General features: G+C 39.3%; 1 protein-coding gene across 3 annotated transcripts; it reads left to right on the top strand.

Annotated features, from left to right (window-relative positions):
• The first annotated feature begins 60,152 nt into the window (after nucleotides 1-60,152).
• Nucleotides 60,153-139,880, top strand: ADGRL4 (adhesion G protein-coupled receptor L4). 3 transcript variants are annotated; one of them, XM_064455384.1, is made up of 17 exons: nucleotides 60,153-60,198; nucleotides 60,717-60,777; nucleotides 62,243-62,392; nucleotides 102,897-103,049; nucleotides 109,373-109,528; nucleotides 110,054-110,124; nucleotides 111,870-112,043; nucleotides 112,138-112,321; nucleotides 114,508-114,624; nucleotides 115,739-115,932; nucleotides 117,187-117,357; nucleotides 118,912-119,115; nucleotides 120,148-120,368; nucleotides 120,463-120,529; nucleotides 135,770-135,861; nucleotides 137,443-137,611; nucleotides 138,144-139,880. In XM_064455384.1, the coding sequence occupies exons 2-17, from the start codon at nucleotides 60,756-60,758 to the stop codon at nucleotides 138,204-138,206; spliced, it is 2,208 nt and encodes a 735-aa protein (XP_064311454.1). In that variant the 5' UTR covers nucleotides 60,153-60,198; nucleotides 60,717-60,755; the 3' UTR covers nucleotides 138,207-139,880. The 3 variants fall into 3 exon arrangements, with proteins under 3 accessions (XP_064311454.1, XP_064311453.1, XP_064311456.1); XM_064455383.1 differs by lacking the exon at nucleotides 60,153-60,198 and adding an exon at nucleotides 60,205-60,284; XM_064455386.1 differs by lacking the exons at nucleotides 60,153-60,198; nucleotides 62,243-62,392 and adding an exon at nucleotides 60,205-60,284.
• The last annotated feature ends 4,299 nt before the right edge of the window (nucleotides 139,881-144,179 follow it).

Here is a 144,179-nt window from a genome sequence, read left to right as displayed (position 1 = left end):
AGCATTCTCACAAAGCACCCATTTCCATGCTCCAACAGAAGAGTCCTTCGCTGTTTTTTCCACGGCACGGTGATGAGCAATCCCAGCTGCACTCTTCTGGGTGACGGGGATGTACAGACTCCAGCGGACAAACACCACCATCTTTGTTTCAGGATAAGCAGTGTGTTCCAAGTAATCTCTCACTAAAGCATTTGGATCTCGTATTATGTGAGAACAGAAAGGGCTCCTCTTTCCCTCTCTCTGTTGTATGTATGGGTATTCATAGGCACAAAAGCACACATATGCACTTCTGTCTCTCACACTTACCAACCCATCATGTACTCTACAATTCAAATGTTTCACTCCTAAATTACTGGATGTCACTTCAACAGCCCTCCAGCATATCTCTCTGTTTTCATTCAGAGGACCAGCGATGTCTTAGAACTGTCAAAACCAAACAAATCGGCGTTTATGATTTTCTGTTTTAATGAGGGAACTATTTGATAAAATTCAGATGTGGTATTGATCATTTTTCATGAAAATACCAAATTTTTAAAACGGAAACATTATTTTAAACATTGCCTCCACTGTCCCTCATGGCTTGTGTCTCAGTGTTTTATACTTAAGAGGTTTGCTTTTATTAAACCAATACAAAAAGCTATATTGCAGAAGCATAATATTAGTACTCAGTTTGTGTTTCTGAATGCTAAAATTAGATCTGTTCAGGATTTAACACACATCCACCTACAAACATATCAGTCTGTTTGAACGCAATTTAATCTACAGTAAGGATACCTGTCTAATGCATATGGAAGAAATGGCTACGCTTCTTCATGTCCAAAATGGCACAATATACAAAGGCTCAGTAGCTTTTATGTTGGCTGATATTTGGCAACTGAATGTCTCAAATCAACAATGTCACAGAAATCATGTCCTAAAGAGATCTGAGTCTTTATAGTCAGTAGAAATCAAGATACCAAACAGGAGGCATAATTTCTGGACTTGGCCAGCGTTAAGTATATGTTCCTGCTGGAAATACGTGTACTAAAGTACTCTTTTTAAGAGATAAGAATGAATATATGGCTTGAAGGTTAAATGAAAAGAAATGGTGTTAATTTCTCTCAGACTGACCTTAAAGGTCTGTGAGAAGAATTTAGAAAGTCTCCTAATGCAGGGAATAGTTGTACAGGGAGAAAAGAGGAAATTCAAGATGATGTGGAAGGGTGAATGAGCTAAACATGATCCAAAAGAAAGCTGAACAATGATTAAGTGCATTTACACTTTCGCAGAGTATACTTTTTCAGAATTTGTTCTGTGAATTAATAAATTTGCTACATCGATGCAAACATGTCTGTTCTACAAAAATAATATTACTTCAGTAAAAATATTTTTCATCAAGGTGATTAAGCCAAATTCTGACATAATCCGTGCAGGATCCCATCCACTGGATGGGATAAACTGAACTGTATTTAGGCCTTTGTATTTGAGCATATATTCTGAAAATAATTCTTTGGGTTGGGCAACATACGTGTCATAGCCACTGAAATGCCCTTGCAAGAGAGGAGAAAAGAGCCCTAGTTTCATGAGGAAGGTGGCGATAAAAAGGTTTTCTGCAGAAGGAGGTGTGAAAACAAGTCTTTTGTGGGAATGGCACCCAGCAGGAGGTGGGGTAGGGAGTAGGGCTGCAGACAGATGTGGGATGTTTTGCAGCCAGTGTTAAATTCCCTGTGGGTCCCATGGAGGTGCAAGGGGATTCCACAGCAGCCTGAGCAACTTTTGCAAGCTCTTCTGCCAGCCTGTCTAACGTAAGATTGTTTTACATAGGGATTTTTACCAGCTCCTTTCATACAATTTACCTATTAGATTATGTTCAAGTTTCACTTGCATCCATACCGTATCCAGATGGCATGGATAGACTGTCCAAGCCTACACCCTGTTCTGCACATTAATTAAGATCCATAGCAGCTCAGCAGAGCATGCTGGTTGTCTGGCTCCTAGTTCCTACCACTTTCTCAACATCGCTATCTAGCCACAAAGGGGAACAGCTCTATTAAAAGGAATCTTTCCCTAATTGAGGGTGAAGTGTCCCAGCCACAAAGGAAGGACGCTACTGTGCAGACACTCTGTCTCCAGAGCTGGATTATTCAGTAGAGCGTTGGTCCCTAGATTTTTTCTCTTTTTTAAAACTTTGAAATCCTGCACTTATTCAAGAAGCTCAAAGTATTAGGAAAATGCTTCATGTTTCAGTAAATGTACAAGAGGTTCAGGGAACTGGCTACCACATTAAACAGTTACCCTGTGGCCTGCACTGTAAATGAAGAGGAATAGCAGCGGTTATTGAAACTTGTTCTACTTTGTCACAGAGCTACTGGAGCTGCCTGAGCAGCATTGCTTGCTTTTTGGAAACCCTAGAGGAGAATATGACCTAGGAATGATCATACCTTTGTAGTCCAATTGTTCCCATGCTTGAAAAAAAAAAAAGTGAAAAGGAAAAAGTGATCAGCATAGCAATATTGTACCATGTGGCCATGTTTTCAAGCTACTCAGTCTATATATTGTTACATTGCTTTCAGGCACAATAAAAGGCCAGTTATTAATCCTGCAATTACCCAGCCTTATCACTGCTATCCACACAGGCTGACTGTGGCTGGGCTTCTAGATGATATTGTTTTCACTGCAGTGACCAAAGTGAAATTTAATTAGAGACCCATCTCTCAAATGGACAAGTGAAAAATATAAGGATTAAGAAATTAATCCTAATACTTAATTACATTAAGATATCCTGTCATTCTGGATGGGAGATTTTTGATACTCTGGGTAACTCTGTTCTATCAATTCATTCTTTAGTGGCTGCAAAGCATGATTACGGGGATGGGGGGAAATGCGGTTCATGACATTAAAAAGCATATCCTTCCTGTCAGCTCTGAGCATGGAACAGGAATATCTAATCAAAAGGGTTTGCTCTGGATCGTATCAGTTCCTGACTGCAAACTCTAAATCCATATTATAGGAGCAAGGCAAAATGATCTACAGGTAACAGAAATGGAAAAAATGAATTGATAGGGAGATCAGACTGTGACTAAATGGAAGCAGGGAGGCTGAAAGGCAGCATTTTAATAAGGAAGGCTGTACGGTTTTCAGGTACAATTGGGCAGATTTGTATAAAACAAAATTTCATCCTGGAGACCATTTAAATTTCATTGATAAGAATGCACTTCATTGCTTCATTTAGAAACTTCCACTGTGGCTTTTTACCCGTTTGTATAAAAATAAGAACCATCTGTAGGAAAAAAAGAAAAAACCCTACTTGTTTATGTGACTGCTTTGCTGTTGTTGTTTAGATTTCTAGGAAACAGATGACTGTTTTTCATTTGGGGAAAGCATACATCTGTTCTGCCGAATTCTCTCCAGAAATCCTTAATTTTCAGTAAGAGCTTATTCAATTACATCTGAAAACAAGAAATTTTTCCTCCATCATCTCTATATACAGACATGTGTTACAAGGAAAAATGGTCATTTTGACACAGTGAGGAATTGTTTTCTCAAGGCATCCATAAGATTTTTCAAAATGCTATATAATAATTTAGGTTAGAAGAAGAAAAGAAAAGGTAGCAACAAATTTATTTCTGTAATCTGTGAAAGAATATCTGCACAGTTGGAGCTGTTAGTCTCTTATTGAAGAGAAGCATACAATTTAACAAGGCTGAAACCAATAAGATTGTGTAGAAATTCCTGTGTAAGGTCTAATAAAGTTGTGATTCCTGTCTACAAATTGCTTAAACCATTCAATGGAATTCTATAGCAGGGATGTTATTCTGTCTTATATTCTATGGGATGGTTTGAATATTTTATAGGGAGGTTATCATTCTCTGTTAAATTTATGGGACTTCTCCAGAAGGGGAGAAAGGGAAGTAATCTTGTGTGTTCTGAATGTTAGTCTATTTTAGTATCTGTTTCAAAAAATTACATGGTATATTTTCCCATTGTTTTTGGTTTGAAAAGAAACAAGCACTACTACATAACTACAACCACAGCATGGGGAATAAACTGGAGGAACTAGGGGTCAGTGTGCAGTCACAGGGCCATGATCTGATTGTAATCGCAGCGGCATGGTGGGATAGCTCGCATGAGTGGAACGTGGTCGTGGATGGCTACAGGCTGTTCAGGAAAGACAGGCCAGCAAGGCGAGGTGGGGCAGTTACTCTTTATGTGAAAGAGCAACTGTAATTCACCAAGCTCTGTCTTGGAGTGGAACAAGTAGAAAGCTAGTGGGTAAAAATTAAGGGGCAGGCAAATATGGGTGAAACTGTTGTTGGCATTTCCTACAGGCCACCTGATCAGGAAGAGGAAGTTGATGAAGCCTTCTACAGAAAGCTGGAAACAGCCTCACAATCACAGGCCCTGGTTCTCGAGGAGGACTTCAACCACCCTGATATTTCTGGAAAAGCAACACAGTGAGGCATGCACAATCCAGAAGGTCCCTGCAGAGCATCGAGGACAACTTTTTGATGCAAGTGGTGGAGCAGCCAATGAGGTGAGATGTGCTGCTCGACCTATCCTAACAAACAAGGAAGGGCTGGTTGAGGATGTGAGGGTTAGGGGTAGCCTTGGCTGCAGTAACCATGAGATGGTGGAGTTCAGGATTCTGTGTGGTAGAAGCAGAGCAACAAGTAGGATTAGAACCTCATACTTCAGGAGAGCCAACTCTGGCCTCTTCAAAGACCTGCGGAGTTACTGAATGCTTTCTTTGCTTCAGTCTTCTCTGCTAAGGCTGACCATCAGGCACCCGAGAGCCCAGAGGAGAGAGAGAAAATCTGGAGAAAGGAAGACTTCCCCTTGGCTGAGGAGGATTGAGACAGAGATCACCTAGCCAACTGGATCCTTGCAAATCCATGGACCCTGACGTGATGCACCCACGAGTGCTGAGTGAGCTGGTGGATGTTCTTGCCAAGCCACTTTCCATCAACTTTGAAAGGTCATGGAGGACAGGAGAGGTGCCCGAGGACTGGAGGAAAGCAAATATCACTCCAGTCTTCAAAAAGGCCAAGAAGGAAGGCGTGCGGAACTATAGAGCAATCAGCTTCACCTGCATCCCTGGAACAGGGATGGAACAATTCATTCTGGAGGTCATCTCCAGGCATGTAGAGGACAAGAAAGTTATCAGAAGTAGTCAACATGGATTCACCAAGGGAAGATCATGCTTTACCAACCTGATAGCATTCTATGATGGAATGACTATTGGGTAGAAGAAGGCAGAACAGTGGGTGTTCTTTATCTCAACTTTAGTAAGGCATTCAACACTGTCTCCCATAACATCCTCACAGGCAAGCTATGGAAGTGTGGGTTAGATGAGTGGACAGTGAGGTGGACAGAGAACTGGCTCAACAACAGAACTCAGAGGGTCAATGTGGCAGTGATCAATGGGGCAGAGTCTGGCTGGAGGCCTGTCACTAGTGATATTCCCCAGGGGTCTGTGCTGGGGTCCAGTCCTGTTCAACATATTCATCAATGACCTGGATGATGGGATAGAGTGTAACCTCACCAAGTTTGCTGATGATACCAAGCTGGGAGGAGAGGCTGATACACCAGAAGGCTGTGCTGCCATCCAGCGAGACCTGGACAGGCTGGAAGGCTGGGCCCAGGGGAACCTCATGAAATTCAACAAGAGCAAGTGCAGGGTCCTGCACCTGGGGAGGAACAACCCCATGCACCGGTACATGTTGGGGGCTGACCTGCTGGAAAGCAGCTCTGTTGAGAAGGACCTGGGAGTGCTGGTGGGCAGCAAGCTGACCATGAGCCAGCACCGTGCCCTTGTGGCCAAGAAGGACAACGGTGTCCTGGGATGCATTAAAAGAAGTGTGGCGAGCAGATCGAGAGAGGTTATCCTCCCCCTCTGCTCTGCCCTAGTGAGACCACATTTGGAGTGTTGTGTCCAGTTTTGGGCCCCCCATTTTAAGAAGGATGTGGAACTGCTTGAGCAAGTCCATCAGAGAGCTACCAAGATGATCAGGGGACAGGACCATCTCCCTTATGAGGAAAGGCTGAGAGACTTGGGTTTGTTCATCCTGGAGAAGAGAAGACTGAAGGGGGATCTTATCAATTCTTATAAATATCTGAAGGATGGGTGTCAAGAGGATGAGACTGGACTCTTTTCAGTGGTGCCCAATGACAGGCCAAGGGGCAGTGGGCACAAGTTGGAACATCGGAAGTTCCACCTAAACATGAGAAAAAAATCCTTCCCTGTGCATGTGCCAGAGCAGTGGCACAGGCTGCCCAGGGAGGCTGTGGGGTCCCTTCCCTGGAGACATTCCAAACCCGCCTGGACGCGGTCCTGTGCCCCCTGCTCAAGCAGGGGGTTGGACAAGATGATCTCCAGAGGTCCCTTCCAACCCCTGCCATTCTGTGATAACTTCTAGTAGGATGTGACTCATGTTCATATGTGCCCATTTCAGGATTCAGATTAAAATACCTTCTATTCGTGTCTCCCCCTTTGGCCAGGACATTTTAATCTTCAGCTTAGAAATAGAAAATGAAAAAAATGCATAATCAGTAGTAAACCTTAGAACAGAAGGAATCTAAGAGTACATTAAGAAGAGTAAACCTATTAACTTTTTCCTCTTCAGGGAGAAGATCCTACAGCAGTGATGCATTTTGGAAATAAATTTGAAGCAGGTGGACAGAGCAGCAGGAGGGCAGTATCAGGCTAATACAGCAGGGTGGCAACACCAGCCAGTTAGGGAAAAAAAAATGAACCGCATGGGCTGTAGGGGACTGCGTATTAGAATTGGCAAGCTGAATATTTTGTACTGCATATCCTAAATAAGTTAGACCTGAACAGAAATATGGGCAATGATAGTTCCCCATATGGCACAAATAGCAGTGGAAATTAAAGCTGCCCATGTGTGCTCTGGTGAAGTTCTGAATGGTCAGGTGAGGTGTCACTTCAGTCCCATTTAAACCTGTCACCATCAGCTAGGCCTGTGGATAGACGCAAATGTCCCTGTTGGTATTTTTTAATGATATTGCTGGTATTGTCTACACAGCAGTGAATTTCTTTCACTGTGACAAATAGAGGTCCCTCTGCTTTATATTCCTCTCTAAAGCCAGTACTGGTGCTGTCTGTGGTTGGTGGTGTGGGACCAGTAGGAAATGAGAGCCCAGTAGGGAGATCAGGGCTTCCCGAAGGAGCCACGAGGAGGGAGAGACATCTTTGAGTAAACCGGAGAGTGGAATATCCAGTCAAGCCACCCTGCAGCCTTTCAGAAATCCTCAACCAGGTTGAGACAGGGACTTTGTGTTTTCCCTTGAGCAGCCAATTTGAGCGGCTGCTTTGGGTTAAAAGTGAGCACTCAAGTGGCAGTACAGGACTGGGAGCTTTTGTGGCAGGGGCCAGCCTAACCACTAACATTTCAGAAAGAGGTAGAAGAGATGGCTTTGTTAAGTCACTCTGGACTTAAAATACCCTGGCCTTGTGCGTATTACCCAGGATCCCATGTGAAGCAGGACAGGTCCAGTCATCCTGAACCTTTATCTAGCCAGAGTAGATCCCGACTCTCTTGATTTGTCATGCTAGCTAGTGTTGGCTGCTTGCATTAAAGTGCATTAGTTTGTTCATTTATCTATTCTCTGCTGCTCTGCTACTGGAGGTCTGTGAAGTTGGCTGGTGCTCCTTGGGCAGCCATTGGCAATAACTGTGCCTGGGTGTTGCCCACCTGCATGTCTGTCCATAGATGCCTGATATTTTGCCTGCTGTCAATCTGGCTTCCATGGCAGCTGGCCTGGATGTGGGTTGATTTGCTGCATGCAGTGCTTTTTCTCCCCTGACTGCATACTTTAGGCTACAAATTACACTCTGAGTTTTCCTTTCCATGAGGGTGCAAAGAAAAGTCTATTGAATGCAGCAGAAATCTCCTGCTGACTTCAATGGGACATTGAATCATACCCTAAATCACTGATGCTACAGGGTTCACCATAGAGTTTAGCTCTTTGCTTAAAATACTGCACTTCTGGGAATAGGTTCCAGGAAATTATATTTTCCTAGAAATGTCCTTCCTCCAGTATTGAGGTTTCTTAACATTTCTGCTTCTAGGCCTCATGTCCCTTTCTTTTAGTACCGCTCTTGAGAATGTCTCTAACAATTTTAGCCTGACGAATATTCTTCCTCATAAAGTTTCTTGATCTGTATTTCACTTTGCTGTTTTTCCATTGCAAACAGTTTCCTGATGCTGAAGAAAGCATTCTTCCAAGGAACATATTCTCTCCTTAGGAAGGATATAAATTTTTGAAAGAGCAAACTTCTTTGTTGGACTTTCTAAAAGAGTAACTGGAGTTTCTAGACACCTCTGGGGTTCCTCTGTGTCCTCCTAGTAGATTCCAACCAACCAATGAGACAGTCAGCATTTTTTAATCTTTCACCACTTTATTTCAGTGCTTCACAGAGGATCTTGAGACCCAGATGTGCACAGGTCCCTTAAAAGTATTTCTTAAATACTTACAGGATTTCATTATGCAATCTTGTACCATTTGTGCCTTTGTAGTGGTGATCTTGTGAAATTCTTTCCGCTTTAATTAGCGGAGTGTCAACCTTTGTCTTCTAACCACGGCCCTAGGAGAGGTTTAACACAGCTATAAAACCTCATCTGAAAACTGACAGGCATCTTAGTCTAGAAACATGTTTCTAGAGCTTCAGTGTAATGAGTTTTCTGTGACTAGGTTAGAGGAAGACAGCAATAGAAACATCATAGAGATTTAGGTATTTGTTTTCTGTTTCAATAAAGAAAAGAATACATGACCAAAGTAAATCCATTGTAACACTAGCCTTGGAACTGTTGGGATGCGTCCTGCCAAGGCTGGAGGAGGGCAGAAATATGATGCCAGGATGGAGCCTCAGGACAGGTGTTCTGGGGGCTATCCAGCCAAATAGGTGGGCTAGATCAGCTTTGTGGTGCTGATGCCATGCTCAGACCCCAGCTCCCCCACCTTACAACACCAGTGGCCATGCAGAAAATTACAATGCTTGCAAAATTGAGGTTATTACACTGCACTCTCGTTAGTGAGGACATTTTCTCCATTCTGAGACCACCTAAGTAATAAAATAACTTGCCTGACTAGAAAAAGGTAAATCTCATTTGCAAATAATTGTAATGAAGTTTGAGACTTTCAGTTCTTAAAAGTAAGAAAATATCTAGCAATTGAACATAAGAGGTGATCTATGCTAAATCAATTTTATGTTCATAAAAGCCAGTCATGGACAGTTATCATTAACCTTTCAGCAAAAAATTACACAGGCCTCTGGCTTCTGCTCATTGTCTGTTTTATTTCTTTTGGGGTACACACCTTGCTTCAAGGTCATGATTTTTAAAGATTTTTCAAGCAGCTGGGGCTGATCGTAATTCATGAGGTTTGGTTTCCAAAACGTCCTGAATTTTTCAATATTAATGTAATTATTATGATGCTAAAATAGATGAGGTTTGGGGGGAGGAGGGGTTGGGTGGTTGGTTTTGGAGGTTTGGGTTTTTTTTTTTCTTGCACTGCAAGGTTTTGCTGATATCATGTTTACTAATTTAAAAAAATGTGGTGGTGAATGCAGTACCAGATAACAGTTTCAACTGGTATCCTCTTCTGAAGACAGGAAGCATGTAAAAAAATGAAGTTTCCACAGCTGGACTAGTGTGAAGTTGATCTAGACAGTAAAGTACCTACAGGAAGATATGGATAGGCTAACAAGAACCTTATGAAGTTCAACAAGGACAAGTGTAAGGTCATGCCCCTGGGAAAACATAATCTGGGAGTGCAGCACAGGCTGGGATCCACCTGGCTGGAGAGCAGCTGTGTGGAAAGGGACCTGGGGGTTCTGGTGGACAGAAAGCTCAACATGAGCCAACAGTGGGCTGCTGCAGCCAAGAAGGCCAACAGGATGCTGGGTTGCATCAAAAAGGGCATCACCAGCAGAGAGAAAGAAGTCATTATCCTGCTCTACTCAGCGCTTGTCAGGCCACACCTGGAGTGCCGTGTACAGTTCTGGTCTCCGCTATACAAAAAGGATGTGGACAGGCTGGAAGGGGTCCAGAGAAGGGCCACCAAGATGATCAGAGGACTGGGAAGCCTCCCATACGAGGATAGGCTGGGAGAGCTGGGTTTGTTCAGCCTTGAGAAAAGGAGGCTCAGAGGGGATCTCATCACTGTGTACCAGTACTTAAGGGGTAGCTACAGAGAAGATGGAGGCTCCCTTTTTACACGGAGTCACATGCAGAGGACAAGGGGGAATGGACACAAATTGCTCTTGGGGAGGTTCCGATTGGACACGAGAGGGAAATTTTTCACACTGAGGACAGTCAACCATTGGAATAATCTCCCCAGGGAAGTGGTTGACTCGGCCACGTTGGACACTTTTAAGATTCGGCTGGACAGGGTGCTGGGCCATCTTGTCTAGACTCTACTCTTCTTAGAAAGGTTGGACTAAATGATTCCTGAGGTCCCTTCCAACCTGAGATTCTTCCACAGGTTAAATAGTTTCCATGTCTATTAATATTATTTATTATTTTTTCAGGCTCACAGTACTGAGTAAATTGCAGGAATTATTTATTCTTCACTTTATCCCAGTCTGTGAGGGTTAACTCTGTTAGTATGCCAGTTTGAGTACATTACCTCAGGAGAAAAGGGTCAGCTCCGCCAGTTTCGTGAAATACAGTTGTTGGGAATCCTGTGGACACAAGCTCTAGTTCACCCAAGCCAGTCAAGTGAGAAATTTGGTACACTCCCAAGACTAGACTAAGGAAATAGGATTAAGATGAAAGAGTTAAAAACAGAGCCTACCAAGTTAAAAACAACAACAAAATAAACAAAAAAGATTAAGTTGGGCCTATTCTTTTTCACAGAGGTCCTAAAATGTAACAGGTAATTGAGGCACAGAAATCCAAAGTCCCTTTCTTCAGCCATAGGTTGACTTTATCACCTGAAAAAATATATAAAGTTCAATGTAGTTGGAGTCAGATTAAAAGTAATTGATATGTGTATGCTAATATGGAAATCAAGCTTCTTGAAGCCATTCTGTTTTTAAAAACTAAACTTCTCCAAAAATACTGATTCAATACTTCAGGAAAAACAGAGAATTCTAAAAAGGTAAACAACTCCAAAGGCTATTTAAACCACTGGGATTAAAAGTTGTTTTCTAGATATTCCCACAATGACAAGAGAAGAAAACGAGGTGCAGTACAACCACGGATGAATGAGGAAAAAAAATCAAAAATAGGGCAGCAAGTCTTAAACACAATTGATGAAAAATTTACCTGCTTCACCTGACACTTCACTATTGACTTTATATAATGTGGAAAACAATCATAACAGAAATTGTAATATACAGTATCAGTAACTGAAAGCAGCACAAATTGAGTGCAAACAACAAGAAAAAAGAAAGTCGCCAGTCCAGTTAGTCAATAAATATCACAATTTTCAAGGAACATGCTTGAATCACTGTTATTAATCAGGCTTCCAATTTACAACAGATGATATTGTGCAGTCTGTGATTGATGATCCTTTCGGGTGTAATGTCAGTTCTTCCTTGAACCATGAAGACACTGTTTGTGTCTGTTTGAGAACTCATAGATTGGTGAGCTCCACAGTTCACCAGCTGCCCAAATTACATTTTCTTGGGAAAAAAAATGCTTTGATTTGGGGGAGAGGAGGAACAAATTCATAATATTTCTCTGTTGGTTTTTTTTTAAGGTATGGATGTGAATTTGCAACACATTGAACATAAACGTAAAAGCTATTAGAAGCAATTGTTCTATAATAAAACATAATGTTGCTAGAGCACAAACATCTGTCACTCATGCAGACATCATCCTGTAAACCCATCTAACTAACTCTATTTTCCCTTCTGATTGTATCAGGGTAGCTTGCGGCATGACAGTGATTTGAGTGACAGGCGTCCAACCTGGAACAGTGCTATGCATACTTATGTTTGTTTACAGGGCCTCATCACTCCTGAAAGATGTAAATTTTAAAATTTGCTTTTATTGAGAAAAAGAACGATGAGGAAAAAGTTGTTACCTAGGAACACAGAGTCAAAGTTATTGTAGAGCTTTGGCTTTCATAAAAATTTTACCAAGTTTTTAAATTGACTTTTTGGTTTTCTAATGAAAAAGAGCATGAATAATTTAAATGTAGATCACATTTTCTATATTGGAACCATACTACACCAATACAACAGAAGAGACAACACTCAAGACACAGCTTAACTTAATCCTCCTCCTCCCAGACTTTGATTACAATCTTCAAAACAGCTATAGAACCTCTATATTAAAGGCACATTTTCCCTATCTTCCTATTAAATTATTGTTAGATTTCTGGAATGCAAGCTTAAGTTTAATGAGATTTTAATTTTTGTATGTGTCCTCAGCACTATAATGAAAATTGGCTAGTTATTTAAAACTTCTAGACACGGAGCACTGGAGACTTTTGCATTTCAAGATACTAAAAACCTTTTGCATGCAAAATATTTTCCAATTTTTCTGTTATGTATCTATTATAACAGATCAATTCCCAATTCTGACATGCCTATGAAGAATCAGACAGTTTTGTTTGTGGTATGGGTATGACAATCCAAATACTTACACTTTCATTTCAGTCCTACTTGACCATATCTGCAGTTTCTTTGTAGTGTACCAGATGTAATGGGTCACATATCCTGTACAAACAAAGCTTTCTGCCCTGAGATCTGCAATGTAGGCGAAATATGGTCCCTCGCCAATAAAACCATGCTCTCTCTTTAATGATACCAATCTGTAAGTTGGCATTTTGCATTATGTGCTTATTTGTCAAGCAGTAAATTGATTTGTTCGAGTGCGAAAGAGAATAATGTGCAACCTAATAATTTTGAACTACTGTAGTGTATGACAGAAAGGCTTAGGTGCTTATTTTCCAAAGCCCACGTTCTTATTTCAAATCTGCTCTTTGACCTGAAATAAAAAAGAAGGGGGAAGAAAGGTAATTTCCACCTGATCACTCTTTCGCTATCCTGGGTCCTCTAATCTGGTGTCCATCAGGCAACTGGCACAGTCAGCTGACTTCTTTCAAAACTGCACCCATTTTCTCTTTCTTACTTGTGGCTTTCTGCAGTGGTACCCTATGAAGACCAGAGGAAGGTAGGTGGAGTCAGTGAATATCTTGGGAAGGATCTCTTGATGGAGCTTTTTCATAAGGCAGGAGAGAAACCTGTCTTAATTAAAGTTACTAGGGAAAAAGTTAACTGAATAATAGTAATGTTTAATAGATTTTAACCATTAGTTTTAGACTAGAGGTGTGATCTTTATACGACGAGACAGAATATTTCATTTAAAACATTTGTCCGGGATACTGGACCAACAAATATTCGTAACTATATCTGACTATACTATTTTGTGATAACCACTGATTCTGTGATAACAATGCTCCTTTTCACAGGAATAAAAAGCCTCTGTCTTGAACAATTTTTCATTTTGAAGCCTGTGTTACCTTAAATCAGGTACTAAATGACTAGTGTCTGATTCTCCCATAGTAATAATAAAGCAGCCTTCCCCAGTGGCTTCCTCTTCCTCAGAACTCACTGATTTATGGCCAATTCTGGGGCACAGGTTTCTGTCATGTCTATTTTATTTCTTTTATATTATTGTTATTGTTGTGATAGAGCACGGACTATCTTGTTGCAAACCCTATGGGCGCTGCTTAAAAAAAGAAGAGACTGTCCTTTCCTTGGCAAGTTTAAAATTACTCCATCCAAAGATAGAAACTGTGTGAGGAAAACTAAAACCATTGCAAGAAATAACATCGCACTAGTGAAATGATTATGCTTCCATCAGAGAGGTAGTCCAAAATGTGAAAATGTCATCAAGTATCTTGGGAAAGACATTTTTTGAAATTACAGCCAGTTCTACACTTCAGCCAACAGTACTGGCAAAATGAGATGTACTCTGATTCTTTGTGCAGAGAAAAATGGACATCTCTTAAATATCTTCTAGTCTGAGGGGGAAAATATGGAACTGCACTTTTGTGATGGAATTAAACTGTTCCATTTCATAATTTTATTACAGGCTTTGTCAGAGGAATGGCTAAATGTCTGCTTATTAGTCCTGATCTTAGTCTTTATCTCAGGAGACTTTTATCATAATCAGTGTTAATTCTATGAAATTAATTGAGAGGTTGTTATTTTCATCTCTAAATGGTGTGTATTTTTGATTGACTGGTCAATGACAAGTCTCTTCTCATTTTCCACTATAATAAGGCTATGAAAAGGAAAAGAAGTGGAATAGTTGGCCAATTAAGTTATACAATAATGACAAGGTCAGGCCAAATAGAGTACATTGTGGTAGTTTACAAATTACTAAGACATTTGGGTTTTTCATGTTCCTGACAGAAATTGTAATGAAAATAGAAAATGACACATGAATCCATTAGCGTGACAGCACAATAAAAGGGAGGGGAAATAATTTTAAGCATACAAGTATACATCAAAATAATTTGAAGGCATCAGACACAAACCCATAAGAGAATTCTGACTCTTTCCAAAATAAGATGATCCACCACAGAAAATATACATTTCCCATTTCCTCCTATATCCATGTCTTTCGCAGTTACTTTCCTGTATTTCAGGAAAGTTTTTCATTACTTTTGCACTTCAATCTGCCCTATGTCTGAGTAAAAACTTTGAGTCATGCAAAGATGGTTCTATTATTTGAAATCTTGTGATGTTAGTTCCTCCTGCTGTAATGAATTTGTGTTGTTTTGCCAAGGAAAGAGCAGCTCTCATCATCAAAAATGTGTGAAGCTGTGCCAGTAAAAAGTGACATGTTTATAAATAAGGAACAATGTAGTCATATTGAACCTATGCCTGCAAACATCCTGCATATTACATCATTCTGGCTGAGTTGCTTTACCCAATAGTCTTATGGGGCTCATTTGTTGAAAAAGAAAGAGCAGGGCTTCTGTCTTAAAGTTTAGCAGAAATAAAAAAGCTTGGCAGAGGGGATTTTTACCACTAGCTGTTCCCAGTGTTTCCTGTGGCTAAGGTAAATCATACATTTGTTAAACAACGATCGTGAAGGATTTGTTCTGTTTTACCTTTATAAAATAAGAAAACATGTTCAGATAAAGTAATATTTTCATCAAATGATGTACATGACCTCTTCAAACATCTAACAATAGAATTGGTATTGTCCATTAATTATCCTGTACAGTACCTGCATAGAAAGCTCATGTGAATGGGTGAGAATGATCTAGCCATAATGCATAAAGGGCATGGTCAAAGAAGGGAAAAAGTGGCCTTCATGCTGACTTTCCCCGAGATCCTTGCTTCAAATGAAGATGATCCCTAAAACACATAGGGAAGTTAAGGGTTTTTTTAAAGTATGCTGCATGGGAGAGATCCTTGCAAGCCTGCTGTGCTATACCAGCGCAGTTCACTCTGCACCTACCCAAAGCCTTTCTTTCTGGCCCACCCTGCAATGTTCCCAATGACTGTGGGCGGCATAGCACTATCTACACAAAAGAAATCTCCAGCTGTCCTGTTAAAATAGCTCTTCATTCTCTTGGCACTGATGGCACAGTACAAAGGAGACAGCCAGGGTCAAACTTCAATACTGCGTTGAAGAATATTCTCACACTAATGCTCAGCTTATGCAAGTACAGCAGCCTTATCCGAGGACCTTAGGTTATTTTGCAAAAATAGAGCAAAACAAACTGTTTTATTTGCAGATCTTGACTCCATCCGATGCAGCCAGGTGCTGCCCAGGGTGAAGCTCCCAACGAAGGGATCTCTTATGTCTCTTCTTGCCAGGCAATCTGTATGGTCTTGCATACAGCATGACCACTGCACCAAAAACCTGTTGTTTTCTGAATAGTCTAGACTAATATAATCACTTTCCCAGCACCACTGCTCTCTTTTGATGCCTTATGTAAATGTGATAAATTAGCCTTGCTGCCACTGTTGCAGTGTTTTAAAATAATAGGATACATGGATTTCTGCAAGCTGAGTCTGTAACACATCCCATAGAAGCTGACACATTGGGGTGTCAGGATTCAGACTGTTCAGTTATCTCCTGTTCTTGTGATAGCAAATTTTGTGGGATTTTGACACCTTGTCTTTCAGTCTCACTCTCATCCTTTCTTGCCTTGTGGGAATGAAGAAGAAACTTTCCATCCTATTTCTCTGAGCAGATCACAGCAGATCTCTGAGTGGCTCCCTCAAGACAGCTCATGAGCTCTCCAACAAAGGAAGAATGAATTAATGTGGACTTTTTTTCCTGGTTTAATATTAAAAAGGTAAAACATCTATTTGTGTATCAGCAAAATTCATCATCTTCATCCAGATTTTCTGTATCTTTTCACAGAACACAATTGGTATCCCCAAACAGTATTTGGTATATCTGTTCTTTCAGGATATGCTGTTATCTCAAAGAAAAGGATATTAATGTGCTGTCTGTCTCTCATTATGAATTTGAGGACCTGATGAGGGTAAAGATCATCAAGCATCAGAAAAGTTTACAGCTGCAGTAAATCTAATTCTTTTCAGGTAGGAAATTTCTGGGAGGTTTTAAAAAACGGTAAACTCTGGGTCATAGAATAGTTGAGGTGGGCAGGGACCCTGGAGGTCATCTAGTGCAAACAGCTGCCCAAAGCAGGGACAGCTAGAGCAAGTTGTTCAGGGTATGGTCAGTTGGATTTTGAATATCTGCAGAGATGAAGACTCCTAACCCTCTCTGGGCAACCTGTTCCTGCACAGGGAAAAAAAGGAGTTTCTTACATTTGAATGGAATTTCCCATATTTCAGTTCATGCCTATCGCTTCTTGTCCTGTCGCTGGGCACCACGGAGAAGAGGTTGGCTAGATATTCTTTACTCCCTCCCATCAGGTATTTATATACATTGGTTAGATCCCCCTGAGCCATCTCTTCTCCAGGCTGAAACAGTCCCAGCTCTCAGTGTCTCTTCATATAGGTGATGCCCCAGCCCATCAATTATCTTCATGTCTCTGTTGATATTTATTAATGTTAGGGATCTATGTGTTACTTAATTAGAGACCAGTTAAGATTACTTCCCAGCAAGTTTATGTTTTTCTCTGGAGCTTTTTAGATTGCAGAGGATGGAATTTTTACATTGGAATGGGGAAGATTTTTCTGCTAACAATTTCCATGTAAATGCTGTTCTCAGAAAACCATGATCTCCACTCTGATAAATGAATTCACCCATGCTTCCCCCAGAGTAAAGAGGCACAGATTAGGTAATATTTTTACTGATACCTTATTTGATTGTATTTTAGAAGTAAGAAAGTACTTTTCTGTCCGAACAGTAGAAGAGTAAGAGATGGATCGCAAAGTCAGCTTGCAGGGGTAAAATATGCTTCGGCTGACAAAAGAGTTGGTTTGCAGTGTTCCTATCTAAGTTGTATACTGATGGCAATAATGATCTGTCACAACATATATCTTCAGGGTAATTTCCTCCATACTCATGCGGATGTGAGGAACCTAACACAGAAAGAGAAGGTATGAGTAGAACAGTAGATGCCAGAATCAGTTACACGACCCAAGCTTTCTGACCCTCAGTCTTCCTGCTGAACACTGTCCTCTTGTAAGCATTCTTTGAATTATTTTTTTCATAAATAATGTTAGTTAGAATCTTACTGAATACTCAGTTGTGTTTTCACAGCTACTGGACTGCAGTAAAGGATATTCTTTCTGCCAGGCAAGGCTGATAAAGAATGCAAAAAGGCAGCGCATCTCAATTCTCTGTCACTGCTGACTTCTTGAGTGTGAGCTGACACACACCATGGACTTTGAAGATACAGTGATTGAATTTGTGCAGAGTGGAGGGAAAAGATGTTGGAATTCTATAACCTAACATTGTCCTTAGCGGTGACTAATATAGGACATTAAATTCACCATGAATGAGAGCTCATGGTTAAATGTGTTAGAGTTGTTTTTTCTCTACAATATGTTTTATAGGATTTTGTTTATAAATAATAACAGAATAGGGCATAAACCAATGTCTCAAGCCAGTGTCACTGTACAGTGTAAAGTATAATAGACGCACTGTGACAGAGACAGCAAAAAGAATGCCCAAGGATAAATTTCTTGCTAAATTGACTAACAGGACAATAAAAGCCATGGAAAAAACTGGAACCACTGCTTATGATAGATATTTTATTTATATTCGGATATGCTGCCACTTTTGTACTCTCACTAAGCCTAACACACACAATATTTGCAAAAACATGTTCCTCCCATCCTTCAGCTCAGTCTTCCTCATTGTTATTTTCTTATCCCCCATAAAATCAGTAATTTTAATTATTTCCATTACCATGTACTCAGCTAAAAGTTTAGTTTCAGTAGATCAGACTGAATCCAGTTTGCTTTCACTACTTTCTATTTGTTCCATTTATTACAAATTGTCCTCTGTAGTTGTTATTATTTTCCATTAAGCTCTTTGAATTCTATGAATCCTTTCTTGAAATACCCAGCGATGCACATATTCAAACTAAGTCTGTTTCACTAGTTATTCTATGCCTTCAGTTGTCACTGCAAAAAAAAACCAGACGAAATGACAACGTGGGTTAATTCCTCTATTCGGAAAACTAACACCCAGTAGCTATTTTCATCAAACTACACTGGGGGCAGGGGACGGAGATGCCTACCTTCCTCATGCAGCTGTTCCACCATCATTTTTTTTCTTCTCTTCTGCTACAATATGATTTCTTAATATTGGAAGTGATACCTTCTTTTTTAACCTCCCCATGCAAAGTTTAAGTATGCGTTGCCTGCCCCTTGCTTACAATGTGGCATGAGCCTCAAGAAATTAATCTGGTTCCCTTAGCAGGTAAAAGCAGGTGTGGGGCTCAGCCATAAACCCTGCTCCAAAAGACAACAAAAGACCCTTGAGGAAAGCAATATCCCTTCTGAGCCTACCACATAGTATGCCCAACAAACAATTCTGAAACAGCCATGGATCTTCTATTTTTCCCCAGGTATGGGAGATACATAAACCTTTGTGACTGTCCTCTTCCCTTAGGTGACTGTTTTCTGAGTGCTGGTAGTTAAATGGCTGTGTCTGTGCAGCTGTTCCATCTGCTTTAGAAGTACAGTGGGCTGTTAGGCACCTGCTGCCTACCTGCAAAAGTCTCTGTCTCAGCAAACTTTGATTTCTAGAGCTTGATGTCTCACCTTCTTGAACTAGCACAAGCCAAGGGTCCTGGCAGTCCCGTTACATCGTAAAATGTAGCTGTAACTCGCAGCTTAAGCAGGAGTCTCTCCAGACCAGGCTGTCTGGAGAAACAACTCACAGGAGAGTTGTTTCCTCAAATCAGATATCTATAAACAAATTACTCCACTAACTATTGCAACTGCCTTGCCAATCTTATAAAAGATCAAAATTCCTAGCTTGGCTGCCAGGGTTTTTTCTTAGCGTAACCAATTTTTTTCAGTCTGTTTATCAGAAGCTTTACATCTACTGTTTAAAACAGAATTTAAACTACGCAGGTTATTGCTTATAAAATATGTTTTCAAAGATGGACCCAGGAAGGCTTTGGTGATAAATACTTCATTGCTTATTCTCATTTGCCAAGCACTGAAACTTTCTGGGAGGTACAACACCCATTGCCATAGGTGTCAAGGATTTCTGGCATCCCATATAATAATAATTTAATATCTGTAGCAAGAAATAAGAGGAAAAGATGCACCATATATACACATAGTGAAAAACTGCTCAGAAATAATTGGTTTAAGTGATTAAAGAAGTTGAAAGAGTGCAATAGCAATGCGTAGCTTTATCTTGCTTCGGAGCAGGGACAGCATTGACTGGCCAGGGTTAACACAGCACAAGTCGTATTAGGTAGATAAATAATGAATGTCACCATTAAAAAATTATCTTCTGTGTGACAGTCAACAAAGTATGGATAGAAATTCAGTGTAATAAAAATGGAAGAGAGCAGATTCAAGAGCAAAGAGGCATTTCCATGCAGATATTGCTGGGTTTGATGTGAGGTAATTTCAAGCAACAAGTGCTGGGTGTGCCAGTAATGATTCAGCTCGGTCCTTTTCCTGTCGCACTGCAAAATGAGGGCATTGGAAGCAAGAAACGGACAAATGACAAAACTTCCCTGCAAATACTAGTGAATCTTGATTATACTTTCAGCTCAAGGCACTCTCAGACTTGTGAATGTGCAGAGTCCTTGAAGGCAGCTTGGCTGCCACAGACACAATAAGAACTGCCTAGTAGCCGCTGCGAGGTGTACAGGGGAAAGCACCCAATTCCACACATCAGCATTTTGTTAATGCGCATCTAGTGTTTTTATGCATCTCTGAGATACCTTAGCATTGCACTGATACTTGGTAGTTAATGTTAAGAAGAATTTCTAAAATTTGAAAACTTATTTTAAAAATATAACACTGTCCTTGCTCAAAAGCACGATTGTAATTTTTTCTGATCCTGTTCTTCATCCCTGAAGGCCTGCTGTTACTGTTTCATTATCTTTTTAATCATCTGCATCTATTACCTTAAAAGCTGAGCTTGTAAAACACTGGTCTTTAAGTAATACAATAGCTAATGTCAAAATTAATACTAATTGCAACAGAACAATAACAGCAAGAACTGGCAAATTTGCATTAATCAGAACAGGTCAGTGCTGTATAGCAAAACTGTCTCACAAACTCACATCACTTCTGCCAGGAATTACTACTTTGTTGGCAGCAGAATGCACACAAGAAAAGCCCGACTGGTACAGGTTTGTTTTAGCAAGGCATGCCATCGCGCTGCAGCAACGTGTGCTGCTAAAGAGAAGTAGATGGGTCAGTGTTGTCTGAAGGACCAGGCATAAACATTAACCTGCAAATTTCCTAAGTGAGTCAAAACAGCTTGTGATGGGCTAATTTACAAATGTGAGTTTCTGACAAGGCATTCAATTTCTGTCCCATAAACTGTGCCACTTGGCAAGAGGAGGAATAGATGAGAAAGGGCAGGAGGGAGTGTTTAAGTTTCCATGTCTCTTTAAAGGGGATGAAAGAGCAATTTAACTTTGAGAGTGTGCTAAGAGGGTTAATTCAGGAGAAGTTCTGCAATTTATTCTCGTTCTCTGTAATGTTGGACCTTAGGGCTTAATGTAATGGAATGTGATTTAGAGTTCTGAATGTGCTAATTTTGTAATTCAGGTGTCCTGTGGAGAGGCTGTGTTCATGCCAGCTGTCTGGGGAATTAAATGCAGCTGATTTGTGTTGGGGAAAATGTGTGGTTTGCTTCAGGCCAAAATTGTTGTAAAATTTAAACCAACGTATTTTTCTATCTCCTTAATTTAAAGTAAGGGATACAGGTGGGCCTGAGGGGAATTACCAGGGGCTCCCACATGCTTCCTGGTGTTTAGTACAGAAAATTCTCATATTGTTAAATTATAGCACTTGATAACCAGCGTAAATCAGTTTTATTTATAACAGTGATCATCTATTTTCCTTTGCTTTTGCCCTGCTACGGGTGTTCCGTCTTCATCAAACACTAATTACAGTAGGATTTTGAGTCTTATGCTCTCTGCAAGCATGAGATCTTGATCCAATGGCCAATTTTTTCAGAAGAAACTCTTGTGTTAAGTATCAATTTTATTTTCTTCTGTGAGAGAGATCTGGGGGGGGAAATAGTCTCCCTAATATTCTTGAGCCAAACCAAAGATTTGTTGATACTGCTGTGAAATTGTGAGCTAACAATGCCTGCCCACCGTAAGGGGTGTGCTCGAGTGTTAGCTTAGCAAAGCAAGCAGACTTTGCCAGGTGAGTAACACAGCACTGAATTATTTATTTATTTCAAAACGTATCCTTAGGATATTACGAAATGTGGTTCTGAGAAATAAAGGACCATGTCTTTGGCTTATGTAAAACAGAATTGCTCCATTTGCTTCTGTGAAACTGTGCTGATTTATGCCAGCTAAAGAGCTGGACCACTGTTCCTCAGGCTATAAAAACGCTTGTTGCTTTACAAATGACTCTGCATCTAAATGGCATTATCGCACCATAACACCTGACCTGAGAGTTGAAATTGGTTACTTTTATTGAAATCAAAACAATTATATTTCTATCTTTACTGTTTTCCTTCAGCTGCCTTGGGAAAAAAATCTAAGAAAGCAGAAAGGTGAAGTTGTCTTTTTATACATTCGTGCGAGAGTACTGCCTCTATGAAACACAGCAATTCCACTCTTAAATAGAAATGCTGGTGAATAGCAAATGAAAGGTGCCTGCTTTGTTTTGTCCACTGCCTCCATCTTAGTCCCTTTACAATGTCTTTTTGGAGATAAGTATAGGTAAATTACTTTAGGTCTCTTAATATCAAAAACAAAATGCTGGGAGGACAGAAAACTCAGACGCTAACAGCAAATTACAGTGAATGAAAGGATTCACCCAAACCAGCCTATTGAAGTATGCCAATTCAGCCATTCAGCACATGATACCTACCTCCATCAGACACAGCATTTTATGATCCATGTGGGTTTGGGTAGCAATATTCTGTATGTGTTGGGTTTGCTAGAAGGGAGATGGAGTTCGCAGAAAATCCAAAGGAAGCAGTATGCAGAAGTGATGTATGTGCTTTGAAGTAATATAAAAATCAAGTTCTGTTATACACAGAATAGATACAACCTCACTTTATTTTGTCCTGTTTAAGTAGGGCTTAAAATATTTTCTTCACAAAATCATTTTGAGAATGCCAGTAAGTATGTGGTGTGAGGGTGTGGGTACATATTAATATTCCAGTAATACCTGACAGATAACGTTTCATTTCTAAAAGGGCAACACCTGACACCGTGGTGCAAACAGCTTGTTTCAGAGTGGATAAAATAGAAGATGAAAGTTGCCCTTAATGGAAATCAAAATTGTTTAAAATTGCAAAATGATCACTCTCTGACTTTGACCATACTTCAAATCTTTGCATGGTGATACGTTTAGTTCCTGCCCTTATTTTTATTCAAAGTTCAAGATGCTTGTGATAATTCACCCACTTTCTATGTTGTCCATGACTATTGAATTTAGTATCGGTTTAAAGTAATCTGCATGTAATCCTCCTGTTGCTGCTTCCTACTTAAATTATGCAGTTAATAGATAAGGCAGGTCATTGGTGCAAGCCTTGCTCTTTCTTATGGGTACTTCTTTTACAACCTGGAGCAGCACACTTATTTTTTTCTAAAACTTTTTTCTTCCTAAGTTGCACATTCAGCACAAATATTCGGCAAACTCGTTTTCTGTGTTCAGAAAAGAGAATTCTAAGAAAGCAGTATCATTTCACTTTGACTTTTAAAATAAAATATGTCAGTGTTTTGCAGGAGAAAAAAAAAGTATTAAAAAAGAAAATTCAGACTAAGAAATGCTATTTCAATTAAAAAAAAATCTTTGTTCACTCTCTAGTGATTTATTTGACTTCTTTGCTCACAGATATATGGGTTTGGCCAATAAAAAAAGAATAACTGATTTTTATTTTGTTATCAATAACAAAAAGCAGTTCTTTCCAAAGCTTTACCATAAACATAACTGAACTTTCTTCACGTGTCACGTTTGTAATGGACACCTTTCCCTGTTTCTAAATTGTCATTGAAACCTTTTCCAGAATTGAGAAGACTGTCACTCAACCACAGATTATTGGATAAGAGCTTAGCTATGTGATTACTAGAAAATTAATCTGAATTAGCCATTAAAATAGTGGAGCTAAATCAATTTAAGAATTTCTTGTGAACATTTGTATTCAAAATTAAACTGGTGTTAATTTGATTTTATTTCCTTCAGAATATAACACTTTGTTATGGCACTTTCTACTGTAATCCGATAGACCTTCTAAATGGGCAAAGAAATATGCTGTAGGAAGTGGTACCGGCTATTCAAAGAGCATCATTTCAGTATTTGGTTATCATTAAATTAAAGATACAGGAAAGTATTTGGGATAATAAGATACTGAATGTGAATCTTAATGCAAAATGTGAAATTGAGGTCTTGACCACTTTGCATAAAAGTACCTATGTCCAGAATATATCTCCTAACTGCTATTGCTGTTTCCACTGGAGAATAACCTCTCTGCCTGATTAGATTTTAGTGGGGTTTTTTCCCCAAGTTTCACACCAGGGGCAGTTTTGTTTCAGTTTGTAATTATCCATTCTTCATTTGTTTGAATAAGTGAAGTAGTGTTTGTAAGTCCTTCTGGTGTCTTCAGAAGAAATAGCTACAGAAGGGCAAACTCTTATTTATCTTGTTCCAAGAAGGACACTGGGTGTCATGACAAAACAATCTGGTAAAAGAAAAGATGGCCTGTTTCTGACATGTGAGTTCATCAGAATATAATTATGTTAGATGCTTCATCTGCAAATCAGATCATAAACTTAATGCAAGCCTTTTTATAAGTGCTAACACATTTTGCCTTCAGTCAGAAATTTCCTGTTGCTACCATTGGTTATGCCCAAGGATTATTAATATTTGGCATCAAGTTCAATTTTATTCAGTGACTGTAACAGAGATCAACCTTGTTTGATCCCTTGCTTTTTCTTCAGGGAAATTAATTCCAAATGATGCAGCTGGATTGAAGAACTGAGAATTTAAATTTATCTTCTCTGCCGGGTGAAGGAGGATGCATATTTATAACACAAATAGCAAACTCTCTGCATCCTGGCTTCCCATATTTTATTACTTGTTACCAGTAGCAAAACTTCATGCTCTCTGCAACAGCACTTCTGGAGGTTTGGGGGGTGGGGGTGGGTTTAAACTCTCCTATCCAAGCATGAACAGTCCAGTCACAGAATTTTATGAAGGAATATTCTCCTGCTTTTATAAATTAAACTAATCGTTATCTTGAACTGTGCCATAAATGGGTGAAAAAGAAATGTGTCTTCTGTTCCCCATTATTTCTATCTGTTCTTCCTGGCTTGTTCAAGAGTGCCTGGGCTTTTCAAGTGTAGTTCATGTACTGTTTCTTTGCTTTGTCTGTATGCCAGATATTGATACAGACCTCCTTTGTAAGTCTCTTTGAAAGCTACTAATGAAAAAAGACAACAATGAAAATTAGTTGGCAATATTAATATCACCTCATTTGGCCTGAAAAATCAAGGCTAATTTGTTCAAGGTTTTGTACAACCTCCCCACCAAAGATCTTTTTCTTCTTGTCAGCTGCAACAATTTCCTTTGCGTTAGCCTGAGAGGCTCTTCCACTGATTGCCGCCTTCAACCCCGGAGAGCCACCACCTTTGCTTGCCTGTTAGATTGAGCAATATAGAGCAGAGTATATATCCTCACCCTCCTATGTCAAGCTAAGTAGCTTCCTTACTTGCTTTTTTGCTTCTCTTTCATAAATGTTTTTTCATTCATCCACTAGTCCCTGGTTAGGCATACAATAATCATCATTAGGCTTATTAGGTTATTAAGCCTAACGTCTCTTACTTTTACGTCACCTCTCCTACAAACAGAGCTTCTGAAAATGTCTGGGAAATGTGCTTAGTGAGAGAAATCAGGAAACAACTGTCCTGCAACTCAGGTGGGAACGTAGAAAGAACTCGGAAAATCTCTTCCTTCTGGTCCATCTAGACCCTTCTTTCCCACAATGAATCCCCTGTTCAATGTAGGATTAGCTATAAAGGTGCATAGCAAAAAGCAAAGTTCCCCAGCACAATGGGACAGGGGTGCCTTGAGCGTCTCCTGGGCATGATGGTTCTGCCCAGGTCCCCTACCCATGGGTGATGGTGAGTGCAGCTGGCAGACAGAGGGCATAACTCCTACAGTAGAGTTTATCCACCTGGAAACAGAAGGAAGAAAGCTATCGCCCTGGTGTGTGCTAGAAGTTGGTGAAGGGATTGTGTTTACCACCAGCTCCCTTAGCGTGCTCTCTTTGCTTTTATCCTAAATTCAGCAACCGCAACATTCTGTCCTGTCCTGACTCACCATAACTAGCTGGGCCAGCAATTGATACCAGTAATGAATTTAGGGACAAAGTTGTTACAGTTGATTAGAATACTTTCTACCATCTTCTCTCTTTTGGCAGCGTCGTGGGGAGAAATACGTGGTTATTTCAAGGCCTTTTGACATGGGGCTTCTACAAAACATTCAGGCATTCTGAGCAACTGACCCCAATTGTCCTTTTTTCTGCTTACAGGGCTTGTTTTCATCAGAACTACAAAACATTTAAAAAGTCTATAAAACTGTTAGCACATTAAAATGACATGTTTCCAGGGTGTCTTTTTATTACTGTGCTGTGTCGGCCGTGGCCATGTCCACTGTGTTATAGAAGAGTTCAGCAGATCTGCCTGGATGATAATGATGCTTTTTCAAAAAGCACTTTGGATTTAGAATAATAACCACAATCTGCTACAAGACAAATGTTGATGAAAAGAGGATGCCAGCAACAGAAAATGTGACAGAGCTGGAATTTCTAACAGCAAAGCTGTGTGCAGAAGTGTTATTCACACTTCAAAATGCAATCTCCCCCAGATAGCGCTGCCTTCTGATATGCAATATGGGCCTGATCCAAAGCCTATTTAAGTCAGTGGACTGATTCCCAATTACTTTAATGGGCTTTGGATTACACCCTAATTGCACTGATGTTCCCTTTACTAAAGCTCTTAGTTATAATGAAGCTCAACAATGCTCTGTTTGTTTTTCCCTCATTTCCAGGTGTTAATATTTTCTCTCTATCTAAGTGAAGCCTCAATTATCAGAGAGGAGAGGAAAAAGCCCAAATCTTTCACCAACTGCAGTGATCTGCTGCACATAGCTTGCTAATGCTCAGTGCTGAGTCACAGCAAGCAAGATGATGATCATCATGTAAAGGCGGTTAATAAAAGCGAAAGCGCAGTGGCATTTCAAGCCTGATTTGGTAATAAATGTCTCCATGCATGAATGGCCCACCTACTGAGAGGACCAAAAGTACCTATGAAATAGGAAACTATGGAATATCAAATGGGACCAGAGTTCAGCGGGAGGTAAGGTCTTAAGAGAATCAATGAGGGACTTTCTCTTTTGTTGTAAAACATAAAGAAAACAACTCATAGTTCATAGGGACAGTGACAGTTTCTAGAACTTTTCTCCAAAAAGTATAAACAGCACAAAACCTGCCCAGCTATGCCTTTTTATGAGCAGGCCTTGCAAATGCTGTAGTAAATTGCCCTTCCCCTTTCTGGTGGGCAGCTCCCATGGGGACCTGACTATCTATCCTTTCACTATAAGCAAAAGGTAGATATAATGTCCTGTGCCTATTCCCATGATGTAAAGCAGGAGTTCTGACAAAACACCAACATTTAGATCATTAAATTCTCATGTCATCTGACAACTAAAAATCATCTTCCCACTGGTCCATGGCTGCCTTGGCTTCGTTAGTAAGATGGGATACTCCTGTGACAGCTACTTGCTATCTAAACGTATTGACAGAATCTGCCTATAAATTAATTAACTGCTTAAGCAGATTAAACAGATGGAAAATGAGGAATCAGCTCTGATGGAGGGATGGATGGACAGCCAGGGACACACAAGCACACTGCTGATAGCAGCATTCCCTTCTTCTCCCTACAGTCTTCTCCTTTTTAAACAGAGAATATAGAGGATCCTAAATTTTGCTAATTTGATGAACACTGTGGTCCAGCTGAAGTAAAGTGGTAGAGCCCAGTGAAACTGAATGGACTGCAGTATTTATTTTAAGTTCTGGCTATAATAAAGTACACCACAGAATTAACAGCAAACTGAAAGTTACAGGAAAAGTATAGGCCCAGGAATACTGAAAGTTAAAAAATATTCCATTTATTCGTTTTCTTTAAGACAAGCAAAAAAATTTTTCCTTTTACCCCAAACAAAATATTCTGACCCCCTTTCAGTTTATTTAAGCCATTTTCATTTGAGTTTGTTTCAAATGAAAAATTAATTTCAAAATAAAAATTCAGAAAGGTTAACTTAGAAAATGTCCGAGTGAAAGCTTTTGGCATTTCTAAACTGGAACATTTCAGTTTCAAAAGGCGTCAAAACAAAAGGTTTAATTTTTTGGCTAAAGCTATTTGCATAAGTCAGCCAGAATTTGCTAATAGTTCTCTCCTCCCACTCAAGAAGGGTTGGGGTTTTTTTAACAAATTTATTATTCAATATTTTTTTTTCAACTCCGGATTTGATTCCATGCATGTGGTTTTTGGTATGAAAAATATTATTTTACTTAACAAGGAAAAAATACACTATCACAAGGTAGAAAGCTTGATCTGAAAAAGAGAACAGGTGAGATGGGCTAATGGAATGATTTGATTACTAAAGCATGAACAAAAAACTTATATATACTGCCAGAAAACTAACTTTTTGACAAGTTTGAATCTCCATCTCTTAGTAGTTCAGCATTTGCCCACAAAGTATGTATATCCTGTACACTATTTTGATCCCTCAGGTTCTATAGCATGCTAGTGTTTCTGTGCACAAAAGAAAAACAGAACTTCCAGATTTTCAAAAACATTCTAAAAATAAGAATCTCTCCTTAAAGTACAAACTACTCAAAAAACCCTGGAAGTTAAAAAGTTTCATGAAGATTTGCACCTTCAAAATCTTTATGGGACAAAAAATAGCAGTAAATCATGTTTCAGCAGCTGAGCGTCTGACTGCATGATAGTGAACCACAGGTAATATTGTGTTATAGTTTTTCTTATTGAGGGAAGATGCAGTATCTTATGCTAAGTCCTTTCTAGTATTTTGGGAGTTCCACTTACCCATTTTTAGCTGTGTGAAATGCCTGTATTTAACTGACAGTTTTTCTGGTTCAGCTCAGGAATTGTGCAGTATTGTTTATTTAATAATAACTTTTTAGGTTCCAGATTAACACAGTTGTTCTTATAAAACAAACCAAATGTTTATTTATCAGTAATATTGTATAAGACTATGAAAACTGACATCTAAACCCTTGTTTAGTTTTTAGGTACTTTAGAAGTGACACTGACTGTCCTGTTCTTCATAGGTAATTTCCAATCTCCCCCTAACTTCTAATTCTTTGCTTGACTTACTATGCAATAGTTGGGTAAGCTATACACATCTCAGTGAAATGTTCTTTAGGCTGCAAAATCCCACATATAACTCACCTTGGTCTCTTAAATTCATCTTATTTACCTATTTGTGTACTTCACACACTTTATGGCCCTAATCCTTCAACTATTAAGACAACCATGCAACGTTTATTCATTTTAGCTGTCTCTTTGGTATATGATGCAGGACAGGAATTAAATTGTGAGCCCTCACCTAAATACAGGCTTCAAGACAAACCTATAGTGCAATTTTTGTTGCAGCCATAATAATTTTCAAATGTTTCCATCAAAAAAAAAAAAATTTAAGTTAAGTTACCATGGAAATATTAGTTTACAGTCCTGGCTCTAAATATTCACACCTTCAGTGTCTGCCACTTTGCCTGTACTATATCATCAGGCTCTTTTCTGACAGCCTCTTGTTTTCCCTTCCATGACCTGCAGCACTTCATTGTCACTTGTATTCACATAAAGCGCACGAGTGGTGTCTGTTTTGCAGCCAGTTAGGGCTCCCGGATGGATAACTTACACATGTTACTCATTTGGTCTATGCTTGGCCAGGCAGCTTTTCTTTCTTTAAATGCCATTGCATCAGTGGAAGCTATGACGAATAATCAAAGGCTTTCTAGATTAGAGATAACTGATATCTCAATATTGCTATTTGATTTTAAAAGCACAAATATATTTAGGTTAGTTAACATTGATAAGCTATATTTCCAGTAACACTGAAATGAGTAAAGGGCCCATGGTGAATCATACATTGTTAGTATGGTTTTTGTTTGATCTTGCTCATAGATGTATTATTTTCTTCTGAAGTCTGAGTGTAATTTATTTGTCAGGTTGAATGGTCAGAGAGAAAGTTGTTCATTGACCTGAAGAAATGTATGGTGTCTTCATGATGATGAAGAACATAAAAGAGTCTCCTTCTTGGGAAATATTAGAGTTGATAGGGAGTGTTTGAAGAAGAATGTGTCAAAGAGACTGACAGCAACATGAACAAAAGGAGGAAGGGAAATAGAAGATAAGAGGCTGAATTTGTTCTCTTTGGGATTTCACATTTAGGATTTTTAACAAAGAAAGGGTCATTATCTGGGCAGCATAACTTCCTGAACCCAGCTTTTATCTGTTCTTGGCCTTTTATGTAATTGAAAAAAAGGGTTTCTCACACAGAAGAACAGTGGAGGAACTGGAGGAAACATGATGGACGCGGGAGAAAATCCCTCCAGCACACAGCTTTTCAGTGCTTCTTCTCATGGGGCAGGATGCAGCAACCTCTCTCTTGTACCCTAGGTTCATTGCTCTTTGGAGGCTGGCTGTCTCCCTCTCCTTCTGAAGTCAGGAACTGTTTTGTTGTGCTTTTTAAATGTTCTTCTCTCATTTTTTGCTAGTTGCTACAGTTCTCAAGAACTGTGTTAATTCTTTCCACAAGCTGTTTGATCTGAGTCTACTCCTTTACTAATCCAGCTTTACTTAATCAAAGAGAAATTCCACCCTTCATTCATAATCCAATTGTAATATTATACATTAAGCCAAATATTTGCTATACCTCATGAAGTCCATACAGGTTAGTTGTTTGTTTTATTTTCCATGGATGGGGTTATTAGATTGCACATCCCTGTAATGCAAGATGTGAAAGGCAAATAAGCTCTGAAGTTACCTAATATTCTGCTGGCATTTGATTTATTATTTCTCTCCTTGGCCTCATCCTTAATCCTTAGCCCACCCCACCTTAAACCTTAGATTTCTTAACCTCGTTTAACTCAAATCCTCACCTCTTGCCTGGCTTGGGTCTGGTGAATCTCTTCTGGCATAGTACAAAGGAAACAACCTGCAGGAGACTGATAAAGCCCATTGATTAGGGGCTGTCCTTCAGCAGGGAGTTTGGCCATTGGAATAAAAAAGAAGAATAAGTAAAGGAGTTATGAGACAAACAGCAGGTCTGCAAAGAAAAGTTTCAGAGCAGGAATGAATGAACTACGTAATTGACTCATATTCTATCCAATTTCACAATCCACTTTTCCATTCCTTATAAGTATCTGTGGGCCAGTGCTCTAATTCTGTCACCTTGCTATGCACCTCTACAACAAGAGTTATTTTCCCGTAGCTGTTGTGATTGCACCATTTTTATGGATCAAAGTATGCAATCATAAAAATCCATTATTGTAACAGCAAGATTTAATACAAAAATAATAGTATTATATATGTGACGAGCTGCCTGGTTCCACGCAAAAAAAAAGCAACAGAGAACCTAAGGGACAAGTGACTTATCTTCATCAGAACAAGAACCTGGATGAAGGGTCTCCTCTACATACAGGTCCAGTAGGTTGGTCAGCTTAGCAAAATAGTGGTTTGTGCTTAATTCAGAATTTCTAGGATGGTCTATGTTGACAGTTAGTTATCAGGTAAAAGTTACATGAAGGGATGTAAGTTGTACATACACATATATGCGCTTACATATTTGTAAAGTTTGCTGGTCCTGAGGGCTGTAAAACCCAAGAAAATGAGATACAAAAGAAAAGCTGTTTCCTTTGCAACTTTCCTTTGCAAATATTTAATAAGTTTATAGTAAATATTTACTAAAGAAAAAAAAACCAAGGAAAATTCTTCTCTGAAGTTTATTGTGCCAAATTTAGAGACTACTCAACCATTAAAGTGTGAAACAAGGGGATTTCAGCCTTGATTTAAATGCAAATCTCAACCCTATCTTAACTAGGGAGTCATTAGCAACACTCCATTATAAAAGAAACCATTCAGTGTATTTACAGCGCTCAGTCTTCCTGCCATCCTTCCTCCCTCAGTGTACCATTCGCCAGGAAGGAGAGCTTTCTACATCATCAGGCACTGGATAAAAGATGCTACTGGCCAAAATCCAATACTATTGTTTATACAGGTTTTACATGAAATTTGCCTGTTTCTTCTGACAGATATCTTTTTAACTGCTATATGTCTGATAGCATAATTCATGCTGGCATGTATGCAGCATTTATACCTTCTCTGTACCTTTAGATTTGCCAATATTTATGCAAAACGTAATACACTTTTTGTGAAATGCAAGCTGGTTTTGCTACAACATATTAACAGTTCAGATATACTCATGACAGTCAGATGCTTAGCTCACTCTTTTGTCTGAGGTTTTGGCTGCAGATTGTTTTAAGGCAGTATTTAGATGGTTTGCTGAATATTTAAATTCAGCTGCAGTGTGCTGAGGAATCCAGGCATTTTAGTTTCTGCTCCAAGTATACAAGATGTGTAAGAATTCCATGACTTTCAGAATTGCACTTACAGGTCTTTTTCTCATCTTACTTGATCTATGAAGTGCAAACTCTTCTGCTTGATTGCAAGTTTCCATTTATACAATGGTCCATCATACCATTTCTGAGGGTCTTGACTACTTGCTATAGGTCAGCCCAGGTGTAAAGCCTGCTTGCATGAAGGCAAGACTTTAAAGATAGGTTTTTCAGTTTCATATGAGAATCATATAACAGTTTCATATGACTCTGCTATAGTTTTTAGTGAATAGAAGAGCAGTTTCAAAGACTGTTCACGAAATTAAAAAAAAAATAATGTTATGAGAGAAAGTGACTTGATCAGCAAGCTACATATTCCAGCCGTGATCTGATGTGCATGAATGCTCAAAGGTCTTCCATGAAAGTGCTTTTAGGGCTTAATTATCTCTTGTAAGGAGCTAAAAATGGTACCAAAGGGGGACGGTCCTAGGCAAGACAGGTGTAAGCACTTAACGTCACTCTCAGTTTAATTTCTGGGATTCAGCTCGTGAGCACAGAAGTACCATCCATTGAAAATGCTGAGGTGAGGTAATTTAGTCTCCTAGGCTGTTGGGTTGAGCTTTGAATCAGACCTAAGTTTTCAGAAGAAACACCAGTACTAGTATCTATCTGTCGTATAATACATATGTATACACACATATATAAGGGAAAGAGAATGAAAGGGGTGTATCATTATTTCAGTGTTACTGAGAACAGCTGTCAGTAAAGTTAAATAGAGACTTAAGGTAAATGTTTGTGTTCCTCATGTATTGTCTGCACTGGAATGTAGATATTGGCTTCTTTTAGAGTCAGATTCATTATCTGAACATATTTATTCATTTTTAATCAGCGTGCTTCATTTTAAAGTAACTTTGTACTTTCCCTCCATGCCAACACTTTATACTTTATTTAAAACTGAATGATAGAAGAGAATATCTGATTATGGAAACCTACAGCAAAACACTGCCTGCCTATTCATTGTAAACACAAATCAAACACCCAAACATGATTTTTAATACAAGTTTGAGATCAAAGGACAAAGTGGCTATGTTCTTCAGAAAACAGCAAAGAATCCTTATTTCAATGTATTTTAATGGGGCAGGTGGCACCAGCAAATTACATTACAGTCCCTGGGTAATGCAACAAGGAAAATAAGCAATAAAATACACCTTATTCGAACTCACTGCTACAGTGAATATTTTGTTTTGTTTTAAAAATCTCTGTACTTGTCACTGTACTGTCATTAAATATAAAAAATTGCTTGGCACCTGCTCACATCTTATGACCTTTTCTTTTCAAATAAGGATCCTGTTTCTCTGATCCCAGCCTTCGTTTCTGCAAGGAGCCAACACCCAGCTGTATCTTAGATAAATCATATTTAAACTGTTTTATACAGGAGGCTACCCATTTCGCAAGGCTTCCAGGTAGTAAGTAGATAATTGGTACTGATTTCTCACGGACCCCTGAAATGATTTAGGGTGTGAATTTTGATCTGTAGAGCTCATGGGAGTTTGGAATATTTCCAGTGGGATGCACAGTCCACCACAGCCATCGCTGTGGTCAGTGTCAGTTCACCACCTGCATCCCCAGAAGTTTCGACAGCTGTGAGTGGACTAGGCTTCAGAAAACCAGCCAGAGGAAGGCGAAGTACCCACCACGTCAAAAATAGCCTGAGTTGTTGATCTTGACAGGGTACAAGTAGGAAGTCTGGGGAAAGGACAAAAGATAGGGTAGTGTTTGCAAAGCAATAAACATATTAAGGGTTGGATTCAAGATAGGGAAGGAAATCATGTTCATTTTGCTGTAGGCACAGTTCTGCTGGGAGTCTGAATTAAAAGGCTATATTATTTCTGACTGTTGCTTGTGCCAGGGCTCAAGATTCTCTTGCATTGGAGAAACAATGGATCCAAATAATTGCCATAAAAAACTGCTGGTTTAGGTGTGGGGGAGGAAAGGGGAGGAAGGCATGTCAGCCTTGCAGGGCATTTCTATAGCTTTTAGAGGAAATATTAATACATATTACTTATATAAAATTCACCCACATATGCAAGATAAAAATGTGCTACAAAAACACTGGGCCATAAAAATAAATAAATAAATACTAGTCATTAAAATTGCACTTGATAAAAATGAACTAAAGCCAGGAAAAACTAACTTGACTCAGAGCCAAAACATTTCTTTTCGGCTCCTAATTGAAGATGAAAATAAAACAGATGCTAGAAATGTCAATTAAAGACATTTTTCAATCTGTTTTTTATAATCTCTAGCTCTTTATACATGGACAGACTTCTGCTTTTCAAATCATTACTAGTCCTTATATTTACTTTTTTAGAGAGGAATTATGTTGCTTCCATGGAGCATGACTTAGTGTATATATGGTTAGTATGCTCTTATAAGCCTGCTTTGCATGCCATTTTCTAGCACTTAATAATTTCTCTTATTTAATAACAAGAGAATATTGCAATTATAATTTGTATTTCCACAATTACTATTGCAAATTGTTACTACCTCTAGTGATCACCTACTTGCTCCTGTTTTATAAATACAAATTATAGAGTTGGACCCCATAATATCGCTATGCAGACTCATTGTAGGATGAGAACTTGAGGAAGTTATACCTGAGAGACTTCAAAAATTTCATTTATTTTTCACTGTTTATTCTGCTGGTTTCCAGTTTTCTTGCACTAAACAATATGACCTGAGAAGTCTGGTTTATTGTTTACTTCCCCATTACACGTGCCTTGTGAGAAAGTTTTGCCAGAGTTTTCTCAGGGATTTATGCATCAAAACCTTAGAAAATATATACAAATTGTTTTGTTGGTTTTTTTAAAAAAAAGACTTTTTCAAAGTGACAATCAGGAACTGTATTTGATCTTTTCATTTGGCTTCTCCTTTACTTAAAGGAAAAGTTTACTTCATTGGGAGAATGGTTTGGAAGATTTGGTGTTCAATATTTTTACAGTCTGGCAGCTGGTTCTGTAAAGGCGCAGCTGAATTTGGCACTTCCCTGCCATGTGGTGGGAACTGTGCATGGGCTGGGGTCTAAAGGGAGGGGAGGAGAGGCTACACCTCCTTCCTTGCACCACTCCTGTGGGGAAAATGTATTGCAGAAGCCACAATATGTTGTACCTCTGGGGAAAACTGGCCTAGACCCTCAAACTGTTATTTGCAACTTGGCTATTCACAGCTGGAATAGCTATGGGTTTGCTGTTTGTAAAACATCCATGAATTTCACCACAGGCCTTCCTAGCAATATTGAAGCATCTGTGAATCAAACTGTTCCCCAGCTGTTCATTCACTACCTGCCGACTCCTCCAGCACCGCAGCCCTATTAATGCTGATGGTTACACCGCACTCCTGGTGAGCTCCTGCCACATGGCTCCGCTCTTACTGCAGCTACAGGCGTTAATTCCCAATAAGGTGATGAGTGTTATTTCTTTCACTAAAAAGTTCATGCCAATGGTTGGAGTCCTTGCCAATGTTTACTGGGAGCTATTGATATTTAAATTTCAACCATTATTTTGGTCAAGTCTTTGTAAACCAGTAAGAAACACTCAAGGTGATTTTCCACATTAAAAAAAAAAAAAAAAAAAAAGAAAAGAAAGTATTTCCATTAGGAAGGGGGAAAAAGAACTAGAGGCTGTGGAGAATATAATGAATATCCAACAAATGTTTGGAGCTTATCTTCAAAAGAGCAAATCAGCTCAGAGGTCCTTAATAAATGGCCTTGTCAATAAACCTCAGAAACTGTAATTTGATTTTACAACGAGGATTTATTTTAAGCTTTATTTAAAAGCTTTTAGTGATAGCGAAATCATCATAATCAGTTACTTATTTTTAAGAAACACATCACATTTACAGATTGGTGAAAACCGTTTGAACCTTTGTTTAGTTGTTTTTTTGTTAGATGGGGGCACTGGAAAACCAGATCAGAGACTAACCAGTGTCGTCACACTCAGAAAGAATTCCTTGGCTTTTCAAGAGTACATAGTGTTATTTTAAGCTACTAACACATGATGTCTGAAGATTGTGGTGCTCAGGTAGGAATTCAGAGGCTTAAGAGCTTTCCCAGGTTTCATCTGAGTGCGGCTAAGGCCAAACCTTATTGTAAAATGTCCATGACTTTTGTATGCTTCATCCTGAAAGACATAAGGAAGTTCTCTTATTTTAGAACCCTTAAACAAAATTAATTAGTCTGTGCTGTTGGTCAGGGAACTATATGGTCTTTCTTTAGGTGATGGAGAAGTTCTAGTGTCTCCATGCATTGGAGCAGAAGCTTGTAATTTTATGATGAGAACCATCATGCCTGAAAGGTAGTGGGTTCCTACAGACTTTAGGGAAGGTTTGCATTTGACCATAATGGAGTTGTCATTTTCTTTATTCTCAAGAGATCTGCAGATTTTTTTTCAGGGAAGGAGCTCACACCTTATATGCTAATTCACGATTTAAGCTACCTTAGGCTTCTCAGGTGGCAGCGAAAGTGTAAAAGCAATTAGTGAATTGAAAGAAGGTGGAATTGCTTTTTCATAGTTTTTTTTTTTTAATCTTGTTTTCTATCAAGGTAATTTCGTCATGGGAGGTAGCAGCATCCTCTTGCTATTCATCTGTCTGCCTGAGTGGGGGGAAAGCTGAGATAACATATACATCTTGTCTGATACAGCCTTTGAAGAGAGCCTTCAAAGACTAGTTACATACACCCTCTGGCAGACGTGGTTGCCTGGAATCTGAAGCAAAATGGGACTGATACATGCCCAAACACTTCACAGGGACTTAGCTGGGAAAGATCTTTTACCTCCATTTTACAGAGGAACTGTGCTAGTGATGTGAAGAGTTAGAATTACCTATATTAAGGTGTGCGACTTTTTTCTTTTTTGTATGTGACCCTATTTTTTTATTATTATTATTATTACTACAACAACAGTCATGATAAAAAAGACATTTTTTACTAACACTCTGGGGAGATAAGTTCACAAAAATGTTATCAATAATTTTATTCTGGGCAGTGATCCTCAAGCTCTCATTAAGGGAACTTCATGCATTCTTCACAGATTACACTAAATGTGTTGGTTGTTTACTGTTTAAGATTCATCCTCAAGTATTTTCTCTATAAACGCTTGATATCGTCAGGAAGCACCAATGCTTTTTAAAAATAACAGATTCTCTGTGTCGCTTCTTTGGAACTTCATTCCCAGTGAGAACATATGACCCAAGAAGAGGTTTCAGTCCCTAAAATACAGAAAGAAAGAACTGTCCAGCAGTGCAAAATCTGCCATGGTTTCATTTTGGTCTGATTTAAAAACAAAACAAAACAAAACAACCAAACAAAACCTCACTCAATGCTTATTATTTTATTCTGGTCTTGCTGTAATTTGTCTTTGGTATTAGGATACCTAGATCAATCGGATGATCTAATAGTGAAGTAGATCTATTTACTTATTTTGAAGTGGTCATTTATTTCCTTTTCTTTTCCATTTTTCAACATTTTGTTCTGACCTTCCACAGCTAAAGGTGCTGGATGGTTTAGCCTAAGTTCTCTGAGGAATTTTTTATATCAGTTTTTGTATCAGAGGCAATACCACAGAATTCAAATCACTTTTATTTCAAATATTTTTAGAAAGCTAAAATATTACAGATGTATGAGAACACTGGCATTCATGTGTTTTTTCCCCCTCTGTAACATTTCTGCTATACTGATATAAATGAAGATATACTGTAAACAAGGGAAGATACTTTCTGTCCCATTGTCTTGCAGTGCACTTTGATGTACAGATTTAGTAAAGAAAATGTGAACAGAATAGCCAAGTGGTAGCCATGATTTCTACCATTAGCAAAGTATATTTCTGTGGGTTTTGTCCATGGCTGCCTGGCCTCCCAGCTCTGATGCTGCACCCCCATCCACAAACTGCTGCTGGACCAGTTCTGATTGATGCAACAGTCCACACATACACCAAACCCCTCTTTAGGCTCAGCTAACAATTACTAATGACTATGCCCTGCTGTGTGTCTGCAGTTCTTGTCGTAAGATAATATCTTGGAAGAGTTTTTCGGTTTTCTCAATGAATTAGTGAGCATTTCTGTTCACTCCGTTTAGAAGCTGAAGATTAAGAGGAACATCATACTGCAGGTATTATTAGACAAAAACAATAGCTATTAAGCCATTATTTGTATATTAGTAAGTTTTCCCCAGGTAGGTTTTATCATTTTAAGACATTTTGTTTTGTGTTGTTCTTCTTTTTTTGTCTAATCACCTCTAAAATTATGAACACTCCAAGAATAAAATATCCTGAATGGCAAAGCAGCTTGAAATATTCATAAATAAGAACGCAACTGGTAATGCTCATAAACAAAGTTGTTTGGAGACCCCTTTATTAATTTTTAATTTATTTTCAGTCAATTCCTTATTACTTCCAAATTTCTGTAGGGGATTCTGTTAATTAGTCATGTGTAAAATATTCATTAAAAACAGCTTCCTATTTTCTTCTTTTATTGCAAATTTACATTTCTAATCTTATAACCAAAATAAATGCCATTGGGTAGTGAGACCACATTAATTTTGATCAACCCCTTGAAATAGAAACCCAGAGAACAAAAGATATGGTAATAAATTTGTAGTTATATTGTTATTCCAACTCACTAGAAACAGGTATGCATATTTCAAACCGTCGTCTACTTGAGATATAAACAACAGACATTTTAGTTTATTTTGAGAATTATTTCTAGGGGAGAAAAAAAAAACAAGCAAGCAGAAAGTCACAGAGTTCCACTGGCACTTTCCATCGGCATTTATCTTTCTGCATTTGATAGGTCTAGGTATAGAAAAAAGATACTACTTTTGAAATCTGGCCCAAAAAAATGGAGGCAAAAATGTTTCCAAACAAACTGAAGTTAAGCTTTTCTTCGATCTCACTTTTTATCTAATGATTAAATAGAGGAAATACGCTCTTGTGATTTAGTTGGATGACTGCGTCTTAGAGGTCTGAATTCAGTTTTGCTTCTGATATATAGTCACTTCCGGGCAACTCACCTAATCCTTCTGGACCTCAGTTCTCTCCATGTAAACTGACTCATATTTCTGGCCTTGTGAATTCTCTGGTCTTATACTCAACTTTCAAAATGTGATGAGGCCAATGGAAAGGGTTGATTACTGTTAGTAGTAGAAGTTAAACATGTGCAAACGTTTTTGGGGTCAGAATCTTTGGATTGTCTATTCCGATGGGTAGGAAAAGAAGATGTTTCTATCTTTCAACTGTATCAAGAAATGTGGAACAACACTATGTTTTGGACCATAATCTTGTAATATTAAATTTATATTATGTTATTCCATTTTTATTATATTATGTTATATTTTATTATGTTATAGGTCCCTTCTACGGAGACAAGGCTAAAACAGTGTTTCTTCTTTCTCTCATCTGCTTTGGTATTTATCGGCATAAGCATAGAAAAAAAGTTCTGACAAACCTGTAAGCATTGATAAAAGTTCCATGTGCAGATCAGAAGCCAAGCCCATAGCCTGGCAAAGATCTCCATAAAATCAGGGGCTATTCTTTTCTCTCAACGGGGCACATCTCCCACTGATATCAGGCATATGGTTAATTTGCTAAAATAAAGCCAGCTTGGTTTCTTTCTCTATTGTTGTCAGGATGGTAGATGCTCTAAACGAAAATGTTGTTATTCTTCATCTTCCTAGAGAAAAGACAATAAAAAAGCTTGGAGAAATACTCTGGAAATAGTACCTACTGTCAAGTAGCAACATCTGAGAATATAAGTCATGGCAAAATATTGGCCAAAGCCACAGTTTGTACTCTTTAATCTCTTTTTATACTAAATACAGAGAGGTTGATGTGGTTTCCTGCCAGGCAGAGGAGTCTGGAAAAAGTAAAATCACATCCTGTTAGAGGGATGGGAAGACAAAATTTTGTATGTACAAAGGAAAAATCAGGACAAAACTGGACAGCAAAAATTAGTATTCCATTTCCAGCAGATCGGGACTGGAACTAGAATGATTGATTTCTGAATGAGCGTATTGAGGCAAATCAGCATAACTTTGCTCGTGCCAGCATTTCTGGTTTTGAAAGGTTTTTTCCCCTATCAGACTGATCGAGTGTTAAGAAAGCAGGACTGGTTCAGAGTATTTGTACTGTGATCAGTGTATCCTATGACCTGTTAATCTGCTCTTCTCAGGGTACCCTTCACACCAGAAAGGTGACCAGTGTGGGAAATGGTAACACCAACAGCCCAGGAGGCTGTTCCCTACATGGGGAGAAGCACCTGAAGCCCACCACAGCAGTAACAGCACCGGGGTGTTGCAAGAGACGCTACTGAACCTCACCGTTACAGAAGTGCAAATTTCACTCTCCAAGCAGTAATACACTTTGTTCTCTAAATCCCAGCCTGAGCATTATAGTGGAGGAGAAAGGATGGAGCTGTGTGGAATGGTATTACTGCCAGGCAAAGTAGAGCTTTTGTAGGGCTGTTATGGAGAAGGAAGGCTCAATTCCATCCCAACTAGGGAAATCTGCATTTCATGTTGAATTTCCATTTCATGAACTGCTTCTCCCTTTGTGACGTCATTTACAAAAAAAATCCATTAGGACATAAAAAGCATAGTTTGTGGTGTTCTAAATATAATTGAGGCAGTTTAGAATTGCTTTGAAGCTTCTCTCTGGATGGGGAATGTTGCTGACCTGAATTCTCCTACTCAGTGTCACGAGCAGTCTGTCACGCCCCTGAAAGTGGTGAGAAACTGCAGGCACTCCTGCTTGGTAGCATTTTGTACTCAGCTCGTGCAGGCACACATTACTATGCAATAAGTATAACATGTCCCCATGTATCCATCCCAGGAGAAAACTGGCTTTTCAATGGCCTTTTTATGTGTATTCTTCTCCTACTTTATCCACTGCTTTCCCCTCGTCACTATCTTTGTAATCATTTTCTAAATAACACTTAAAAAATGGATTTGTAAATTGTGACTCACCGCCTCTTCCATTTCTTGACATAAGAGCTCATAACTGCGGCTCCGTCAAGACCCAGAATCATCCTCAGACACGTTTAATGTATATAACATCAACTCTAAGGAAATAATTATTTCTTGCTGCTCCCAGTTCCAACAACAGATTTGATCAAGACCAAATTAATCACTGCCTTAAAATCATTAGAGTTTATGTAGTACAGTGCTGGCTGAGCTGAACCATGACTCAGCCTGAAAATACTCTATCTGAAAACTAATCACCATCCACCATATCATCGTCTTGAGCCAGCAATTCATCTCCATTATCTCAGTGGCTCTTCTGATTGCAACTAGATCAAAACATCTTGCTGAAGTCCAGATTAATTTTACCTCATCCTTTTTTGCCCAATTTAGTATGTGGAAAAAGTCGATCGGTGATGTTAGCCTGAGTTCAGCAAGCCCAGGCCGACTCCACTGAGACGCTTTCCGCTCCATCAGTTCTCATAAATTAATTCCTCTGTGATCCTTTCAAGTTCTTCACCTGGAACAAAAGCCAGGTTAAAAGTTTACATGTCCCGGTCACTCACCCTTTCCTCTCTGTTTGAACTTGAGCACTACATTTTGTTCAACATTTGGGTAGTGGAGCCTGGTCTGCAAAACCTTCAGATGTCCCCTGCTAACATCTCTGCTAGTTGCTTGTCCCCGAGGAGCAAAGCCCTTCAGATCCCGAAAGCTTTGGTTAACTTTTCTTAAGTATATATTTACATTCCCTTTACTGAAGATTAGTTTTACATTTTGCCTTTGGTTTCTTGGATTTTGCTCCCAGTACATCTCTGCTTCTGATTCTTTCCTATTAAATGTATGAAGACGAGTATTTACACAGGAATTTTGCCATGCCTGAGTCCTTGGTGGTTGTTTCTCCTTCTCTGTTATTCAGAAATCTTACTTAAGCTTTTTGGTTTTTTTTTTTCCCCCTGGACATTTTTGAAAATTCTGTTCTTTTTCTTTATTACTACAAAACACAGGAGTTCATTATATTTTTAAGCATCTCATTTTCTTCCTTCAGTTCTTGGCTGCTAGCGTGTATTTCAGGTGTGTTAGGGGCATTTTTAATATCTATCTCTCTCTCTCAAGAAGTCTTATGCAAATCTGTTCTGTTCTTAATGCCCTTCTATTCTGAAAGAGAAGGGTTTTGATGTTTTAGTTGAAATTCTTCAAATACAAAACTCACAACACTAAAATATTAAATAATGAAGAGTGTGACCACATCAGAGCAAAAGCTTAACAGGGGACTTCTATAGGTCTTAATGAAATAATTAAAAGAGGAACTGTGAAATACGTTATTCTTATGGCAAACTTACAAAGTACATCTCTTTGGAGACATAGTGTATGTATTTGTACAGGCACTGAGATAATTTCCCAGTAGGCTTATATTTTGATCCTTTTGCCCCTTTAATCCAGTTAGCTGGTAAAGGGACAAGTTGGTAGGGTTGAGTGCAGGAATGGCTGCTTTTATTCTTCAGTTGGGGTTTGGTGAAAATTTTCCATTTTTACCATTTCATGCATACTGCTGATTCCTTTTACCTACCTCTTTATCTATTATTGATTTCATGCTAGTGTACTAGGAGGATAATTGTGCTAGGAATTGTATACAAAATACATGTTAATTTTTTTCAAGGATATTGTGCGTACGCTGTAGGCTATAATTGTTTTGGAAGATTGCACTGAATTAGACAGAGTACTTAGATTCAAAATGAGATGATATTGTGCCCTCTAGGACTCCCAAGATGTATATTTAGATCCTGCCTTGACAAAGACTTCCTGCATAACCTTGGTATGTCCCCTCATCTCTCTGTTCTTCAGATTCCCAGCTACCCAGCCAAGACAGAAATACTCCCTGATTTTCATGTTTTTGGGGTAGATTGTTGCATGCTTATGTGTTTTGCTTGAATTTTCCCCAGAATGGTCACCTTGATATTAGCGGGATAATTTCAGAGCATGTAAACCCTGTCAAAGGCAATATTTTTCTAACACTAGAGCTCACCAGCTGTTTAAGAGGTATATAAAGCTTTAACCAAAATAATTTTAATGCTATATGAATTATGTTGTCTTCAAGAAAACACTGAACATTTTTCTAACTATTATGTCCTAATTACAAAGCTGGAATTGAATGATATTATGCTCTGAAAAGAAAAAGATCTGATAATTTTTTATACTTTGTACCAAAGGCATAAATTTTGAACTTTTCCCCCTGTAACCTTAATTCCCTTCATTTTTCCCATAAGATCACTGCCCAGTTGTTTTCCTTCAAAAGTGTATTTCCCTGTTATGAAAAGACATGTTATTTTTATCTGAAGTGCTTAATATACCATATTGTAAAAAGTTTCCCAAAAGAATCAATCTTCAGCCTTAAAGGTTATTTCACTTTAGTGCACAATATACTACAATTTCTGCTGTGTTTGATCCATTTGAGCTCTGGAGTCGGTAAGATTATACATGGTTTATACTCCATGGATTTTTAATGTTTCACACATTAGCTTTTAAAAATTGCCTTCATATTCCCTATATTGATTTTTGTGGGTCCCAATGTACAGCACCCGCCGAGTGGCTTTGCCAAACTCTCCTGATGAAAAGATGATATAGGAATGCTCAGCAGGGGCAAAGACAACCACGGATTAAAAAAACTAGCATCCAGTTGACCACTTCTCTTAAGCCTCATTGTAAGACTTTTTTTTTTTTCCTTTTTATGATGGCATGCACAGTACAACTGCCTAAGGGCAGGCTTATTATAGACTGTATTTTAAAGCTGATTAAAAATAAATTCTCCATGCCTGTCTGAAACTTATTCCACAGAGAATCTTGTTTCATATCGGACGAGTAAAAGGATCTGTTGCTTAGTTAACTAGGTTCACCTTTTACCTCAGCACATATTTAAAAACTCATATCAAATTTCCATTACACTTCATTTATTATCGAGTCCTTCTACTTTCATCAGAGAAAGCATTATAATGACTGTGACTTTGAAAACTTTTATAACTAATATGTGCGTGTGTGTGTGTATATATATTTATATATTATTGTATTTTATTTATACTCCATATAAAAATTAGGCTATCAAGTCTGACAGAAAGATCCTGGTACCATAATAAACAAACTTGTCTTCACAATGACTCTGCAGCGCACAGGACTTGGCAAACTGTCAGATGGCAGGATGAAGAAGTAAAGCGCAGAATCTGCAAATTCTGGCCGTGCACGTGGGAATAGGTTCTGGGCTTTCCAAGAACTTGGGGAGAAAATGAAACTTGGCAGGATCCATGTGGAAATTCATTTCATCTGTTTTCATTTTACACTGTCTGTCATCCAGTTTTTGATCACTAAATGAAAAAGAAAAATGAAATTCTGCCATATGCATTCTATAAATTTCCATTTAGCTATCAGGTATCACACCTGCCACAATTTTGCTTTTTGCTGCATTTCAGACAACAGTTATAATCGTTTGTTTGTGTTACCGATGTTGGTTTGGGAAAGTTTATTTATGGTAGTGTTTGCAGTAAATCTGCTCTTTTCCAACCATTGCTGTATAAACCTACCACTTGAAATATAGACAGTTATGTCAGCTTGTATAGGAAACATATTGTATAATGTTAATTAAATGGCAATATTTACACTCTCTGCTCCTCTACTGGAATGGTCTAAGCTCTGAAACAGGCCGCTATGACATTTTGAACAAAGTCATACTCTACAAGTTTCAGGCCCAGGTTCCCCTGAGCAGGCAGGGATGGTTTACATTTCACGATTCTGGTTTGTCGGTCCCTGCCGAGCATGCGTTGCCCTGGGAGGACGGGTGGGCAGCCAGGTTTGCTGCCCACCACCTCCCCGCAGGACTTATTTTCCCTGATGACAAAGGGTTCATTTGGATGAGGTCAGTGACGGGCTGTTGGGTGTGTGACCATTCAGAAATGTCGGGTTGCTGCGTTGCTTTGGCGATGAAATGCTGGCTGGGGCCAGCCCCTCATCGCCCACCCTTGTGTGCCACAGCCCCACCACGGCGTTGGGGGTTGGGTTGCCCATACCTTCCCCACACCCACAAAGCCTCAATGCACCTGCATGGTAACAGGTCACTCACTCTTTGCTTCATCTCTCCAAACCTAATTGTTCATACCCTCCGAAGGCAGACTCTTCAGGGTAAATTTATGCTATTAGCCAACAGTATTAATGGCAGCAAGTTATCCCTCCATAAGCTTCCAAATATATTTATCCTGGCACTTCTTATCCAATTGTGGTTGTTTTTTTCTCGAAAAACATAAAAAATAAAGTGGAAAAAATCATAAATAAATTCATCTCTCTGCCAAGTAGCAGAAGAAGGATAGAGGTAGGTCAAACTTTGTTGCAAAACACTGATTGGGTGGCAATGAATTTTTCCTTGGTTCCATTTCAATTTCTCTGAATTGTTTATGTCAAGAAGAGATGGATGGAAATTTAAATAAAAACTGAAGCAGAAGTTTCAGAGCGATTCAATATCTTGATATTTCAGTAAATCTATTTGAAGATTTTTTCTTTACTATTTTAATTTTTAAAATGATATGTTTTCAGGCAGTTCATGCTTTCTCATTTTGACTCAGGTTTTTTGGAACTGCTTCAGCCCTTTTGGAATTGCTGGAAAATCAGAAAAGTTTCATGTGGTTATACACAGAGTAGAAATATAAGCTTATTGATTTACCTTTTTTATTTCCTCTTTTCATATTCTCTTCTTTAAAGAATAAATCTCTGAGCTATAATGTGAGACCAGGTATGCAACACAAAATGCAAGCATAATCTATTAAATATTATTGCAGTAATAAAGCACAAGTCATATAGCAGTTATATTAATGAAACAACATGATACCATACATCATGCTATATATCTGAGTTTTGTTATTTTGGATTACAGGGTCATGTAGCAAATTTTTTTTTTTTTAAATTTGGGGTTGGAGGGAAGATTAACAAATGCATTCTAGTTCAGCTTTAATTTATACCATAATTTTTAATGACACTTCACTGAAGGATTTTATACTTGCCCTTGGATAGGTAAGGATTTTACAGGCTTTCCATTAATTACAGTAATTTTGAAAAGTTCTAATTCATTCTCTGATAAATGTTTGGTCCAGGATTTGAGAAAAATATAATTCACTTTGAGGAAATAAAAGAGAGGATTCGTAAGGTGAAAGTGAACACCTGTAGAGGAACTTACTGGATATATGTTTTTCAAACTAACCCACCACAGTTATAACGAGAAGGCAGCTGTGGGGGAAGTTGTCACGTTGCATACCAATATGCATTGTGCAGATGGGCCAATTCTCCTTGCGCTCATGCACCCATACGCTCTGTCATACCCATCCAAAGGTGTGTGCATCACTCAGTATGTGATTCATAAATTTGTTAGCTTCTTACAGCAGAAAATTTGGAAAAGTATCATCATATTAGTGCTAAAACTTATTTGGCAATGAAATTAAAGCAAGAATTAGCCTAAGGTAGTGAGGTGGGGTTTTTTTTTCTTTCTTACTCTTTGATTTCCTGGTATCTCACAAGCTTACGTGTTATACGTTTTATTGTAATTTATTTCATGGAACTATGGCAAACCTCTGTACTTCAATGATATTCAGTGGCTGCCAGCCCCATCTCTTGCTGTTGTACACCTCTGCTGCCTCAACAGTTCAGCTGGTGATGGCAGTGCCAGAGCCTCATTGCCAGGCATGTTCCAGCTCACATTATGAATCAGACGCTTTCTTGTGTGCCTTTCACAGGAAATCCACTTAAGTGTAAAAACATACAGCGTGTTGTACCTGCATCTCTAAGGGAGCACCATACAGCTATTAATAAAACTGTTGAGAGTCAAGTATATCAGAGCATGCATCTCCTGCTTTTTAGAAACTGACAGATTTAATCAATTAAACTCCAATGCTCTATTCATAGCTCAGGTTTTTTATGGTACAAGGATTTGCATTCCAATTAGCGCTCGTAAAGACAGTTTTCTTGTTAACCTGATCAGTAGTATCTCCCCCTCCTCGGAGTCTATCTTATTCCACTGAGACTGCAGCAATGTGTCAGGAAGAGCATCTCTGTTACCTTCTGATTGAACAAAACTCTCTTAGGCTTCCTTTGAAATCTTGAGGGCTTGTCACTTGAGATGTTATTTTTTTAAGCATGAACAAATCTTGTCAGCCTAAGCTGAGAAATCAGCTGTATTTTATCAGCGCTTTGGGATCAAACTTCGCATTCAGTATTCAGCACTGGGTGCTGTATGCAAGACAAAACTAGAGGTTTTAGTCTGCTTTAGGAAGACCATCTCTGGTGGCAGGGGGGATCGGTTTCTTACTGTTTACAGAATACATTTACAAAAAAATAACTCAGATACTTCCATTTGTGTGATATATAAAGTGCTTAATATCTTGCAACACTTGCTTATTTATGTAGGCACATTATGTTGAATTAACTACAGCTTCTTTGACTTAAAGTGCCTTGAATTCACACACAACTTTTTAAAGAGAATTAATTGGCATCATAGGTCCCTTGTAATTAATCCTCCTTAAGGCTGAGGTAATGCTGCTTTGCAGCAGGTCTATCACTTACCCAATTACACACTGATTGCTGCGCTCCATAGTCTTCCATCTGGACATCTGTAGAGCTCTGGGACTCAAAGAGCTGCATGCTCAGTCCCATCTGGAGGAGTGTCACTAAAGCAAACTTCTACAAGATGTTGTTGGAGTAAATAAAACTGAGATGGTAATTCCCGTTCCTACTCCCAGCGCCAAGTCAAAGGAAAAATGCTCTGTGATAATGACTGACGGCAGGACAGGACTAACCCTCGGTCAGTGCTCCCAACACCTGCCCATTTTCCTGGGAAGCGGAGAGTACTTTGGCAAGTGGTTCTTCCAGTGCACACACACAGTGTTTACCAACACACGGGAAAGTTTCTCACAAATCACTCTAACCTGACAGGCTCCCAAAATACCATGAAGGGAAGAAAGCAACCATTCCTACGCACATGCTGAGGTCTGACCAGGAGACTTCTAACAGTGATCGTAAACTATATGACCTAGCAGACAGGCAAGAGCCCTTTGCGCACAGATATTTCTGAGTCTGTGCTGTGGAGCTTGTAAAAGCCAGGAATGGAAGCTGTGTCCCAAGACAGCTGTATGTCGGTGCTATAGCGCAGAGAGAGCATCGGGGTGAAACGCTGTGTGGCATCCGCAAATCAGAATGTATAGATGTGGACAGACGTTGATGGGCTAATGTTTGAACTAGGAACACTTCTTTAAAAATTTTCATAATTTTTAAAACGTATTTTGTACCGTGGGTACAAAGTGAGATGTGTAGCTGTAGGTGTCATAAAGGAGAGCTTGAGACAAAGCAGATGGTTTGTTTGAGCATGCTCATTTCAAGACAGGTTTTATCCCTAAAACTGTCCTTCTAACCAGGTCTTCTTCCACTTCTGGAGGCAGTCATTTCTCACCCTGTGACAGCACTGTGTATTACAGGCCTAGCTGAATTTGCTTAATGCTTGTAGGGAACACCCAAACTACCCAGTACATTCCCTGCTTGTTGCTGCTGCCTTTCAAGTTGTTTTCCTTCAGTATTGAAGGCAATAAGGATGTCCCACTGCTTTAAACTTGGGGGGGGGGAAAAGGGTTTTCACGTGGATGTTCTGTCACTTCAAATGAGCACCAAGCAGCTTAGCAGGATCATCACCTTCTCCAGCATAAGATTCTTCAGCACTGCCTTTCCTCCCAGGGTTGCAGCCTAGCAGGCATTCCCAGCTCACCAAATAAAGCAGCAATGTTGCGCTTTGTGAAAGCATTTGCAGAGAAATGCCTCCAAGGGAAAAAAAAAAAAAAAAGAAGAAAACAAACAACCAAACCACACACTGCTTTTTACTTCATCCTCCAGATTTCCTTCTCCTGAAACCATAATGCTACTCCTCCAAAGCTATAAAGCCAAATCCATCTGACTGTGTGAGTGCCAATACAAGACATTATCCTGTTTATATTAAAGACTGCTGTAAGTGAGCAGTGTGTCTTCCAGGCTGCTCTCATGGCAGTTTAGAAATGGAGCTGGCAAAACACAGCTGAGTTATGGGAGAAGCATCATTGCAGTTTAACACAGCAAGTCTCAGGCCTCCTGCCAGTTCTAGGAGGCATCTCATAAAACATGGTGAGAAAAATCACAGAGCTGACATACAGAAGTTTGCACTGGGTTCCTGGCCAAAATTGCCAACTATGAAGTCAAACAAACAGAATTTGTAAATGAAATGGTTAACAGGGGAATTTCTGTAAATCAGCTTTAGGAAGTGGTGTGGAAGCCTTTACTTCCTTTTAACATAGTCTAGCACTGACTTCTTTTCCTTATGTTAAAATCCTATGTAGACAAGCCTAATATGCTAATAAAACATCAAGATGGCTTAAAGTTTAGAAGATTTTATTTTCATCCAGAGTAGCTTAAATCAGCTTATTTTGGCCTTTTATACATTACATCAGAGAGCAAGGAATATTAAACATTTCTTATCTCATCTAGCATCTTGAGCACATACATAAATATATATTTTAAAGAAATGCTTAAAGCATCTTTTTCTTACAGTGTGGACCAGTGTGAGAACTGTGAGAAAATAAATTACAAGCCTGCATAACTACCAATGGTCAGTTTAAAACCATGCAATATCTAAACATGAAAGGGAAAGTTAGGGGGTTACATGTGGAAGCAGTAACTCTAAAATTTGTATTATTCTAGGTTTAAGTCCTGCCATTATCATTATTTCTAATGGTATTTTTATACGCTGTTGAGTAATAGTTTGTCCACATCCTGGCTTTTATCAAAGGAACTGCTTGTGCAGCGGTTGTGCTGGCAATAACCTCTAATATAGGTATGGTCACCTAATTAAACAATTTGGAAGTTTACCTTAGGTGAAATCTAAATTTGAAATTTCAAGTATGTTATTCCACCATGTTCTCTCTTGGTATTGTTCAGTAAAATGCTGTATTCAAGGAAATCCATAAAATTATAATTCAAATACTGTGATAAGAATGGATTAGTTTTGTACAATTTTTAGCTCTCATTACAATTTTTGTTGCAAGACTAAGTCTACAGATTAAGTATAAAGTATATCAGGCTTTAAATTCAGTGATAAGTCATTGTCAGGACATAGAATTTTGTGATAACACAGGCAGAAGATTAATCCACTCTGATGACAGCCTTGCAAGTCTATGAGGAACAGAACACAGCATAAGATTTATCCGTCGCATTGACAAGGACGGTAAGGGGAATGGGAAATGGAACAAAATGAGTCCATTTGCATGACAACCAAAGACTATAATCATATGGTTCCACTCAAATCCTACAGTAATGGACCATAAAGAAAAAAGCATAAACAAGGCACATCATTTAAAACTATATTGTACTCATCAACCTTTCTAGTGTCTGTAGAAAACATAATCAGGGAAGAAAAATTAATTTCACTTGCTAAATTACACTGTAAATGCAGAGGGGATACAACAGAATTGTTCGAACAAAGTTATTCATGTGGCTTTCATAAGTTTGAATAAATTCATTCTGCTCTGTATTCACAAAGATGAGACTATCAAACTAGATCCTCAGCTTGCATAAAGCAGCATAGTTCCCTTGACTTCAGTGAGCTCAAAATCTTCTCAAAATCTCCAAGGAAACCCTCTTCTTGATAGGGAGGCTTTGAAAATACTGAAATAAAAGATAATTCAAGATACCTAGGGGAGAATTTTAAAGAATGGAGATTTGCAAACAATGTGAAATATAGAATAGCAAACGTACATATGCATTTTCCAAAACCCTGTAGTTCCCTGCAACATGCTGGAACTTCTCACACACATCCATTTGTGCACCCAGATGTTTCTAGGATCTTGGCTGTGAGGCCGTAGGGAAGGGATTTGTGAGCTGAAGTCCGGCACATCATACTTTGAATTAAAGCAACTGTGATGAGTGTTAGGGTTATAACATATATAGTATATCATGCACATACTATAAATCTATAGTTGTTTTGTTCTTTAAGTAATTAAAACAATGCAAACTAAGGCATAGGCACCAAGTAAATATGATGTAGTTATTGGAAAGCTCTTAAATACTTTGTCTAAATGTCAAAATCAGAATTACATTAATTTAGTCATGAACTTTTGCACTTTCTCATCTAAACAATGGATTCTCATTTTAATTTCCTTTTACTTTAAATACAGGCATTTCTGTAAAGGAAGTTGCATATGAATATCTGCACGTCTCCTTTCCTGCAACTTTATGAGAAAAGCTGTATCTTACAGAATAATCAGCAGTGAGTATGCCACATACATATAGCAGCAGTGTATTTTGGAAATACCTAAAATAGTTAATCTGAAAAATCTGAATTAGTAAGTGAACATTTCAGTGTACCAGTTCAAGCAGTACATGAATAGACTCATTGTATTTCAGTTCTTTTAAAGAACAAGCCCTATAGCCGTGCATAAGCAAAATTTCCACTAACTTTAGTTTGCTGGCAGGAATTTATTCAGGAACTGCCTGCCATACCTCGGCATTCACATAGTGAACTATATATGACAGAGGCAATTACATATTTCTTGCTGCTTTTAGAGCATTGCGGACTATATTCCATTCTGTTTTCATCATTATACTAATGTGCAGAACAGACCTTAAAACAATTTAGGCTAATCACCCAAAAGGCCAAATGGTCCTCTGTGAGGGTGTGTGTGAGAACTTTGACGTTTTGTTCACGCAGAGCTTAATGTGGAGCATAGATTTGAATTTACTGAAGTGACTGAAGAGGCTTCTTGTCCTTATATGCGCACTTAACACAGTATCAATGCTACTTAAAAATAATAAGGAATAAAGGATGGGGAGAATCAAATTAAACTGCTTACCAGCTACCTCCATTCAACCTCTTGGCATATGGAAGTCAAATAAATTTAATCGCTCTGCTCGAGCAATGTTTCTCATGCATTGTATCACAGTATTGCATATTCCCTGCCTTATTCACAGGCTTTGCTTCTCTGTTTTCCCGTTCTGGCATCTGTGTGGATTTCAAAGGTAACCTTGATCTAGGTTTGCACTCCCGTGCAATGCGTAACAGAAGTGGTAACAGACTGGACCGTTTCTTAGATGCTACTACAAAATATGTCATTCTTTTATGATCTTGACTTGTGACATATCTTGTGACGTTGTTTTAGAAATACACGGGGTCACATTCAAAAATAAGCTGTGCCTCACTTAAGCAGTGGAATCTCTGCTGTATGGGTGAGGAAGACTGTTACTTCTTGAAATGGCTAAGATCGGCAGGGTCCCTCACAGTCCGGTTGCCTGCCTGGGGCTTCATCTGGGTGTGTAGCTGCAGAGGAGAGCAGGGATGTTGTGGCCAGGAGCCTCCCTGAGCCTGTGAATGGCTCAGTTGACCAATACCAGGTAACACCTGTACAACCAAACCTGCTGGGAGTCCATAATCCCCTACCAGATGGGACTGAACCAGAATGCCAAAACAGTTGGAAATATGGGATTGTTCAGGAGCCAGTGCAGATGGCAACGGAGGGCTGGTCAGGACTGCAAGCCTTTGCTTGACATTGGGTGGGTGCTGACACAGATGGTGAACGGGATGTGTGAGAAATGCAGTTCTCTCCTTGCTTGTCTTGTGTCAGATTGCCTCTGCATGAGAAAGGGAGAGGTATTCCAAAACATACTCTTAGCTTCTGGGACTCTGTCCCCTCTCTAGAGATATCCCCTTTACCCCTGAAATGTGAGATTTGCCTAGAAACATGTAGACTGAATTTTGTTTGGAGGGATTATCTGTGTATGGGAGTAAAATGTGAATTTCCTGCATGCATTTGCACTAGTAAATCTTTAGCACTCAACTGTTTGCAGAAAGTGAACAGGGAGTAGACACGAATGCTGTCAAAATGTATTTGCTTTTAACTTCAAATGAATATTCATGAATAATTTCCTGAGCTATTTGCTCACCACTCATATTTAATGATATGGGAAATGGGATGAATAACAAGGTGCTGAAATTTGCTGACAATACACAAGTATTTAAGTTAATATAAACCAAGAAGAAAAGTAAGGAGTTTCAGGAGGAGCTAATAAAACCTGAGTGACTGAATAACAAGATACCAGATGAAGTTCAATGCAGACAAATACAAGATAATCAACAGTGGAAAAAAATCATTTGAACTACTTGTATGTATTGATAGGGCATGAATTAGCTCTAACGTCTCTGGTTAAGATGGACATACTGTCCAGTGGCAGTGACAATGGAAAAAATGCTCCACGCCATTCCTGGGGAAGGGTGAGTCCGGTTCAAAAGGATCTCTTCAGTCCTACTTCAGCTATAATCAGGGCTAATGTAAAATAGAAACAGTGACCTCTAGACCTCTGTGCAGGAATCTGGGGGAAAAATCACTAGATTTATTTATTTATAATTAATTTCTCATATCGGGGTGGAATTACACCAACTGAAGCTAAAAGGCAACTCTGAAAGGACACAGTCAAAATAAACTAATCCTGAGGAAAGGGCAGACATGCGAAAAGTGGCCTGAAAGACGCAAGTTAAACAAGCAGTTTACTTGCAGAGTCAAAAGGGCATCAGCATCATATGAAATATTATGAAACTCTGTGACGGGCACATTTTGAGTTTCTTCAAGACATGCCACAACCTAGCAGCTAGCATTAAACAACCAACAGGAAGGTTTAGCAATGAGTGATTTGGTTTAAATTAAGATGCTAAGCTTTTCATTGAAGCAACTGAGGCAAATGGTTGTAGTAGCAGTCTCTAGCAGAAGGTCAAACCAACATATTACAGGCTCTAATTTTAAGCTTCTTCAGCGCAGCTTGTGAGAGGTCAACCATCAGTGCTGTAACACCACAGGAACATGAGATCTTAGCATGAATAAGTGAGTGAGAATATGGCTTTAAGTCACTGTCCCAGGCAACAACAAAGCATGAACTTCTTTGTAGCTGCTACAAACTCTCTGCTATGTAGTACTGGGGTCCAGAGGCAGCTCTCTCTGGAGTCAGTCCACATGAATAACATGGTTTGCCAAGTGACTGGGATACTAGAAAAGTGATCAGATCAGTAATAGCAGGGATGCCTGAGGACCTGTTCCTTCTACTCTTCTCTCTGTCAAAGCATTCTCTATGGCGTCATTGAGTGGAGGGGCTTCATTTGCCCTCTGTGGGCTACTGTCAACTTTTCTCCAAACTTTACAACTTCACAGTGAACTACTGTGTTCCTGAAATCTTGAATGAAGGAGGTGATATCACAGAGAAAAAATATTACAGAAAAATTGGTTTCTTGGCCCAGGCGTCACAGAGAACCTTCTGCTTAGGAAGGGATAATGCAAGAAGTCAGTGGTGATACAATTGTTTTTAATGCACATATTTTGTTTTGACTTATAGCACTCTTGGCAGTTCATAGGATAAACTTTCCACTCTAAGTCCTAAATAATACAATATTTTCCTCTTCTGAGTATTATTTTGTTCCCTGCTACGGTCCTCAAGCATTTTTTCTTCTGCAAGACTTCTCAGATAGGAAATGCACAAATTCCTAAGGAGTCACTGGAAGAAAGGAGGGAGAGATGCAGCTGGGGAGAGGTGGTGAGGCAGGAATGAGGGCAGGGGGAAGAGGGCTCTGGCCATGGCAGGGCAGTGAGAAGAGGGGCAGAGCACAAAAGCAGCAGAAAACTGGCACTTCCAGGAGCTGTTAACCGAGACACTTGTAACTGTGGGACTGAGGGGATCTGCTATTCCAGCACCGTGTATACCTCATCTGACCCCAGTCCTCTTCATCCCTGTGGCTACATCTAGCTGGTCACACCTCCTCCTCTGCTCCCTGTGGGCCTGCATCTCTGCAAGGTACAACCTCACAGCAGTTGGAGGTTCCTGAGAAGTGTAGGATCAAATCCCAAGATCATCACTTAGCATCTAGTCATTCCTCAGAAGGTATGGAAGTTAATTTTATAAGGACAAAAATCTATGTTATAATTTAAGCATTTTTCAGCCTGTTGCCTGAGAACAAAGCCAGGATGGCTTTGTGGGATGTTGGCCTACCTGGAATATTGACTGGAGCGTTGTGAGCGCAAACACCTGGCCAGGTTAGGACAGTGACTGCCTCTACTTGGGCTCTAAGACTGTGTATTAAAAGAATGAGAAGTGTCAGAACCCTTCTCCCTTGTAAGTAAAACAAAGAAGAGGTAATTGTGGTCTTCTAGGAGCTAGTTTGGTTATCTGGTGGTTAACATACTAGCACTGCACTGTAAGAGCCCTTCACATCTAACACACTGGTATAAATGAGTGTGGATTAAAAGCAACAGGTAATCTGGCATTTCATTGATGTAATTATACATGGGGTTCACTCTATTCTTCCTGTAGAGGTGTGACTATCATTAGCACTACCATAGCATGACCAGTCCCAGGAGAACATAAATAGACGTGGAAAATGAATTACTTTATCCCTTTTAGCTGTGAGGATCTTTATACTCAGTCTGTATATCTCTTCTGTATTATGGCAGATGCAGAAACAGAGCCCAGTTTCAGGGCACTTAATCTGGCTTTCAGAAACATTGCATTCACTTTAAATTCCCTCATTTCATGACTTCATCCAAAGTAAAGCAAAGAGCAGAAAGAAACTGGCTTTGAACACGGAAATGTGCTATTTCTTTCGGATGGACATAGCTACACAGATTTAGTAGGATGTGTGCATGCATATGTTTATGTGTGTTTGTGTGTTTATTGCTTCAGAATTGCCCAGAGTTACATCATCCCAAGAGATATATTCAGCCCTGTATGCTCAGGTGGAATATGATGTTTGCACATAAAAAGATAAGGATTCATGAGGCACTGAGACAGGAAGGTGAGGTGAGGCAGTTATAAAACAGATGCTAACACTACTTTTGTGCTGGAGTCCTCTGAGATAGGCTGCTCTATGGTAGACTAGTCTGTGTTCTAAAAATGTTTTCCCTGGATTTTTTATTTGAAAATAATTTTAACGAACCATGGAAATTCATCATTTTGATCTGACATTAAATACATTTTCAATTGTATCCAGATTTTATTGACTAGAAAAAAACCCTGTAATTCCTGTAGCGACTAGGATAAATGAAACATTTCTGACATGGTATAAAGACCAGTTAAATTCTTGAAGTGATAGTATTTCGTTCGAAACCAATAAATTAATCTGATACTTTAAAAAACAGCAAGATCAGATAAAAAGCTTTATCCAAGGCATTTGTGCATCCTTATACCCATTTAGCTTTTGGCAGCAAACTTGGTGATTCAAGTGAACAGTCATTTGTCAAAAAAGCAAAGGCTGAAAGGAAAGATCATGATCATCTTTTTATTACTGGCATCAAATATTTATCAGCCCAATTCAGTGATAGGCACATACATGTACCTATGTGATAGAGACAGATGTGTAAGTGTGCACGTGCACGTGCATGTTGCTGTTCTGCAGACAGAGTGGATTATATTGGAGCACACTGTGATGGGTTGGATACTGGAGTCTGAGGGTGCTGGATAAATGTGGGACTCAACAGCAAGGAAGCTGAAGATGTATGAACCTTATTAGGAGTGTTCAGAATCTCTCAGTCTGATACACACTCTCACCATCCCCTCTCAGGATGATCCATAGTGGTCTGGAAGTGGGGTCCACAAACTATGGCAGATACATTTGTAAGATGCCCATCATCCAACATCTTTTGGCTCTTGCTAAGTGTCTACAGACACACTTAACTTGAAATCTGAGAAATAAACATATACCCTGATATACCACACTTGTTTTTCCCCACTGTAATATAAAACCGCAAATGTGGTGAGAATCTGGTATATATCCAGCCAGCAGTCCAAATTTGATCACACCAAAGGAATAAATGTCTTTAATACAGTAGATCATGCTTATGTTTATTTGAAGGAAATATACCTAATACCAGTTCTGTTCAGGTTTTGCTCCTTTGTTGGTACTACAGGCAGCTTCTGGAGTGAAATCAGTTGCTCTGTATTTTTCTATATCTTTTGAAAGCTACCTAAGACTGAGCTTTAGGAAGTGTTAACTTCCCTCCCCCATCAGCTGTGGGTGTTAGTTTCATAGCATTGTCTGCACAATCAGCATCCCAATTACCTTTAAAAGCACTGTGAATAAATACATTTCTTCACAATGCAAAGCTTGGAAAATATCCAGTAATTTCTAAGAGCAGGCTGATGTCTTCCTATCAGTTCACCAGCAAAAAAAAAACAAAAAAAAACTTGAGAATTCTACAGTCACACATAAGATATTGTAATCATAGTGATCAGTAATCAAAAATGTGTGGTTTGAAGTCAAGCATGTTAACCTGTGTATATTGATTTATTTATGCCCTCCTAACTCAGTCTTGCAAAGATAAACGAGCCCATTTATAAAATGAACAACACGTTTAAGTATAGAACTGGGGCTTTGCTTCATGTGTAAGAATGGAAAGTCGGTGTTTTGGAGTATTTCCACAAACCATTTATTTGTAATACTTCTTTATTTTGAGGCAAACAGGGATGGATTCTGTAGTACTGACATTCCATATTCATGTACCCTTTTATTTTCTTTAGATATATTTAGTTTAGTTTAATCATATTCTCCAGAATATGCATTTTTGTGCATGTCCCTCCTCCCTGCCTATAAAGAGAGACACCCATCTATACTTCAGTTTTATGACATCTCAATTTTTTTTCTCAGCATATTTTGAAAATTTTGACAGCATAAATTTGAAAATGTGTTCACCTGCTCATCTCCACTTTTTAACTCCTTATCCCTATATGGCAATAGATATTATCAATAAATCCTCCTGGTTTAATCTCCAAAATGTCTCAGAAATCTCCCCTTTCCTCTTCATTCTCCCCATAAAATCTTTGTCAAGTCCATCCTTCTCCACATCCATGCCCACTGCGACCTTGCTGTCTTCAGCTCCTAACTGACACTCACATTAGCCAGTTTCTAAAGTAGTGTAATGCAAAGGTAATCCACTGCTCCCAGTATTGAGATCTCATTAAGATATTCCTAAATCCCCCTTCTTCACTGTCTCCCTATTGCCTTCTAAATTTGATCAAAGCTCCTTTTATCACCCAGAGTTCCTCTTGACCTAACCTTCCTTCTCCTGTCCTTGCTCTGTTCTTCCACATCTTTCTTCTTTACGTGCTTTCTCCTCACCCGCTGCCGGTCACAATGTAAACCATTTGCCAATCAGACCTATGTGCCACCTTTGACGTTGTCCACTATATCTGTGAGTGCAGTAGTTGGGCTATACTATTCCAGATGGAAAGTAACCTGATCTGATTGGCATAGTCCCCTTGATATGTTTGAAACAGTGACTACTAAAAAACAACCTATCATATGCTTTTCTAGCAAAAAGGAAAGGAAGCATTTGTCTTCTTATAGTGAGATTTGGGGTTTTTTTTCTGAGTCATCCACAACCTCTCCTGTGTCCTTAGGCCTTGAATCAGAAAAGGAATTAAAGTTTTTACTATAAATTCACTCACTATGATTCATGAAATTGCTCTCCAACCAGTCTATCTGAACACCCTTCGCAGAAAGCTGATGTCTAGACAAAATTGAAACATACATCTCTGACTTTTCAAAAATATGTTTCCAGCTCTTAAGACCTGAATTTTAGGCTGTAACTTCTTGCTCTCTCTACTTGCTTACTATTAAACATCTCTTAGATTGATTTTGGGGAGCAAAAAGACACAAGGCAATAAGATATAATTTCTGCATTATAGGCTTTCCAAACCCAGACCTCATTATCTGCTGAAACTCAGCAGCAGGATCTGTAAGTTAGTTCAGACAAGCCAAGCTTGCAATACAGCATATGTCAGCATGAAGGACAGGACAAGCAGATCAAAGCTCTCCTCAGTTCATTTGACTTTCTGTTCCTCTGTGTCTCCATGCATTAGATTACGGGAAAACTTAACAAAACAAACTAATTCCTAGTCCCTTCCTCTCTTCCCCTTTCAGACCCTCCCCCCTCACAAAATCAAACAGGAGAAAAACAGTCTTCCTACACCTGGACCCTTTGTTCATTATTCTGTGGCTCATCGAAAATTAACATCCGGTTGCTGGAGCTTCCTCTCTCTTTGCCAAGGTGCTACAGAAGTACTTTGTGCCAACCAGACACCTACGTGCTTTTTCTACATGCCTCACACCTCCCTGGCCTGAGCAGAGTTTAACCCACTGAATGCCAGCAGCGATCATGAAGCTGGAAGATGATGGCAAGCAAATAGTTCCAAACAAGTTTAGAAAATGTGCCGCCACATCCACGTCCACAGATAATTTCTAAGAGGAGCCTGATGCCTTCCCACCGCTTCCGTACTAAAGTCCCAGCTTCAAAACATTCAAGTCAGACATGAGATATTTTGTCACAATGACATCCACAGCCTCATGTCCATTTGATTTAGTTGAGAGATATTCTCCATTCTTCCAGCAGCATACCTGTTTGTGCATGTCCCTCTGTTCCCATCTATAAAGACATACATCACTGCTTCAGTTTTACAGTGCTTCTATATGTGAGTCATCATCTCCAGGAAGCTGGGAAATGATGGTATGCACATCATCCATAGTAAGATTAGAGAAAATATTGCACGTCCATGCATAATGTAAGTACATGCTGAAGTCTCTTTGGTTAGGATGCTATAATAAGGATAGAACTGCTCTCACGTTTAACACAAAGACATGCCAAATGCTTTACCAGATTGACTATATCGAATATGTCCTATTACACAACACCCTTTTTCAGTCCCGTGAACCCATAGAAACTTCAGCTCCTTTGGCTCCTGAGATTCCAGGCCATACAATTGCCTTCCTGCCTCTTTCCTCCCTGCCTATACGTCTTTGTTTTCCTCACAAAGCAGAGTTCAGTGGATTTCCTGTACCTCCTCACAGGCCATTACCCTTAAAGCAACATTGCCCTGCTGCAGTGAGGATCTATCTCAAAACCGAAGAAAGCGGTAGGAAGAACAACAGCAGTCAGCCAAGATTGTCTCTAAAAAAAATGGGTCTCAGGGCTCACATATACTCAGCTCACCAGGAAAAGGTGGAAGGAAGCATGTAGACCGTTACCTCCAAGCTTGTAAACCCTGAGCTACTTACTAATCTCCTCCACCTCTTCCTCACCCTCCCTGATCTGTTCCACTGTTCTGCTGCTCCTCCCATGCTCCTCTAACCCACTCACCCCTGAATCTTCTCTGATATACCCTGCAAGACCCAGGCTCCTGCTTGTCTTTTACTTTCTCATTTATTCCCTTCTCATTTATTCCCTACTTGCCAGGAGACCAGGTCCTCAGCCCCTCCTGACCCTCCCTGTCCTGCATGTGAGTCTCAGGAGCTTTTGGAAGCGTGAAGCCCAGGACAAAGGGCAGTGTCAGAGCTGCGCCTGCACCAGGACGTCACTTTCTTGATAGGCATGTGTGCGTATTTTGCACATGGTCATACATTTTAAGGCAGGGAGTTTTTTTCTGTGACACAGGGACTCCGCACCAGGCACCGTACGGCAACGGCATCACCAATGAAACTGCTTCCATTCCTAGGTAGGTGAAATCTCCTTCCCTGGGGAGCGAGTGACAGGAGGGAAGGGTCCAGGGTCTGGCAAGGAGAAACGAGTGTGTTGGAGATTGTAGAAAGCTGCTGGGTACATGGGACTGAAAATCTCCGCCGGGTTTGGTATTTGCATGGTTAGGATCATCCCAAAAACAAATCCCACAAATGCTAGTCTTCACCTCATTGTGGGTTTTGTTCTGTAGAAACCAGGTGTCTGTGGATTTGCTTTTATTTTTCCCCTCTCTCTCTGTCTGCTCGGGACATTTTTAGATTTCAAAATTTATGAACAGCAAAAGGACAAGAGAATCCCACAGGTTTCTGTTTTAATCTCTGGAAGATGGTCTCCTTTCTCAAAAACAGAGGGAAAAGATGAAACTTGGTGATACCTAAATTGATCTGGATTATATATAGTTGTTAAAAATCTGTCTGTAATTTTTAGTCTTGAATTTTTCATGAAAAGACCAAGAAAACAACACCTCAGTGAGATTTCCTGGAGCGATGAAACCTGTAATTGTAACATAGGGTAGCAAATATCCAGAATAATATTTTGGTAGCGAAAACCAGAACTGCAGGGGAAGGCAGCATCCAAAAGGATCTTTGTGTTCTGCAACTCTCGTTATGCCCTGCTAACAATTTATAAAGTACAAAGTAAAAAACTTACTTTCCACTCCAAGTTAACTGCCCCATTTCTAACTGACTACAGGGTGTGTATAATTATTGAGTGAGCTGTTAGTTTTCTCAAAGGCAGAGATTCCTTTTTTCTTTGTGTTGAAAACCGTATGCGTTCATACAATGGGAAAGTAGTTAGACAATTTAGGAGCCATCCAGTGGCTGGAAAAAAGAAGACAATACTTTCATAACATGGAAATGGTATTTTAAGAGATTAACTTCAAATAATTTGGATAGATTTTTAAAACCTAATGTCATAATGCAGTAAATTCTGTGACATGTTATTTTAATCTCTCAGACCATACATGTATTAGCCACACAAGTATGGAAGTGCTTGTAAACATAAAATCTCTGATCAGGGGAACCTTCTTTGGTATTTTTAACTTGATATGTGTAGGGCAGTTTGGATTACACTCAATACATAAATCAGAGTGCAAATAAATGTCTGCGCTTTGCTGGAAAGTACTGGAGTGCTTTGAAAGCCTTTCAAATGTTTTCCCCAGATCACTGAGTAAGTTCTATATTGTTTACCAATTTATACTGGTTTAGCACATACACTAGTTCTTGATCTACAGTGTCTGCTGTTTGTAGCCCCTGGGTACTTTTACCAAAGAAGTCCCTGTAGTTGGTGTCCCTCACCCCATTGTGTGATATAGCTGAATCTGTGATGATGTTAAGTTTCCTGGAATGCACCAATTTTGTGGATATCTTTTTCCCAGATCTAGTTTTAGAGCTTAGAATGAAGCTTTTAGATAAAGAAACAAGACTGATTTTCCTTTATTCCAGTTCTGATTTCCAGTCTGCTGGACTATGGCTGCACTTCTGCAAGCTGCAACATGACATGCCACAAAAATGCCAGGTGTGAAGTTCAGGGTGGGACAACAGGCTGCTATTGCTCCCAAGGATATACAGGAAATGGCATAACGTTCTGTAACGGTAAACAGATTTTACCTATATGCATTTCTTTTATGTGCTTGCTTGAAAAACTTACTCAAGAGCCCATTAGCTCAAGGATTAAGCTTTGTGTCAAAACACCTTACACTAACATGTTCTCAAAGCCAAAAAGTCTAGCAGTTTCTGATAAATTCTACAACTTATTCTCAGCCTAGTATTTTAATATAGCATACGGTGCATCTGAATTGAGTATGACCCATTTTCCAGCTTTCCTTTTCCATGAAAGATGATGATGCATCTTCTCTGACTTAGCTTCAGCAATTTCCCTCATGACTCAGGACTTCTGAAACTTGGAGTTGGCATGACTGCTACTTTACAGCGCTCACATCTCATCCACACACACTCTTTTCCCAGCAGCTGACCATGATCAAATAATACAGCTCCTGGGCTACTCTAGAAGACTGAGGAGGTGTGTGTGCCGCAGAGACATGCCCACATGTGAGGCCAACATTAATTTTTCCACTACAGCTTCTTGCAAGGGAAATATGCCAGAAATCCTTTGGAGGGGTCTGCTTCTGGATGCCTTTAGCTTCCATCCAAAGAAAAGGATGTTTTCCCTGCCTTCACTTTTGAGTTGTCCTCCACTATGAATAGCTCTAGTACTTACTTCCACTGTAAGATATAGCTATGCCCAGATGCAGGCAGGCTAAAATTCATATGAATCTTATCAGTTTTCAGTGTCCTGAGAAGTAATTATGATATTAACCATGCATTTAGTCAGTTTTTGTGTTTCATGCATCTTGAGAAATTTGGCCGTAACAGAGGCATTTCAGTTTGGTATGAGCACAGGTAAGCGGCCCAACTTTGGATTTTTAAAGCTCATTTCCTATGGTGTACTTGGAAGTGTGTTTGTTTTAGGAAAATTTAGAATGCAAAGACTTTTTCCTAAGAAAGCTGCCTACCCTTTTATAAGCTGGGAATGCTTAGCGAGAAATATAGCTGACTAAAATAATAAACAATATGGAGTCACAAAAATAGTAGAATGATTTAGTTTGGAAGAGACCTCCAGAGGTCATCTGGTCCAGCTCCCCACTTGGAGCAGGTCCCACTTAGAGAAGGTTGCTCAGGGCATGTCCGGCCGAGTTTTTAGTATCTCCAAGGATGAAGATTGCACACCTCTCTGGGCCCCTCTTCCCGTGTCTGGCTACCATAATTTTGACAACTTTTTCTGATATCTAGTTGCGGTTTCTCTTACTGCAGCTTGTAACCTTTGCTTCTCATGCGCACTTACCGCTGTACATTTCTAATAATAGTTTAGCTTCCTCTCCTCCCATGACACCCATTATGCAGCTATAGACATCAGTATGATTTCCCTTTTGCCTTCTCTTAGCCTGAACAAACACTGTTCTCTCAGCCTCTTTTTTGCATCACGTGTCATGTAGTCACTGAACGAATTTCTTGAATTTAATGCTAACCTTGCCCTAAATATAGGTAAATCATTATTTGTCTATCGAGCTGGTCAGATGAAAATAAGAAGAAATGGCCTTCACAGCACTAGTATTGTATTTGCACTAATTCAATTTTACTACCATGAATAAGCTGGTAGATTTGAAAGTTAAGTGCACATTACGTTTGGAGAGTCAAGGGCCTACGCTTGTGAATAATGCATAGAAAGAAGAAAAACAAGTCAAATTTTAGCAATGCTACCTGGAACAAATCAAGCCAGCACTTACCTACCATGATCTGATACCCACTACATTGTCTGTACTTTTCTAGAAATTGTGATTGTGAATCATCAATTAAATTTGCAGTAAAGATAGCTGTTGTTCTTCACTGTCATTACTGACATTCTTAAATCCATCCATTATATACGTACCCATTATGGCATTATTAAATCTATTTCTGTAAGGATGGATTTATCTTACCTTCAATGTTTTTCTCATACAGTATCTTTTTCTTACTTTCTCTTTTGCCTGTATTTTCTTGGGGAAATCTACATTCAAAATTCATAAAAACATTCATTGATCATTTAAAGAAAATTCAGTACAGTGAAATATACATTCACAAATCTTGTGAATCAATTAATTGTTTATTAAGAATTATACTGAGTGTTTGGAAACAGTCTTTAAAATAAAATTTCCAATGTCAGTCCAGGCAAACAGCTACTAGATGTATTTGTGGTGCTTTGCAGTTAAGTGGCAGTGGTTTGAAGCAAGCCTCATGTCAGGAGGCCAGTGTTTTTTCTGGTAAAATACCTCAACAACCGCCAAAGTCACTTACCCTCCAGCTAAGCAGCAAAGCTTGTATCAGAACTATGTGGCTGTTGCCCCTGAAAGAGAGACGACGTTTCTCCAGGGCAGCGTGTTACACAGTGCATTATTAATATTTTGCAGTAGTCCTCTAATAGCATAAACAAGTAACCTGAATTTTAATTGGGCAGGCTTTAAAAAGGATTAGAAATATAGGCTGAACTCTATCATTAATACTTTAAAGCTACAAAAACGTAAAGCAAAGCCTCAGTTTTTTTAATGATGTAGTAGATCTTGCTGTTCTGTGTGGCAAAAGAGGCAGGTGTATCTGCTGTTCTACAGATAGCTACCCATTTTTCTTCAGTTAATAATCTTAGGCTTTTACAATGATAGTCCAGTCACCTTCAAAGCAGATTCTCAATTATGTGCTAATACAGGCATTTTCTAAAGAGTATATATGGTACGTTGTGTTTACACATTTGCCCTTTTAGTTATTTAGATAGGCTGTGAGAGTTGTAATTACTGTCAACAACATTAATAATTTTGCATAGCGTAGAACCAACTTCTTGTGCTTATCCTGGTAGACAATTAAAGCAGAACAGTAGTTATTTTGAGGGTTTATTCTGGAACAAGAAACTCAAATTCTTTCTTCTTGTAAAAATGTTGAACAAAAAAAAATGTGAGTATTCAGGTTAGTTCTCTTAAGCTTGAATAGCTGGAAAACTGTCCCTTTTTATTTATAGGTTCATTCTCACTGTATTTAAAAGGTTTACATTTGTTTCTCTACTTTCACTTGCTTGTAACACCTCTTAAATACTTGTAAAAGTTATTTCTTTGCTAGCTCTGTCTTTTCAAAGTGATACACTTAGACATTTTCCCTTGAGTTTACTGTGCTGCAAAAGGCAATAATGTCCTGTTACATTTATTTCCTAGCACCATTATTGATGAATCATGAATCACTGATGTCAGCATACCTTTGGAATGGGGTTTGTTAGTTTTTACTTTGCTCCCTTTGCCAGCTGGCTAAGTGGCGGCAGAGAGCTCAAGATTATTGGATTTGCTGTGTATAGATAAAGACATATAGATATGAATTTAATTTCCTGGTGTCAAAGTCATGGCTTTTAAAATAATTATCCTCTTACAATCTTTCCCACAAGATTTCAACCACTTTAAATTAGGTCATGTTTTGGGCTTTCCGAAGGCATACTTTGGCCAGTCTAACAAAAAGCTAATCCTCTTCATAATCTCATTGTCTTCAGTAAGAATATGTGCAGGAATGCACATAGTCAGGAGACTAACTGATTGTAGGACCTGGACTCTTTTATATATTGGAATTATAACTTACATAGCAATAAATTCCTTCTGTACGGTATCTTCCAGAAAGCCATAAATGAGTCACCTTGTCAAGCTTTACACCTCAGAGGTACAAAATACTATCCCATTCTTCTTACTTCTTCTTTTGTATTTATATTCCTTGCTTTATGTAGTACAAGATGAGAGAGAACAGCCTCTGAAAATATAACTATTTGCCGTTTAGGACTCCATTCTTGGGCAGATGTGTATTTGGAATGTAATGCGTGAGGCTTTGGCTTCACATTATCATACACCTAATTGAAGTAGCACAGCTAGAGCTCTTGGCGTAAAAATATAGCCAGACAAGACTGATTTATAGACAAGTATACTTCCTCTTGTGCAAAAAAGCCATGGAAGTTTTGCTGATAAATAGCATATATTTGCCACATTAGTAAATCCATTTCTTGATATAAAAAGAGTCGGCCATATAAATTAGGTGTTGCTCATAATCCCAGCTTTCTTCCAGAAGAAAATTAAAGGAAACAAACAAAATTTCAGATCCTTTAGAAAAGCTTGGGGTGGAAGTAAAACTTCATAGAAGCCAATATTTTATTTTTAAAACAGAGAGAAAAATGAGTTGGCATCATTGATGCTTTCCTAAGCAGCTCTGCTGTTTCAATACTGGCTGCTTCTTGATTGCTGACTGCCAATTTGCTGCTTTGCTGGCACACTGCAGGAAATTAAAGTAAACAGTGTGATCACAGTGTTTACTTTAACTTTGCAAAATACGGAAGGAAAATGAAGCAGTGCTGTTTGTTCCAGGAGGGTAGGCAGGCAAGCAGGAAAAGTCTGAACACAATATCCCTCCCAGATATCCCCGCACAATATTCCCTTGTAAATGTCACTTGCAAATTATACTGCAAAATTAATCAGTCTTACTTGTAAAATAGTTACAGCTCTTCCAGAAATAGTGAGCAGGAACTTAGGCTATCTGGGAAACTTTGTACTGAAGCAAGGCACTAACTCTTTCTGAAGTGCAGCGCAGGAGGATTTATCATTTTCCAGAGGCAAAAAATACATCAGTGCAAAGTGGTATTTTATATCAAAATATAGAATCCCTGTTAGAGCACAGGGCAATTTGTGTAAACTCAGCTGAATCAAATTGAAAGCCTACTCAATAACTGAACACAAACATATTTTCTTGTTTTACTGAGGGTCATACGACCAAGTCTCTGGCTTTTGCCAGCTCTGAAAAGGAGCTTTCCTATGAAACATTCAGCTCCTTGCTCTAAGGTGATGTCGCTGTGTCCCACCACCAACTTTTATTGCAGTCACTGACTTTGTCTTGATTCACTGGTGTCACCGTTGCCATTCTGCAGCACCCAGGAGGTGTACAGTTTTGAGGGAATTTTCACCTTTCAAATTAACATGACCCTGCAAAACCACCGTGTATAATCATTTCATTCTATCCAGGAATGTCCTTCAGTAGAAAATGATCTAACCCAAATGCTGGTTCACTAGAGGAGAATTTTTTTTTGTTGTTACCAGCATGCATACATCACTGGATGTCACTTCTGTGTTTACCAAATAGTCTGAAATCACTGATACGGAAGATCCAATCCACACACTTCCTAAATTCATTTCACTGCTATCAGTTACCACAAGCTATAAAAAGGCAAATTGCAGCTGCTCTAGCATAGCACAGCAGGAGAAAGATATGCCTTAGCCAAACACAAATAACGGCTTAACGCAGTGGGTGACAGCTTGGAAAATGTGGGATGTGCTAAGCAGGAGGCCAAAGCAGGCCACCGATTCCCAGCCCTTTTGACATACTCCTCATAGCCTCTGGGCTTGTCTCTCACCCTCCCTTACTCTTTTACCTTTTTCCCCCTCCTCCTGTGTCTCCCAATCCTGCTGTTTTGCCTCCAAATTCTGCTGGATCTTTTACATGGTTTCAGGGTGGAGCATGGTAAAACCAGAGCGTGGGCTGAGTGAAAAGGCAGAAGTCATCTTCAAATTCAGAATTCTTACTTGAGGCTTAGGTATCCGGCTTTTTGGTGATCCCAAGAAGTGTTAGGAGGCACCATCCTGTTTGTTGCATATGTAGGTATTATATTTAATTAAGCCCATGCCTTCAGGTTTCCTCTCCAGGGGACGGAAAGTTTTCTTCCCTTCCATGTCTTGATCGGTCATGATGTAGCTAAATGATTTTTGCCTTTTCCTGAAGTGCAGAGATTGACTGCTGAGCTGTGCGATGTTACCCAGCCAAGGTATCTTGATCACACATCCTTGATTAAACCTGTAGGCAGGTCATGGAATTGAAAAGCCTGGACAAATTAGCTGGGAGGATTTGATATTCCAGCGCGTGGTGGTCCACTTGCCTGGGAAAGGGTGGTGTTAATGTGCAGGTTAACATAGCAGATTCCTGGCCATTTAGAGACCTTCAGCTTTATGTATGGCTTTTGCCTTTTCATGTGCAAGATGTTACACTTTTCTGTGAATTTGGCAAGGCTTTGATGGCTATGATGTATGTAGACTGCTGGGGACTAAGCAGCTGTTGCATGGTTATCTTCCAGTTGCAAAGACGGACCTATGTTTATGTTCCTGAAGATAGCCATCCCCTTGGCTAACATTGTTAGTCAAAACAGTGTTTATGTAGAGTTGACTTTACTTTTTATAATTGAAATTGTTTATTGTAACTAGCTATCATTGAAAGCATATTTTAGTTGGAGTATTTAAGAGTAGATCTGGAATGTGAAAGGGGAGAGTGTGTTACAACAGTGCCTGGTGATGCATGAGGACATTAGTCAGATGGAAAGCAGTGCAATATGTTTGAAGTAACAATACGATCCTGCTGAATAAGACACAGTGGAGGCTGTCCTTCTCCAATTGTCTTACCTCTATAAGTGGCTGAGTCCATAAAATTTTGACTCGAAGAATTTTATGCATTTGAAATGCCAAATCCAGTTGTCTCACTGATATGATAAAATCCCTCCCAGTTTCTCATTTGAATGAGATAGACAGAAATCTTCGGAGGGTTAGCTCTTCTTCCTACTGCCAGAAAACACAGTTCGCCTGGGCCAGAGATACACTATAATAATTTGTAAGATTGATCCTCATTTTAATAAGCCTTGGACTGAGCCCATGATAGACTCATAACATTCAAAATTCGAGAGGGGAAAAAAAGAGGCAGCTCTATCTTTTTTCCCCCATGTTTTTTTGTTTACATTTTCTTGAAACGGTACTTTAAGCATGACTGAAATACAGTGATGCATTTTTTGAATGGGCCAGAAAGAAACAAAACTTCCTTTTGTTACATCTTTAATCATATCCAGTCTGTCTTTTAAATTTGCCCTGATGCATTTAAAAAGAGTTTTTAGAATGTGTCTAGATGATGCGGTAAAAAAGTTAGTTGTCTCTCTCAAAAATGTATCCAAACTTTCAAGTTGACCAGCTGCACACGGATGGTTTCTTATGTGTTTAACTCAAAATGTGTTTTAACCCATGCCAAATAATGCTAATTTCCTTTCTTGAGAAAATACTCTTTTCATCCTGCTTCATGGTCCTAAGAATCAATCAGTGTGTTACATGTTTAGAGGATGGGGGAAAATTCATTTAAGGAGCTTTAAACTTATTATCTCAGAGCCTGCTTACTTTGTGTTTGCCAGAGATATGATTCACTTCCTGGATCTCTAGCATCTGAAGTGGCCTCAGAAGGTCCAACAGTAACAACACATTCTTCTCACTTGCTGGTTTGAAGTAAAAGGATGGAAGTTATTTCCAGAACACTTATACTCATACATGTATATTAAATGTACACAAATGTGCACACAGGGACCTATGTATAAGTAGGTAAGTGAATAAAAAGCAACCTTTTCTATGAAAAAAATTTAAAGCAATCTCAGAATTGTCAGTTTTACTCATTCTGGATTGTATAGCTGAAATTATCTTTTGTTAAGTAAAGACCAGGATTTATTGGAGAGAAATTGCTTCCATAAATTCCACCTCCTTGGGACATCTTCTGTAGCTAGGTCTGCACATGGTAGAGCCTGCTACAGCTATCAGATCGTGCAGCTGCCTTTGGGGCTATGAAGTTAGTGTTACCCACATAACAAGGAAAGTATTGTAAGGAATTGCACACATAAGAGATGATGATGTCATTTCTGTGCAGCTACATTGATTTCTATATAAAATTCCACCAATCTGGCATACTGATATTACTTTTGTCTCTGTTCAATAACTCATAGAGATCAATAGTAGGAAAGTGTTCTCTTTAGGACCATTTTTGATTTTGTTTGTTTGTTTGTTTGTTTTCCTCTTCCAGAATAAACTGGTCAGGAGTGGTGAAGTTGTCTGTAACCTCATTTGAAATGTGTAATTTATCTCGGATGATTTGCTGGTGCACAATTTTTCTGTGTATGACTGTGAAAAATTGCCGACTGAGCTGTTGGCAGACAGAATATCAAACCCCACTCAGCCCTGTGTGTATGAAAGAGTTTAAGAAGGTAATTGACACTTTGGGCCTCTATTTGCCAAAGAAAGAGATAATGACTTCTCCAAGAAGATTAGAATCTAACCAAACATTGTGCTCTAAATATAGAGCACAAAGCCAGGTGATGTTTGTGAAAATGCTGCCCGGCTGCAGGGGGAGGAGGGGGCTGAAGGGCTGCAATTTTGCACTGTATATTTTTTAGGTACACAGATTTAATTTAGAGATTATGGCTTGAAAATGAAATTTACAGTATGTGTGTTTTTCGGCGATAAGAAATTGATTTTGTGACCTTGGTACACACTAATTGAAATATCTGGCACTGTGTTTTGCTGAGGTTAAAGGAAGCCATATACGCCTGGAACCGCATTCTTCTTTCACCTTGAACTGCGCAGTTAATCACAACCACAATCAGTGGCAGGAAGGAAGCTGCTGTTTCGCTGTGGTACAAGGAAGCTGAATAATCTCTGTTCATTGTCTAATGGATAGGTTGTTGTGTGATTACTTTGGGCTAAGTTTGAGAGACTCACGATAACTTCAAAATGGAGACTCCTGGTGGAATTAACATTCAGCAGGTACCAGGGGCCAGAGCTGCACCTGCTGCCCTGCTGCGGACGGAGCAAGCAGGCAGGTCTGCACGGCAGAGGTGCGGGGGCTTCTCCTTTGATCTGCCCACCGCAAGCGTGGTTGCTCATTTAGGACTGAGGCAGCTCTATCTTGTGCTCTCTGCCGCTGTGCCAGGAGATGATACGGGGAAAAGGCTCCCTGGTTGCGCACTCCTGCGTGCTGTTCCAGCGGCAGGGAGGAGAGAGCAGGACATGGGCCGCTCTGCCCTTGGATTGTTATTCCTGTGCATCCTCCCGCTTGAAAGGCCAGTTGTAGTTATTAGGAACAGCAGCTATGCCCCAAGGGACTCCCCTGGTGGGGTTTTGATTTAATATGTCTGCTTTATTTAACTGAGTTTCTGTCTTAGCTTAGACTTGTACAACTGTGGCAGTTTAAAGTTGTCTATAAACCAGTGTGGCAGGGTGTCCCATTATTTTGCTTATTACTTAATGTTACACATTTGTTAGGTTGGCACAGGATCATGTTTTTCAAAAAGGAAAATGAAAGCTCCTGAAAAGCCTTGACAATAAATGGTTATTTGTTCAAAAACAGCCGAGTCCAATCTTTGTTTATGTTAGTAGGCTTCATGTAATGGTGTTGCAATAAAGAAAAACAGCTCTTCAGGATATGCATTGGCTTTTATGTTTTATTTGTAATGAAAGCTATGCACATAGGCAGCAATCTACATAAGTTACATTGAGGGAAAACATAAGCATAGACAGTGACTTGCATGTTTATATTTTTAATATTTATTTGTGGCAAAATGTCTGGATCTCAGTTTTAAAGAACGCGAAATTAGGCTGAGGTATCACAGTTTTCTCTCCCAGAATGTTGCCAAAGAACGCCTAAGAGAAAAGGTGAGCTCATCCTACACCAGGAGACCACCGCTTCTCTCCTGGCCCATCTGTGCAGAGGAGCTGCAGGTCCATTCCCATGACCATTGCACTATCTTCTCATATTCTGTCCCAGGTTAGGAGGGAGTCCGGTGATCCACACTGCCCTCCTAACGTTGTAATGGTTTTTGGGTATCCCCAAGGTTCAAACAGGCTGAAGGCAGCACAGCTTGTGTAGGGAGTGTCATGTGAGTTAATACAGCAATGATGTCTGAACCCCATGAAGGTCTTCATCACTGATCCCTGTAACTTCAGGATGTTGGCATGAACTGAAAGAGAAGTTCAGCTAAGCTCTACAGGACTAAATAGGAGCTCCAAGACTTGCATTGGTTCTTTGTGGTGATGTGAAATGAGTTGATGGAAAATCATATTACCATGGGGGCTTTGCCTTACTCTTTATCTTGAGTAAATCACTTTGCTGGGTAGCATTGATCCGGAAGAAGCTCTACCTTTTCAGAATCACATTGTAAGTTCAGCAGGGAGATCTGTGGAAGCTGGAGCTACTCAGGTGAACAGGTTCAGGCCCTTTGTACCTATGCAAAACATTTCAGTAGTTAGAGTTAAGATGAAGCATGCACCAATTCATAAATATGACCCACTGTGCAATATAAAAATATGAATGTTTCTGTCCCATTGTGTAAAGGATATCTGGTGCATACAGAAAGAATTTCAACTCCTTAACTACTGCAGAGAAAATGGGAAAGGCAAATAACCTCTGAAAGTGTACTGACTTGAAAGCAGTGATGGAGAGAAATTTCTAAAACTGAACACGGCTTTTCATCTGGGCCAATCAAAATAGAAACTACGTGGGGTAGCAGTTGTAAACAACACAGAGCTGTGATGTGGTTGCTTTTTTAGGGTCGTCATGCAAATCTTGGTACGTTGATTCCACAAAGCTTTCATCATACTCAGCTCCATGGTTAAGATCTAGGAAATTCTTAGTAAAGCTGTCTTTAGAAAATGAGGTTGCTTCAGGCGTGCACCATACAGCACCACTGCTTTCACAGGAGAAGCCAGGTATTCAGTCATAAGTGCGTTGGGGTACAATGGAGGGCTACAGAATTGTTGAGCTCCGTTTGTATCATTTTGCACATGAGGTCTGAGGCTTAGACAGATGTCAAAGGAGAGGCTGGGATAATATTTACACAGCTGTGGGCTGCAAAGAAAAGAACAGTTAACTGAACTTTTTGTACGTCCTCTTGAATAAACAGGTAGTATGCTAATACCACCAAATGCTTCTTGTTGGAGGGGAGGTATGTGCTAAAAGGCCTCTGTGCTGTATTCTGTGTCCTCAGAGAAAGCTATTGCAGCTTTTATTAGCTGTAAAGTGGTCCTGAATTATTACTCAAGTTTTGGCCTTAGACCGATGAACATTCGGAAAACTTTTAACCTGACAATGGCACATTACCCTCAAGGAATGCCATGCAGACAGCAGCATTCAGGTTTGAGCTTGATAGTCAAACTAGCAAGGGGTCTGTGCTGCAATATTGACATCTAGTTTTCAGTGCTGCAACAGAAATCCAAGTGCAGAGCTATTGCTGCTTTCACTGGCAGTGTGGTTAAAACGGTCCCTTGATATACCTGCTGCCTCTGTTCTTACTGCAGTAAGCAATGGCAAGAGCATGAATGACTACAGTAATGTATTTTATTATAGTTTCCTGCAGAAGGGGTGACGCTGGTGACTTTCCTCCAACAGGGAGGTGACTTGCAATTGACTCTTGCAAGCCACAATGGCTGTAGAACACAAAGCCTCAGTTAGGGGTGGATTTTCCAAATAAATATTTGTTGAGCACTTTTGAACTGTCTGGCTCTATCCTAGGTGCCTAAAGGAGGACTGAGTTGTTTCAAAAGAATAATCCCAGTTGTGGGTGCTGAGCAATTGAAAATCTGTCCCTGAAGTGCTTTTTTTATTTTTTTTCCTATCATCTGTTGGCAGTTTGGGCTTTTGATTGATGTATTACTTTATTTTTAACTGCAAAGAACCTTTAATTAGGGAAGGGAACTATGTGAATGAGCTGGAGCTGCTGGTGGTAGCAGCTCCTTGCCGTCAGAGATTCGGTAATTAAATAAGTAGATAATATCCTCCTTATTGAGAAGATTTAGAAAATCATAAGGACTTTGCATTATTACAGTGTTTAACATCTGCAAATGGAGCAAAAAAAACCCATAATGGAAATTTTCATTAGCTGCAATGCATGTGGAGGACTCGTTTTCTTTCTTTGAACAGCCAAACACTAAACAGTTCCTAAATCCCTCCTTGTTACTTATGTTTTCTTCTTGGTGGTTAAAAACCCCGTACAGCAGAAATTGAAGACTTGCTATTAAAATACTTGCTGACAGCTCCATTCAAAACATCCTTTCAAATAGTGCTATCACATCATGATTCATCTGCTATTCTGATATAGTTCCTTTAACAACAAGTACCTTCCTTCTTGGTTAGGGCCCATCTCTTTTCATTAGAAAATTCTTCCTTTAGATACTTTATTGAATCTCTGCTGTAAACAAGTCTTTCTCTGGTGTGGTACCTTTTGTGTTACAGAACACATGTAACCCACAAAAAAGTACAGTAACAGGCTTATTGGGGATGAAAAATGAGAGATGGTCACAGCACAAGAAAGAAACACTTGCCTTTTTCACCTCCTCACCTGGAGTATTTTGCCCTGTGCAATTAGCATAACAAGTCAGGGTTTCTGGCTCAGTATAATGACCCCACTGGACCCAGCAAGTGCATGCTGTCCTGCTGGCTGCAGAGCTAGCGTGCAGCACTGCACCTCTGTGCACTGACTGCCAGGGCCAGATCTTCCTTCACCTGGTGTAGAGCAGCACAGCTCTATCGACTACCGCACAGTTACGTAGCTCCCGCCAGCTGAAGACCAAACCCAGGAACATCCTAGGGATTAAGTGGTCCCCAGTGAAGCAGGGTGAATTTCACTCTTGAAGCTTGAAGTTAGAATTATTTACAGTCACTTTAACAGGACAACAGCTGCTCTTTACCTAGAGATGAGCCAACAGCACTGAAAGAATTTGGATCTGAATTGCAGATGGATGGATTTCAATTTGAGTCAAGTAGCTGGACTGCACGATTCTGTACTGTAAGCTCTCAAAGTCAGAGCTTGCGAGAAAAATCATTAATTTGGAAGCTGATACTCTGAAAGACTTTTATGAAGCAATATATTTTCATAGCAGACACAGATCAATTTAAAAGTAGTAATCAAGGGCCATGTGCTACGTGTTCATGGACAGAAAATGTAGACAATCCAGCTGGAGCCAGACACTTAACATTCAGAGCATTCAGACTAGCACTGAGGATATTGCCTCTATGGAAAATAGTATGGTTCAGTATTAAAGTATTGTGAATTTGTGAGATAATCACAATGCTGTGCAGATATAAAGATGTTGCCAATCGCTGCAAGAAACGAGCTCAACATAACTTTTCTAGGCAAATTTGGGTTTAACTTCTGTGCAGATTTTGGTGGAAGTAAAAGTCTCTGCAAATATTCCACAGAAAAGACATGTTTGATTCTTGAGACAAAAGAGAAAACTGTAATATAATGGAACCCAGTTAAATGACTTTTTACCTTCTTTGAAAGGTATTCTCTAAATTCAGAGTAACTACACCAGTTCTTATCAAATGAGATTCAGATCCAGGGATTTTTCCCTTGCTAGTCCTAAGAATTTTATAAGATGTAACATTCCCTTAAAATATGAGGCATCCCCACACTGCTGTTTTACGTCACGCAAGAAATAGCATTGTACAAAATCAAAATGGATATTTATTTGGATACTACTACAGCTAAACTCCTCCTGGAAATTTTTAACGTTACTCCCTTAGTAGTTGCTTTGTTGATACTTATATGAAAAAATAGTGGCCACTGGCAGTGATAGATATTTCAAAAGGCTGATTCATTTCATCTCTCATGGCAGTCATTGACAGTCTCTGCTCTGTACCATGCTAAGTGTCTGAAATCAGATCCTCAGACATTCAGGATTTGCACTTCAAGCCAGACATGGTTTTCACTCCTTTGCTGAAGTCATCCTCTGTCATAAGTTGAAGCACCCTGAAGGCACCTCCCTGTGAATTACTTACACCTTCTCAGGTTGATTTTTCTCCAGTCCCATATCAAGTCTTTACCAGCCAGGAAGGAAAGAAGAGAATAATGAAATCTTTAATGGGTGGCTTTATTTTAACTGATGTGCTAAGGTTTTCTGTGGGAGTGACTTAGAAGTATGATCGTCTTCAGTACCTTTTGAACTCAGTTGTCTACCACTAAATTTTAAAAAAGTTTCTAAAATGCTGAAAATTTTGTGTAAATAACCTGATGTGAAAAGTTACACTGTAAATTCACATATAGTGAGGAATTCACATGGAAGGGTAATTTTACTTTGGACTGAACCATGAAAAAAGTTTGATCTTGAGCTTGCATTTCCTTGGCCACCAAAGTCAAGCAAATTCAAGATGTAAAATGGTAGGAAGCCAGGTCTCAACACTTGCAGGTATTATGGAATGTTTTGTTTGCTGCAAGTATTCAGAAGCATTTTTATTTGAGATGTTCCTATCTATTTTGCTTGGCTTCATTTTGAGTAATATAATATTTTCTTAAGAGGCAAAATTTTACTTGAACTGAAGAGTCTCATTAGACCTACAGTCTATTTAGATTTTTCTACTCCTTGGGCTATTAAGTAGTAGGGAAAGATTCTTTATAAATACACGCACGTATATAGACCATACTGCCTATGTACATTTAAGAGGCATTGAAACCATCTGAATTCCCTTAACCTATATAAAAAATCCAAAAATTTAATCCACAAAATTTAGATCCATATTCAATTCATCATACAAGTGCACTTTATAAATGGATAAGAAATAAATAAAAATGTACTGTAGTCAGGTACTCTGCATAGAGTTTCATTAAAATAGGACTATGGAAAACTTTCACAGGTTTTTCTGTAACACACAGGACATAGTGCTTGATAAAATCTTTTTTCATTCTGTAATGTGGGATCTATTAGGCAGCTGCTGCAAATACCAAGAGAATTTATTTTTTTAAACACCTCTAAGCAGATTCAGTCTGGGGGGTTGAGTTGCTTGTGGAGAGTGAAATTCCTGAAAAAGGTTATTACCTCTGTGTCTGTTTTTACTAATTCCGTTCTCTTTGTGTTAATAGTATAGGTAAACAAGGTATACCAAGCAAATGGCGAGATTTTTACCACTGATTTCTCCCAGAAAAGTGACATAATATAGTGATGTGAGGACAGATGACTGTTACCTTGCTACAAGGTACTCTACAGCATGCAACATGACAAAATATTAGAAAACCACTATTGTTGAAACTTATTGACACTAGAAAATGAGAGTGAACCCTTTTCTGGGATCTTTTGGGAAATGTTATAATTAATAATTATCTCCTATCTGGTTTTGTTGTTATTTCTCTGCTCCAGCCTTTGACAGACCAGATGTAAGCTGCTTTTGGCTGGTCTGTCGGTGGGCTCCTGTTATTATCAGCTGGGACATAAAACCCTCCCTCACATATTTGTAAAAGTAAATCTGGTCACTGACTCTTCCCATTCCCATCCTCTCTGTTTTACTTCTATATAATACCTTTGTCCTGATTGGTGTTAACAACATCTAGTAATTTGGTATCGTCTGTGAATTTAATTCTCAGGCTGTTCATCTCTTTTTCCAGAGCATTAATAAATATGTAAAATAAAACTGGGCTTAACACCAACTCCTGTGGCAACCCAACTGGATACCTCTTCACAGCTCAGCGCAGTGCTGTTTGTCATGACTCATTATCCTTTGTTTACATTCCTTCAGCCAGTTTTCAATCCACATGACAGCACTTTTATCCAAGACATTATGAATTATTTTTCTAATAAGATTTTGTGAGCCACTGTATCAAATGCTATACTACAGCTCAGATACATTACAGCCACTCTGTTCCTTCTGTAAACTAACCCAGAAAATGGGGAAGAAGCAATTACATTTGTCTGGCATGATCTGTTCTTTGAAAATACAAACTATCTTTGGTCATGGTTCTCCTGTTGTTCCAGATGATTTTTACGCTCGTAATATTTATTCCATTATTTTAGAAGAGATTGAGAGCAATCGTACCAGAAGATAACTGTAGGTTTGGTCTCCCTCTCTTCCCCTTTTTCTTGGAAGACTCTCAGCAATTCCTGAGATTGACACCTGGGTTTTAAGGCAAAGGAGGCCATGTATCCCAAATACATACCCTTCAGCAATGGGGCATCACATGTGAGGAGTACTGCCAGTGCAGGAGGAATGCCAGAGAGATGGGACTGGCTAAAATCTAGGTGATACAGTCAGAGAGAAAGGACAGAAAGGCATGGCATGGCTGTTAGGAGGGGCAGGAGGGCTGTTGTGATGGTCTGAACAGAAGCAAGGAACAGGGCAAGTCAAAGACAGTCTCAAAAACTGGGAATCAATTTGACAGGGGAAATCCGGAGCTGTTGGTTTTAGGGGAGGATCCCTAAGCTGTCATTCATCCAGTGATTTTGTCTGGTGCTGTTCAAACCAGGAGCCATACCTTGCTCTCCTTCCTAGTAATTCTTGTGCTGCTGCTTGCATTTCATGCCGCTTGGGGCTTTGGAAAATAATTTTTTTTAAAATCCAGTTTCTCTGTATGAATTCAGATGTAGGCATCATGTTTATGCACTGTGTTGTTTGTATCTGTAACCCATCCCTTCTCATGCCATCTGGGACATGTGGATTACTGGGGACAGGAGCTTCTGCTCTCATAGCACCATGTTTGGGGCTTGTCTCTTACTCAAAACAGACATACATGGACAGCCCTCACGCTGGCTTCACTGAGAGCTATCCCTGCCTGGGAACTGCAGGATCACACCAAAGATCAAATCCTCTTTGCAGGGGTATTACATTTCCCACCAAATATGTGACATGGTTCAGTTTCAAGCACACACAGAAGTAATCTGTGACAAGATAGACATTTAACAGTGGCTTAGTATGCACGACTGTCATGGGAGACAGTTCTCAGCATCTGATCTAGCAAGATCTTCTGGTCAGTGTCTGCATGACCTTGGGATCCACCTCTTTCAAATAATTTCTAGTGATGGTGTGTAATGAGGTTTTAGTACTAATTTACATATACCACACAAGTGTGAATTTGTAGAGTTAAATTATACTGGGAGATGACTCCTGAGAAGCCACTTCTAAAGAAACTTGTTTTCCTTTCTGCCAGCTCTTGTCACTGCTCTGGAAATCTTCAGTCTTCTTTGTGTCACTTACCCACACTTATCCTTGGACTTTAAAATGCATTCATCAGAGAGATAACAGGTTTCATTTTGTATATCACGAAGCAGTATCCTGTGAAAACAATGCTACTGAAAATATGCGATGGCTGACTTGTAAGGAATGTGGGGACACCTTGTACATATTACAAAAAATTTCAGCCCAAGCTCCTGGAAAAAAACCAACATAAACTTGCTCAAGGGATTCCTGTTTCTTGCAGTGCTGAGTGCCTGTTCTGTGAGCTCCCGAAAGCCAAACTTCCTGTGCTGGGGACAAGCAAAGGCAGATCCTGTCACTTCCACCCTGGAAACTAACTGCTAATGCAGTCAATATCCTGCTCAGACTACTCACTTAGGAAAGTATGGGTATCAGCGCAATGAGATTTTCCCTATACAACTACGCAAAAACAAAAAGGGGGGGATAAGGAAGATTTAAACCAGACATGACAGTCTTAAAGATTTTTTTACCACCTTCCTCCTCTGGAATTAAAGAATGTTTAAAGCAGAGTAAGTTGGAGTATGTCAGCATGGCTATATGATCCCAGGATTCAACCCATACTTCAAGATTGCACCGATTGGAATAATGATCTCATGAATAAAATAATGCAGGATAAAGTGTTGTTTATTATTTCTTTTCTCAGCAGATTAGCTATGTACATCTTGTAACACAGGCTGGCTCTGTAGAATATCAAGCACCGCAAGAGACGTGTTAGAAAATGAATTACATTATCCAGCCAAAACAATATTGAAAATGTCCCAAAGTCTACACTATCTTAATGTTGATTTAAAATCATATATTCATATTACCTTTTTATGTCTAGTAAAGCAATGTGATGGAGCCTTTCTTCTGCAAAAGTTGTATTATCCCATTTCTCTGAATTAGGTAGACTGTAATGTGTCTGCTTTACAGATGGGTAATCTTAGCATAAAGAGAGGGAGGCCATTGTTTTCAGTCAAGAATGCCTAAATGTAAGCACTTTTATCTATATTGGCCATCCATAGTGGCAGTGGCTCTGAAAATGAGCCTACTTCCATTCATTTATGTGACAGATTATTTTACTTTAAACAATTCTTGGGTAAAATACATTAGGCATCCCTAGGGCAGGAACTTGAAATCAAGACACCCGCATGAAGAGACGTGCTCATGGGCTGGCCAGGCTGGAGAGATGTGCTCATGGGCTCAGGGTGATTGAATTGCTTTTGCCAACTGGAGTAGCTTCAGGAGGAGGGATGGGGTGCATTTCTGCCCTGCTTGTGAAGAGGACATTGACACTACCTCCTTCTCTTTCTCCTTTTCTTCTTCTTGTGTTTGAATAAAAGTGGCTGCTGCTGTGTTGAGCACAGAGCAGGTTCTCATAGGTGTGTTAACCATATTAGGTTTATAGGACTCCATCCGCTTGGCAAAGAGTTCCCAGAGGAATTGAGGCATCGCTAAAAAATACAGCCTGGGCTGCTTATTGCTGGCAGGGTCAAGGTGGTCCCGAGCATATCAAGGAGCACAACACAGGCCTGCTTGTGGTGCCAAAATCCTTTTGTCAAGTTGTGACTAAAGTAAGTAGCCACAGAGCAAGAAATTAAATGAGTACTCCAGTCAGCAGCCCGTCCTTTCCAGCCGACATTTTGAAAACTGTTGTATAAATTATAGTACAGTATAAATTATAGGCATATAAATTACAACTTGTAGCATGGGATATTGGACCTGCTGGGGGTTTTAGCCTGCATGTATGGCATAGCCAACATACTGTTTCCATCATTTTAATAACCTTTATAGAGCAGGTGCCTGATGCAGTTAATGCTGCTCTCATTTTTCTTTCCTTGTGTGATTTGTTGTGATGACAGTTCCATCATTTCATTTGGAGTATTTAAAGCTATTAGGAAGCATTTTTAGGTAATCATCTAGTATAGGTACTTTCAAGCATACCTAAAGCATATAGGGAGTCACCCCATTTCACACTGCATATTTCTAAATAAGTGTATGACATGTTCCATGTTAATCTGTGGAAAAACTGTGGGCAAGATTACGAGCTGTGATAAACTGCCTATCTTAATTTAGTTAGGTGGAGTTATGCCCTTATGTTCCAGACGGGGATCAAGCCCAACATCTTACAATTGCAGAGATTTCAAAGATATGAAACATTTCTAAGATCACTGAAATATATATTTTGCATTTCAAAGGTAAAATACAGAAACCAATATGTCATCAAACCATTTAATTTTCTTCCAAGTTTAAGAGTAAATTGACAAGAGATCAGCAATTGGCAGGAGAACAAATGAAGCATATTGAAAGAGCCAATTTGCTAGTATCAAGGGAGGCAGATGTGTCAGTTTTACATCTGCTGAAGCAAAGTCCTTGTTGCTAGTTTTTCCCCTCCTTTTAAAAAAAAAAAATTTATTATCTGAAGGTTTAATTATTAGATAATTGAATAATCCTTTGTAAGTGACCAAGGAGCACTCTGTTCATTGAAGAGCCCCTTTCATCATCGTGCTGTGATTCTGGCAGTTTCAGTTCATTTGTCGAAGTTTCTGATTTCCTCCCAGAACTCGTCACACCTGACACACACCAGATTTCAATTGCAGCTGAGTAGTTTCCTGGGCCCCAATACTCCAGATGCCAATTTACTACCTCTTTCTTGAAGTAGCTATTAAAAGGGAAGGAAGTGGAAAGAGTACTGAGATTTCTACTGACAGCCTGCTTCAGGATATAGGCAGGTATCATAGCAATGAGCAGTAGAAGAGAAGAAGGAGAAAAAAAAAAAAAAAAGCCCACAAGGGTAAGTGCTTCCATGTCTTTAAATGCAGACAGCAAGGTGGGATCCTTACATAGTTGCTTTCTCTGTGAAGCAGGTAGGGAGGCATGAGCTGAGCCTGTCAATAGGGGTTAGTCAGAGCTGTAAGTCTGAAGTGTGGCAGTAGCCACTCAATTACAATGAGTAATTCTCTGCCCTTGAGTTTCCCAGTAAGTATTTGCTAGTCTCTATTCTCTTCATTGCAAGTTTATCATTTGTCAAATTCTTGTGAGGAGGATTTAAAAAATGCATTAACAAAATGAGGTAGCACAACTATGTAATTCTTAATTTTATTAATTTTCAAGAGGTTTGATATGTGGTATACCCAGAGTGTGCAAGCAGAATTGGAAAACCAAAGGATTTCATGAGAGAAGTGGTAGGATCTCTGGATTTGCAGAAGCTTTGTTGCCAAGTTATATATCTGTGAATCAGATCTTATGTATGCATGCACCCTGCAAACAAAGAAACTAGAAACATGAAAGTGTGGGATCTTATTGTATTTAAAATAGATGTCTTCTGTTGCTAGGAGCTTGGTACTTGAATTTGTTTTTGTTTTGTCTTGTATAAGATTTGAGTTGTTAATGCAACTTCAGGAGTTAAAGCTTTTAGTAAAAAAAATACTGAATGTTGTAAAGGCATTTCATATATTGAAGGCATTTCTAAAGCACTGAGCATGGTAGCCTTGAGGTGCCCATTAATGCTTAAAAATAATAAGCAATAGTATCACAACCCTCTCTTTTGGCCACAATTTTTACTTTAAATTCTGTGCTAGGCAATTTCTTCCAAAGGGGAAGAAACTTTGCTTTAGGGAAGGGTTTGGTCTGCTTGAGAGAGATGCATTACTCAGTTACTGTAAGGAGGACATCTGCTGAGTACCTCCCCTCTGTGTCTCCAGACTATCTCCGGTGCTCAGCAATGGGAACAACAGCACAGGGCTTAGAAATAAATATGTGCAATGTGTTAACTTCTCTGTGATATCAAATGGGTATTGAAGGTTAAATCTCCCAACCAATTGAATCCATGACAGAATTTCCTTTTTAGTTCTGCTTGTTAGCGTTAGAAACAAGGTACGCTTCTAAATATGCAACTTACTCTTGCACCATCCTTCACTCAAAGTTAAAACATTCTGGAAAGCAGTGCTTGAAAGGAAGTTTCAGTTTGTTTCACTTCTTAGGATTCATTCTTTTGTTTATGCTTACTCAAACAAGATCAAGGTGCCACACAAGTCCATATTGCTATCGAAGCACAGGTGACCTTTAGGAATTTGTGTCTGTTTTAGTTAAATAAAACCAGACAAGGCAGAAGAAAGGACTTTGTAGATTGGGGAATCACTTACCCTGCCTTTGTCTAAGTTCCCAGACTTTCACTCACAGTCTACAGCAAAGTCAATAAATGAAAATAAAACCTGTAAGTATCTCAATGCCACGTCTCCAAGGATACATCCAGCTCACTATCTCTAGTTGTGGAGGTTGTTTCAGGAGAGTGGATGGAGGTGGAAAATCAGGCAAGGAGACTACAGTGTGAAGGAAGGAGCAATATCTGTCTTCCAGGAGAAGAGCAATGTAGAGCTGGAAAAATGTTACAGAACCTGCATTTTGCATCTGGGAATTACTGGAGGAGGTGGGCAGGGATCATTATGTCAGGGCTGTTGGATTCAGCACCAATGAAAATGCTTTTTGACTGTCTAGAGGCATATTGTATGTGTAGAACTATGAGGGTCAACAGAGATGCCTGTATTTGCTAGACCAGTTCACACTTGCGTACTTTGCCCTTTGTTATCAGGGCAGCCTCCCGCTGGGTAGCTACCAAAGAAGAAATTTCCTGCTGGGTTGATCGTGCTTTTCCCATTATCATCCCAACAACATATCTCAGCAGAAATCAGTGTGCTAGAGCACTGCTGACATAAAATATGTGGGCAGTATTTTTAATGCATCTATTGGAGAGTCCACAGCCCCTCCCCATGCTTAGTATAGATGGGAAGTCTTCAGTAGCAGCTGGCAAATGTTGAATTATTAAATTGTGTCTACAGCACTTAATATAATTATTGCCCAAGTGATAGTACAGTGAGATAAGCCTGGTGTCAGCAAGCAGACTTTCCACCTCTGGAGTTTAGTTAACAGGCTTGCTGTTTTGAAATTCAAGAAAAGTCCACTCTGTCAGGAAGGATTTAAATAGAAAATTAAATGGGTTTGCATATTGCTCTGCATGACAGATTTTTTTGTTAGCCTTCAAAGTCTGCATGATCTAACCAAGCATGTGGAAGTAAGATACATATTTGTGAGTGCCGTAATACTTGTAGTCATTGTAGAGAAGTGTTAAATATAAGCAATTACCCCAAATACTATTTTAATCCACTAAATATTCTGTGGATTAATAATACTGTATGTGGAGGCAGGAGAACAGGGATGGCTGAAATGATTTTTGGGTGGCTTCTCAATTGGCTGTCGGTTCAGAGGGAGCTCACTCACTGCTGATCTTTCCTTCTTCAAGCAAACCAGTGTAGACAAGAGAGAGGACTCCACAATTATGCCTTGACTAGAAATAACTGTGGCAAAAATTCCATTTGCTGTTCCCATCTCTTTCTGATAAAGTGCAATTAGTACACCCCTTGCCTCTTTCTGCAAGATGTTTATAGGCAGTGTTATTGTGAAGGAACATAAGCTGCCACCGCAGCTGTTCTTTAAACATGCAGTTGAAAATAACAGCTCTGCTATGGTGACAGAAAACATCAAAGCAACAAAACACACTATTTTATCTGATGGGGGTAACAATATCTCAGCTAATAAAATGGCTGTCACCCCTGCCCATTGTATAGATAAGGAAGCTGGGGATGTTTGGATGCTCTTTGTTGGTACGCCAAGTTGCAATTATCCTATGACAGAGCCCTCTAGGCTATGATTGATGAAACATTTTGAGGGGGAAAGTGCTTCAATAAGTGAATTTCATTGGATTTGACGATGACATCAGTTGCAAAATGGCTGGCAAAACCAAAAACATTTTAAGTCGAACTAGGAAAACATGGTCTTATTTAATCTGCCTGGGATGTCCTTGCCACATTCATTTATTTGTATTGTATGTTGGATGTAAACAAGTCTAATTCTGAAGTTCTTGTGTTGACCTTTTCTGGCACCGAGATCAAAGTACTGTCTGCAATAAAGATGAGAAGACTTTAAAGACTTCAGTGGCTTGTCAGGGTAAGGTATGTTTAAACATAAAATAACACAACAGTGCAGCCTTTGGCTAAAATGGGCACCAAATGAAGTTCTAAAGAAATTTGTTGCTCTTCAAGAAACCCATCATTATCCTGCAGTTTAACAGCCTAAAAGTGGACCTGCTTCGAAAACAATTTTTCCTTCTTTTCTGGGACTTAACTCTCAGTGTGACTCTGCTGCTTCCCCTAACAGATATAACATGATGTCACCGGTTAAGAGGAAAAGAGTGCCCTTCCCTTACTCAAATTCCTGGGTGGATTTGAGGACTGGTAAAGCCTTCCTCTGAACAACAGTCAATCCTCTGTAAAATGTCAGCCTTTCCAAAGCATGGCATTACCCTTTTTGCAACAGTATGTGCTGTTGTCCCGTTCCCAACATGCCCTTTTCCCTGGCTCCAGCTGTCCCCTATCCCCGATCCCTCAGCAGGTCTCTAGAGGAGGCCCTGGAGGTTCATTTTAGGGTGCCTGATCTGGAGTCAAGGCAGCTGGAGTAAGTATTTAAGCTGTAATCCAGTATTTTTATGTTTAACAGCTTGACCATTTGAAAATAAATGTCTTTTAAGCACTACTTTTCTCTGTGCATAGTCTGTATTTAGATTCGAGATGTAAACTTATTCCACTTGACAGAATAAACAAAAGAAATGTTTAATGCTTGCTATAACATAAAGTTCACAACAAATCCCAGCACAAGGAACCTTTCCCAACAAACTATTCTGGGATCTTCAGTATCTTGACTGAGCTGGGACTTTTGGAACAAAACGAAGGATATCCTATAGAACTGCCTGTGCTGGTACATCCAGAGACAGGCACAGAGGACAAAAGGCAGTGACTTTTTTAATGAACAAAACATTTGATACATGATGTAACAGTTTTCCTGGATTAAAAATAAAGTAACTGTCTACACGGTTGCCTCTTCTAACCTAGTTTCTTGGCCAGCCTTTAAAAAAAAAAGCTTGCAATGCTTCTCCACATATCTAATAAATGGCCTGATTTTTGAGGATACTTAACATGCTGCAGAAAGCTACCCAATGCTTCTGCAAGTTTAGTCTATCTGATAAGATGTTTATCTTGATTATGTTTGCTTTAACTTAGATTTAGGCCTTACTTTGAGAGGTTTATTTCAATAAATGAAGGGAAGCTTTTTTTCTTGAGTGATTTCCTTGGGAAACAAGTTTTTAGCATTTCCAACTAGAACTTTGCAGCTAGTAATACTTAGAAAAATAGCAGTGAAGGTTTCTGCAGTGCCTCACTGATAGATCCCTGCACGCCAGTCTGTGGAAATCTGTTATTTTTTACCTGTTTTTATTCAGTACCTTATGGACTATCCTTTTCTGCGGCTTCTGCCTTCTTAGTAGGTAAATTTTACCCCTCACTTTAATCAGTGGCAGCAGTGCTTTCTCTGTGTTTTGTAATTGGGACTTTGTCCGCTGAGCTGACACGGTGCGGTACTGGATAAACCAAGTCAAGCAACAGCACGCAGTGTGGCTCTGCAGCACGGTGCTGTGTCCAGGCTAATAGACTCTGTGTTTAAAGGGCTAATTAGCATGGCCAGAGAGCGGCACTAATGCAGCGGTGCTGCTTGCAGTATGACCTGCCTCTGAGCTCTGCCCAGCCCTCCGGTGTGGTGTATAGGCATTTATCTCCAGTTGCCAAAAGATACACAGCATTTATACAACACAGCTATACCCTCCTGCTTGTCAGTACTCCCAGGCATAAAATGCACATAAGAATATTTTATGTGGCAGGTTGTATCATGGTCGGCAAACTTGAAAGTGTTTACAGTTCTGACTTATGCCATTGTTTCAACATTATTCCCTGTTACAAGTATTACTTCTGTCCAAACCGTAGATATGTTTTTAATTGAACTTTTATATTTTTGCTTACTAAGTGTGCTTCATATCTTTAGGTTAATAAAGTCCTTAGCCCCTTTATCTAAGAATAAACACCCTCTCTAGAAAATGACAGTTATGTAGCCAACAGTTATTATGAATAAACAGAATATTTCAACCTAGCATGTAGTAACTATTGAAGAGCAGAGCTGATGTAGTAAGCAAGGGAAAAGTCACTTTAGATTGAATTAGGACGCTATATACTCTCCTCACATTCAAAATCCATTAAGGGATGTGAGTGGGTTAACTCATTCTGCCATTTGACATGGAGCTAAAGTTTTCCAGATTGTATGCCTTAGAAAGAAGTCCAGAAAGAGCAATGAAGATTGTTTGGCATGAGGAGACCACAGGCTCCATCACTTCAAAGCTGTAGGGTTCAGGAGGGAGAGATGAAAGAGGGAATCTGTCATTTAGAGCACTCTGGTTTTTTGGAGGAGGCTGCTCCAGAAAGGAGGAGGGCGACGTACTTTCAAATGAGGAAATTCCACTAAGGTGATATTTGGCTATTATATGGGAAAATGACTGCAATTACCCAAAAATCTGTAACCTTTTAACTGAGGCTGAGCAGTACCATAGACTTAACTTCCCCCTGAGTTTTATAACCTCTAATTCCACTTGCATCATTATATTTAGCTTTAATTCACATCAGAAGAAAAGGGGGGGAGTTGTGGAGGGGGGGGTGTTAAACCTTATATGTTTTTATAGTGACTTTTTTTATCAGAAGTGAACCACTGCGGTCAGTCTCTAAGAATATGGCTGTCAGTAGTTAAGACATTTCACCATAGAGTTAAATACTTACAGCGTTGACAGTAGCTGGAGATACTTCAGTGGTTATTGTTGAAGTCATTAGTCTAGCTGAAGTAATGCTGGCATGTTTTCCCTCTGGGTAGAATTCCTAAGTCTAATTGTCTCCTCCTCGCCAGACCATATTTGATATCTTCAGGTTTGAAGACTGGATGTTTTCCAGTAATTAATGGATTTTCTCAGTTATAGATTGAAATTATTTCCTTTTGTGAATTAGTCTATTATCCAGTAGTGAAGCTATTGAATTCCAGAGCATTTAAATGGGATAACTTACAAATAGAGCTAATATAAAAAACACACTGTCACCAAGCCACGTGAAAGCTATGTGGGCCACTGTAGAATATGCCCAGTCTGCATGTAATTTTTGACAAGAATGAAACAGTATTGACTTTAAAAAAAAAAAATTCTATTCATTGCTATTGGTGTTTTCTTCTTCTAGTGACCTAACCTTAATATTAACTTAGAGTAATATAGGTCTATGGATCTCCTAGACTAGCATTAGTTCACCTCATCTAACCTCCTGAATGGTACTGGCAATCAAATTTCATCAAGCTACTCTTGTCTTGAGTGTTGTAACTTGGGTTTGACAAAAGTACATAGTGAACTCAATGTCTCTGATGCCCAGACTAGACTACTTAAAGTACTTTGTCCACTCAGAGCATAATTAGCCTGCGGTTTCAGAAATCAATGAATACTGTTCCACAATGGAAAAAAAATAGCTTCTCCTGTAGTCACTGTTTTATGGCCTTCCATGTTATTTGAGCTATTACTACTCTCAAAGTAATTTTACCACATCTTTTATTGTATTCTTCTTCTTAAATCCAAAATGGAGTATAATACAGGTCTCAAAGCTAAAAGCAAGAAATGTTTTTAATACTGTTCCAGATATGTTACAGCAAATTATTTTCCAAAGAACAAAATTTGCTGAAGATAATGTGGTACAATGACACCTGTACTTCACAACATACCACCTATTTTTAAGTAGTAGATCCAAAAGCATGAGGTGGGACTTATAGTTAAACACTGAGCCTGGTTTTCTTTTCTGCATAATGATCTGTCTTTGTTGCCCAAACAAATACTTCCTACTAAACCTCTTAAATTATGTTATCATGATTTAACAAAACCTTTTCAGTAGAGTTCAGCTTGCAAGAGTTCAAATGAACTTCCAAGAGTTCACCTTTTCTTTCCCTTCCAAAAATGCTGCTAAAGTGGTAAATGTAAACTGACAGAGTTTATCTCCCCAGGGCCAGGAAGGTAGTCTGGAAATGTGAGACACAGGAACTCATGTTCATCCTCACTTCCAGCCTTGGGTTTTACTTGCTGTTAGATGGGGCATTGTTGAAGAAGCCAGAGAGATCATGACCCCTGAGTGATGGCCCTTGTGTAACTGGCTGTAGGAGACATCCATCCAGTAACTGTTGGGGATTAGATATGGACAGAGTAAGCCTAATATAGTTATACTGCCTTTCTTTAGATGCATTTAACATCTGTTGGATGCAGTTCAGATGGATTCCAAGATTCGGTGCACAGTAGTGTGCAATCCCTTTGCGGCTACTGGGGAACTATTTCCTCTAAAAGGAAGAAGACAGTTTACAGATTCTGCTGTAATATGCAAAAAGAAAGTTTGGATTTAGACAAATACCAGGATGTCCCATACTGAGTTTATGTATTTTGGTTCAGAAAGTTCTGCAAACAGTTTTCAGAAATTAGTGTTGGAAATAACAAGAACCAGGTGCATTGGGAATTGAACAACAACTTTGAGTCTTTTTTTTCCTGAATGCTATTATACAATGGTTACTGGAGGATTGGAGAGATATGTGTATGCAGCATAAATCATGGCATTTATTTATATAAACTGAAGAAAGGGTTAAACAATGTAATCAAGATTTCAGCCTCTCATTCTGATACATTTTTCGTGGTGCTGATTCTATGCCAGCGTTATGGTAAATGGAAAATGCAGTAGGAAGTCTGCAAGAAATCACAATGCCAATATTGTCTGGCTATAGGTTGTTTGGGTTTTGTCTGGTTTTGTAGGGGGTTTTGTTTTTGTTTTGTTTTTTGTTTTTTAAATACAGTTCTATTTGCAGTGCTGAAAGAACTTCTACTTGGGCTGCCCTTTCAGTTCTGCAGGGGGCATAGCTATCCACTGGCAAATCCCTCTCAGTAAGGGACCTTTGTGCTGCTAGCTTTCCTTTAAGTAAAAACATTCTGATTGTGCATGTGACGTTTTACTTTTCAGTTAAAGAATGAGTTTCAGTGAGACCAAGCAAGCTAGCAACAAAAGTGAAAGCTGGATTGGGAATGATGTTATTAAATAACAGGAAAGTTTATAAAACCCTTCTGCTGGTATCACTGAGAAAAACATTGACACCTGCACACTGCTGGCAGTTTGAAGCCAACATATTCTCATTCAGCTGCACTTCACCTTGTTTTAATTCTGCGTTTTTGAAGGAGGCAAACCAAGAAACAGATGATGTGTTTCAATTACATCCCGTCTAATCTTTGAGTAGTGAGCTTGACACAGGGTGCCTGCCAGGATGTTGAGGTTGCGTCTTGGTAATTAAGTCTGTGCAGGGTGAGGAAAGGAAGAGCAATGTGGTCTTCATTCTTGACTTCTGCTCTTGGCAGGTTTTGCCCCTTTGTTTCTATAAAGGCAAAGATGCAGGTTAATGGGAGCCGCTCCTCGGACAGTGAGTTTGAGGTCAGGCTCTGTTATGGAAACAGACTTTTCACACACTTAAACCAAACATGAGCATGTTGTTGTTCTGTTCACTCAGATGTAAATGCAGAAACAATCCTGCTGTTTCAGAGCCTGCCACAAGAAGGAGTGATGGAGCAGATCATCACTGAGGGAAAGCCTTCTTCAGAGTGAGTTAGAGATGAACCTGCGCTTGCCCTTTAGTTCATACATACCCATCTGCCCACTCCTGGGAGGAAATCAGCAACTGGATCTTAAATTTCTGCCTCCCGAATGTATAATATGAACCACCCCAAACAAAATGACAGTCAATTGTTCCCATCAACTCCAATTAAGGTATGTTTAACATACAGCTAGCTCTGTGCCTGGATCCAGTGCCATGGAACTCGCACGCCTCAGTGTCACCAGGATTAACTATTTGAAACTGTCCATTTTGCCCTGTGAAGGGCTCCCAGAGCAGCACAGTAATGATCCTGCATGAACATCTGGGTGTTTCCAGCCCTGGCTGCCTGGCGTGGTGGGAATGCAGTGCTGCTCTTGCTACATACTGTCCAGATCCCCAGGAGTTGGTCCTGTGTGTCTGAAGCATAAGTCCATATCCTGACAGAGAACACCATTATTTCTTATCACAGCCTTTGATGCACGCTTGTAGCAAGTTTGATAAAGCTAATCAGATAATGCTTAATGTTCCTCTGCCACATTCAAGCTGTGCTCTCTCACCCCTTTTTCACATCTTGATTACCCATACTACGATGGTGCCACAGTGGTTTTCATACATAAGCTGTAAAGTGGTGATGCATTTCCTGGCTGTGCCTTCTGAATAAATGTCTTTCCCAAATTTCAAAACAAAAAAAAAAGTGCTGCCTGGAAGATTTTCTTCCCCCTTAATCAAATTGTTTGCTAAGGTGTTTTTCTTCTGTCTTATCTCTTGCTTGGGACCAAAGTGTTTAGATTTGAGTGGTGACGTCTCACTCATTCACATCCTGTCAGATGAGAGCCTTGGGTTGCTTGAGTTCATGGTGTGGCTAACCCAGAGCTCCCTGTGACTGCAACTGAAAATGGAATTATTGTTTTATCCCCTCCTATTCAGTGTCTATAATCCAGTTTTCCAGAGAATTCATCTAGTTATCATTCCCCACCTCCAAATCCAGTCTGAGAACTCCAGCAGGCCATCTTCATTGTGGATCTTTTTCCCTTTTACTGTCTCTGACATTACTCTGCTACGGTCTCTCTCCTTTAGCTTTGCATTTTAACAGCTCATCAGGCCAGGTGCTCAGCTGGTGAATTAATGCCATGTTGTTCCTGGGAGGAAGGCAGAAGGGGAGCCTGGAGTGCGCCAGGTGCAAGGAGGTCATGGTCTGCTTCCCTGAAGAGTGAATGGCAGCTCCTGGTCCCTTGTGCCTGAGCTGCAACGTGGGTTGCTCTCTTCGCCAGCTCCCCTGACAGGTGCCCTGAGACCCCGCTCACCACATCAGCAGGGGATGCCTGACCAGCTCTGAGTTTTGCTGGTAATAGAAGGGGTTATTCTTCATAGCACTCACAGGTCTTCCCCTCATGATCTGGTCAGGGAAGGAGTGTCAGCCAGAGAATAAATAATTTGGCTTTTGGACACCCAGACTGAAGCTCCCCACTTGTAGCTGCACAGCTTTGGAGCTTTATTGCTGAGTCTCTGCTGGTCGGTGCAGCTTTAAGCTCTCCTCTGAGGGGAGTGATGGGGGTGCATTGCTGCTGCCTGCAGGGCACATAGACCCCTGCTCTCCAGAGGAGGAGGGGAGGCAGTGCTGGGAAAAAGGTGGGACAGGGCCACTTAACAACTATATATTCCCCTCCTTCCTTCTGTTTCACTAATTTGAGCACCCTGAACCTTTTTATTCTCAAAATCCTGCAGATGCCCGTCTGGGTAAATGGTTTGTTTCCAGTCAAGGACTAGCACTTTTAAAAGATTTCCTCCCCTTACTCTTCACATATGAGTGACCACGTGTAAGGGGGAGGGGGTTAATATCAGGCTTGCCAGAGGCAAGCTGAGGGACAACATACCAAGGTTAGAGGGATGGGGTGCTTGCGAGGACACTCAGCCTGTGTCTCTGGGTACCCAGCCCCCTTAGCTGGAGGACAGGGATGGAGAGCAGAACGGAACCCCAATAATCTAAGGGGAAATGGTTAATGACCTGCTATGCCACTTAAACACACACAAGTCTGGAGCTGGATGGGATCGATGCGAGGGTGCTGAGGGAGCTGGCAGAAGTGCTCACCAAGCTGCTTTCCATCACTTATCAGCAGTCCTGGCTAACTGGGGAAGTCCCAGTTGACTGAATATTAGCAAATGTGTACTGTGTCCAGTTTTGGGCCCCCCAGTTTAAGAAGGAAGCAGAACTGCCTGAGCAAGTCCATCGGAGAGCTACCAAGATGATCAGGGGACTGGAGCATCTCCCTTATGAGGAAAAGCTGAGAGACCTGGGTTTGTTCAGGCTGGAGAAGACTGAGGGGGCATCTCATCAATTCTTATAAATATCTGAAGGACAGGTGTCAAGAGGATGAGACTGGACTATTTTCAGTGGTGCCCAAAGACGGCACAAGTTGGAACACGGGAAGTTCCACCTAAACGTGAGAAAAAGCTGCTTTCCTGTGAGGGTGACAGAGCAGTGGCACAGGCTGCCCAGGGAGGCTGTGGAGTCCCTTCCCTGGAGACATTCAAACACTGCCTGGATGCAGTCCGGTGTCCCTGCTCAAGCAGGGGGTTTGGACAAGATGATCTCCAGAGGTCCCTTCCGACCCCTACCATTCTGTGATTCCATGAAAGGTGACTCCCAGCTACAAGAAGGGCCAGAAGGAGGATCCAGGGAACTACACGCTGTTAGCCTGACCTCAGTGATGGGGAAGGTTCTGGAGCAAGTTATCCTGAATGCCATCACATGGCATGTACAGGATAACCAAGTGATCAGGCCCAGTCAACGTGCATTTAGGGAAGACACATCCTGCTTAACTAGCCTGATCTCCTTCTATGACAAGGTGATGTGCTTAGTAGATGAGGGAAAACCTGTGGATGTTGTCTACCTAGACTTTAGTAAAGCCTTTGACACAGTTTCCCACAACATTCTCCTGGAAAAACTGGCTGCTTATGGCTTGGATGGATGTACTTTTCATTGGGTAAAAAAACTGACTGGATGACTGGGCCCAAACAGTTGTGGTGAATGGATTTATATCTAGCTGTCAGACAGCCACAAATGGTGTTCCTCAGGGCTCAGTGTTGGGGCCAGTTCTGTTTAAGACCTTTAGCAATGATCTGGATGAGGGGATCGAGTGCACCCTCAGTAAGTTTGCAGACAACACCAAATTGTGCGGGAGTGTTATCTGCTTGAGGGAAGGAAAGCTCTACAGGGGGATCTGGACAGGCTGGATTGATAGGCTGAGGTGAACTGTTTGAACTTCAGCAAGGCTTAGTGTCAGGTTTTGCACTTGGGCCAAAACAACCCCATGCAATGCTACAGGCTTGGGGAGGAGAGGCTGGAAAGCTGCCTGGAGGAAAAGGACCTGGGGGTGTTGGTTGACAGCCAGCTGAACATGAGCCAGCAGTGTGCCCAGGCAGCCAAGAAGGCCAACAGCATCCTGGCTTGTATCAGGAATAGTGTGGGCAGCAGGACTAAGGAAGTGATTGTCCCCCTGTATGCAGCACTGGTGAGGCTGCACCTCAAATACTGTGTTCAGTTTCGGGCCCCTCAGGAAGGACACGGATGTGCTGGAGCATGTCCAAAGAGCAACAAAGCTGGTGAAGGGTCTAGAGCACAAATCTCATGAGGAGAGGCTGAGGGAACTGGGGGTGTTTAGTCTGGAGAAGAGGAGGCTGAGGGGAGACCTTATCGCTCTCTACAGCTACCTGAAAGGAGGTTGTAGCCAGGTGGGTGTTGGTGTCTTCTCCCAAGTAATGAGTGATAGGATGAGAGGAAATGGCCTCAAGCTGCACCAAGGGAGGTTTAGACTGGACATTGGGAAATATTACTTCATTGAAAGAGATGTCAGGGATTGGAACAGGCTGCCCAGGGAAGTGGTTGAGTCACCATCCATGGAGGTATTCAAAAGACTTTTGGATGTGGAGCTTAGGGATATGGTTTAGTGGTGAACCAGCAGTGCTAGGTTTATGGTTGGCCTCAATTATGTTAAAGGTCTTTTCCAACCTATACGATTCTGTGTATTTCTGTGTGATCACAAATTATAGATTTTTCTTTTTTTGATACTTCACAATTGTTGAAAAGGCACGTTGTTCTGTTTAAAAACAATTTTGTCACTGGCACTATCCAATAATAAATGCTTTTCATGTTTAATTTGTAATGTCTGAAAATACCAACAAGAGATGAGGGAAGCAGTTTAGATAATATATTAACCTCTCTGAACCTTATCTGTTCTCTGAAACTCAACCTGAGTGTGTTTTGAATATGTAGCAACATACCTTGCCTTCTTCTTGTCGACTGTTCTGCCCTGTTCCTTAGATTGGGACTAAAAGAGTGTTTTGTTGGGAGGTCCTTTAGTTCAACCAGATATGAAAGAACTGCTGATCTGAAATAATCTCTGCATGTACACATAGCCTGTGAAGAATGTGAAAGACAATACTTGCTTGCTAAACTGACTTCTAGGAGTCCAGCTAGCTGCAGAGCCATCAAGTTCAAACCATTTTAAAACTCCTGCCAAGCTACAAAAACATCCCAAGAAGGCATTGTGAAAAACTCTTGCAGGGAGGTAGAGTTACAAAATTATAGCAAGACAGAGCTTGCATTAGCAAGATTTCCTATGCAACAACTGCCTGGTCCCATGCCCCAGTGTAGGACAAAGATGAATCGGGCCCATTATGAAAGCAATTCATATTTAAATGAGATTTCCAGCCCAGTTCTGCAGTCTCAAGTGGTTTTTCTAAGCATCTGCTCTTTCATGCTGATTTAGACCAAACTTGAATGCTGAATCTTCAGAGAATCATAAACAAATTGTGTTAAATTACCATTAATGGAAACACATCACAAGGAAGGAAAGGCAAGGCTGTTAATGGTATCGCTGTTCTTAACTCAGGCTGTGATGGCTGTAGACACACAGTCCTGCAGCACAGATGTATGTAAGATCACCCACTGTTCTGAGACCTCCAGACAAGCTAAGCACAGTGGGGTGAGTAGCACTGGAATTTGTTTTACAGGAAGCCTTCCATTTCCTTGCTGTTGAGAGGTTAAGTGAGGCACTTCAAGTACTGTTCTCCCATGAGAGCTACACTAGGGAAGGGTAGTTTCAGTTTCCCCCAGGGGCTCCATAGCAGCTTTGGCAGCAGAGGCTGCTGTCGAAAGAGAACAGCCGAATGCAATGAATCAATGTATTCCCCAGCCACTCCGGTTGCATTTCCTACCTACCCAGTGCTGTCCATTTTTCAGACTACTGTGTCCAATACTGGTCCCCAGCCCTGTGCTGCCACTGCTATTCTTGATAGACATGTATGCCCCAGAGGCCTCCAACCTTGGTTTCAAAAGGCCTGGAGTGGGGCAAAACTAATTGTTAATGTTTTAATTGTTTTCTATATCATTAGTGGAATGCACAAAATAGAATGTGAATGTACTGTAGTATACAGTAATGGCCTCAGTATGAGCTGCTTGTGGTCCTTTGTAACATCAAGTGTGGTGGGTTAACCCTGGCTGGATGCCAGGTGCCCACCAAAGCTGCTCTATCACTCCCCTCCTCAGCTGGGCAGGGACAGAAAATATGATGAAGGGCTTGTGGGCTGAGATAAGGACAGGGAGAGATCACTCAGCAGTTACTGTCACAGGCAAAACACACTCGACTTGGGGAAATTAGCTTAAATTATTAATAATCAAATCAGAGTAGAGTAATAAGTAAAAACTAAATCTTAAAACAACTTCCCCTCCAACCCTCCCTTCTTTCCAGGCCCAACTTCACTCCTGATTTCTCTACCTCCTCCCCTCCAGCGGTACAGGGGGATGGGAAATGGGGGCTGTGGTCAGTTCATCACACGTTGTCTCTGCTGTTCCTTCCTCCTCAGGGGGAGGGCTCCTCACACTCTTCCCTTGCTCCAGCATGGGGTCCTTCCCATGGGAGACAGTCCTCCATGAACTTCTTCAATGTGGGTCCTCCGCACAGGCTACAGTTCTTCCTGAACTGCTCTGGCGTGGGTCCCTTCCCCAGGGCGCAGCCCTTCAGGAACAGACTGCTCCACTGTGGGTGCCCCGCAGGGTCAAAAGTCCTGCCAGCAAACCTGTCCCAGAGTGGGTTCCTCTCTCCATGGGGCCACAGGTCCTGCCAGGAGCCTGCTCCAGCATGGGCTTCCCACAGGGTCACAGCCTCTTTTGGGCACCCACCTGCTCCAGCATGGGGTCCTCCACAGACTGCACGTGGACATCTGCTCCACCGTGGACCTCCATGGGCTGCAGGGGGACAGCCTGCCTCACCATGGTCTTCACCATGGGCTGCAGGGGAATCTCTGCTCCAGCACCTGGAGCACCTCCTCCCCCTCATTCTTCACTGACCTTGGTGTCTGCAGAGCTGTTCCTCTCACACATTCTCACCCCTCTCTCCAGCTGCAATTGCTGTGTGCACAGGTACTTTCCCCCTTCTTAACTATGTTATCCCAGCGGCGCTACCACCGTCGCTGATAGGCTCGGCTTTGGCCAGCAGTGGGTCCACCTTGGAGCCAGCTGGCTTTGGCTTTGTCAGACATAGGGGAAACTTCTAGCAGTTTCTCACAGAAGCCAACCCTGTAGAACCCACCCCACACCCTGCCCCCCACCCCCCAAAACCTTGAACCGCGTATGTGATCATTCAGACTGATCAACAAGTGTTGATCAACAAGACTGATCAACAAGTGTTTAATGAACATCAAGTGTTCATTAAACTTATGAAAATCGCACCATCGTTCCTATGCTTGCTGGGGCATGACTTCGAAAGAAGTCAGGTTATGAAGCTCAAGCTCTGGTCATGAGTTCTTAATTTATTAAAATCCCTCTCTGGAATGTCAAGGTGTCAAAACAGTTTGACTGCAACAGCCAGATTTCTGCTGCCCTGGGAAGCCTATTGCCTCTCTGGCTAGCTTGGCTGGGTACCCAGGTCAGACCCCACAAAGCACCCTGGCTGCAGCACAGGTTACTCTGTGTGGGAGCCAGGACCGTGGCCCCTGCCAAAGAAGCAGAGGTAGAAGAGCTTTAAGTGCTCTGCCTCTAGCAAGGGTCCAGAAGAAAGCCTTGGGAGATAATAGGCCTAACTGGCAGATTTTAATCCAAGACACTGGGAATTCCAGCTCTTCTGCAGAAGAGCCAGGAGCATGGAAGTGAAGGGTTGAACTCACAGGCCTTGCAGCTCCAGGGCAGGCTTTCCATGTGGTGGGATCCCAGGCAGCAAGCTCCTTCAGCCATCCCACCACAGGAGCTCTCCAGCTGGCTATTACCAGTGACTGAAGTCCAACACTGCTAGTTTTCCAGTCAAGTTACTTAGCAATTAATAAAGGCCATCAGCCTGACTGACATCAGACCAATGCCAGAGAGCCCAAAATATATTCTATAATACAAAGTTTCACTTCTACAAAAACCTTAGTTTGCATGGATTGGTGAGGACTGAGTTGGCACGAATCACTCTGTTTAACTTGGGTGGTTTCAATATTGTTTTTTACTTGAAGTGAAGGGAGAAACAAGAAGGAAAAAAGAAAAAAGAAAACAACCTTCTTCATGATTGTGAGTCAATACAACAAATTTCACCCCAAAAATAACTCTTCATATTATATGTCATCACATCATCAAAAAGACAATCACAGAGATGCGTTCAGTGTTGCCGTAAGACTTTCCCTTATGACACTTTTCATGTAAAATATGTAAACAGTATTACAAAAATCTTATATCTGAAATTGATAATTCAAAGCATTTTTTCTTGCTTGTCACAATAATAACAAATTATGTCATTTTGTAGCTGTATTTGCCCTGGCATTTTCCTATTGTAGGTGACAATTTTATAATCACCCATTATTAAAACAGGATATATGACAGGGTAAAACTTGCACTTTAGAAAGTATGTGGAATACAATAGAAGAAATTTCTTCTATCCTTTTTTCCTAAAATCTTCTCAGATTCCTCTATCTTCCAGCTGCATCATGGCCCTAAAATCCACAAATCATTCTTCCTTTTTGTATTCCATATGTTTTAAAATTTCTAAGAGAGTTGAATGCTCTTTATATGAAAACATATTATATAAATGCTAAACAAAATCGACACATTTTACTTAACAATGAATAATGTTACCTGATCTAAAAGAGTGATTTTTTTCAAACACTGGGTCCAATTTGTAGCCCTCTGTGACAGGGGTAGACTTCCATCGATGCTCAAACTTCTGAGTGGGGCTACTCAATCCTAAACCAATGGTGTTCTCCTATTAATGAACACATGCAGCTTTAATACAGAATTACCATCCCCAATTCAAATTGAGTTTGAAAGGGGTATATCAGCGTTTCAGGTTTTTTTGCTTTTGAAGATCCTTATACATTTTCAAGAGACGAGTACAGAAATTATTACATGCAGCCAGGAGCTGATTCCCTCTAACTATAATTACATTTATGTACAGTAAAATACATAGTAGCTGCATTTTTAAGGTGAAAATGGAGAATCAGTTTTATTTTACACCTTTATCATGTAAGCCAGTATTCCAATATTCAGGTGCATAACATTCCTGTATAACATTCAGGTGTATAACATTCCTGTATCCACTCATCTTTGAGTTATTTAACACAATTTTCCTAGGAAAATATTTATAACCTTCCTCACATTGTGATTTTAGAATGATCCAAATAGCATAGAACTGCTATGTAAAAAACAAAACCAAAAAAACCCACAGACAGCAACCTGCTGTCCCCCCCAAAAAACCATTTCTCAAGACAGTTCAGCCATTCAGCAAACGTCTTGTGTATCAGGCTTGAATGAAGTATTACCATTTAGCCATAATAATTAACCTTGTAATTTGGCCAATCTTGTTTCTAAAGGTATCCCAATTTTTCATCAGTTACCAGGAAAAAAAGAAAAAATCTTTAAAGGAATGTGCATTCCTGAAATACTGTCTGCAGTGTTTGATGGGTCTGTGCCAGCAATGAATGCACATGACATAATTAAATATAGGTAGCAACAAAGCCGGTGGATTATATACTTGCTGTCATTCAAAGTATCCTCTCTGTATAGACCGAAAAATTTCTTAGGAAAAAAAAGACCACAAAATATTTTCCATTTATAAATCCTGTTGTTTTTTTTTCTTATGTCCTTTAAATCACAAATCCAATAATATTATAAATCGTGTATAATTTGGAAAATTACTTTAAGCCCCTGGGCTTCACGTTGAAAAGCTGTCTGAAGAAAAAATTCAAATTGTTTATACAGAGAGCTAGAAGATATTTTTGCCATCACTGTTGATCTTGTAAAATATTTTGTGTGAAATTAGGCAGATTATTTAAACACATCTAGTCAAACTGTATATGAAACTCCTTTTTTCTTGAAAACTTGTTCCTCACTTGCCTTTCTCATTAACCCAGTAGTTTTCCATAGCAAGCACCATCCTGAGCCTACTCACGTCAGTGACTTTTATGCCATTAATTTCAATGGAAGCAGGATGTGGTCCAGTAAATTATCCCCCATCATGGTCTGCTCAGTATTACATTAGACCATGGGAGTAGCAAAAAGCATTTAACTCTTTAAAATATCCATTTCTGGGTTTGCAATGTAAGTTAGCACTATTCTTCAATGTTCTAAAGCTTTCTCAAATTATCAAAAAGGTTCTCTCAATAGGCAAGCCTTCTAAGGCAATACAGTCACCATTAAACCCCTTGCAGACATCCTAAATATTGAGGAAATGCAACAATAATCTAGTTGAGTTAATTAGGCATAATTGTAAAGAATTTATTGATAACCACTGCCTGAGTCATTTTAATATTGCTTATAAATTTTTCGGGCCACCTGGAAAAGGTACTAGTGCTGGATTTTGAGGACTGTAGTTGAGCTCCTAGAAAATAAATCCAAAAGAAATGTTCTTGAATGTAGCCTGTAGCTTTTCTCTCATCATCTCTGTTATTCCTCTACTTTGAATGAAATCCTGCAGTAATCAGTGTCCTACTTCTCATCTTCCATGACTGCTATCCTGTGAGCTTTCCAAAGTCAACACATACGGTTTTCTAGGATCTATAATACTTTCCCAAGACCAAGTTTACTTGGCAGCTAATATAAAGTAGTCTACTTCTTTTTGTCACATGCCAGGGTGCAAACTGGGAGCAAACTGGGATTGCAAAAAAAGCCAAACACAGAGACACACAGAAATTATATTCAAACAAGTAGACCTTGCTACTAGGATTTGTAAAACGTTCTGGTCTCTGGTCTCTGGTCTCCACAATGCTATGTACCAAACTGGATTTTTCATATTCTCGTGCTTAGCTTTTGAACTTGGTTTAACATTACATTTTTCCTCCCTATCATAATTTCTCTTAGAATAATTTGGGTTTACTTTGGCATTCTTTAAGTAACATCCAAATCATAGACCTTCTCTACTGTATTCTCATCAATACCAAAGCTGTAGAATAAATATCATTGGCATGTGTTGGCAAAGTGTTTTTATACTTGGATTCCTCATTAAATTAAATTAAATTTTAGTTATAATGAGAATAATCCATTTGATCCTGTTGACCCAAACTCCCCCGAGGAAAGCTGCAGTTGTGAAATGATATTTGCATCTCTGAGTCAACCGAGTAACATTCAAAATTATGTCAGATTTCAAATCTGAAAAATGTCCTTTTCCAACACTATTCTAGGGGTTGTGACTAAGTTATATTGCAGAAATGTATTCCTGCAGTGCTTTACAGTTCTTGGTGTACTTTAATCTCGCCACTTCCCTAGCTTACATGACACTTTACTTATCTGTACCCTATCTCTGTAAACACGTTATGAGAACACTGACCATCAGGAAGCAAAGCACCTTTCTGAAACTCATCCCTGGGCGTCTTTTCTGAAATCATATTTCTTCTCCCTGTCATGCTCCTTAATCGTTCCTCTTCTGCAATAAATTGTTATTTCTCTCCCTGTTAGAATTTTTTTCCTGTCATTCATCATGTTATGAGTACCTTTTGCTTGAGAACAGGAAAAAAATCCCAGTAGACTTTAGGAAGCCTTTAACTCTTTTCCTTTCTCACGATGTAGAAAATAGAGAACTCCACTCAGAGTGTCATCTGCTTTGTGAGAGTTTGGTTGATTTGTCTGTTTTAGAGTTTGGGGGTGCTTTGGGAGAAATGAGCTATTTGGAAAGATGGTATTATCAGCGTTGTGAGTGTTGCTCTGAGTTTCCTAAGTAGAGTGTCTGGATGAGGAAGCTTTTGAAATTTTTCTCAAGTTTGGTCTGAAAATTATTTAATAGACAACAGGGACCTTGGAAGATTCTGGTGAGAAAACAGTTTTATTGAGTTGTTGCAGAAAATCAACTATACAGTTCAAAGCATGAGTTTATGATTTTATTTGACCTTTGATCAAGCTAGCTGGATCCCCGTGCTCACAATGATAGCACATGCAGAGGCTCTGCAGAGAGGAAGTAGTCTTAAAACTTGTGTATAGTTCCTTTTTCATGTACTATTAGGGGCATGGGATTAGCCCTGTAAAAGAGATCATGTAATTTTGCAGGTACAAAGCTGATGACTTCCACAGCAATTGCTAAGAGGTAAAGATCAAGCCATGAATCTTGCTCATCTGTTTGTTAAGATCTTTGGGACAACTAAGAAAAAACAATGTACTTGAAGGCTCAGGGCAGTCAGTAGGGCAAACTTTGTAAGTTTGTTGTCTGGGACTGCTGAGAAATACCTCAGAAGGTCTTCAAAATAGGCCAGAAAAAAAAAAACCCAGTCAGTTTAGTGATATTTATCCTGCTTTGGTGTTAGGGAATGAAAAGGGTAATTTCTTAGTATCCTTTTGAGCTTTGTTTTCTACAATTCTAAATTACCAGATGCATCCTTGGGCTGACTCTCTAGCTGTAGAATTTTGGGTAGCAAAAAATGTTATCAAGTACAACCATGGCAGAACACATACTTGTCTCAATCTTTTATTCCAAGCGAATATCCAATTAAACCATTCACTTCAGTATCCCACTGGTTTTCTCATTTGTTGACTCGCACAGGATGAGGGCAGAAGAGTGCTGCTGAACACCTGATTACATCCTTGGCAATAGGAAAACTATATAGACAAACACTGAGAGTGCCAGCTCAGCATTCAAAACTTACATAAATAAAATACCGGAGGCCAAATTAAGCTTTTACTTTACTGTTGTCTTCAATCGGCAAATGTAAATATATTTCTCCATAATTTATGTCTTGACAGATGATAATGAATGTGAAAATGCTACTCAGCCTTGTGGAGAGCATGCCAATTGCACAAACACGGTGGGAAGTTACTTCTGCATGTGTGTGCCTGGTTTCAGATCCAGCAATGGTCAACAAACTTTTGTACCTAATGATGGAACCTCCTGTGTGGGTAAGTTATTAATGTCTGCCAGCTAGCTTTACATTGTCACTCTTCTCTTATTGCTTCTGTTAATTATAGAAACCTGGTAAAATGCTTTCAGATTTGTGAAGTTTGGTGTCTGGATATAAAATTCCCACAACCTTGACTGGTACAGACTTAATATTCCAGTTCAGACCCACACTCCTCACTGATAACACAGCAGCTGCCATTGTTTTCAGTAACACTTCAATCTTGACTCTGCTCACAATATTTTTAATCCATGTGCCACTGTTTTAGGTGATGAACATATAGTTAAGGTAACACAGAAATCCCCGATCCACTCAGTTATGCCCTGTTTCACTGATCTGTGAGAAAGGCGATCATCCTCTTAAAACAAAGCAGAGTGACAAACTATTCTGTATTCAGGCCACTCAGGACCAACAAAATTCCCTATATATTTGATCTACTATGCTCCAAATATCCTTAGTATTTTTGGTAATTTTTCATGTGTGATCAAAAGCAATGAGCAAGATCAGTAGTTATCCTACCTCCTGTGCCATCCATCAGCCTCTGTATCTGTAGCAGTTGGATGGAACATGTTCAAGATTACAGGGGAGGAAAAGTTCTCTGGAAAAATGTTATTTCTGAACAACTATGCAATCCTTTAGAATTTCCTTTGAATGGAAGGACTGTAACTATTTCTCTTTTTTCAAACCCCTGGTAATTTTCTCTGTATGTTGCAACAGTCCTCAGGGAAAATGAGAAATAAATCTATTGCCCTTTACACCTTTATGCTGACGGTGTCTCATTCTAGATATGTCTCCTGTGAGCTTGTGAGTGCTGACAACCTCTCTTCTTACTGCTCTTGATATCAGCAGAATGGCTGCATATTAAGCCAGAAAGTGATCTAATCAACATTTCTTGCCCATTGCTCACATCCATCGAAAAGAGCTCTGCTTTATCCAGACGCTATGAATCGTTCTTAAATTAGCTGGGACCGAGACTGTTAGCACATTGAGCTGTAAATATTCTCGCAGTTTCTGGTCCAGGCTTTGATTTTTATATTATGACATTTCCTCAGCTTCAGAAGTTTTGTCTTCAAAGTTATTTCTCTGACTCTTCTTGTGTCACTTTAGCTTTTTACCATTAGCTTGCTAATTTCTTTTTTCTGCCCTCTTTTCTTTGCTGGGCAGACTGATCTTTTTTTATCCTCTACTGGGGGTTAGTTTACCACTTGTCGTCTCCTTTTTGCAAATCCATATGGGAGGAGCTGAGAGCTTCCAAAACTTACACTGAAATAAAGAATTACCTGTGGGCACCTTTTCTCATTAAACAAGTGTACCAATTACTTCACCAAGCAGTAAGTCCTAAAGACAACCTTTTGATCCACAATTAATTTTCTACTTTATCTGTCAGGGAAACCATAATAGGATATTTTGTACCCACTGGATCTGCTGCTACAGGTAGTAGAGATGACTTGCACACAAGCAGCTGACATAGGTGTATTCAGGGGGTACTACGCACAGCTGAAGCAAACACCAGCGCTGTCATTATAAATAGAGTGCAAGTTACCCAGTACAAACTGGAGGACAGATCCGCCAAGTATTCACCCTACCCAAGTTTATAGGGCCACAAAATATTTTCAGATTCTGCAAAGTCTTAAGTTTTCTTTTTAATATATGTATATAACATATATGGCAGTAACTTTAAAAATACAGTATATGAATTTTGGAGAGTACGCCGTTATGCCATCAAACGTATCTGGAGTTCCCAGTGGTGCAAGTGTGATACATCCCTCTGTGTGGGGGGTCCATTTCAAAGCTCTTGTGCATATGCATGTGTGTTCCTCCTCTCTTTGGATACTATACCAAACTTCTGAATACAAAGTGATTGTAACTCTCAAGGTAGCAGATCAAAAGAAAACTTGGGACAGCAGCTTTGGGAAATGTCAGTTCACCTTTAATCCAACTAGAATGTTGAGTTTTGAGTTGAGGGTCAGCAGTATTTCATCCATGTTATCAGGAAGAATTGATGAAGAGACGACAATGAAACATGCAGATAGAGGAGGAGCTGGAGGGTAGGAAGGGAGAGGGAGAAAAAGAGAAGGGGAAAGGAAATGGAGGAGAAAAGGAGAGGGATTCAGAGATGTGATATTTCAGAAGATGGTATTTTTCTGCTGTCCTGAATATGAGCTATTAAAATCTATTTATTGTGTAAAAGTCATGCTTTTTCCTTAGACTTCACATTTTATTGAATGTCCAGCTGCAGATAAAAAGGTGAAATATAAACCTACTTTTTTCACCCCAGTCAACAGAGTAAAAACATGAAAATGGCCATCTGTAAAATGAAAGCGACCTCCGTGCCTCTCTGCCTTTTCAAGGAACATGCTATTAGTTTTCTTCAGGTATTTCTGAGAGCACTGAGAAGGCACCTTTTCTCCATCACATCCTTTTCCGTGGCAGGGGAGTTGTACAGTGGATGGGATATGGCATTATGCCACATTGCTAACTTTTCTTTTACCTGTGCCATTCGAAGGCTTTTTCATTTCTACTTTGTGTGCTGCTGCTGCCTTCCACAGTATGGAGACATGGGGAGGGAACATCTAGTCCTTTGCAATTGGACTTTTCAATCACTTGCAAGCTACTAATAAGCAGAAGGTATAATGTAGACATCAAGCTGTCTTGACTGACTGGTGAAGAATCAAAGCGATGTAGGTACAATCCAGTAATTGGCAAGACTGAACATAATAACTGTTCTCAGTACTTTTAATTTAATTGGAATTTCCTTGCCTGCTGCAGTAAATGAGGAGTGACAAAGCACAGAAATAAAATAAAATGTTATAAATCTATTTTCTCACTAGCCTAAGTGGTGTTGGTGATATTATTTTTCTGATCGGAGCTATTATAAAAGCTTCAAAGTTCAGCTTGAGGATTTGTTTTGAATATTTACTAAAAGGCCAGGGCTTTTTGCAGAGCTATGGTAAATGCTCTTCTGTTTAAAAAGCTGCTGTTCTTCAACCTTTGCTCAGGAATGTTGTCTGTGAAGGCTGCTCACACAAGCCTTGGCAGACCAGACCCGCTTCCATAGTAGATCAAGGAGGACGGTTTGAGATCCTCACCCCAAAGCTCCAGTAAAATTGGACTGCTGAAAGCACTGACAAGCTGTTGTCCGTGTGTGGTCCAACAATTGCATACTCGGTTAAAAAGGCATAACTACAAAATGTAAAGAAACAAAAACCTACAGCTACTGCACACAGTATTTCAAAGTAGGGACTTAAAAGCAGCTTTTTTGCAACTGTCACAAATTGTTGGCTGCCCCTGACAATCTCATTGATTTAAAGGGATACGAAGCTGATTAGTACTTTGCAATATCAGGCATATTGCCTTTTAATTTTGTCATCCAGGAGATTTTATTTTTCTTCAGGAAACAGTAAATTAGATAGGCGTGATATGGATTCATTCCATATGGACAACTCCACTGCAGAAAGTCTATTTGCATATACTCAACAGGGTGTCTCTATCAGACTTTAAATAGCTATCCCGTTGCCAGAGATGTGCCTTAGTTCTTGAGTTTCTGCTGTTGTTTTGGATAATCCTGTCTTCTCATTAAAATCTCCATTACACTTAATATTTGACATAATTACAAAAGGAAGGGTTATTTGTGTGACTGCCAAATAATGACAAATAAATGATTCACCAAACTAAAGGTTCATGAGGAGCAAAATATCATAATAGTTTTGAAATATTTGCATCAGTAAATCACATGGAAACCTGATACTTAGCAATGGTAGTCTGGAAAGTATTCAAATATTTATTTATTCTTTTATAAGTCATTGTAAGTTTTAGCAAAGCTTGTCATTTGCTGGTGTTTTAGCACTGCATTACATGCTGAATATCTTGTTAAGATGTACATGTCCTTCTCTGTGTAGCTGACAAGGCCAAAGACATCTTTGGTATAAGGCTGATGTGTGTTCTTGTTATACAAACTGGTATTGTCATGGTTTTCACCCTTGCTGTTTCAATTCATTCAAAGTTTGCCTGTCTTTGACTCAGAGTCACACAACAGGGCACTGACAGGCACCCACTTCTTTCAAAAAGAGCTTTATAATTTACTGATGTGGGAGGTTATTTAAATGCCGAGAGTAAGAAATTTAGCCTTATGTCTTTAAATGACTGCATTTAATTATGACATAGCCTGTGTGTAGCACTTTATCACACTTTTTTCTCCCTTTTCTTCACTTTTGCCAGATTCATACATGGTTAGCTCTATAACTATGAATACTGAGGTCACAAAAAACATACAAATATGGCTAATGCAAGACTCAGCTCATTAAAGGCAAACATTTGTAGTTTGGGGCATTAAATATAGAAAAAAAACCATTGCCCTAGTGCAGATAATTGTAATTTAACCTCATACTTTAAACTTCACTGCTTGCACCAACCCATTCAAACACACGGCCTCCTTGGCAGCTCTCCCTGAAGAGCAGAGGTGGTTGTGCTGGGGAGGGAAAATGCTCTTCAGTCCCACCTCTCCTTCCTACCTGTGCTGAGCAGGAGTCTAAATGGCTTTTCATTGGGAGCTTCTGAACCTCAGGCTTAAAACACAGCATCTCAGGTGCAAATCAGAGCCACTGTTCAGTGAGGAAAACAGGGATGTGAAAGTGAGGTGGGACCTCAGCCGTCTCCTTGAACCTCAGGAAGACCTCTGGGATTATGAGCAGAAGAAAAGGAGCTGGGAATTAAGCACTACACAGCAGAAACATGTGGATGCAGAAACTCTTGGGATACTCCATTAAAAGTTTAAATGCATTTTACAGTTGCCCTGTGATTTAAAAAAGAAAAACAAAACCAAGAACCAAAAACAAACCACAACAAACCTAAACATTCATCTGATTATTTATGGACGCTCTCTTGGCATTAGTAGAGTGTTGTACGAAGTTACCAGAAATGCAGTCCAAATAGGCAGATGGCCCCCAGGTATCCTTCAGACATCTTTCTGTATTCCCTAGATATATCCATAGAGATGCAGTATATTTTCCCATTCTTCCACAATTTCCGTTTCTCTAGCAACCTTATTTCACATACATTATTGCTCATTTTCGTTCTACCCTTTTTTGAAAATCACCGACAATCTTGTATGAAAATAAGAGTGCAAAATTACTTCCTATTTGCTAATAGTCCATTTCCAGCCCCCTATTCCTGCTTTGTGTCTGTCTACTCTTAACACCAATCTGGCTGCATGAAGGCCTCCTATCAATTCAGGTAGCTATTATCCTCCACTTATTGGTTAATCAGTTCTCCTTTTTCACCAGTTTCTTTCCCCAATTCAGTGTCATGCCACTTCTTAACTCGGGTTGTCTTCCTCTCCGGTTCATCTGTTCACCTCCCTACCTTTACTGTCCTTCAGTTCAGTTCTCAGCCTCTTCTCCTCTCAGGCTGTTCCTTTAAATCTTCTCATGTGTCACCTCTTCATTTTTCAACTCTTTTTGTCAGATATACCTGTCCCAAAGCTCGTCACTCTTTTCTCCTTTCCAGCACAGCATTTCACAGTCCATTACTTCATTCTTCAGAATTTTTTGGTGTTGTTCCCAGTTTACTTTCTCTGTTGAGTTATTTGATCTTTATCCTCAGCCAACCAAATAATGCAAAACAATCCCTACTCCAGCCAGAGAGTTAGTACCCAGCTCTCCAAAATTGATCAATTCATGGATTCCCTTACCAGAATTAATTGGTTTTACTCTTGGACTGTGCCCCACCCATTTACTGAACCTGACTACCTAATGGCAAATTATTTAGAAGGACAAAAGCCATTTTAGGCAAAAGTAATTTAAATGTGGATTAAAAAAAAAAGACATGCCAAGTGCTTTAAAGGGTACAGAGCTTAAATCTTAGATTAACGAGATGGATAGAGTGATCTTCTGTAGCATCCTTTTAAAGCCGTGACTTAAAAGAAAAGGCTGCAGTTTTCTTCCTCTTTTCTAACTGAATCATAAGGTTGAGAAAATCTATTTAGTCTAATCTCTGGAAAATGGATTTCAGATGATTTGGATCATGCTGAGCATTTTGTTATGATAGAATTAATATTTACACTCATGGTTTTAAAACGTGTATTCTACAGCAATAAAAGTGGTGGTATAAAAACATGATCAGTTATGATTTATCCTTCTAAACCCTAAGTATTATAATTGGCAGGTGTTTTGCCATTAAGTTTACCTTTTTAGTTTTTGCTTTTTTTTATTCCATGAAATTTTGTTACGAAACTGCTTGCAGTGTGCAGGTCTATTATCAACAAAGCAGCAAGGTGTCAGTCTGTAAATACTTAATAAAAAATTCAATTTCTCATGATATTTGCAGATGTAGATGAGTGCAGCAACGAAGGAACTGTTGCCTGTGGAGATCATGCAAAATGTGAAAACGTGGATGGAGGGTTTAACTGCTACTGTAAGGAAGGTTATCAACCATCCACAGGAAAATTGCAGTTTAAGCCAAATGATGGCACTTCCTGCCAAGGTACATGATATTATAAAGGTTTATGTGTTATTATAGAGCTACATCTTCTGAGAAGCCCACCAGTGCCTCTTTATCTTCAGTTAGATTAATCAGTGAGACCTGAAAAAGAGGCAAGGCAGCAGCATCTACATTTCCTGAGAATAGAACAATTTTGTAAATGTACTTTTGCTAAACAGTGTGATGAAATCCATTTAAAATAATGCTTACCTCCTCATAGTTGTCAGACCTGCACTCCTCGCCGTAAATTTGATCTGTCTCAACTTCACCTGTGGAAGTCCCAAGGAAAGGAGCCAAACTCTCTCCCTATGTAAAACAAAAGCTCAGAGCCCGATCCAGTGCTGTAACTTTGGACAAGTTTTAGTAGTTGAAATTTAAGAATGGAGTGCTGCATCTTATGTGCATAAATTCAGAATGCTAGAATGCTGGTGGTTTGGGGAATTACTTAGACAACAGCTCTTACAATGAGTATATATTGAATATTGATCAAACTGCAATATATAATTAGTTTCTTTTTAATTTCTGCAGAAAATCCGAAGGCCAAGTGTGAGTTACACAAAGACTGTATAACTGAACATATTAATAGAACTTTAGCTGGAGTAAGTAGCATTGGTTTATAGATTAACTTCCAAATCCTTTAATTGTTTCTGTTTGAAACTGTTATTTCAATTATAATAGTTCTTAAGGAGCTTTTAACAAATGCTTGAAGCATACAATTGAACTTAAGCATGTTTACAGAAGTGTTTTTGATAATTTCAAATTATTTGAACTGGGTTGTATGTTCAAGTCATGATAATAACTTGCTGGGAATCTGTGTGTTCTGTTTCCAGCAAAGGGAGTCATGATGCATGAAAAATTCAGAAGTGTGGTAATCACTCAACTGTTTCTCTAATTTCTGAAGTAACACACTGCTGCATTTACTGATGTGCAATTATTTGCTTGTTCAGAGTCAAAGGCAGCAAGATAGCTTACAAAAGTAATGTCAACAAGTAACAAAATAGAAAATGGAGTAATACCATCCTGGTATGCTACTATATTTAATCCTCAAAGCATAGAATGTAAAGTGGTACAGAATTTATAGACTCAAAGACTCTGGACTCAAGATATTTTTTTCACCAGAAGCAGATATTCCTAAAGCAAATTGAAAAAATATTAATGGATTCACTATTCATTAGTCTACAGCTATAGCATTGTCTGATTTGAAAGGGTAAATGAAACATAAGCATAAATAAATTGAAACCAATTGTATATCTTTGTATGTTATATTAAGCAGTTTACCAAAGCTACAAGATTCAGAAATATATTAATTTAAAGGCTTTTATTAACCTAGTGTAAGATATATATTGTATTAACATGCTTTCTGTGTTAGCCTGCAGTGTAACAGATTATATTAATATAGTACATGCTTACCACATTTAAGTGCCAAGACATGGTAAGTGCCACAGCAGAATCTTAGAGTGAGATTTTTTTAAAAAATACATAGTCAGACTAAGCTTAAGTCAAAGTAATAAGTCAAATACCTCAATTTTATGTAATTAACAGTGTGTCAGATTTTAGCCTAGTTTTTAGCCTGTGTTCTAGTTCTATTCAGCTGCAGTGAAAGACAAAGCAAGCCCCATAAAAGCTGTTCAGCAGCAGAGACTATGGCTCTTACAAAATCAGGTGTTGGGGCGGGGGAGGGGGAGGGTGTTGATAGATAAAATTTCATTAGATTTCAGTATCATGAAATAAGAATTCTTTTCTTATTCATCCATGAGACTGAAACTTGCAATCCTAGTCTTCATGTCACCCTCTATAGCTTATTACTTCTTAAACTAATTGTTTTCTGTAAGTGCATTTAGCAGTTCATAAACTGAAGCAGTGAAGATGAAATAGGCAGTACAGTTTAACTAAACTGCATGCTTTATAATCTGCTTTTGAAAAAAAAACAACCACAAAATATACAAATACTACCCGTCTGCTCCCACCTCTTCAGCTAAAATCTAGCAGGAAAGCGTCAGCAGAGTAACCATATCACGGATATGTAATTATTTTTCCAGATCATTTACTAGTTCATTTTGGAGCATTAGGATAAATAAAACTGAGCTGCAGTAGTTAAAAAAAAAAAAATTCATGCTACCACATTACATTTTTTTTTAATTATAGTTGTTTGTTAGGGTTATACCAGACATGTGTAACACCATTACTTTATAGTTCAACCTGTGGATTTAAATACTGCCTGTTTTTATGCACAAGCATCTTCAAACCCAGTGTGTTAATTCACAGAAACCAGTCATTTGCATTGGGTTTACTTTCACTTGAAGAAATGTGACTTTCATTAAGATGCGAGTCTTGTATTTTTCAGATTAGTCATTTAAAAACACCCCTGGAGATGCTGCAAGAAATTAATAAAAATACTTTGGGACCACTTTTACCTGTAGATGTGATTTCATATGTTGAAGCACTATCTTATTCATCGCTGAATACCATGCATTACTCTGTTTCTGACAATGAAGCACTTCGTAATACAACCATTAACGTGAGTGGATCAAGCCTCAAAGTTGAGGGTTTTTTTCTTATTTTACAAATAGCGTATGACTCTTCCTCTTAAAAATATTCTTTTTTTTTTACAGGTTTTGGTTAACACTGTGAACAATTTTTTACAAAAAGACAAAATTACAGTCTGGGAAGCTCTTCCTGTAGATAACCAAAGACGGAGCCTGACGAAGCTGCTGCATACTGCAGAACAAGCGACGCTTCTGATGTCACAGAACTTCAAAAAGACAACACAGCTAGATGCTAATGCAAGTGACATAGGTAAAATAAAGAAAATTAACCTAAGGTATACTTTAGATGTGGATTGCACTGAGAAGTTTTGCAGCACAATTATGAAGATTAGAAATGGTGTTATGTGAAACACACAGGTGTTAATTTGTATGAGTTTCATAACTAACACCTGACTTTCAGTGTAGGTATCATAATTTTCAAAGATTGAACATTTGAGCCCAGATCCCAGAAAAAAACTTGGGAGGCTGTGGGAAGTTGTCCTTTCAGATTCTCTTTCAATCTCTTGTTATAGTCACACTGTCACAGTGAATCTGGATTCATCTTACATGCACAAAATTATCCCATGCATCTTGTATGCGTAAAAAACACCAGTGGAATGAAATTTGGATTTGTTCTATACAGATTTTATACTCTTTTTGGTTCAGTGACTGTATTGTAAATGAACTTGGAATAAGGATTGTACCTAGTGAATCAAATCTTGTGTGGCTTTTCTCATTTTAAAAGGAATTTGAGAAAATAATTGGTCAGCCTCAGTTGCACCATTTTACTCTCCTACCTTCTCCCTGTGTGCTGGTGTTTCCTGTGGTAATAATAGTTTTACCATTCCTTCAGTGGGAGCAGGGTAAGGTTAATACCAGCTGCTTTAGAAAATCCTGATTCCTTTGGCAATGGCCACTTTTTCACTTTTGTTTTTCTGAATGTATCTAAGCCGTATGTGACCTAGTTTCTTATTTTAGATTCATTAGAGTCCTTCAGTGCTTCTTACTGGTTTGCCATTCTATAAGATGACTTGGTGAGAAATATTTCTTCTTTGGTTCCGAGGCAGGTTAAACCACCTGTTCTTCCCTCACCTTTCTGAATTTCAATTAGCAAGAGTGATGAAAAAATAGGGAGGGATTTTTTCCATGACATAAACTCTGTAGAAGCAGATTTATATCAGTGCAGAGCACCTCTGAGTCTGCAGCAGATCCAGAGCGATGCCAGAAGCTGGCTGTCAAGCCCCTGTTCCTCCACCACCCTGGCTGAAAGCAGAGGCTTTCGTGGCTGCAGAACTCAGGTCATGGAGGTCGAGAAGAGAGGATTCAGGTGCAGCCTCTGGAGGCAGCGTAGACATCAATCAGACCAAGGTGACAAAAAAGGCTGATAAAGAGAATGGGGAGGAATTTCCATGTTGAAAGGTCAACGGTGTTTTGGCTTGCTTTTGTTCTAAATGGGGAACTGTATGAGCTCTTTTCCAAATTGGCCCCAAACACTAAAAATTTTTGTTATTGTTTTTCATCTTCAGTACATTTTCCACAGGGCTCTTATGTGCCCCACACATCTATTTTGGGACAAGACCTACAAATTTAGCCCTCTCTTGACACTGCTTTTTATGATGCAAGCTCTTGAACTGCAAACTTTTCAAAACTCCAGCCACAGAAAACTATTTCTTACGTCCTGACAAATATTTTCTGACAGCTGGTCTATTGAATAGCTCATATTATTTCTGTGTGCTGTGCTATAAGCAATGCAGATGGTCTAGCTTAGTGATATTCCTCCATCAGTCAAGTTTTAGATATGTTTGTTGTTTTGTTTTGTTTTTAAAAAACGGCCTGATTGACTTTTTTTTTGTTCCCTTCCTGGGTGATTGAAACTCAGCACTATAATGAACCAAGTAAAGAGCTCAATGTCCTCTAATGTAGTTTTTGTCCTGAGGGGTGATGCTTGTTTGTTTGCTTTTTGACAAGACACATCATTATTTCATAGTGCAATGTGCATTTGGTAGCATGGATAGATAACTATAAAATATATACTTTTCAAAAATTGGCTTTTATCAAATGTTTCTATTCAGTAGAGAATTTTATGCTTTGCTTTTTATAATTGTGATTTGTGGTGCCTTTCAGAAATGCATTTTTAATAAAGCAATAGCTCTTCCTAAAGTAACCTACATTATTCTTTCCAGAGCCTAATTTAATGCAAGGTAAATAAAAGACTATATTTTTCATGGAAAGCGTAAAAAGTATGAGAGCAAAATGTATGCGTGAAAATAACAAAACATAGAGGTTTAAGCAAACATGCTATATTAATAGTATTTTTCTTGAAATATTTGACACAATGATATATTCTTAAAATTCACGGTAATTATGCAGTCCAATAGCACATTTATTAACCCAACGGTAAATTATGGTAGACCGTAATGGAGCTGTGATTTGTACAGTATTTTTCTTCTTTTGCAGCACTCAAGGTTTTTGCTTTTGATTCACACCACATGAAACACATTCACCCTCATGTATTTGCGGGGGGAGATTACATAAAGATCTCTCCAAAGAAAAGAGAGGAATCTCATCCTAATGGTAAGAAACAAAGATTAGAGAGTAGGTGGGTTAAAAAACAACTTGGATAGGCTTGTGCCCACTAGTAAATACCCAAATGTGCAGTTTACCAAGACTGAGCTTCAGCCCTGTTAACTGCAGAGGAGTCAAGGTATTTTTATCACCATCTCTCCTGCCCCTTTATTGTCTCAAGACTGATGTTTCCAATATTTCCAGTGGCACAGTGAGTATCCAGTGAGTTTTAACACCGGATATTGGTACCAGAGACCTGAGCTTTATCCTTTTCTCAACTATAGAGCTGCTGTGTGACTTTGGGCTGGCCCCTTCAACTCTCTGTGTTACTCCTCCTCCAAAAATTTGTGCATCTTTCTCTTTTTAGAGAGTAGCTCACTGGGGTAAGGACATGTATTCTTCAGTACCAAAACAAGCAGGGCCCAGATCTTGTCTCGGACCTCAGAGTGCTCGGAAATGGCTTACAACTCCTGTCATCACTAAAAACAAATAAGTGTGTTTAAGCAGCTCTGGAATTAAACCACCTAACCTAATAAATGTAGAAAAGATATTTTAAATCTTAACCTTCCAGCTAATCTGAATCTCACCACCTATCAGTACTTAAGAATGTGGTTTGTCTTGGTACCAGGGAGAAAAATCACGTTTTTTCAGATCAGCGCTGCATCTTAAAATACCTTGTCCTTTCTTTTTCCCTATGCATCTTCCATCCTGGCTCCACTGTAATGGAAGTCAAAGCAAGCCAGACACTTCAGAGAGGCCCAGTATTTACCTCAGGTCTGAGCCTTTTTAGTTTATGAGACCTGACACCACATGTGTAGCTAATTGCAGAACAGCAGCAAGCATATATTACTCTAGAAAAAAATATATATGCATATACCTAATTAGAATTTCCAATGCGAACACACATTTTTATTTCTAATGGCAGTTACATTTTTTTAAATAAAGCTGTATTTCATTGTCTCTAAAACATTTTTATAAGTATTCCACAAAGATTCCATCTGTTTTGCATATTTTATGCAATGGTGGTAATAATGTCTATTGTTTATTGTTTCCTTAATGTCTTCAATTTTATTCTTCTATAAAAAACCCACAAACTACTAAACATGGTCTGTTTGATTGATAGGCACTGTTGCAGTTGTCTTTCTGCGGTATAGCAATATTGGTTCTTTGCTTTCATCGCCTAAAAACCGCTCCTCGAAAGATACTTCAGAGCAGAGACAGACAGTAAGCTCATCAGTTATAGCTGTTGCAATTAGCTCAAATCCACCCACACTCTATGAGCTCGAGAAAATAACATTTACCTTAAAGTATGCCAAGGTAAGGGGTTTTTTTATTATCAACTTCAAATAAAACAAAACAATAGCTAATCATTTTATGCGATGTAACCATACCTGCAGTGTATTATATTGAGACGTAATTCTGTTGTTTGCTGATGTGAGTTTGTTGTTTATTTCTCTAATAAGTTTAATCTCAAATGTGACATCCTAAGTGCAATATTGTAAACATGATACAGCTGAAAATTGCTATGGAACTAAAGCAAGGGCAACAATGCTCTTTGCTGGGTTTTAGCACGCATAAAATGTAGATGCCTGAACCAGAGAATATTACAGAACCTTGATTATTCTGTATTTAGGTAGGTATTTTCCTGAAAGTTTATCAGGTGGTTAAGCATGCATACCAAAAAAAGTAAAGAAATACTTCAAAGCTAATGCAAAAGTTAACCCGGAGCTAGGAGGTAATAGCAGAACCTATAGTATTGCAACTTTGTTACTTCTGAAATCTGAACACAATTATTTAAAACTGAGAGTTTTACTTCCAGTATATATAGATTTTGCTGACGTCACTTGTATGTGAAGAAACACCTTACATGGCACAAAGAATTATCAGAAACATAACAGGAAAATTACTCTGTAGGGAGGTGGGCAGAGGGACGAGGTGCTAACCTTGGTTATGCAGCTTTTAAATTTGTTGCTTGCCTTCTAATATTTGAGGTAGACATCACCTTTATATAAATCTGCATACATTTATACAGCCTGTAGTACAGCAGGGACCTTGTCTTTGACTAGCATTAGAAAACACTAACTGGAATAAGGAATACTAGTGGTCTTAGTCATCGCTGTCATCACACCTAATACAGCAGGTGTGATACGACCCTGGCTTTGCACAGAATAAGTTTTAGGTTTTGAGTTGCTCCTTTGGAAGGGACTATGAGCAGGACAAGCAATGTAGCTGTAACCTTGGGGTTTAGTCCATGTTCAGCAGGTGCAGGTGTATATATAACAATGTTTTCAGTAGGTAAAAATTCCAACACCTTTACAAGTGCCAGAAGGGTTCAGTAATCTGTTTAGCCTACAAGTTTGGTGGGGTGTTAGCTGTGTGGATAAAATGCTTCCATCCCCAGCCATGTTTTAATTGCTTGGAATAGGCCTTGCAGAATGTGTTTTTTGCTTCCCAGCCTTCCAATGGTAGCAAGTAATTTTTAATGAATTGCGCTGGCTAACATAAGAAAGGTCTCTCGATGGGAAATATCCTGCCTTTTGCCATCAGTAAAACATCTTGTTTCTGTTCCAGACTGCAGATAAAGATATTAAATGTGCGTTTTGGAACTACTCAGCAGACACAATGAACGGCAACTGGGCTACAGAAGGCTGTGAGCTGACACATTCCAACTCCACTCATATCTCATGCAAATGTAATCATCTGACTCATTTTGCTGTTCTGATGTCCTCAGGTGGCTCTGTTGTAAGTGCCATTTTAATTTAGTGTTTTACCTGATCCTTTCTTCTGTCTTCATTCCTTATGTTTTTATTTCAGTGCAACTTATGTACTTTTCCCCCTTTAGGTTGTCTCTTGTTTTTGTTCAGCAAACACACAATTTATTGTGCACAGAGCAAACAAAATTCCTCCCATATGTGTTTGAATTTCCTTATGTCCTTTCTCCAGTATTACAGAGCAGTGATGCAGCAAAGTATCTTGTTCCAAATGCACAGTCTGCTGCGCTTATTTTTGGTGCATTGCTTTTAATTTTAAATCCCACTTTAAGACCGCTGTGGGATTTAACTGGCATTCATAGGTGGTCAGTAACCATATGGCCCTGAATTTCTCTCCTGCAAAACTTTTCTACCCATTTGATTGGCATCTAACCTTAACATCTAAAGGCTGGTTTAGATGCCAACCTTGGCATCTAAAAATATGCTTTAAATTCTCTCCTGAGAGTTTGCAACAGCATAATCAATTTGAAGGTTATGACTATTAAACATGGACGCTCATGACCATCACAAAATCATGAGAATGACCACTCAGTTTATGTCCTTCTTATATTAAGAGTCCCCATAAATCTCCAGGGTCTGAACACGTATCTGCAGGAGCTCAGGTCCTGCCTCAGGAGGCAGCTTTATGAGGTATCAGAACTGAGAGCAAGCAGAATATTAGCATGAATATACTGTATTGAGACAGTTTCTCAAACTGTGAATTTCATGCTGATAGAGGCTGTTTCCTGGTTGCTAAATAGCATCCTAGTCTTCGGTTCCAATTTAAAACCTTTGCAGGTACTTATATGGTTATTTTGAAAAGGAAGGCTGGGAGAAGAATAATCTCCGGTCCTTTATTTAGGAAAAAAAGATACTTAGATACATTTTATGGTCAGCTGAATACTACCCTTATGCTGATGCACAGTGATGTGTTTCAGAAATTCTTCGTGCAAATACCAACCAGCAAATGTAACACTATTCCTATACAGAAAATTTTCACATCCAATATTAAAATAGCCTGTGTTTCTTTGGAGAACGTCCATGTTACATATCTGGAATAGCATTTTTCTGAAGTGATTGTTATTTCAGAGTCTTGTTTTGATCATGTTGCAAATTCAGTAAGATGGTTATTCAATTTTGCTTATCTAAGTCATTCCTGTGATAAGTCCTTTTATATTAGAAAATACTCGTGTCATATTAATATATGTCCTACTGCCAGTGTATTTGTCCTTCACTAAAATGATCTGATTTTTAAAATCATATTAGAATATATTGATGTTAATAAAAAGTTTTGTTAAGAAATACCGGTAAATGCAAGCAGGAATGTATACAGTTCATTACTAATTTCCCCTAGAATTATATCTGTCTTAGAAAAAAAAACAATACTTTTTAGATTATCCAAAGTGTACATTTGCAGTGAAACTCTACAAACAGTTTTGATTAATATATTGTAGAAAAGAAGAAAAGAACTGTATTATAGACTGAGGTCTTTCTTGAGAAGGTACAAAGCTATTCTTTTAAATATTATATTATAATTTTCCCCCAGGGTGTTACAAATTATAACATTCTTACAAGAATCACTCAGCTAGGAATAATTATTTCGTTGATTTGCCTCTCCATGTGCATTTTTACATTCTGGTTCTTCAGTGAAATTCAAAGCACTAGAACGACAATTCACAAAAACCTCTGCTGCAGCCTTTTCCTGGCGGAACTTATTTTTCTGATTGGAATTAATATGAACAATAATAAGGTGGGTAGCTTTCACTTGTGTCTTGATTTTGTGTTGTAAAGCAAATACACGGTATCAGCTACAACTTCCATCTACTTCCAGTATTTCCTAGTACCAGTATGAATATTCTAGTGACACTGACTTCCCAGTCTAGTAACAAGAAATATAAAATGGTCATTTAAAGTAGGGCCTTCATCTGAGATGGTCTGTATTACTTTGCTCCACGGGTTTCATTTAAACCTTGTCATCTTAACCAGGACTGTGGTCTCAATGTGTATAGTATTTTCTCTTTTCACATCTGTTTTTATGCTGCGCAAAGCCACATTGGTGGCTCCACCGGCGATAATTTTCCCTAAAAGCCAGGCCAGAGCTGCAGTCCCAAGCTGGCATTTGAGATATTGTGCTGTTGGCTAGAGGACTCCTTTCCCTTCTACATGTGAGGTCTTGACCTGTCCCTGGTACTTTTCGTACAAGTTGGGCTGTTGATTTTTGTACTTCAGATTAGTTCTCAGAAATTAAATTATGCATAAATTATCAAAATACCCCTACTAAAGTAGCCGAATAAGATTTGAAATCACTTGAAAAAATTTGCGCTGCTATCCCTGAGGGAGCACTCCTGTATTGATTGATTGAGAAATATCATTTTACGCACACTTTGTAGCAACAAAAGTTATTTTGGAAACAGTCTCTTGTGATGCCTAATTACATTGTTATCAAAATCATAAAAATGAGCTTTGTCTAGATCGGGAAAGCATATAGACTACTCAGCTGTAACTATGGGATCAACCTTGTCAATTTGCTCATGCGGTTTTCCTGGGAAGATATGCACCAATTTTAAAGTTGAATGTAGTCTCTTTATTTCACCAGCTGCTACAGAAAACATTATCGAACAAGTGTGCTCCTGGGTATAGGCCAAGTTCTTGCCAATCAGTGTTACATCTGGGCGGCTGAACCACCACTTTAGAGTCACTAGGTTGATATGCATATGCTGTTATATTAACAGAGACATATTAATAGAATTATGACTTTTGTTTTCTCTGATTGAATTTCTAGCTCTTCTGTTCAATTACTGCTGGATTACTCCATTATTTCCTTCTAGCTGCTTTTGCATGGATGTGCATTGAAGGTATTCACCTCTACCTTATAGTTGTGGGAGTCATCTACAACAAGGGTTTCTTGCACAAGAATTTCTATGTCTTTGGCTATGTCAGTCCAGCTGTAGTCGTTGGAATCTCTGCCGCACTGGGATACAAGTACTATGGCACCACAGAAGTGTAAGTTGCTGTTTCTGTGTCCAAATCAACATACATAAGGATGCAATAGTCACAATAGCATATTTCAAGGCATTTTCTACTCTTTACTTTTCAGGTGTTGGCTCAGCACAAAGAATAACTTTATATGGAGTTTTATAGGACCAGCATGTCTAATAATTCTTGTAAGTATAATTTTCATTTTTTTATTGTAGTACATAAAACTGATAATAAAAGGTGTTTAATAATCACCCACCCATTGCCAGCATAGCTGTGAGTGCTAATTATAGGGCAGAACTGGCTAATTTAGACCTTTTTATAGTGTCTCTAAATTATTTATATGCTGTACATTTAAATACTTTACTAGCCTGAAAAATGAATGTTTGACAAAAAAAGCTCAGTCTAAGATCAGAGCTTTTTTTCTTACTTGCTTTCTTTCTTTTTACACAATGCTTTGAGAAATTCTGTGAAGCATTTCTGGTTTTTAAGAAGTAGCATCTTTGTATGTGGTTGGCATCTCAGCATGGCTCTGCAGGAGGTGTACACAGACACCATCCTAGCAGAGAGATAATCTGGTTTTTCAAATGTTGTGTGACTTAATCTCTTATCAGTGATCGGTCATCTTTGTAAGATTAGACTGTCATCTTTATGGTTTTATCACTCGCATGTACCCTGTCATCATCAAAGCTATTTTAAACTAAATTGCGACGTCAGAGAAAAGAACCCACTATTTCACGTGGGCAGACAAGTCAAGTATTGATAGCCCTATTTCAGCTGTGAAGAGGGCCTTTTTAATTCTTATTGGAAGTGGTTTCAAACCTGCAAATTTGGCAGGTATTATATGTTCAATTCTGAATCGAGACATTTTTGGTGCCTCAGGAGCATTTCTAAGTGCTATAAAGTTTAACAAACCATTCTAACTGTAATGGGGCATTATTGTGTATGACTGGGTTGACAGTGATCTGGGAATAGCTGGAGCTAACAGGACGAGAAGGTACAATGGTGAGGCCTCGTGACATCTATGGTCAAGTCAGTTATAACCCTTCTTTGCTTTTTAAGCTATTTTGTGATAAATGTGTGGATTTGTAAAAAGGAAGAAGTGGCAGTGCCTAACACACACAAGATGATAGTAAAACAGTTTTCTTTCAATGCATTATCCATTTCAAAGCTGAGTAAAGGATCAGGTATAATTCTGGTCAAATTTGTAGATTGGGGATAGGCTGGGAGCAACCTGCCAAATGCAACTGCAGGGTGATGTCCCCCCACCTCACCCTCCTGGTGAGCGCAGTAGACTTTGAGAGAGGCAAAGCACTATAACCTCCCTTGGCTCAGTGCTTCCAGGGTCAGATGGCTGCTTTACCATTACTATGGTAAAACAAAATCATGGGGAGAGACCATCCTTTACTAGGAAATTCTTAACAATTCTTAGGTTTAAATCAACAACTTCCTATTTTCTGTTTGGACCTTATCTCATCTTCTATGAAGGCAGCAGGGTTAGGATTTTTATGTTGTAGCTCTCATTCCAGCTCCTTATCTGCCTTCATGTTAAGATTTATGGGCAGTGATGTATCACTGCACTGCTAGTAGACGAAAACTGCATTATCAAAACATACAAAATACCCAGAGTTTATGCATCTGTAGCCTTGTTTCAGCTCCAGCTGAGCTGTGCCTGATGCAGGAACTTAGGTACAAAGTACAGAGGCAGAGCAGGTCTTCAGTGGCTTTGAGGCAAATCCTGCAAGCTGGGCTCTGAGGCTTGTAGCTGTTCTTTGAGCACTCCAGATCTTCCAGCAATCCCTGCAAATTAAAAGAAAAAGGGGTAGAAATTGATACGGGCCCTAAGCACCCCTGCAGTCCTCCTATGGATGAGGGTAACAGCCAGACAGGTTTGGTTTTTCCTCCCACTCCTTTGCCTAAGTGAAGCCACGCAAGGAGCTGTAGCTGGACAGCAAATAGCCCTGCGATTGTTTTGCTGTTTTCATTTGTGTTATGGAAGCATTTTGTGATAAGTTGTTTTCACAGTATCCACATACCTTTATAATTGTCTCTTCATAATCACGCTTTACTGGACTGGGGAGGAAAGACAACCCACTTTCAGCAAGTTGCTTCATCTGCTGTGTGAGTTTCTTGGAGGGTTTGGACAGCTTGTTTTGATGTGATGATAACAAGTTGAAGCCTGAACTGCAAAAGGGATATTTCCAACGAGTACAGAGAGCTAGCTAAATTGCTTGTGCCCAGTCCAGGTTATTGTCTAAGGAAAATATGGAAAACTTTATGAAAATAAGTACTGACTGTAGAATACACAGTTGGTGTTATGTATGTTCCTTGGAAGGCACGTTGGTGGTGGTAATTCTGTTTGCATTGTCCAGTCTTCCTGTTCAGCATGCTGCATGGGCACCACCATAACAAAGATTAAACTCTTTCTGAAGTAGTGGCATTCAGGAAGTCCTTTTAATTACAGGAGCTGATCTCTTTCCAACATTCCTATTCTGCCCACGGCTAATTAAAACAAAACAAAACAAAACAAAACAAAAACCATTACTAATTAAGGACTCTGAAAAGGAAATGTTATTTTTGTTCTGGGGTAACCACCTAGAGCACCACAACCCTCATATAGAAAGCAGCAAAATCTGTCAGCTTCAAGCTTACTTTTAATCCTGAGCTTTGCCTACTAATAACATTGAGTTTGCAGGTTTTCCAAGATAGCCTGGAGAGTTTGGATACCAAACCTCTGGAGAGCTGCTCACCACAAATCTGATTCTTGCACAAAAACATTGAACTCATTGTCAGCAGAAATGCCCAGGTACCCAAATGGTGCTTTCAGTTTCTGTGAATGGGGGCCCAGGAGATTTGTGGTTTGGATTATACCGTAATATGCCTTTGAGACAGCATGTAAATGATGATGAACAGAACCGGTTCTGTTCCAGTGGATTTTTTGCACATTATTTCAAACACATCCTTGGGCTTTAAATCTGCAGTAATAGTGCAGGGAGCTCGTGTCTATCAGGAGTACAAACTAAGTTCTCTGAATGCCTAAGCAGTAACAGTACTTCTGAAATTGTTTGCTTATTAATATTAAGGCACTATTAGAATTCTTAAGTATAAAGCAATGGCCTTATTGATCCCATCTAAAAAAATTATTATTATTATTATTATTGCTATTATTATTATTATATTGGTGACTGAACATGAAAAGGAGTGGGTCAGAAGCTTTTCAGATGGAGTTAGGAAAGAAAGGGCATTTTAAACCTTTGTAAAGCAAGCTGCAAACTGAAGATAATTTCTACAACTTATTTCTTCCTCCTAATACTTGTAATCTTTAGAACCACAACCATTTTAGCTAAAACTATGCAGTAGATTAGATCAAAGCATACAAATATGGAGAAATTATTTATAACAAGTATTTAAACTTTTTAATAGAAAAGTGAGTTTATCACAAGCTTTAAGGGACAAACATTCACACACACCACAACCCATGCCTGACTGAGGCAAATACAAATATAAGCTCCAGAGATAAAAGGTATGAAAATGAAAAAAAAATATCCCTAGAACATTTTCTTTTCTTTTGTAATACACTCTTACAATAATAATCTCCCTGTAATAGGAAGTGTGTAGAATGGAAATAACCTTTTGTCTACAGGGTAATGCCGCTGCAGTTTTGATAAGCATATAATGTCAGCTAAGAACAAACTCCTTCCCATTGTGGAGGACTTCTACATGGCTTTCCCCACCTCTGCCATGACAGCTCGCTCTGTGTTGGGTGGGAGCAGACCTATGTAAGGGCTTTATTGTGCATCACCGACATTTGTGGAAACTTCATCTTTTAAACTCTGCAGACACAGGATAAGTCCCTCCACTTGTACCTATTGTGAGTGACAGCTATATATTAGTTGTCCAGCTGGCAGAAGAAATGACACAGTTTGGAAGGGTTGGACAAAGACTTTTAACACTGTATTTATCAAAGTCTACCAGCCACTAAAAGGAAAATTTGGAAGAGATTCACTGCTACTCCAAGCATAGCTATAGGCAACCCTTCTAATATACCTCTCTCCCACAACCTTCTCCCATTAAATCTGCTCAGCTGAGCTTCATACAGCAAGTTCAAAGTCACCCATGTTAACATGATTTGCACCTTTGCAGTATTGACAGAGTCATGCAGGCTTGACTCTTGTACCCACTGTCACTGCCACAATAAATTGGCATACCTCTGTGAGGAACCAGGACTCGGAAGTGTGACATGTTGTAGCATTAACGGGTGCAATTTGCTGTTTAACAGTATAAATCTATCAGTATCATATGCTGAGATCACCTCTGTAATAACAAAACACATCCTTGCTCTTTGAGGTTGGAACATCTCCAAAATTGAACATCATCCAAATAATCCTCTCTGTGGCTTTTATCCAAGCATCCTAGTGCTGTGCAGTGAGGAGGTGGCTCCTGTACGTTCTTCCTTGTTTTACTCCTCTAATGTGTGTTTTCAGGGACCTTGTAGGTGTCTGGCTTGGCTTCAAGCTCCAGTTTCTCAAAACAATTGGTAATTGTAGTGTTTGCACCTACAAAAATTACATATAAACGGACCCTGCAACTTTCAGAGCATTCTTGTAAACCTGACTTGGAACATACAAGCCAAGAATAGTTCTTGGGAGAGGTGTCCTCAGAAAAGCCAAGTTCTTTTTATTAAGCATTTCTGTATGCAATAAATGTAATGAATAATCAACCGTAAAGCAAGAATATTCTAAGAATTGCAGTGATTGATTAACCATACTGTTTTGAACTTCCCATGTATAAATGAATGGGTAAATGAATAAAATATACAGATTGCAGTTGCAAAATACAAAAAAGTGACATATGAGTGATGAAAGCAGGCTAACAGTAGAGTAATGCTTTTCATTAAGGAACTGCCTGCATATTCATTAGAGCTAGTCGATTACTTAAAAAATATATTCATCAGATAATTTATTTCATGAATTTTACCATTATTTGTCAAATAATTTATTCAACAAAAAAGGTAAAATTAATGGAATAGTGCATTCATCAAATCTTATTGGACAGCTCTAATACTTATTCAGTTCTGTACATTTAGGTTGATTCAGGATTAGTAATACTGCTGCAATCAATGCAGAAAAATTTCCTGGCAAATCCATTACTCTGCTGTTTTCTCATACACTCACAATTTTCATGTGCTTAATACTCTAATCTAGGCCATTCAAACTGAACATCTTTCCTGTAGAAAAGTAGAGAAGTAAGTATTCAAAGAGTTTAAAGTTTTATATTTTCCCAGACTTCAATATTGAGCATAAGCTGAGAGTCCATTGCTCACATTTAAGAAAAAAAAAAATAAAAAAAGGAAAAAAAAAGAAAAGAAAAGCAGCCCCTCTGAGGTCAGTCACACCACACTGGAGTGACCAGGTACGCTGCTTCTTCGGGCTTCTCCACATTGTTATTCCTGTTCGTCACTGAAGCCGCCCGTGTTCGTTACTCTTGATATTTCTTGATATTCTAAGGATTATTATTGAAAAAGGTGTTTGACCTCTGACCTCCATCACAACAAGCCATACTACTGTCTCACATTTTTTAGTGACTATTTGTGCTTTGGAAAATTCTGTGGGTTATTTTCCAATGTGTTGTTCATGATAAATACCTGGTTACATTTCTTAATGAGAAAAGTATACTTTGTACTGTTTACTGTACATTTTCCAGGAAATAGCTGGTTTAAACTTTTTTCTTATATCTACTCATGTCCCTCAGTCTGCCTTTTTAGTAGAAATAAATTTCCTACAGGGACTAGCAATGGCTTTATTACTCTTTATGAAAGAATAATAGTCCCCTTCCCATTAGCCCCTCTATGGCTTCAGTTAAAGGTGTCTCCATTGCATTTCTTATGTCATTGATAAAGTGAAGATAATTAACTACATAGTGGCATTAAAGACTGAGTCTGCAACTTTGGTTGAAACAATTAGTTCAAACTGCAGTGTTATTCAGCAACAACAATACCTGCTGTGCTAAGTAATCACTGAGCCGGAAAGTACTTGCCCAGGTCAGTGGACAGGACCATCTTTAGTCTCCAAGCCACAGCTTCCATACTGCCACATCCAAAGGATGTTTCTCAGCAAGACCAGGGCTTTCATGGGAAATTAAGGTTTTTCCTTCCTTCCCTCTGTCATTAAAACCCCTGTTCTAAAGTTCCTGGAAATACTTGGAAAAAGAAACTGTGGCCACAACATGAAAATTACTTGCTCTTATGTTGTTACATAGGAACGAAGTCATCGCATAAGGCTCAAAGACCCTTGAAAAATGTTCCATATAAAAGGTGTTTTTTTAAAAAAAATCAACTTAGCTAGTAGAGTTATAAAAGGCACGTGAAGAACTTCTCATTCAGATTCACTGAAAGGACATTAGACTTGAAAAGTCAAGCATGTCCTCTGTCGTCAAGCGGGACCAAGCTGAAACAGCAGGAGAGGGGGTACAGGTGGGTGCCAAGGGGAGGGGGAAGAGCACCCGCAGGTGCCAGCTGGCTGTGCAGATTTCCTGAGATGTCCCACAGCTCGGTACAGGTCGATGTCCCAGGCATCCTTCTTTTCCAGCATGATAAACATTGCCCACTCTTTTGGTGGATCCATGTATATTAAGACTCAGTGTATTTTTTTTCAGGAAAGCCACACAACAGTCTGAATTGGTCTTTTTTTTTTTTTTTTTTTTTTTTGTTAAATTCCTTTTAACTGCTCTTCATGATTCTTTACATTGCCTTGCTATAAGCACAATTACTGTAAACATATATGCTTATCCTAAATTGTTCATTGAAAGGTCACCATAGGTTTGCTTTAGCGAGTTCACATAGGATGATGATGACCCTTGAATTTTTTTAGTAATTACATAACTACTCCATCCACACTACATATTTTCTCATTCTAATCACATTTTCTTCCACTATTCTACTGCCCCTTTGATTCTTCTTCATCTAAATCAGTTCACTTGCTGGCATTTAGAGAAGCAAATTTAAATTCACAGTCATAATTGCAAGCGAATACTCTGGAAATCTCACTTGGTCATTGAAAGAACTTTTTGTGGCGTTGAGTAAGACCGGTAGCCACAGCAGCGGATTTTGTGAACACATCCACAGCAGAATAGTTAATGTTTCTAAAAAGCAAAGGTCCAAATCCTTCAGAGGATTTGGCAAACTGCAGAAGTCGTGGACAGTTTTCTGCCAACTATTCACACCTCCAAAATGGCAAATGTAGACTGTCGTTAGACTTGACATCTCAGTCGTGCTTGTTACGCTGCCTCGCTCCCGGTAGCTCATCCATTCACTGGAGCTAGTTGTGCTAAAAGATAATATACAACTATTTCACTCCTCTTTGCCAGGTAAAAATATTTCTGCAGGGCTCCTGCAAAAGGCTCTAGATGCAGCCTAAGACATGTTTGCATTTACGCAAAGAAACCATAGGGGAGAGGTGTAACGTGTAATCTGAAGTCTTTGATGCACCTGGAATGAGTTCATTAAACAGCCTGATTTATGTCATTACCAGCTCCCAAGTAAATAGACCTTCTCAAAAGCTTCTTGGAAAAGGAGAAGAGTAAATCTAGTAATTAATTACACTACGAGCAAGATAGACCTCTGCCCTACCACTGGCTCTAGTTGGGCTAATGTTTACGGCTGAGGTCAGATACAGATCTATTGGTTCATCCCTCCACCCTTGGCTAAAGACTTGAGGTTAAATAAAAATATTTAGGTCAGTATGTTTTTGGCTTTGCAATCCAATAACAAACAACATTGCATCCCCAAGTCTGAGAAGGTGGTTATTCTGATGAAAAATGTAGGGAAAAAATATTTATTTATTTATTTATTTATTTATTTGTAGCTTGCTATAAGTGTTCTAAAAATATAAAGGTTGGATATTAGGAAAACTTCTTCACCAAAAGGGCTGTCAGGCATTGGAACAGGCTGCCCAGGGAGGTGGTGGAGTGTCCATCCCTGGAGGTATTTAGAAGAAGGGTAGATGTGGTGCTTGAGGATATGGTTTAGGGGTGGACTTGGCAGTGATAGGTTGGCGGTCGGACTCGACGATCTTAAGGGTCTTTTCCAACCTTAACGATTCTATGATTCTATGAAACATTTAATTGAGTCTAAATCTACAGGTTAAGGTATGTAAAAGAACAACTTTGACCTATTCATATATTAAGAGCGGCCCTATGTGAAAATTATGTATTTCTTGAGAGAGGATTTTAAAACAAACTCATTTAGCTATGTTTTAATTTGTAAAACAAGTGAAATTATTAAAATCTTAGAATCATAAAATTCTAATCCTGCATTATTGAAAATATTTTCCCAAAATATAGCCTAGAGGGGGTTTGCTGATATTTTTGTTACATCTTCTACTCCCAGATAAGACTGCTGTTTTATACCTAAAGCATTTGAGAAGGTATATTCACTGGGGACATGATAATGAGATAAATCAGTCAGAAGACAAACCCAGACTGTTTGACTGCCAGCTTGTGTCCAATTTTATGCAATTAATATGGCATACATTTTCATTTTGAAGTTAAACTGTTGTATTGTTAATAGCTTAATTCCATTCTTCCCTGACTGAAATAACGATGACCCACTGAATGTTGTCATTTTGCCCAGCCATTACCCATACAGCCAGGGAGACAGAAATATATATTGCTCTCTGTGGCAGAATTCAGACCATCACAAGCTCATTAATTCAAACACTCATAATGAGGGTCATTGTAAAGACTGATACAGATACAGCTGCTCTGAACTTCAGACAATTTTTGAAAGAGCCAAATTCAATATGATATATGTAAAAAATTCAAGTATATGCCTAAGAGAGCAGCAGGAGAAATTTTCTCATTCTTTTTTGTGAGATCTGACATCAGCATATAGATGGTTTCATCAATTATTGAGACAGAGACTAAGAAAGGAAAAGGGAATGATTTGGGGGTTTCGTTTTTGAAGTTTGAATGTAAAGTGCTCAGACAGAATCAGAACTAGTATGTCTGAGTCTTTAGAATTAGCTGCCTCTTTCTTATACCTTCTCTTCTTTGTAACACTAGAGAGCCTTAAAAGCCTGGTATTTAAAGTGTTTTAATAACTTTTGAAAGGCTGGAGTGTATCTTTTACGCAAGGATATCATATACAAAATTGCCAATTCCTTTTTAATTCTATAAATATATGTGTATTGGAAATAGCCTCAAAAACTCAGTTTCATATTAAAAATTACCTCACTGTTAAAAAAAGAACCATCTATAGATATTCCTGGATGAGGAACTAGGAGATGAGGGAGATCCAGGTCTCCCTGCTCCAGTGAATATTTAATTACTTATATGGCATGGAATAGATCCAGCAGGGCTGACAGAGCAATAGCAGTGAATACCTGGTACAGAGAAACTAAGGGTCATAGCCTAGTCTGAATATTAAGTACAACAGAAAATTGTGCCTGTGTCTCCAACATCCTGGATAAATGCCCTGCCCACAGGGATTTTCATTGTTCAGGAGTGTCCTTTCTGATTTTAATCAGGAAAGCTATCCTAGTCAGGAAGCCTTTATTGATGAAAGTATAGTCTAAAACAGTAAATGTCTTTTAGTGCTAATGAACTGACATTTTTCAACAAAAAATGTTGGACAAAATTTGCTTGAATGCCTCTTGTCCGGATCTGTTTCATTTTACCAGATGTCCAGGTGCAAACTGAGCTACTGCCATGAAAGATGGACCGTTTCCCTCTGAGCTTTCGAGTGCTCTTTTGTCTTGCTTTAAAAATGGAGGGGAGGAAGAAGGAAAGAAAGATTTCTTGGTTGCCAAATTTGACAGCTGTCAGCTACCTTGATGGGGCAAAATGGTGATATATCACTTCATTCAGTATCTTACAATTTAATTGTAATTAATTATGAAAGAAACTACAACTCTTCAACATGAGTGCAAATATTTTTATTTGCAGGCAGATGTTTTGCATGCTTTATTAAATTTTGTGTATTTCATACCATTCAGTGCTCAGCTAAAAGTTACTATCATGCTGCACCTACACAGAGGTTGTTTCATGCAGTGTGAAGCACTAACATCATATTTACTTGAGGACAGAACATTATGGTACTCTTCCAGTACGTAAAATACGTATATTTAACAGTGGAGTTAAGGACCTATTTTAAATATAGCAGTTGATAAGCAATGTGCTATTAGCAGAACTCCAACAGCTTGGAACATTTAGCATTTTAGGACCTATGTGCTCATTTTTATATTATCATTTAATTTGCAAAATACAGTTAGTAATCAACAGGGAAGTCTGTCATTTGCTTAGACAATAGATGAGATTGTTTCTCAGTGCTCTTCTGAATCCTCACCTTAGGAAAAAGAACAAAGTAAATACTATTATGTCTTGATATGTACACAACTATTCTTTTCTTCTGCAAACTGTGGTTAGGTGAAATTCTGCTCCGGTGGTCCCAGAACTGCTGTGAGTAGAAGCCAAAGCAGCAGTATCTTGTGCAACCCATGCCTACCACTTGGCATTTTTCCTTCATTACAGAAGGCTATGCAGAAGTACTCTGTTCATCCATGGTAGTATTAAAACAGATTACAGAGCCGTCCTAGCTCTAGGTGAAGGTAGGTTAGCACCACACACAGTTTTTGCTGTCCTATCCTAAAGTACATGTGACTGATTGAACAGGCTTCCCAGGCTAATTCCTTTGGCAAAACCTTATTGTTGGCAAGATGATTAAGAAAGCACCAGGAAATTTCTTTGAATTTGCAACTGCTTTTTCTCTCCTGTGAATTCCTTTACAAGAGGAAATTATCCAGACCTTTGCTGTGGCTGCGGGTCAGATCTGATCATAGGACTTGTACCACTCCAGAGAGCTCTGAATTCTTCCTTGCATGCCTGCTTTATCTTACCAACCAACATCACAGCTGTGAACATGGGAACTGTACCATGGAGATCCCCAAAACACGGCTGCAGGAAAATTCTATGATACACTTAATTGCTAATCTGCACAGTGAAACCCACAGCAGTGTCCACTGTTGCCCGCAAATCCCTTGAGACTATCGCTCTCTATGATCTGTAGAGGCAAAGCCTTGACAACACTGCAGGCAATGGGGGTTTGGTGTTTAACAGTTCTGCTGTTGGTTTAATGGGGCCAAAGTCCTAAATCCTCATGACCCTTCACACAGATGATCTCCCCAAGAGAGATGTGCCAAACACTTACCATCCTCCCTTTAAACTCAGTCACAGGTGTACAATAAAGCCTAGTTCATCCAGATTTGTGGCTCCTTGGAGATTATCCTGGGTTACACATATACGTAAATGTAGTTGCCCTTACCTATAAAATCCTGATTTTATGGGATCCTAAGAATTGTCCTTATTTAACGTCTATTTCACGCAAAGTTTTCTACCATTTTCTCATAAATATACCACAACATTTCTAGAATTTAAGAAAGCTAAAAATACTTTTACAAATATCTTTAAGGAGAAATTATTCCCTGAAGACACTATGAGCGGAGGCTGTTCCTATATCAGCCCTTGTCTTTGATTAACCACTTTAAAAAAAAAAAAAAGGAATAGATTAATTATTAAAATTAGTCCTGTAGTGCACCTGAGCACACTGAGTGAAACTTGATTCCCACTGAATCTCTGAACCTCAGGGGGAGGGAGTGCTGAGGATGCTCAGCACCTCACAGAACTGAGCTTGCACGGAGAAAGTCAGAGGTTTCCTTTGTGAAATAGTAAAGACTGAGTGCACTCTTTGCCCAGTAGCAGTTTGGGGTGGTTTGTTAAATAAATAATAATAATAAAAAAATCTGTTCTGGGCTTGGAATCAATGCAATTCCCCTTTAGCCAAGAAGCACCTCTCAGGACACGCAGCGGTTTCTCTGACTGCTCAGCCATGTAATAACACTGAAAACAAAGGCACAAGAACTTACTGTGTCACACTGTAACGTCGTTATTCACTTCACAAAACTGTGGCCATGCCACAACACCTTCACACTTCGGGTTTGCCCAAAGCTGCAGAGTAGCTCTGCTCATTGCACACGTAACTTCTCCCCAAAGCCGGCGTGTGGCAGCAGCAGTCCCCAGGCTGGCCCTTTCCAGGCCTGTGCAAAGCCTGTCCTGAGCCTGGTTTCACAGTTGCCTGCACATCTTGCTCTACTCCAGCTTGTTGCCTCTCTGGAGACAGCGCCTTATGTTTGCCATTTCATTCTCATTCACCTCACTTGTCACCTTAAGGCAGCCTCAATTATAACGTCATCAAAGTTTATTCAACAAGATCTGAAGATTGTGCTTTAATTACAAAAATGAAAACATGCAATTACCACCAAAGTGCGGTTAAAACACAATATTTGGCTATAAGTAGCAGCTGAAGCCTTTTTAGATGTTTCAGTGTCTTTCATTCAGAAGTCCCTCAGTTTGTCCCAGCTGGAAGTTTGGGGCATCCGGGATTCCTTGTGCCTATCTATATTTTGGATGACTTTTACAGCCTACTACTTCCATTTCTGCTGATTTGAAGCTCACTTTTGGATACAAATTCAAATGTCTTAAGTGGTTGTATCTTTGGCCAGGCATTTTGGGTGATTTGACTTCCCATCCCATTTGTTGAAATACATATGGCTCTTTGGGGATATCAGTTATATAAAGGCCATTTCCCCTTTCGTCCTATTCAGTCCAAGTTCTCAGCGTTCCTACTCAATCCAACCATCCAACATGAACTTTTTACTTTACATTTCCCAGAAATAGCTGAGGCTGCTGGTATGTTCACAGCAAAGAACGTGCAGAGTATCAGGTTGAAGCAGAATACGTTGTTTAGGATATCTGCTGGATTACCAGTTTTCACTAAGGCCACCCTTGACACATTACTAACCTTAGCTAGTTTTTTCTCCTGGATTTACCCATGAGTTCATGTAATCGTTTTCCCTCAACTTTTTGCTGCATTTCTGTGTCACCGGACTGTTAAAACTACTTGGTTGTTACCTATTTTGTCCCCCCAAGGACAAAATGCAGTTCCAGAGGCATCTAACTTAGGTTGAAAAAAAACCAACCAACAATCCACTATGTTGCCTAAAAGCTACTGTTTTGAGACACTGAACATTGTGTAAAGGCAGCCTGTGCGCTTTGCTATAGATATTTTTTATTAATGGAGTGCTTCAAAATGGGGCAAAACCCAGCTTAAGACTTTAATAAATCTTGGAAATGACCGGGTATTTCAGAAGTTAAGCTCACCCTCATTACCCTGTAACAGTACCTCCTGCGAGGCTACCTGAGACGTATTGTACAATAATTGTGTTCTGGCAGCTGACTCTGAGAAGCCGGCGTTAACCTCTCCCGTTCCCCCGATACGTACAGATTATTCCCATTAGAATGGATTGATGAATGAAAAGATCATAGTTAATGGGTATTACTTTAATGCAGAGGGCCAAATCCTATTATCCTGTGCAACGGACAGTGTAAATTGTATTTGTGTAAAGGAGCCCCGCTGGGACAAAGAGAAATGGAGCCTGCTGCCTCGAGGCCCCACATCTGCCCGTTGCCTGCCCCATCCTTGCGCGGCAAAACCTCTCCAGTTCTGCAGCTCGTTTATGTGGCCAAAGGATAACAGGGTTTGGCCCATCGAGCTTCTTACAGAGCCTATTAATGCCAATAGGAAGGCTCTCATTGACATTAGTGATCTTGGTGACAGGCCAGCAGAGAGGAAGGCTGGTCCTGTGGTTTGTGCTTGTGATCTTGATAACAGTTTCTGAAGAAGTAGCCGTGTGTATTCCCTGTGCTCATGGTCCTTTGATCATATTTCCCCCTACCTTTTTTGGATTAATAAGTACATTAGGTGGGTTATGCAGATTACAGTGTGTGCACTAAGTTATTTGATATATTATTCACCAACAAATATAAGATAAAAAGTAAGTCTGCATATAATTACCCACAACTGCTGACTGACTTATAATTAACTTTGAAAAATTGCTGGTTTAGGAGATAATACAGATTACAATTTTAAATATAAGAAGCTTCAGAATAGCTCTCACGATCAGCGCACGTACAAGGTATTCAGTGAAAGATTAATTCCATAAACTGCTAATCAGCTCTATCTCCTGTCTTATCAAATTGTAAATACATTATGCTGTATTAAAGTATAAGCATGCAGCTAATTAAAGCAGAGCTTGCATTTAATATCAGATACTCCCCCTTGACAAAACAAAAGTGTTCTAAGGACATACATAACAAGTGTTAAGAAATGAAAGTGATTCTTTTTAAAGGCATGCTGTGCTCCTGCGGCAGCCCTTTGTTTTCATTTAGGAGGATTCCTTTTTTTTTTTTTCTAAAGAAAAAGGAGGAGGGAGGAAAACCACACAGTCTTTCTGGAGAAACAAGTTCGGGAATACATTAATTCTGTTCATTCTACAGCTGGAAGCCCACAGGAACCAACCAAGGGATTTCAACCAAGGATCTACAAACACTATCTGGATGACATCCAGCTAAAATTTGGTTCATTTACTAACTTTTTTAATAGATTCTGATGTTAAATGCTGCAAAGAAATATAAGATTTTTTTTTTAAAAGTGAGAAAACAAACCCAACCACATTGTTAAAGGAATGCAGTATAAATTTAAATGAAAGATCACCGAAGCCTAGCCAAGCAAACTGAGGTTCAGAGCCATAATTGAGCATCATTATCAAAACTGCTTCTTTTACATGCTTTTTTTCTGTTTCAAACTCAAATATAGCAATGCCATTATAAAGAAGGCAGGAAAAAAGCATAGTGAAATTATTCACCTATGAAACAAACATAAAATATAACAGAGAATACGCAGCAAGGAGCCTTTCAACCAAAATTAGTTTTTTAAAAATTCTTTGTGTAAACCTCAAAGTTCTTCTGTGCCGTTTCAAAGTCTTCACACCCCAAAGACCTCAGAACAGATGATGTTATTCATGTTACTGAGCAACAAAAGACATACATTTTCTCAAAATCTATGCGATGCAGTACAACAGAAAATCCATTGCGGGAACGGGGCTTTTTTGGTTTTCTCCATTTCTCTTTTCTCTTTCCTTTACTTTTCTTTCTGCTTCATTTTGTTTCATTTCTTTTCTCCTTCTCTTCTTAAACATCTCTACTTAGAGAAAAAAAGACTCTGCAGGAAATCAAAGGGATTTACCAATAAAATCAATAAACATTTGCAGACTGTTGGTAGTGATACTGTTGAGATAAGGTAGAGTTACAGCCCTGTTTGATCAATGTTTATTACAGGGCTCATATTTTTTTAATATGGATCAGAATAAAGTGGATCAGAAAAGCATGGGGTTTTTTTCCCCTCCCGGCACTGGATTCTGCAAGTTTCACATACACCGAAACTTTATCTGGCTTCTGTCATTTAAATGTGTAACAGTTATTGAGATTCAAAAGTCAACCTGGTTTGAACTAAAAGTTCCTTTCTTCACTCCCCCCAGGTTAATTTGTTGGCTTTCGGAGTGATTATTTATAAAGTATTTCGACACACTGCAATGTTAAAACCAGAAGTTAGTTGTTACGAAAATATAAGGTAAGTTTGCCATTTAATAGAAATGTTACCTTCTGTAACTTTAAAATCAGCCAGAGAAGAAAGTGAGTATTCGATTATAACAATTTAATCTTCTAGAAGATTTGTAGAATATGAAAGATTTCTTTTTTTCTGTTATCCTCTCATATAGATTTGGAGGTAGATTTTGCAATCTTTCCTCCCATTGAGCAATACCTTGTACAGTAACACTGGAGCTGTGTGAGAGCTGTACAAGGAATAGAATGACTGGCCCGTATCAACCAGAGGGTAAAGCCTGATGGCAAGGTTAAAGAAGTAATTGTCCTTTGTTCTTAAGCACTTTCCACAGCCTCTACACAAGCCAAACAAGATTTCAAAACTTATGCCTGAATTGGGACCAAAATATTTCCCTTGAAGCAACAAATAATACAGTGATAAGAGAATCAAGCCATTCGTGTTGCCTGTAAAAAGTCTACAGTAGGACATTGTGTTTCTGTGGCATGGCGGGGCAGGGGGATTCTCTCCAGGATTTTTACTTTGCATGCTGCTATGATTTTTCCATCAACTCACTCTCTTTAAAACTGATTTATAGGGACCTTGAAAACCGTTTGTGCAGGAAAAGCTGAAGTGTACTACAGGGAACATTGAAAACAACTTACTGTTTGTGTTGCTTAGGAACAGTCCTGCAGTTTCAATGCATTGCACTAGATTTATAGTTAGGATTTAGCAATTGTTTGATTGATTACTTTCTCTTACTCCTCACCCTTCGTAGCTTCATGTGGTGAGCTGGTTTTAATGAAGTTGAAAATTATTCATTTTCAGAGGAACAGTGTTAAAAATGTCTGTTGTTTAAAGGAAGTCCTGCAATGACTGGGCTGAGAATGAATAAGAAAGTAATCAGTGGCTTCATTTCCAAGACAACATGCTGTAATTTGCTCAAGTCTGTGAGCAGGGCTCTACAGCATGTTGGGAAAAAAAAATCATAGCCAATCAGTTCCTATAATTTTAAAGCATCAATATGCTGACCCAGGAACTATTTGAGAGTATTTGTGTTCTGAAAACACAAAAAACTTTTTAAAAGAGGAAGAATGAAAGAAAGAAAGTTTAGTTTTACAACTGGCACCGTCTTCTGCAGTGAACCTGAGAGGCAGCCTGGGAACCCTTTGATGTCATGCACATGTACTGACCTAAGAGCATACTGTACATTTTTCTGGGTTATTTTTTGAGGAGGATAAGGGGGAGGAGGAAAAGTCGGGGAATGCTTCATAACAGACATATGTTTTTCCTTCGGGAATTACACTAACAGTAGATTTAAATCAAATCATATGGTGCTGCAGTACACCAGAGAAAACATATCTGAAGATTAAAGAAGCCAGTGTTTTAAAGCCCTCCAGTTTTACTCATTTGCTCTTCTGCAGCGATTACGTGAGCCCATTTGTGCCACGGTGCTACAGCACACCCTAAAGAGCAGCCCATGCATCTGCACTTCTCAGGCCTTTGCAACAGTGAAAAAAATTGCCTAGGCAGCATTCACCATCCAAAGCGGTGAAGGGAGGAAAATAGCTCATGCCCACATGTTGTTCTCAATGTTTCCTTCCTGTCTAGATCCTGTGCCCGAGGTGCTCTTGCTCTCCTGTTCCTCCTTGGGGCTACCTGGATCTTCGGGGTCCTCCATGTCGTACAGGGATCTGTGGTTACTGCGTATCTTTTCACAATCTTCAATGCATTCCAGGGGATGTTCATCTTCATCTTTCTTTGCGTGTTGTCTAGGAAGGTGAGTGTCCCATTCCTTGTGGGAAGTGACTCAGGTAGTCACATGTACCCACACAGGCCAATGCCCAGCCCTGAAGTGGAGTCATGGTGCAAACGATTTATCAGAGCAAGGGAGGAAATCCTTGTGTCAGTGATGAGGGAGAAAAGGGAAAGGGGAAGTTTTGCTATTGCTTTCAGTGAAGACAGAACCTCTGCTCAGTTCTTACCTTCTCATGTATTTTCTCCGGGTTTTAAAAACACTATGAAACATGGAAAAATGTTTTTTAAATTTGTAAAAGACGTTATAGTGCCGTTAACCCAATGAAATATCACAATGGGTGCAATAAAACTCAATTCCAATCTTTGCAATTAGCAGCAGGCTTCATGTTACCCACACTATCCTGAGATGACACTTGCTTCAGTATCCTGTCCTAAAGTCAAAAGTGGCCCCACCTTAAAGCAGCTAGTGACGGGAGCAGTGCAAAATGAGTTAAAATACAGATAGACCTATTAATAAATCTATTTCATATTTGAATTCAATCTTTTTATTTCAGATTCAGGAAGAGTATTATAGGTTGTTCAAAAATGTTCCTTGCTGTTTCGGCTGCTTGAGATAAATGGAAGGAAAACATGCGTGAGCATCTCTGTGGAAGAAGGGAGCAACCTAGATGATGTTGTTATGAATATTACAGAAAAATATGGTGTTGTGAAAGTATGAAATGACCCAGTGAGCAGGCATATCTCTTAACTGAATTACTGACTGGTTTTGTACATACGTGTGCGTTCATGCAGAGCATTTATATTATGCTGTACACAAACAGTATACAAAACAAAGTGGATTATTGCAAAACAAATATTAGTGAAGACCAGGGAAAGAAGCACATTTCTAAAGAAGTTCAAGACTTGTCATGATTTGGGTTTTGTTTCCAATATTAGAAATATCTGCAGTTCTTGAAAGCAAGATACCAAAAAAGCAACTGGCACAGCAGATTTTATGAATTGCTTTGCTAGTGGAAATATGTTCACTGTCTTTTGGTAGTAATGAGCTTCTTATATTAAGTTGTATGCGGCCATCTGCAGGGAATGGGTTCCATTAAAGAGTCAATAGATAAAGATCTGCTTCAGCTCAGACTTTTGAAAACATTTCTTTTAATTTAAAGTAGATTAAAAAAGGAATTTGTTTAATGTTATTCTCTTATCACTCTGAAATATATATTTGTATATTAATCAATTCTTTATTTTTATAACTTTTAAAGAACTGTTTAGATCTAAAGAGCTGAGGTCAGATCTGATATAAGAATGGTGGGACAGCTTTTTTTAAGTGAAAGATTCTTTTGTGAATACTTTGAAAAAGATCTGGTTCTTGTTTTATTTAATTGCCAAAAAAAGACTGAGATCTGCTAAACAGGCACTATGATTTTGGAGGCTGTGGGAAGAAGATGCTTTCACAAGTTTGTCACTTGATAGAGATATTTGGAATCCAGACCTTGTAGGATCAAATTAAAAGTGGTAGAAATCTCCCCCTTTGCAGAAGAATACAGATTTAAATTCAAGGTCGTGTGCCTCCATACCACGTGAAATTGTAATTACAGCAGTTTTCTCTACTCATAGCATCTTTGAGTCAAGCAGTTGTCTTCCTCTGAGGCTCCTGGTTTTTAAACACTTATCCTGTGTTTAACCTTAGGAGAGTACATAGATCTGCTGAAATCAAAGGGAGTACTTGAGGCGCAAGTTTTGTTGGATCAGGGCATGAACACGGTGCATCAGCAGTTCCACCTTTACCATCTTACTTATTTTAAAAGTATGCTTTAATTTCACCCTTTTAGCACCTAGCTTATGTGAAGTGCTGAGCAATCCTCAGTCCACGTTGCCTTCTCAGGAAGTGTCTAGGATCTCAGATGAAGCCCAGTATTTTTCCCAATGAGGCACTGTAAATATGTAGTTGTTAATAAATCCCACTGTTGTGTTGTCTGTTAAAATAAAGTACTACTCTGAATTTTATTTATATTAAAGGAAACATTTTTTTTGTAATGGTCAAATTTGTTTGGTTTTTATCTTTTTTCCATGCACACAAGGCTTTCATTGCATGCACTGCAGTGACACGCTTCATTAAGTATATTCCATGTCTCTGTCAACATTTTGGAAACCACAAGAGGAATCTTCTTTTTTTAAAAAAAAAAGAAAAGTTCTGTTGGTCCTTCAAATGTAAAATATGTGAATAAACTGAAGTGCTTAGCTTTCACATTTTGACATGTTTCCCTTCATTTAAATAAATACAGTGGTAAAAGTTGTCATGGTTATATATTATTTGCACTGAATTATTTGCTGTATTTCCTTTGCTGCTCTGTATGTTCTTCCAGGCTTGGGAAGATGCAGATACATATTACTTAAAAGAGTATTTTTAGAAAGATATCTACAAATATATCATTTTTAATCTCCTGCAGAAATGTAACCTATAGTAAGTCTGTCTGGACAAAGAAGCATCTCTAGTAACTATATAATGACTTCAGCATGCTCAGTCAGATTGAAAATGTTCCCTGGAAAGAAAATATATCATAAAGTGTTTAAGTTACAATAGTCTTTTTAATGAAAGAACATCTTTTATAGGAAAACTGTGCTCTCCAGTGTCTGGGTCAGATCTTCATTGAAACTTACTTACATGCAAGGATGAGTTTTCATCTTTTAATACAGCACATAAGGAGCAGAAAAAAATTTGTTTAGATTCATTGCCTTAGAACCCGAAAGATATTGTAATTGTTCTCCCCAATGCATACAGAAATACTGATGAAAAATAAAAGGGTTTATTTGTCACAGCCCTTAGTAATAAGAGTCCCAACCCAGCAGAGAGAGAGAAGAGGCAACGGACATAAACTGAAAAAAGAGGTTTCAGCAAGTTATGAAGAAAAAACTTCTTCACTGTGAGGATAGTCAAGCATTGGAAATGGTTGCCCAGAGAGGTTGTGTGGTTGTGTTAAAATCTTTGGAGGTTTTAAAACTGGATGAAGCCCCCAGCAACCTGATCTCATACCTGACCCTGCTTTGAACAGGAAGGTGGATGAGATGACGCTCTGAGGTCCCTTCCAGCCTGAATTGTTCTTTGAGTCTGTGATATGAAATATCAAATTAGAAAAATAACAGTTGGGCATTAGTCATGATGTTGTTTAGCAAACTTGCAGTCAAGTGCCATGCATCAGCTGAACAGTTTTTCCCAAAATAGATTTGTGTGATATATTTGTCAGATCAACTGGTAACTAGTTGACTGGTTTGAAAAATAAAAACTTTGTTTGGCATCTTTTTAGATTACATGCTTTTGAGAGGTGTATGACAAATCCAGGTGGAGCCAGAAGGGAAAAAAAAAAATCCATGATTGACAAGACAGATAAAAGGTAAAATGTTACGGTTTCACTCTGAAAGCAAGTGCTTGCTGAAGAAGTTTTTTTCCATTAAACCAATCAAAGAGAAATTTGTGTTCAATGTTGAACTCCAAGGTGTGTTTCAGAATATAATAAATAAAGTCTGGATTAAGAAAGACTGGTTTATTCTGAAATAATTATTTCCTCAAAGAATTGGAAGTGTATTTCAAAGAAACTGCAACATTTAGGAGTTAATTATCATCACAGCCTTTGGGAGGTTCCACCTGCCAGAGCTGTGCTGATGAACAGATCGTCTGCGCTATTTACATGCTGGAATGAAGCTGGTAGGCATTGAAAACACCATAGATACCGGTCAAACTTATTTCAGACTTTTCTCCACTCTCCAGCTGCCACAGTGTTTCAACTCAGATCATGATGGTGCCTCAAAGACAGAAATTTCAAACCTGTGCATCTTATTGACCAGCCATATAAAGCAATGTGGCACGTGGTGACATTAGGCAGAATGAACAAATATTTGCAGGGGTGATCCCTCTGGCTGCTACACCTCCAGCATCACTTTTCTCACCAGTAATATCACTTTTTATCTCTCTCTCATGATAGATGTCTCATCATTATGGATGAGATTAAAAAGCCAAGACTTAACCCATGAAGACAGTCAAAACTTTCTTTCTTTTGGGAAAAGAGCTAATGGGAGGAGGGCTCCTGGCCAACAACCTGCTCCAGCCTATGTTACTCTTTTCACTTTGTTCTCATACATTCAGAGCACACAGCATTACTGTGCTGTGAGACTACAGAAGTGAAGATGCTACCTCACCAAAATCATCCCCCAAAGCTATTTTTATATAAAATCGAGCCTTTAAGATGGATGCAAACTTGAAAACTTCTCTTCAGCCATGCACCGATACTCCATTTAACCACAATCAAAATGTCAACTGCAAATGTGCTCAAGCATTTTCAGAAGTCGCCTGGCTCCCTGCCCGCTCCGCTCTCCCGGCCATTGCCGTGGGCAGCCGGTCCATAACGACTGCGGCCACATGAAAGACTGGACTGCCTTTTCAGGCTCTGCATCTCCATGACAACCCTCCTGAACAAACCCTAGAGAAAACCAAGAGCCCTTGCAATATTCAGACTTCGCCAGGCGTCAGACACATGGCCGCACGTGGTAGCAGGAGGTCCTGGAACTGCAGTTTTGAAACAAGCTACAAGATGTGACAAACAAAAGTACCATAATTCCGTCAACTTTACTGTTACACAGCAAAACTGACAGCAGCAGTTCCACTGGGTGAAAAGAACTGAAAGTATGAAAAAAAAACCCACACAACAAAAAGTGGCATTAAAACTGACTGCTGAGAATGTACTACTTTTTTTCAAACTGGAAGAAGAAAATGTTTAAAGACATACAGAAATTATCACGAGGCATAAACGTGGCTTTTGACCAGTTATATTTATGATAACAAGACGTTATTTTTTTGCCGAGGCATAATTTTTACATCTTCCCAATGTAGGGTTACACCTTCCCCAGAATTTCTTTTCCAGAAATATCCCTTTAAATTTGGCAGAAGCTTTACTTCTACAGACGTTGTTTTACAGCTTTTGTTTTTTCTTGTCTTGCTGGTAAGTACTCAAATTTTATTGCATTTACTCTTTTGGATTCCCAAGGAAATAGCATGTTTTCATCAGGTTTCATAACATAAGGGAACTCTTCTGTTTTCTGAAGCATTGCCGAATATTCTAATTAAAACTAGCTCTAAGACTGGCCATCAGTCTTCCCTTCAGCGCAATAGGCACCTCTCTCCAATGTAAGCCTTTGTATTTTTTGTAGCTATTTATATAAGTGCTGCAGTCAGCTCTGAGTCCACATAAACCTAACACCATTTAAATTCATTTTGTAAGACTTTTGTGAGGTACTGCTGAATAATTTAGTCAAATCCAAGTTTATTATAACCAGTTCTTCCTTACAATCACCAAGTTTGAAATCTGTATTTTTAAGAAGCAATCCAGTTTTTCTTGTAAAATGTGATGGGAAACACTATGTCTCCAGCATGTCTATTAGGTATATTTTAATCTGGGCAGGGATGTTCTCCTCCTGCGTTTGGCCCACTATTATTGGGCCTAATGGATTGAGTTAAAGGCAGCAATCTTCAAGATCCCACCCCTCTCTCTTTCTGAATGTTTCTACACTAAACAGACTTCTGGCACCACTTTGGCTTCTGATGGTTTTCAGAAATAATTGTTGATGATACAGTAAATTTGTTTTCTATCCCTTGTGTTTAAATCCCAGTCTTGCAAACACTCATGCATTTGCTCAGTTTTATGCACGACTAAGTCTTTGGCATTAATGAGACTGCTCATGTGCATAAAGTTAAGCATATGTGCAAGTGTTGCACAATCAGGGTTTTAGGATGCCAATTTGCAGTAATAATAGATTTGCATAAACTCATGATCTCAAGTACTGGGTTTTCTGCTCATTATCAGTAGTGAAATTCATTTAGCTGGTTTTCATATACTGATGTTATGAGCTTTTTCCCTATTTTATTTTAAGGAGAACTAAAAGTTGCTTTTCTTTCCACTCCTGAGCCACTGTCAATTTCATCCCTGTCTTCCTTAACATATATAGGGTTTTTCCCTCCTGATGACACACTTAGCAATGCCCACCTTAACCATGTTAGTATCAGCTATTTATGTTAGTGATGAAAGATCAGGTCACAATTCTTAAGCTGAAAATATGTTCCTTGCTGTATAAGAGAGCTGCAGAAATGCCATGTGCAAATCCCCAGCTAGGACTCATCAAACTCCTGTGCACAAGTCATGGCTTCTGTCATTAAGGGGCCAGGCCCTAAATGAAATTAGTAGCAGCTGTAACCCATTTCGTGTAGGTGCTCGCTAAGGGAGAGGCAGCCTGTGCACCTCTTTGGCAGGTGGGTCACATAGTATTTCCTCACTGAAATTATAGTGTACATCCTAGTGAAGGATAACCTTCCTTCGTATGCTCGCCTCTGCTTTGTCATTGTTATTGTTGACACTTAATGCCTGTAATATAACCACTAAGGGCTTTGGGGTTTCACTCCTTGTTCTTGGAAGCAGTGATGCATACAGTCCCTCTCTGGATGGATGGGTCAGAGCCATGTATCCACCCTCCTCTGGCAGGTATCTGGCCAGAGACCCTCCCCTCCACAGGGTACCCAGCACCCACAGCCCACCTGCAGTTGCCTTCCA

The sequence above is a fragment of the Phalacrocorax carbo genome, chromosome 6 (genome assembly GCF_963921805.1).
Source record: "Phalacrocorax carbo chromosome 6, bPhaCar2.1, whole genome shotgun sequence".
In the NCBI taxonomy this organism is placed as follows: Eukaryota; Metazoa; Chordata; class Aves; order Suliformes; family Phalacrocoracidae; genus Phalacrocorax; species Phalacrocorax carbo.
The sequence above is the reverse complement of the archived record's forward strand: the minus strand, read 5'-3'. Positions and strand labels throughout refer to the sequence as shown.

Bases quoted from the DNA above. Each gene is read 5' to 3' on its own strand.
- ADGRL4 (XM_064455383.1), top strand. From the start codon at position 60,243: ATGGGTCTCAGGGCTCACATATACTCAGCTCACCAGGAAAAG. The intron at 112,044-112,137 runs GTGAGTGGATCA...TTTTTTTTACAG, and splicing joins TTCGTAATACAACCATTAAC to GTTTTGGTTAACACTGTGAA. The intron at 112,322-114,507 runs GTAAAATAAAGA...CTTCTTTTGCAG, and splicing joins TGCTAATGCAAGTGACATAG to CACTCAAGGTTTTTGCTTTT.